The 118,893-nt window shown below is 35.5% G+C and overlaps 9 protein-coding genes across 16 annotated transcripts; 5 read left to right on the forward strand and 4 right to left on the reverse strand.

The window, feature by feature from the left end:
* The first annotated feature begins 279 nt into the window (after positions 1-279).
* On the forward strand, positions 280-6,764 carry LOC127794567 (probable ubiquitin-conjugating enzyme E2 24). 2 transcript variants are annotated; one of them, XM_052325766.1, is made up of 9 exons: positions 280-660; positions 1,062-3,012; positions 4,034-4,162; positions 4,277-4,690; positions 4,770-4,833; positions 5,228-5,367; positions 5,798-6,109; positions 6,297-6,485; positions 6,525-6,764. In XM_052325766.1, exons 2-9 carry the CDS (start codon positions 1,597-1,599, stop codon positions 6,576-6,578), a joined length of 2,718 nt encoding a protein of 905 aa, XP_052181726.1. In that variant the 5' UTR covers positions 280-660; positions 1,062-1,596; the 3' UTR covers positions 6,579-6,764. The 2 variants fall into 2 exon arrangements, with proteins under 2 accessions (XP_052181726.1, XP_052181725.1); XM_052325765.1 differs by having other exon boundaries at positions 6,297-6,764.
* Positions 6,765-8,226: 1,462 nt separating this feature from the next.
* On the reverse strand, positions 8,227-11,669 carry LOC127794569 (probable 2-carboxy-D-arabinitol-1-phosphatase). 2 transcript variants are annotated; one of them, XM_052325767.1, is made up of 7 exons: positions 11,414-11,669; positions 10,219-10,370; positions 9,954-10,073; positions 9,782-9,881; positions 9,406-9,587; positions 8,829-8,908; positions 8,227-8,724 (listed from the first exon to the last, which is right to left on the reverse strand). In XM_052325767.1, exons 1-7 carry the CDS (start codon positions 11,556-11,558, stop codon positions 8,598-8,600), a joined length of 906 nt encoding a protein of 301 aa, XP_052181727.1. In that variant the 5' UTR covers positions 11,559-11,669; the 3' UTR covers positions 8,227-8,597. The 2 variants fall into 2 exon arrangements, with proteins under 2 accessions (XP_052181727.1, XP_052181728.1); XM_052325768.1 differs by having other exon boundaries at positions 9,406-9,545; positions 11,414-11,668.
* A 1,433-nt stretch (positions 11,670-13,102) lies between these two features.
* On the forward strand, positions 13,103-13,804 carry LOC127794699 (uncharacterized). Its single transcript, XM_052325945.1, has one exon. The coding sequence runs from the start codon at positions 13,103-13,105 to the stop codon at positions 13,802-13,804; it is 702 nt and encodes a 233-aa protein (XP_052181905.1).
* Positions 13,805-29,010: 15,206 nt separating this feature from the next.
* Positions 29,011-36,675, forward strand: LOC127795228 (DNA-directed RNA polymerase II subunit RPB2). Of its 4 annotated transcripts, none has more exons than XR_008021764.1 (26): positions 29,011-29,316; positions 29,619-29,840; positions 29,930-30,220; positions 30,344-30,541; positions 31,032-31,096; positions 31,192-31,278; positions 31,365-31,485; positions 31,597-31,641; positions 31,725-31,862; positions 32,154-32,226; positions 32,451-32,527; positions 32,616-32,723; positions 32,846-32,962; positions 33,144-33,299; positions 33,398-33,502; positions 33,594-33,719; positions 33,800-33,877; positions 33,970-34,065; positions 34,147-34,262; positions 34,370-34,439; positions 34,518-34,571; positions 34,656-34,799; positions 34,976-35,275; positions 35,462-35,884; positions 35,966-36,215; positions 36,302-36,675. XR_008021764.1 is itself a non-coding variant. In XM_052326770.1 (25 exons), exons 1-25 carry the CDS (start codon positions 29,074-29,076, stop codon positions 36,083-36,085), a joined length of 3,573 nt encoding a protein of 1,190 aa, XP_052182730.1. In that variant the 5' UTR covers positions 29,011-29,073; the 3' UTR covers positions 36,086-36,675. The 4 variants fall into 4 exon arrangements, 1 of the variants encoding a protein (XP_052182730.1); XR_008021765.1 differs by having other exon boundaries at positions 36,338-36,675; XR_008021766.1 differs by having other exon boundaries at positions 36,352-36,675.
* Positions 36,260-40,367, reverse strand: LOC127795230 (uncharacterized). The gene is made up of 8 exons (XM_052326771.1): positions 40,093-40,367; positions 39,906-39,995; positions 38,895-38,954; positions 38,736-38,775; positions 38,558-38,651; positions 37,318-37,377; positions 37,165-37,256; positions 36,260-37,095 (listed from the first exon to the last, which is right to left on the reverse strand). Exons 1-8 carry the CDS (start codon positions 40,203-40,205, stop codon positions 37,009-37,011), a joined length of 636 nt encoding a protein of 211 aa, XP_052182731.1. The 5' UTR covers positions 40,206-40,367; the 3' UTR covers positions 36,260-37,008.
* Positions 40,368-51,535: 11,168 nt separating this feature from the next.
* LOC127793885 (E3 ubiquitin-protein ligase RMA1H1-like) lies at positions 51,536-54,910 on the forward strand. Its single transcript, XM_052324661.1, has 2 exons — positions 51,536-51,631; positions 53,844-54,910. Exon 2 carries the CDS (start codon positions 53,942-53,944, stop codon positions 54,662-54,664), a length of 723 nt encoding a protein of 240 aa, XP_052180621.1. The 5' UTR covers positions 51,536-51,631; positions 53,844-53,941; the 3' UTR covers positions 54,665-54,910.
* A 1,538-nt stretch (positions 54,911-56,448) lies between these two features.
* On the reverse strand, positions 56,449-86,583 carry LOC127794604 (monothiol glutaredoxin-S17). Its single transcript, XM_052325855.1, has 3 exons — positions 86,253-86,583; positions 70,098-70,172; positions 56,449-57,907 (listed from the first exon to the last, which is right to left on the reverse strand). The coding sequence occupies exons 1-3, from the start codon at positions 86,427-86,429 to the stop codon at positions 56,672-56,674; spliced, it is 1,488 nt and encodes a 495-aa protein (XP_052181815.1). The 5' UTR covers positions 86,430-86,583; the 3' UTR covers positions 56,449-56,671.
* Positions 86,584-89,797: 3,214 nt separating this feature from the next.
* Positions 89,798-107,825, forward strand: LOC127795887 (tetraspanin-19-like). 3 transcript variants are annotated; one of them, XM_052327855.1, is made up of 9 exons: positions 89,798-89,969; positions 91,027-91,080; positions 91,551-91,654; positions 97,309-97,347; positions 106,081-106,265; positions 106,416-106,515; positions 106,702-106,782; positions 106,873-107,037; positions 107,194-107,825. In XM_052327855.1, exons 1-9 carry the CDS (start codon positions 89,894-89,896, stop codon positions 107,392-107,394), a joined length of 1,005 nt encoding a protein of 334 aa, XP_052183815.1. In that variant the 5' UTR covers positions 89,798-89,893; the 3' UTR covers positions 107,395-107,825. The 3 variants fall into 3 exon arrangements, with proteins under 3 accessions (XP_052183815.1, XP_052183817.1, XP_052183816.1); XM_052327857.1 differs by having other exon boundaries at positions 106,873-106,977; XM_052327856.1 differs by lacking the exon at positions 91,027-91,080.
* A 669-nt stretch (positions 107,826-108,494) lies between these two features.
* LOC127795889 (sphingolipid delta(4)-desaturase DES1-like) lies at positions 108,495-111,732 on the reverse strand. The gene is made up of 2 exons (XM_052327858.1): positions 111,380-111,732; positions 108,495-109,648 (listed from the first exon to the last, which is right to left on the reverse strand). Exons 1-2 carry the CDS (start codon positions 111,530-111,532, stop codon positions 108,818-108,820), a joined length of 984 nt encoding a protein of 327 aa, XP_052183818.1. The 5' UTR covers positions 111,533-111,732; the 3' UTR covers positions 108,495-108,817.
* Between the last annotated feature and the right edge of the window lie 7,161 nt (positions 111,733-118,893).

The raw sequence follows: 118,893 nt of genomic DNA on the forward strand, positions 1-118,893 counted from the left end.
TTTCTTAAAAAGGCCATGGTATCTAGCAAGTAGTTTTAAATTGTTTTATGATTCTGGAAACAAGATGAAAGGCAAGAACTCTATTAAAATGATAGTGTCTTCTTTTCTTTATACTGTTTCTGTTTAAAAATGCAAAAACAAAATAAAATTATGTGTGGAAATCCAATGTTTCCACTTTGGATATACATCGAGATACTGTTGCTACATGCTAATCGTATTGGATCAACAGTTGCTCGGATCTAATTGGATGTCAAATAAAAAAGCACTTAAATTATCTACGGAAGGCACAGGAGAGCTTCTATAGAGAGAGAGAGAGAGAGAGTGAGAGAGAGCAGTGTTTCTCTGCATCTCTGCCATGTTTGAGAGGTTCAGTCATGGCGTGATGGAAGGGATTTGGAGAGGGACTTGGCCTCTCTGAAACTTCCAGTTCTTGGCAGCCTTTCTTTTCTCTGTTTCCATCTTCTCTCTTTTCCTGGAAAGAAAGTGAAAGAAAGTGCAGGAAAAAGGAAGAAAACGGCAGGGAACACTGCATACCATCATTTGAAGTTCTGGGTTTGGCTCATTTAACCAGCTTGTGGTCTCTCTGGGTGGTTTTCTGGATACATTAGGCCCCATTGACAACTCCCCATGGGATTCAAATGGTCGGAGGAGCTGCAATTGGTAACCCTTTTCTACTCTGAGAATTCTTATAATTCAAAATTTTATTGAAATACTATCTATAATTTATAAGAAGGATTAGCCTATTATAATGATGACTTTCTGCTCTTTGTTATCTTTTCTTGAAATTTTCCGTTGTTTAAGTTTACACATCTTGTAATCTGTATCATTGTATCCATTTCTTAATTTGAAGCTGTTGACAGAATTCGTAAAAATTTTCTGCACGAATTAAAATTTATCATGCCCTTGTTCTAATTTGAACGTTTTCAATGAAGTACCATACACAAAATTGAAATTTGAACTAAAATTTCTCAAATCCTGCCAAGTAAACTATTTCCTTTCTCTTCTATTTTCACCATGTATTGGCTAAGTTAATCCAATTTTTAATCCTGGTTTTGTTTCAGGTTCCACGTTAATCAATGAATTGGCACAGCAGCTCTCTTAGACTTTCAGTTTCAGGAAATAACGATGGTTAAAACAGCTGAGCTCTGCAACTCAAGCCAGAAGCTACATTTTCCTAGTTGCTGTTTCTGTTGGGTGGCTTCTACTTCCACCCCTTAATCTGGACTTTCTATCAGTTCTTTTTGGGCAAATCTCCTTTGGCAAAACTTACAAGTTTCTCTATTTGAGAAGTTGGCAAATCTCCTTTGGCAATCAGGAGTCTTGAGCGGACTCCCTAAAGCTCTATTTGGGCAAATCTCCTTTGGCATTACAATCTCTCCAGCTTCTGGAGAGATTCTATCTAGGTCTCTGCATTCAAAGATCAGATTGACCTATAAAATCACATTTTTCTTTTTTTGAAGATATATAGCAGTATTCAGTATCATATAATTAATCGACTCATATCATCAGCACTAGTAGATCCTCTCTACAATACATCCATCTGAAGATAACATTTGGGCTGGCAGAGGTGTTTGATGTTAAAGGTTATTGCAACTGATGGATTTCTTCAGTGATTCAGACAGTTTCAGTGAGAGCAGCATCAGTGAGGAGCAGGATGACAATGAAATTTTGTATGGTGGGCAGGCGAGAAGCATTCTGTCGAGCCTCAAGGAAACCATCGGAAAGATTGATGATTTCCTCTCGTTCGAGAGAAGGTTCACACGTGGTGAATTTGTTTGTTCTGTGACTGACCCTTCAGGGCAGATGGGCAGAGTGATCAATGTTGATGTGTTTGTGGACTTGGAGAGTCTTCATGGCAAAATAATCACAGACGTGAATTCCGAAAGGCTCCAAAAGATCCGTTCCATTTCTGTAGGGGATTCTGTTGTGGTTGGGCCATGGCTTGGAAGAGTGGATAAAGTAATTGACACTGTAACCATTTTGTTTGATGATGGTTCAAAGTCCAAGTTTACCACAATGGGTTCAGGAAAGCTCTTACCTCTTTCTCCAGATTTGCTTGAAGATTCAGAGTACCCATATTATCCGGGACAGAGGGTGAGGGTTGAGCTCTCTACAGTTTCCAAGCCGGCCAGATGGTTATGCAGTAGATGGAAGGAAAAACAGGACAAAGGAACAATTTGTTCGGTGGAAGCAGGTTTTGTGCATGTCGACTGGCTTGCCTGTGCTCTGGGCAGTTGCGAAAGTGTACCTGCTCCACCATGTTTGCAGGATTCAAAAAATGTGACCTTGTTGTCATGTTTCTCTCATGAAAACTGGCAACTTGGTGATTGGTGTGTACTTCCAACTGCTGAACTTAAATGTTCGCAGCAGCAGGTTTTTCCAAGTTCATCTATTTGTGGCGTCACTAAAGAGCAGAATCAATATCACGGCGGCCAGGAAATCTTTGTTATTGTGAAGACAAAGAGCAAGGTTGATGTTCTATGGCAGGATGGCAGCTACTCAACAGGATTAAGTTCGCATTCACTGTTTCCTGTAAATTTTCTAGATGCTCATGATTTTTGGCCCGGACAGTTTGTGCTGGAGAAGGGTACCGGTGAGTATCCACATGATCTTACTGGCCGAAGATGGGGCACTGTAAGATGCATGGATGCAAAGGAACGGATAGTCAGAGTGAAGTGGAAAACTCTTCCAGCAAATCAAGTGATTGATTTGGAGGGGGGAGAGCAGATGGAGGAGACTGTGAGTGCTTATGAACTTGTCGAACACCCAGACTATTCCTATTATCTTGGTGATATAGTGATTCGGTTGGAAAAGAACCGGTCAATCGACAATGCTGAAGGACAGATCTACGAAAAACACAAGTTCAAAGAAACAGTAGTTGATGAGGAGGCTGATCTTGAAAGTGAAAAGTGCAATGGAGAGAACAATGGTTACTTGTCCCATATTGGCATTGTTGTGGGCTTGAAAGATGGGGATGTTGACGTGAAATGGGCGAGTGGTCATATGACAAAGGTAGTTCTTCTCGACTTCTGTTTACATGTATTTTTATTTTGTTGATTCAAATGATTAAGGTACTAGATAGAAATGACTAGTGAGCTCAAATTCATATAGTCGACCCTACATGGTAGAATAAAGGCTTAATATATTGTTGTAAATGAAGGGTACTAGGGACTAGGAATCCTTACTGGAATAACAATTTAAGATAACCTGCTTGCACTTTCTCAAGTTATCAGATGTGAGAATAGCGTATTGTATAGCTGTCCAAACAAAAAAGGTAACTCTAGGAGGATCCGTCCTTAAAACAGATAGATAGCTCTTTCAAGAAATAACCTTTTTATAGAGTAAAAATAAGGTTTCACACAAATATAGACTTTCTTCTACTGTTTTATGCCAGTGCAAAATATTCTTAGCCAGTTACTGATATAAAGAGATTCATTAAGATGAAACAATCATAATCTATGATTCGTTAGACTACAAACTAAGTAATCTGGCCGAGGATGTCATGTAAAGGATGTAAAACCATAGGCTGTCACACTATTTGAAGTTAACTTTGGATTTGTAAGATTAAGTAATATATTCAATACCTACCTAGCAAACTACCAATATGGGATTGAATCAGGATAAGCCCTTTAATCACTATCTTTGCTTACACCCACTTAATAGTCATCTCAAGTTGGCTATGTTATCACTCGTAACACTACATTGCCCTGACCCAAAAAGGTGCTTGATGAAGTGAACTTTTGGGTTCATAAGACCAACTAATATCTCTAAGGCCTTCTTAATAAACTACCGATATGGTGTTTGTCAAAGGATTCAATGAACCGAAAAGACACTGCCCTGCACCATATGAACTCTAATTGCAGCTGGGAACCTTGCAATGCGTGTTTTTTCTTGCTTGTTTGGATTTACATACTACTTATGTACAAGAACACCATGGTGATTTAGTGTTCATGTAATGCTGAATAGTTTCTCTTTTTCTTCCCCTCTTTATGTAGTTTAGTATAGTTTTTTCAATGCTTCAACATACTTCCAGGTTGCACCTTATGAAATCATTCAAATTGATAAACATGAAGGTTCTTCTCCTACTCCAGTGTTTCAAGGTGAAAATATTGAGCTATTGGCTCAAGAAATGACGACCATTGACATGAACCCAAAAGGAAAGGTGATGCCTACTCTTGTCTTTCTTCTCCATGCTTTTCACACTGAAGGCTTGCTAGAATCAGGAATCAGCTATAGTAAACCTGCACGAAGCTGAAAAATTCTTTTACATGCTCAGGAGTTTTTCAACCCAGTTCTCTATTCCCTCCCTGGAGCTGCTATTGGGGTTTTCATGAGCATTATGAGGAGTATATTTGGCTCTTTTGGTTCCATCTCGCCCTCAGGCATACCTGACCTCATGCTAGAAAGGGGGAATGTATCAGAGGGGCATATATCAGAGTCTAACAGTGAGGGAGATGTGCCAGAATCTTTGAACATGAGCACAGAAGAGGAAGAAATGGTAGAAGATGACTTGCAGTCATTTGGGAAGACAAATTTGGAGCAACAAGTCAAAGATATACAGGAAGAGAAGGCCCCTCTATTCTCATCAGATTGCAAGTGTCCAGAAGCATTTAAGCAGTTTGATATGGTTACTGATTGCTTGGACCATCACTTTGTCGGGAATTCTTCAAATGGATTAATACTGTCACAGGTTTTCCTATTATCCTAAATTTGTATTAGTTAGTGCATTAAACCTGGGATAATTGTTTGCCTATGCTGTTTTATCATAGGTGAAAAGGGGTTGGTTGAAGAAGGTTCAGCAAGAATGGAGCATTCTGGAGAAAAATCTTCCTGGTACGTCATTTTAGTTTGTTCTCTGCTTTAGTCTATCTTGTGGTATTAAATAGTTCATGAAGCAGCAATCCACTCATGCCCAGAGCACAAGGCTCCTGCTTTATGAGCAGGAGGGTCATATTGTAGAGGTTGTTCCACTACTCAAACTTGTGATCTTCTTGTCACAATTTTCGAGTTTGGGCTAATGAAGTGTGGTCCTAGAAAAAGTAAATAAGAGAACAATAAAAAAAAGAAGTTTCTATAGAAGCCATGAAAGTTGCTAATGCAAGCAATGTAACTGAGAAGGCCATTTATCAAGAACAATACTTGTGGTCTGACAAAATGTTTGAAGATTGAAATATGCAATCTTACAAAGCTAATTCATGTAATTAGATTGATCATGTATCTTGACCAGAAACAATGTATATCCGCGTGTATGAGGAAAGGATGGATTTGTTACGTGCAGTCATCGTTGGTGCCCCTGGAACTCCATATCATGATGGACTCTTCTTCTTCGACATTTTTCTTCCTCCTGAATATCCGCATGAACCACCTGTAGGTCTTCTACTTCTTCTTCTTCTTCTTCTTCTTCTTCTTCTTAATTACTAATCCAATATTTGAGTAAATGACAGTAGATTTGAACAAACATTGCAATGTTAATTTTTTTTTTTCCAAATATAACTCCTCAAATTCAAATCAGATTGAGATAGATGTGGACTCATCTGGTAAACAAAATCTTATAAAGATTGTCTCTCGGATAAAACTCAAATTGATTATGAATAGGGACAGAGATAGGAGACCCATTCTCATTGGAGTTGCTGCCCATAAATAGCCCCCCCCCCCCCCCCCTCCCCAAAGGATAGTTTTGAGTGACTACACTGACATAACCCTGTTATTGGAGTTGTGCGTCTATGGTGTGTGCATGACTCAATAATCAGTGTCATCTAACTTATGTGATTGTTTGTGGACTCTAAACATCACGCAGTTGGTGCACTACAAATCCGGCGGTCTCCGTGTCAACCCCAACTTGTACGAGTCAGGCAAAGTCTGTCTTAGTCTCCTGAATACTTGGACAGGCACTGGAACTGAAGTATGGAGCCCGGAGAGCTCCACTATCCTCCAAGTCCTCCTATCCCTCCAGGCTCTTGTGCTCAATGAAAAACCTTATTTTAATGAAGCTGGATATGATAAGCATATGGGAAGAGCAGAGGGAGAGAAGAACTCAATGAGCTACAATGAAAATGCATTTCTTCTTAGCTGCAAGTCCATGGTATATCTACTATGCAATCCTCCCAAGGTACATTCATTTACTCGATAACCTCAGTCCATTCTATTGTTGCTGTGGTTTTATCTAAGGCCTTACAAAAAATAAGGCCATAAAATAGAAATGTTGTTTTACTGCAATCACAACAGAATTTTCAACAGAATACCTTTGCATCAGTATTTTTGAAAAAATTGATAAGTCCGTCTCTCTGTTTCCACAGCATTTTGAGTCATTTATAGAGGACCATTTCAGCAAGCACGCCAAGAATATTCTGTTGGCTTGTAAGGCATATATGGAAGGAGCCCGAGTTGGATGTGCTTTTGGATACAAAAAAAGCGAGCAAGAAAATCAACAGGGCAGTTCTACAGGCTTCAAGATTATGCTCTCTAAGGTCCTTCCTAAACTAGTGGAAGCATTTTCTCACAAGGGAATTGATTGCAGCCAATATGAAGCATTTTCTCACAAGGGAATTGATTGCAGCCAATATACTTATCAAATGTGATTTCCATAAGTATAAACATGGGTTGTGTGTGTGTATACTTATCAAATGTGTGTGTGTGTGTGTGTGTATAAACATGCATACAGGCAAGCCTTGGTAGCAACACCAAGGTTGCTCCTTTGTGACCGGTCATGGGTTCAAGTTGTGGAAACAGCTTTTTTTCACACAAAAAAAAAAAAAAAAAAGCAAGGCTGTGTACAGAACGACTCTCCCTGACCCCCATAAAAATAAGGAGCCTCGTGCACTGGGACGCACCTTTTATATAAACATGCATGATCATGATCACCACATTCCTGGCTTATGTATATTTAGTGTGTGCTGGATAAAACCCTTCTGCCAATGTTTCTCCTTTGTTAAGTGTTGTTGTATGCAAGTATGTTTGAGAAGAGGGTGGGAAAAAGTTGGACACCTGTTGTGGACAGTGTCTGGTTATCTGTATTGTGCGATGGTTTGTTGAATTGTTGATAAGAAGAAAAGGAATTGGATTGGTGTGTGTTTGATGCTTTCTGACTCTTTATGTGTGAAATAGTACTTTATAACGAACCATTAGTGCCTCAACTTGTTTATAAATCTAAACTGTTTCCTTGGCTCTTAAAGGAACTAATTTCCTGAAAGGTTACACTGATGTTACAAGTTATATTAAGTGAAAAGGGATGTTGTCTTGCACTCTCTCTTTCTCTCTCCAGCTTTGCTAGATTAATGGATCTCTCACTTGAAAGATTAGTGAGGCTCTTACAAATGGATTTGATTCCTTCTACGAGGTTCTATGTGACAAAGAGAGAGGGCAATTCTTTCCTCAGAAAGCAATTCAGAATCTGATTGTAGAGGGAGCGAAATCTTTATCAAAAGGACTCTATTGTACAATATTGGAAAAGGATCATTTTTGCATGCAGCTTTATCTTACTTTTCAAAGAGGCTGTTCCTCAAAGAGCTATCTGTCAGTTCCAAGACTTAGATGAGACTTGTAGAATTCAAGAGTCACCCTTTTTGTTTGGAGTCTTTAGACAGCTATCCCAGATGCCATTCTCACATTTGATAACTTGATAAAGAGCAAGAAGGTTGTCTTTGTTGTTTCATGTGCAAGAGTGGCGGCAACAGGGGCGGATCCAGCAACTTGGGGTGGGTGGGCTGAGCTGGGGGTGGGCTGAATTTGAATTGAGCTGGATTTTACCTTAAGAATTTTCATTTTGTTGTAGGAAGCCCAAGGCAGCTCATACATGGATCCGCTCCTAGGCGGCAAGTTGTTGGACCATCTTTTCCTTCATTGTTTGATCGCTAGGGAGGTGTACAGCTTTATTAGTAACTTTTCATTATGACAAAGATAGAACGTCATTTTGCTATCGTCACATCAGTAATTAATTATATCATGGCACGTGTGCTGTTTAGATTATTAAGGTATGATGTAACATTATTTCTTTTTTTTTTTTTGCTAAATTTATATCCACTTTTTTATAAACAAATAAATTCAACACAACAATAGTTTAAGTTATCGTGCATGACTAATTTTAATTGAATTATTATAGTACATTATTTTATCGTTGTTGTAATTTATATTTTTCTCGCTTTTGGCTGTTCAAAAGGATTTTTTGGTTTGGGGTGCTGTTAATGGCACAATATAATAGAGAGTTAGAGAGAGAGAACCTGGCAAGAATTGTAACAAGTCAACCATAGTCGTTAAGATTCATGTTTACAAAGTGTTAGATCTTTCTTTTTCTTCCTTTCTCTGAAACATCCATGCTCTCCACAATTTGAACTCTGCTAAGGCTATATTTAGACCGACTATTTTAGAACAGAAAGGTAAAAGAAATAATGACAATTTATGAACATGCACTTCGATGGTTTATTTTCCTTTTTCTTTTTCTTCGACAAATCCTAGTTCCAGACACAGGATGAGACAAACCTGGTCGAGCTAATGACCTCTTCATGCCACTAATCATCTCTTCCGTTTTCACTTCAAGCATTTGTGGCTTCCATGGCAAAGCTGGCTTCTTCATCAGCTAATGCGCTGATTTTCAAGATGTTTCAGTAAAGGTACACGTAATCACTGTACATGTGGGCTGTCATATTCAAAGACTGCAGCATCACCTCTCCTCGCTTGTTGAAGTTAAACACAGTTATTCCACCATTATTGATGTCTATAGCTCGGAATCTGATCAGAAAAATGAGTTTTAATGAAGAATGGAAGGTAATATTTTGCAGGAATTGTCATGAATTGGTCTCAATGGCCACAAAATGAGAAATTCCAACACATACCTCTCCGGACCGAGCCCAAGAGCCGTGCAGATCAGTGCCCTCAACATTGATTTATGAGTTACAACCAAAAAATTCTCTCCCTGATAAAAAACATGAACTCCCGTTGGAACCAGAAACTATGCTAATGTGCCATTTTGTTCTAATTTACCAAAAATAAACGGTAATATTTATGATTTATTCAGCAATAGTAAGCTTGCTCCTTTGTGACTGAAAAGCCATGGCTTCGAGTTGTGAAAATAGTCTTTTCACCAAAAAACAAAAATAATGGTAAAGCTATATCAAAAAAGGGTCCTAATCCGACTCTTAGACAGCGGGGAACCTTGGGATTACTGCCCTTATACGGTTCCTCGCCGTTCGTGGCCTCGATTTTGGCGGAGAAAATAAATCACAGGTGGAGACTTTGCCTCACTGCACAGAATAAAGAATCAAACTCATGATCTATTGGTGTAAATCTCAACTTATCATGGCCCAACTATTTGACCTATGCCTTGGGGGCAACAGCGGGGAACCTTGCTCATTGTGGATGCCCTAAAAATAAAAAACAACAAAGAAAAATAAAATGCAGGATGAGACTTACCGGTGTAAACAAGATTTCCTTCCAAGCCTCATTCGCTCTCCCCCATAGCTCTTGAATAGGGTAAACACCATTCACACAAAAATTAGATGGATCTTCTCTCCACGTCATAAATTCCTTCGGATACCTTTTCCTAGCATCCACTGCCTCCAAATACTGAGTGAGTTGGTTCAGTGCATGTATTACTCAGCAATGGCCAAAAACCAGAATCAATAGCAACTCAGACTTAACATTTATGGCATTGCATTAGTTGACAATCCTATAAAATCATATACCATATTGTATGTGAACTACTGTATGTATAACTATATATTACATATCATGCCTAATTTGTCTTGCAGTAAAGACAATCATTTCAGTTAGACTTTCGGAAACGCACCATTTCTCATGCCTTCAAGAAAAAACAGATGGGCCTCCTTCAATGAGTCAAGAAATACCAGAGGCTCTTCCCTCCCTTGCCATACAACTTCAGCAGTGGACTGCATAGAAAGATGTTGTGTGACTAATTGTTTGAAATATTGAAAATCCTAGAAACATAGACATTTGCTAACCTTAGCACGACATATAGGACTAGAGAAACATTGGTCAAAGTTTATATTTACTAAGGCCTTCCTGCACCTCTCTGCTTGCTGAACTCCAGTTTCTGTTAAAATCGAGAGGTCCGAACTTCCCTGAATGTATGAATTTTGTCAGCAGCTGCAAAAACTAATCAATAATTTGCTAATGAGTGGATAAGTAAAACTAGCACACAAAAAACACGTAGAGACGTCATGATTTTCTCACATTTCGGAAGTAGAAGCAATTGAGAGGACAAACCTGAACTCTACTTTCTTTATTCCAAGAGCTAAGCCCATGCCTTACAAGAGTCACCTTCTTCGGTGAAGACATCCACTTTTGAGTAAGAGAAATTGTTGCTTTCTCAAAATCAAAAGCCCCACCAGTCACCAGTGCGTCATTCTCAAGTTTCTCTGTTGAATATTGATGGCCAGGCCGACTTTGAGACAATTAACAAACATAGGAGTGATGTGCAAAATGTTTAGGAATAACTAAAGGAGGTATAATATTTTTGCAGTGGAAAACGCAAAAAACTGCTCTGCAAATGAGTCATGCAAGAAGACCTCCTCCATCTTTTCAAGAGACCATCTTTTATTAATGCCGATACTGGTTTACCATACAATAAGTTCATTAAGGCATTGCCACAAAGAGGTAATATGCTTGCTATATAGGCTTTGTGGAGAATGAATTTAAATCTTCTAAAAGATGACAAAAAGCATAAGAAATAACTTGACCAAGAAATGTAAATACAGATAGGTAAATGAGGCTCCAGCCCTGCCAAATTGGCTACTTTAGGAGGCTGTTGACATCACTTACAATGGTTCAAATTTCACAACCATTTAGCATAGGGCCAACTGATTTCGGCTAGGACTATTCGTAATAACCGTAAATCTAACCACTTTTTTCTTTCCAAGGAAAAGATTCAACCATCCATGAAATAAAATCAAAGAACTATTCATAAATTAGTGAACGGTATAAGAAACGCCCACCATGTAGAGCCTGCTTGATTTGGAATGGGGAAAATCATGTGGTTCTATGAAACCATGTGGTCTCATCTGATAGTTTAATTAACCAGAAGTTAAGACGACCCAGAAAAAAAAATCTCATTTTGGACCAGAGTGAATTACGAAACACTTTTATGCCATATTTGGAACAAGGATTTTTGGAAGGGAAAAGGAATGTTTTTATGTTTCCTTTCAATCAAAAATCCCTTCTTCCAAACATAAGCAAAGGATTTCAATTGGGTTATTGAAATGTCACATAAGCACAAGAAAGAGATAAACAAAAAGAGTAAACCCAAACATGCAATTGAAATCGAACTTGCTCAGATTGCACTAAACCCATCATTCTTTCACCAACTCCAGTCCTGGGATTTCAGTAAAGACCTTACATCTATCAACTCAACAACAAGAGGATGTTTTCTTTTTCTTCGTGACAGAAGGAAAGTTGAACTCACCTGCAGTCAAGTGGAGGTCTGAACTAGAAGATGAACATTGAATTGGAAATGCGGCTGGACGTGAATGAATGGTTTGAAGCCTGGGTGGAGGTGCCCAGAACAGAGGCGAGATGGTGGTGGCGAGGAGGGATCCAGAACTCACCATCTGAGACTGAGAGAGCTTACTGTAAAAGTGGTGGTTCCTATTCTCCCTTGCTGAAATGATGATAAAAGTGGGAGATGCAGATGTTAATACCAATGGAAGGGGGAGCTGCCATCTCAAGGTGGGTCTGTTAAAGTTAGTTTATTAAGTAGTTTATTATTTTCTATTTTGTGGTCCCCATTGTTAAGGGATGTGCTGCCATTTGACCTGTTTTTTAGTTGTTTGCCACATCTTTAGGATTGTTAGATGTGGGTTGTAGTTTCTTTGTTTCGGTTCTTTTGTATGGCTATTGTTGAGCCAACTTGTCTTATTATTATATTTATTTTAAAATATTAATAATTAACAAAAAAGATCAATTTTAAATTATGTACAAATCATTAACCCTTAATTTTATTTTTTAATATTTTTTATGGCTCTAATTCAAATAAAAAATATTTTATTTAAATAAATATATTAATAGAGAAAACTTATTTTTAATATTTTTAGTTCATTAGTCGACTATCCATATAGCATTAGTCGACTAAGCAAAGAATATCTCTATATAAATGTGTTTTCTCTTGCAGCATTAGTTGATTGGGCCGAGAAGTAATTTTTCATTAGTCAACTAAACCTCAGGAAAATCGACTATTAAGTTTCATTAATCAACTATAGGTTCGACAATAGTCAACTAAAGGTTTCGAATAGTAGACTATTCGGGTATAACGAGCAGAAAAGTTTAAAAGGAAAGCAAGTCGTTCTAAAGAGTACAAAATCTCCTTAAGCTCGGTTTGAAGCCTCCCTAATCACGTTCAAGCACTCCAAGAGCCATCAACAAGAAGTTCTAAAAGCCCTTATTTTTTCATTCAAGATTCAGAAAGCTTGTGTGCATGATTGCTCAATCAACATCAAACCCAAGGCAATTGAAAGTTGAAGTATCGAAAAGAGTTATATTTTCTTCTTCATCAATTGAGGGTATAATTAGTTTATTCTCTTATTGCCTTGTAATATTTTTTTGTGATTTATTTATGTCCTTATGAGAACGATTCTTGTAATCGTTAAACTTTTGTGTGGTTTGCTTTGGTTTCCTAGATTTGTTGAAAATCTAGGTATTTGTGTGTAGTTCACAAGGTAAGCTAAGGGAAAATCTTGGCATTGATTGGATTAGTGGAACCCTAAGAATGGTTGAAATCTTGGGAGAGTGGATTAAGTGTTTGAGATACACCGAACCACTATATATCGTCGTGTCTATCTCTTGTTCCTTATTGTTTTCATATCTGCATCGTTATTTGTCGTAAAATAGATATATTTCGATATAGGGTGAATAATCATCTAAATAACTGAATAAGCAAAAAAAGTTTTATTTAACCACTCAATTCACCCCTCTCCTCTTGAGTGACCATTACCTAAGGGACCAACAGTTACTTTTAAGCCATAATATTTATTCAATGGATTATTCTCCCAGATTTCTTGCTTTTGCACAAAGTATACTTAACATTTGGTATCAGAGACATCACTAGTCTGATTGAAACTTAAGAAGTAGTAGTCTTCTAAGCTTGTAACAGTAAGGAATGGCAACTGAAAGTAGTTTTGTCCAACCAGCAATTCCAAAGCTCAATGGACATTATGATCACTGGTGTATGCTCATAGAGAATTTTCTTCACTCTAAGGAATATTGGAGTTTGATAGAACAAGGGATTCCTAAAGTAGGAGAAGAAATAGCACTCATTGAAGAACAAAGGAAAGCAATTGAAAATGCCAAATTGAAAGACTTAAAGGTTGAGAATTATCTATTCCAAGCCAATGATCGATCAATTCTAGAGACTATTTTGAACAAGGATACAACAAAAAGCATTTGGGACTCCTTAAAGCAGAAATACCAGGGGATAGTAAGGGTGCAACATGCACAGCGACAAGCTCTTCGAAGGGAATTTGAGGTGCTCAACCTGAAGGTAGGGGAACCTATAAATGAGTACTTTGCTCGAACCCTTACATCTAACAAGTTGAGGAATCATGGAGAGAATATGACGGATGTTGTGGTTATTGAAAAGATTCTAAGATCTATGACTCCAAAATTTGACTATGTTGTGTGCTCAATTGAGGAGTCTAATGATCTAAACACCTTATCTATTGATGACCTACAAAGCAGTCTTTTGGTGCATGAACAACGAATGAATGGCCATGCTATGGAAAAACAAGCACTGAAGGTTACTTATGAAAAACAATTAGGAGGAAGAGGACGAGGTTGTGGCGGATTTAGCAGAAGAGGCTGAGGTAGAGGTAGACAAAGCTTTGATAAGTCTACCATAGAGTGCTACCATTGCCATAAGCTTAGACATTTTCAGTGGGAATGTCCAAACAAGGTGACATAGACAAAAGCACACTATGTAGAAGCTAATGAAGAAATGTTGTTAATGACATATGATGATGTCAAGGAGGCTAGTAAAGAGGAGTTACAATTTCTAGATTCAGGTTATAGTAACCATATGTGTGGTAAGAAGAAGTTTTTCTCAAAGCTTGATGAAAGTTTCAGCACTTCTGTGAAGCTGGGAAACAATTCGAAAATGGATGTGAGAGGCAAGGGCAACATATGAATGTTGGTAAATGGAATTATGCAGGTCATTACTAAGGTGTTTTATGTCCCAAAATTGAAGAATAACCTGCTAAGTGTTGGTCAGCTACAAGAAAAAGGGCTTGCAATTCTCATACAACATGGGAAATGTAAGCTTTTATCATCTTGACAGAGGATTAATCATGGAGACTGCAATATCTTCAAATAGGATGTTCATTTTACCTGCTCAAATGTAGCCAAAAGAAGAAATCTATTTTAATTCCCACAGAAAAGACCATCAAGGTTGACTGTGGCATTGCAGATATGGACATTTAAGCTTTAATGGTTTGAAAACTCTTCAATAGAAAAACATGGTAAATGGACTACCACAACTTAAAGCTCCTTCAAAGGTATGTGAAGATTTTTTAAAAGGAAAACAACGAAAAGATTCCTTTCTAAAAGAGAGCACGTGGTTTCTCAGATTCTTCAACTGGTGCATACCGACATCTGTGGACCAATTAGCCCCACTTCAAATAGCAAGAAAATGTACCTGATTACTTTTATCAATGATTTTAGTCGCAAAACTTGGGTTTATTTTCTGGTAGAGAAGTTAAAAGCTTTTGTCACTTTCAAGAATTATAAGAGTCGTGTCGAGAAAGAAACTGGTTCATATTTAAAATGTCTTTGCACTGATTGTGGAGGAGAATTTACAACACTTGAGTTCACAATTTTTTTTATGAAAAATGGCATTCGTAGACAATTGACAGTTGTATATACTCCCCAATAGAACGATATTACAGAACGAAAAAATCAAACCATTATAAATATGGTTCGCAACATGCTGTCCAAAAAAAAAAAAAAAGATTCCAAAAACTTTTTGGCCTGAAGCTGTCAATTAGACTATTTATGTTCTAAATAGAAGTCCAACTCTTGCAGTTAAAAACATGACTCCAAAGGAAGCTTAGAGTGGATCTAAACCATTAGTTGATCATTTTCGGGCATTTGGTTGCATTTTATGTCACAACCCGAAATCTAGGGCCGTAACCGGCACCATTCCCCGAGAAGCCACAAACTCCAACAGGGAATAATAAGCCTCACAACACACATAATTCTTCAAACATTTAAACTATAACAATCCATTAGTGGGTCTAGGTGTTATGGGTATTTTAGTTTGCACATTAGAGTTGTTGCCTTCATTAATTACTTGTTGAAACATTATATGCATTGGTAATGGGGCAAATTAATGAAAATAATATTTTTTTGTGTGTAGATAAATGTAGGTGGATCAATGTCTTTGTGAGTATAAATGAAGTGTGTGAAAAAGCTTCAAAGTTGTGGTCTAAATGGGTTTGGGCTTTATTTGAAATAAACCATTTATAAGTATTTAAATTTTAAGTGTAAATGAATTGGGTTGAGCCCAAATTTCAAGAAAAGTCCATTGGGCCTTAGTTAGATTGGGCCATATATTTGGACTTGGGCTTGGGTCATCGGCATAGAGAATGGTATCTTAATTAAAAAGAAAAAAGATTAAGAAAATGGCAAAATGACCAAAAGGGATAAGAGATATTTGAATTGTGTATGTTAGTATGAAGGGCAAATTAGGGAAAACCAAAAGAGAGATGGATTGGAGGGAGTTGGGAGACAAGTCTCCCCTATGTCCCCTATTTTTCTTCCTTCTTACTTTCTTGCCCCCTTCTCCCTCTCCCGATTGTCTCTTCTTCCTCCATTGTTCTTCTTCATTAGAGCTTCAAGTGGAGAATTTCAAATTTTAAGGGATGTCTTCATCTTTTGGATTTGCAACCATCTAAGGCAAGTTTTTTTTCTTCTTGTTTCATATGCAAGATCTTCTTCTTCTTCTCCTTATGATTGTGTAAGTTCTTCTTCTCTTGTTTATCTTTTAATGCAAGTTCTTCAACCTTGTTTCCATCTTAGAAGGCTTGTTTCCTTCATTTTTAAGTTGTTGCTCTTAAATTCTTATTTTCGGATTCACTGACCATGATATGTTCTTTGGCCTATAACTCCTTGTGTTTATATCCAAATTGAGATCCGTTTGTTGGGTTGTAAAGACATCCTAAGATTCATTTTAGACACAAGAATCGAATTTTTTGACTAAGATTTGAGCCCATGATAGCCTTGTAAATCCTTGCTAAGATCTGGAAATTTTACTACTTTCTAGTAAACTGACCTTGTTGTACTCTTTAGGGTATAACTCTTTGTGGTTATATCCGATTCAAAATCCGTTTATTTTTGTGTAAACTAGACTCAATAATATTTGTTTGGTAAATTTTTTAGAATTTTTGGCTGTGTTTTGAGCCTACAGTATCCTTGTTAATTCTTGCCCATAATCTAGAAATTTCTGCTCTGTTTTTGGATAATTTGTTCTTGCTTCGGTTTTTGGGGTATAACGCTTTGTGATTATATCCGAATTGTGATCAATTTTTTTTATATAAACTAGATATCATAGGCTTCGATTCGGTATAAGATTTAAAATTTTTGGCTATGATTTGAACTCATAACAAGGTTGTTGAATTCTATCTAGAATTCTGTAAATTACTGTTACGAATTCCGCCTTGTTTCGGTTCTTGTGTAATATCTCCTTGTGGTTATTTATGATTTCAAATCTAGTTGTTGTTCTAGAAACCATACTTGTTAGGCTTTGATTTGATATATCGTTTGTGATATTTGACCAAATATTGAGCCCGAATCGGATTTTTGAAAATATGTTTGAAATCTGGAAATTTCTGAAAAAATGTTGTTATTCAATTCTTCCTATGTAGTCTATCCTTCCTATGTTTAAAATTATGATTTTTGTCTATTTCCTTCCATTTTTTTGAATTATTCTTGATAATCCTCATTTTTGGATAAAAGGGTTTTATTCTCCTTAGTTCCTTAAATCTTGAAGTATTAATTGGTTTTCTTGATGAACGTTGCTAAAAATCTAAATAGGGTTTTGTGTCACCCTACATTTCTTAAGGAATGACATTTCTTGATTAGGGTCTAGTGTCATGCAAGATTTGGTGTTTCTTGCATGCATAAATTTTGGTTCATTGTGGTTGTTGTTGGGGTAAAAATATACCGTAAATATTGGTTGGGCATTTCTATAAGTATGAGTAAATAAATGTATTAAAATTTACTATGTGATCATGAGATAGTGTACACCTTAATTTATGTAATTGTGCATAATAAGCGTGATTTGAGATTTTTATTAATCATTGAGGATTGATATAAAATTGGGACATGCATATATGATGCATGATTATACTAATTTGGGCACCTATTATTTTGCGTGACGGCTATGTCCGTGGGTGAGAAAAAGATATCCTATGAGCGCTTGACGTGGGTGAGGTGACCATCAACCCGGTAGGCGAGGCTCAAATTCTTATTGCTTGTTGATGTATTTTCGTGATGCATATATATTCATGTATCGGTATATTAGCCGCGGGAGCCTTAGGAATTATATAGAAAACTCCTTACTATTGGTGTATGTGCATAAGCATGGAAATAACTACATAATATGTATAACAATCATAGCATGGGAAATTGACGTAAATGAAAAACTTATGAGTTGTGTTATACTAATATCTTATCATAGAGTTGTTGTTTACTCCATCTTGATTATCCATGCATTTGATTCCATATCTCCATGCTTTATAAATATACTTGCTGAGCCTTGTGACTTACATTATTGTACTCTCGTGTCATTCCAAGTAAAGGTAAAGTAGTGGTTGAGGGCGAGTTCAGTGGGACTAGAGCCCAAGGTTAGAGATGTACAGAGATCTCCTAGATTAGATCGTCCATGTTAGTGTGTGTGAATAGGGCATGTGTGAGGGAATTTTATGTTGTAAAATTTGTTAGTGCCCTTATATTTCATTTTGCATAGGCCATGGTGCCAAGATATTGAAAACCCTTATGTTGACTTCCGCTTAATTTATCTAAGGATTGTAATGTGGTGTTATATGTTATTGTTCTATATCATTCTTGTGATGACCTCCTTTCAGATATCCTATACTAGCGGGACTATCCAGGAATAGGCCACTACATAAACCTCTCATATACATTACAAACTATTGCATTTCCTTTAATTGATATTGAAGTGCCCACCGGGCTATAAATCCATTACATGCTTACAATATTCAAAATTTTCCACTTTACATACGAAATGAATATTAACTTCCCTATACTCAACCCGTGAGATAGATGCATGTGTTGTAGCCAGAGCATGTCTAGAGTAAATGAAGTAGAATCGTTTACCACGACTCCTACCATCAAAATGATGTCAACCTACAAAATCTGAAATATTGAGGGGTAAGTCGGACATTGGCTTAGTGTTGGGTAACAAGCGTTATAATGGGGGAGTATAAAATCAATGCAACAATATAGATCATCATGCCATGACATTTCAAGTAATACATAATATTGAATGAGAGATGATGAATAAATATGTACATTGAGAGTAAACTATTTAGAACCAGAATTCACACTTATCATTTCTTTAGTGCGGACTTTCTCAATGCTATCAAGATCCACTTTGACGGACTATCTCACGCCGGATATAAACAAGGATGGCGGACTATCTCACGCCCATCCAAGGTGGACTATCTCACACCCTAACATATATGTTGTGCACTAACGACTAACTCTTACTATGGTTAGCGATACAGGTTTCCAATTGTTACTTTATTTAACACACATTTCATACCAACATTTGGTATCATCAATGCCATATGTAATATATCACATACAGGTATCACTATCCACAATCCACATTAACAGAAATGTAATCAATCACATGTGTCAATACGTGCAAAACAAATAATATGGGTTCTAATTTCCCCGTATGCAATTCATAACGAAGTCATGAATAGTATATATAGAATACTAGAATAATGAAATGTATGAATGAAACAAATACCACTATAATACAATTTACCCACTCATAGTGTTATAGAAGAGGCGGAATTCCCTCAAATGCCTCTTAGTTGGGGTGCGTCAAAATCACTTAACAAAATTATCAAATTACATAAGAATTAATTAAATACAAAATTTAAATCTCCTAGGATTTGGACTTACCCAAATGCTGCCCCAACGGCCCAAAACCCCAAAATAAAACAACTTAGGTCAGCCACACCGCCGACATCCACTTTCGGCCGTCGTCGGCCGAATATTTCGACGATCAGAACCTACCCTTAAGTGCCTAGCAATGGAGGTCAATATATACAAAAATGAGCCAAATCTAACGACTGGATTTCTATAGATCTGGTTGTTAATTTCTGGCCAGATTTAAAAATAAGCTGTTTGACACTACCGACCACATTTTCCAGCGATCCGAGACCACCACTCAACTCCTTTACCCTCATAGACCAACATACTAAAAAAATCATCAAGATCTAACGACTAGATCTTCGTAGATCTAACTTTTAAATTTCAGCCAGATTTACAAAGCACACTGTTAGTCGTCGCCGGCCACCGTGGCCAACTTTTTTCGGCAATCAGAGGCAGCCACCCAACACCCTTAATCCCATAGACTAACATACCAAAAAACCAACAAGATCCAATTGTTAGATCTTTCTAGATCTGAGCTCAAACTTTCGTCCAACACACTCACATGTATATATATATACATATATCACGATTTTATGCTAAGAATAAAGCTAATGAAAATAAAAAACTTACCTTGTTGTAGATCGGGGTCGATTTCACAATGAAAATATGGTCGAATCTAGGATCCAACGGTTAGATTAGCCAAAATCGGTTGAGAAAGAAAGAGAGAGCTTGCTGGAATGAGAAGGAAGAAGGAGAATAGGGAAATGATTTGGGAGCCCTAGAGCTTTTATATGACCTTATGAGCCTGGCTCCCCCTCTTTGGGCTTTCTCTAACAAGGCCCAAAGGCTGGGCCTCACATTTCACATGTTCATATTCCTGATAATACCAAGGCTACGCTTAATGATAAGACTGTGAGATGCATCTTACTAAGAGTTAGTGAGGAGTCGAAGGCATATAGATTGTATGATCCAGTTTCACAGAAGATAATAGTGAACAAAGATGTGATATTTGAGGAAGAAAATGGTTGGAAGTAGGACAAGAGTCATGAGACAACCATTACAACTATTCTAGACTGGGGAAAAAGTGACAAAGAAGCAATCACATATGACAATAATGGAGGAAACACCGAAACTGTTGATCATGATAATACAACAAAAGATGTAATGGGTGATGAGTTAAATGAGTCAACTGATGAGCATTCACCTAGTTCTAATGAAGGAAGAGTCAGAAGGGTACCAATTTGGATGAGAGATTATGTAAGTGGAGAAATTCTTTTTGAGGAAGAAGACATCGCATATCTAGCTATGTTGTAGGAAGTGATCCAAGATCATTTAAAGATGTTGTGAAAAGTGCAAAATGGAGAAAAACAATGAATGCCGAGATAAAAGCTATATAGAGGAATGACACGTGGGAATTGACAAATTTACTTGTTAAAGGAAATAAGGTCGGGGTAAAATGGGTTTACAAAACTAAGCTCAATGAGAATGGAGAAGTGGACAAATACAAATCTCATTGGTAGCAAAGAGGTACACGCAAGAACATAGGGTAGATTATACTGAAGTTTTTGCACTTGTAGCTCAGTTGGATACGATTCGGGTGGTGATTTCTATTGCAGTTCTAAAGGAATAGACAATCTATCAGTTAGATGTAAAATCAGTTTTCTTGCATGGTGAACTAAGTGAAAAGGTTTTTGTTGAGCAACGTCTTAGCTATGAACAGAAAAGGAATGAGCAAAAAGTGTGCAAATTGAAAAAGGTTTTGTATGGACTTAAACAAGCTCCTCGAGCTTGGTATAGTCATATAGAGTCCTATTTTGTGAAAGAAGGATTTGAAAAATACACATGTGAACATACTTTGTTCATCAAAACAGGAAAAGGAGATAAGATCTCAATTGTGTGTCTCTATGTTGATGATCTTATATTTACTGGAGATGATGAGTTTATGTTTGCTAGGTTTAAGAAATCCATGATGCTTGAGTTTGATATGATTGATCTTGGAAAAATGAGATATTTTCTTGGCACTGAAGTGATGCAAAGAGCAGATGGCATATTTATTAGTAAAAAAAAATATGCAGTGGAGGTGTTAGAAAGGTTCAGCATGGACAAATGCAATCCAATTCACAATCCTGTAGTTCATGGTTTCAAGCTTATGAAAGATGCAGGAGTGAAGATAGACAGTACTTTTTATAAGTAGATTGTGGGAAGTCTTATGTACTTGACTGCTACTCGATCGGATATCATGTTTGTGGTGAGTCTCATTAGCAAATCCATGGATTGCCCTATTGAACTTCGTTTGCAAGCAACAAAAAGATTACTAAAATACTTGAAGGGTACCATTGATTTTGGAGATTGATTTGAGCTCTTACCGAACGAGTCTTCTTGCTTCTTGACGATCGCCATTGTAGTCTTTTCAATCATGGATATGCTTGCAAAGGAACAATAGATTCTTCTTGCCATTGTAGTCTTCTAGATCGGTATTTTGCACAATCCCAATGCTTTAACGAGTAAGGTAGGTTTGTTAATGAAGATATATATTGAAAATGGTAAGATATGAAATGTTTTTATTTTTTATTAAATTTATTTGGGGATTTAAAAAAAAAGTTATGTAATTTTTTTTTTTGATATTTTCTAAATATACTTATCTCTCTCCCTTCAGATAAACATATTTTGAATCTTACACATAAAAAAAAATGACATATATGTCATCTAGTCTATTAAAAAAATTTAATAAATAGTTTAATTAAAATTTTAAAATCTTCTCAGATTTATCTTGACCATTTCATATCTTAGTTCAGAAAGCATTTCAATCTTATCTTAATATAACTTTATCTTACTCATTTTAATAAATGCTACCTAAAAATATATCTAAGATGTTTCATAATGCTTTTATCAAAGTTTGGAATTGCCTTTTCCATTTTTTGAAACCAAGAGCATGACCTTCTCTAGAATCAAAATTAAAATTAAAATTAATTATAATTATATTAATATGAATGAAAAAATAAAAAAAATTGTAAATTTTAAAACTTATTAATAATGTTAGCTAGAGAGTAGGGTTTTCCCAAGAACTTTCAAAGAAAATATTAAGAACAAAAGAGAATTAGAGAAATAATTAGACATAAAGAGATAATAGATAGAATTTAAAAAGAAATTCAAAAGAGTTCAAGAAAAATGATAGAAATTCATATATATCAATTCACATAATCCCTTTTTTGTATTTTCGATAACTTTATAGAAAATGCTATTGGTACACCATTTTATACATCTTGGGCTATATAAAGGGATATTATGACCAAAAAACCCCTCATGAGGCGCGTGAGGCGCATGGTATTTTGGTCATCATACCCCCTTATGTAGCCCAAGATGTACAAAATAGGTGTACATCTAGCATGATTCTAACTTTATATAACTACTTTCCTATTTAGGTAATTTTTCTCCCAAGTAAAACAGAAAATACAATCAATAAAAATACTAAAACTATTGACTACCACCTGTTATATTTACTATTGTATCTTTGGGCCTCGTGCTATCACTGTTATGTATACGTAAATAAAAAGAAAATAAAGAATTTCAAATGAATGTTCTGTGCTTAATAGTTGCAATTTATTTTTAAGTTTTAGACAAAATTTTAAATAAAATAAAATTTACTATAATAGTAAAAGAATAAAACTATTATGACTATACTTGTTTTTTTATATGTGGGTTATGAAATATTTTAATCCTTTTAATAAAATGTATCAGAACAAAGAGTTGTAAAGAACATTTAAAACATTTTATATCCCAAAATATAAAAAAATAAGTATAATCCGAACTCAAAATAGTCAATTTCATGATAAAATTATTCAAATATGTTCAAGTTTCAATTTATCTTTATTTATTTTTATTTTTTTAAATATAAAAAATAGTTTTGAAAAGATGAGAGAATTGAATGATTAACAGTTGAATGAACTACCCTTCTTGCTAAAAAAAAAAAAAAAGATAAATTGAAATTTTTACCTTTTAAGTTCTCTCCCCTCCTTTCTCTCTCCAAATTGCATATGCAAATTTTATTTGACAACAAATATATTTCCAAAATATAGTGAAATCTAATTTCAAATTTTCAAAAATGGGACGACTAATGTTTATAGTAGATTCATACATAGGGTCGGCTCAAGGGACATGTTACCGAGGCATGTGCATAGGGCTCTCAAAATGGGGGGTTCCAAAAAGATTTCAAAAGTCAGTCATCTCTGTTGGTTATTGTATAAAATTATTTTATTTTTAATTAATAATTAAAAAAAGAGATTGAAATAATTATAAAAGAATCAAAAATAAAAAAAATATGAAAGCTGTTGAAATAAAATAATTATTTTAATTTTATTATTAAAATAAATTTAATAATTTTTTTATTTTTATTTTTTATTAAGCGGTTGAGGGCCTCTAAATTAATAATGGACTAGAACCCCGACCCTTTGAATCGACCCTGTTCATACACAATGATGAAAATGAGAATAGTATAAATAAAAGATTTTTTTTTTCAATTCTATATTTGTTTTTTTATTTTTATCTCTATCTTTATATTTATAATCTTAGAGTATTTTATGTTATCCTTAATCATTATATTCTTAAATAATAGGTACCCAATAAGCACTCTTGTATATATAAAAAAAATAAAAAGAAAATTGTCAACAAAAAATATGACATTAATACAACTCAACCGCGAATAAAAAGTATAGAAACATATGGGTGAGCAAAATTTTGATTAACCAAAATAACTAAATCGAAACGGTTAAAATTAGCGGTTCGGTTTGATTTAATTTGTAGATTGGTTTGATTTATTTTTTAAATTTGAGTTTTTCAATTATTTTGGTTTGATTCGATCTTTATTGAAAAAAATCAAAATAACTTAATATCAAATTTATATGCACTTACAAGATTTTTTTAATTAGGTCAATGAACCAAAGCAAAAATTGAAATCCACATAGAAGAGTTAATAAGTATTCACAGGCTTGAAAATGGGACAAAAGTTTGTTTGGAGCTTGTTTTGTTATACAAATTAGTTTGACAGCCCAAAGTGAGAGCATGTTAAGCAAATAAATGAAAATAAAAGTGCCCATTATCAAATTTTGTTGGTGATAAATCATAAAAAAAAGAAAAAATTAATTATTAAGGAGGAAAAAGTATATGCCAAGTAAAAGGCTTGCGGCCCATTACCACGGCCAAGGCCATGCCAAGCCCGCAATTGAGAAGTTACAACCTGCGGCTTGACGATTCAAATGGTTTGATGACGACGTTTTCTCATAACTAAATTTATTATTGTATCCTAACAACAAAAGTTGAAAATTTTCAAGACATTTTCACTTGAGTTTTGCAAGTATATTATTATTATCAAAACAAATCTTAAAATTTCGCCATGTATTAATAATATAATGAATTTCATTATTGATAAATGTTTTTATTACTTATGCAAAAAGTATATTTATTTTGAATTAAAAGAGAATTACTTTTAAAAATATTTTTTCTTTCTCATATAAAAAGTAAATTTATTTTGAATTAAAAAAAATTAGTTTTAAACATGTTTTCTCTTACTCATGCAAAAAGTAAATTTATTTTGAATTAAAGAAAATTACTTTTACACGTGTTTTATTGTTTTAATAATTTATGTCTCAAAACCTTATAGTTGAATTTTCAAATCTTGATTTCTCATGCAAAAAGTAAATTTATTTTGAATTAAAGGTGAGACATGTTTTCTTATTGTTTGAGAAAGTCTAAACATTTTTTGAATTTTAAACTTCATATTAACCTTTTCTTTAGTGGCTAAAATGCTTATAAATTCTCATCAAACTCACTTTTTGAGTATCCATTTCACATATTGCACATCCAAAGCTCCAAAAAGCTCTCAAGCTAATTTTCAAGTATTCCAAAACTCTCAAAAATTCATTATTCATCCAATGAAGAGTCATAAGGTAAGAGGAGAAAAGTTCTTCAAGTCTTCTATGACAAATCCGAACTTCTTCATTTGAGGTTACAAATTTATTTATTTATTTAAATATTATTATCTTGTATAATTTGTTCTTAATTGTTTATTTGTGTCCAAATGTGAACAAATTATTTGTAAACATTTAAATTATTATTGAGGATTATATAGGTTTCCTAAATCCATTAAAATTTAGGTGAATCTAGTTTCCAATGTAAGCTAGGGAGAAAATATTGGTGTAGTAGTTGCCTAGAACCCATTGTAATCTAGATGTATATCTAGTTTTCAAGGTGAGTTAGTGTGGAAACCTTAGTGATTTTGATTTAGTGAAACCCCAAGGGTGGTTAGATCTTGAGAGAGTGGATTAGGTGTGTGTGGAAACACCGAATTATTATAAATTGTGTTATACCTCATTGTATTTATTTTTGTTATATCTTATGGCTTACATTTATTATTAATCTCAAATACAATTTATTATATTTATCAAATATATATTTTTCAATAAAATCATTAATCAATAATATTTATTAAAATTAAGAAAAATTTTAATCACTCAATTCACCCCCCATCTTGAGTGGTCATATCCTAAGGGACCAACAGTCGTGTTACATAGATAGAATGAGGTCACTAGGTGCAGGGCTTTTCCGCTCTTCCTAGTAGGACAGGCTCAGCAGTGGTTCATTGAACTACCAGTAGGACATATACGATCGTTCGAACAATTGAAAAAAGAATTCATAAATGCATTCTTTGTCTATCTCCCGAAGAAGAAGAATGCTATATATCTAATGAGCTTGCAACAAAAGCAGAATGAATCCCTAAAGCAATATATCGAGCGATTCAGAGCCGCGACGCAAGAAGTAAGGGATTTTCCAGTCGGGTTGGTGGCATTAACCCTACTAAACAAAACCACATACGCCTCGCTTAGAAGATCCCTAACCTTTTCCAAGTAAAATTCTGTGAATGAATTATTCGACCGAGTAGAACAGTTTATCGTCTAAATAGAAATTTTGGACGCAGGAAAAGGTAATAGAAGAGAAAGGGAAACCCAGCCTGAATTGCGAAAGACCCTACAGAATTTAGAAAATGTTAGGCCCCAACATGTGCATACTATAGACAATACAAGGCAAGGTGATAGGAAAAGCTTGCAACACCATGCACCTCAAGAGGTACTTCCCAACTTCACCAATCATTAACCCCAAGGAAAGGGACGAAGTGTGAAACGAAGCGTTACTCGATCCAGCTGGGGGCCAGGATTGTCTTTAATTTTCCATTGTAATAAAATCCTCCAATAAATAAAAGAATATACCCCATGTATTCTCGTGGAGTAAGCAAAACTATAAGCCGAACCATGTAAAATCTCCATAGGCCCAGTTATTTGTATGTATCATAGGATGTGATGCAGGTACAGTAGCTCAAGCATAGCCTGCTCCCAAATGTCAAGTCGCTTAGTGACAATCTGGTGCCGATAACCACAAGTCGGCCTGGGATCACCAGATGATCCGATGCCTATGCCCGCAGACTCACCCAGATTCCTCGCTAGAGTTTGGTGCTATGCCTTTTTAGCTAGATCCGACTCCTTAGTTGATCCGGCATGTAGGTCTCCTGGCAAACTCGGATGTCTGGTAGGAATCCCGCACCGAACCACTAGCCAAACCCACATTCCCTGAGGTAGACTGGCCCTAGGAGGGCGAAAAAGAGTTGAAGCGATCACATGACAGCTCTGACACAAGCTCGCTCTCGAAGGTCAAGTCGTCTAGTAACAATCTGGTGCCGATGACCACAAGCTGGCGCGGGATCACCAGAAGATCCAATGCCTATGCCCGAAGACTCACCTGGATCCCTCGTTTGAGTTAGGTGTTATGCCTTTCTAGTTAGACCCAACTCCTTGGTTGATCTGGCGCCTAGGTCTCCCGGCAAACTCGAATGTCTCGTAGGAACCCTGCGCTAAACCACTGGCCAAACCCAGATCCCCTAAGGTGGATTGGCCTAAGGAAGGCGTGAGAAGAGATGAAATAACCCTCTAACAGTTCTGTCATGATCCCGCTTATTGGAGTTGAGTCACCTAGTTGCAATCTGGTGCCGATGACCACGAGTTGGCCCGGGATCACCAAAACATCCGATGCTTATGCCTGCAGACTCACCCGAATCCCTCGTTTGAGTTAGGTGCTATGCCTTTCTGGCTAAACTCAACTCCTTGGTTGATCTGGTAGCTAGGTCTCTCGGCAAACTCGGATATCTGATAGGAATCCTGCGTCAAACCACTGGCCAGACCCAGACATGGAGAACACAATAGTCAGTGCACTATGATCCGTGCTGGGATTACCGGATGCACCGAAGCCTGTGCCCGTAGGCTTATCGGGATCCCTTGATTGAGTCTAGTGCTATGCTCCCAAGCTAGACCCAATTTCTTGGTTGATCAGGCGCCTAGGTCTCCCGGCAAGCTCGGATTCCCGACAAGAATCCCATAGCAGAACCTATCTCTCGAGGGCCTGGTTGCCCAGAAATAATTTGGCACCTAAGCCCCTGGCTGACGTAAGATTTTCGGGTATCCTAGAACCCTTGATTGAGTTCAGGTGCTAGATCCAGTTCTTTGGCTGATATTTTACTCTTCAATTTTGTCTAAAGACAAAATAGAAGAGTAAGGGGCAATTGTTGTGCCATGAAAAATTGGAAGGTGAAAAAATGAGGAATTTTTCCAAAACAAAAGAATAAAAAGTTTAGCCGCAAGGGTCAGGCTCGTGACGGGTGCTAGCTGTAAAGGCCTGGCTCACGGCAAGGCGGGCCTAGAGCTGGCCACAAGGGCAAGCCTCGCGGCAGCCTACCGCGAGATAGTGCTGGCCGCAAGGCGAGGCTGGCTTGGGTACCAGCCCCGCGACAGGGCTGGCGGTGGTTTTGTGGCAACCTCCTATTTGTTTTTTAAATTCGACCCATTCCGTAATTGACACGTGTTAACACCATCCATCCTTTAGATTTGTGCCCTATAAATACCCAGCTACATGACATTAATGAGAACTTCCAATTTCGATAAAATTTAGACACTTTGAATGCATCTTTACTATTTTCATGAATAGTCATTAGAATTCGAGACTAACTTTGACATCAGAAGGTCTTCGCGGGGGAAGATTCCCGCGAGCCTTCTAACCTATTTTCTGAGTATCAACAGGGTCAAATCCTTATGGCGAGACCTAGCAGCAAAGGCAAAACCTTACGACGAGATCTAGCGACGAAGGCAAAACCTTACGGCAAGACTTAGCGACAAAGGCAAAACCTTACAGCGAAGCCTTATGGCAAAGACAAAATTTTATAGCAAAAGAGCTAGTGGCGAAACCTTGTGGCAAAAGGACTAGTGGCGAAGTCTTGTAACAAAAGAGTTAGTGGCGAAGGCTTGTGGCAAAAGGGCTAGTGGCGAAGCCTTGTGACAAAAGAGTTAGTGGCGAAGCCTTGTGGCAAAAGCCTTATAGCGAAACCTTGTGGTAAAATCTTATGGTGAAAGAGTTAGTAGCGAAGTCTTATGGCGAAAAAATTAATGGCGAAATCCGAGCATCCTAGAGGCGAACTCTCTTGATGCAGCTTCTCTTACACCAACTTAACTTCACCTGATACTAAACTCGAATGAACACCACATCACAAATTTTAATTCTTATATTTTTTTACAACAAGAGATGAATTTGAGTTTAGCATTTAAACCCTAGATCAACATGTCACTATCCTTAGTAATGATACTTTGGGGGTTTAGGGGTCCCATTCCATTAATGCTCGGCTCAACCATCTCAGTGTTCACTAAATACGGATATAGTGTTTAGGATTCACCTCCGGTTTAACTATTCACGAAATTTGTTCCGTTACCGGTTCGATGGCCGGTCCACCATTAGGAAACCGGCTCTTCTTTATTGCATATATAATGCCCCGAAGTCTCAGGTTTCCAACACAATTCAACCCCTCTTCTCTCTCTTCAAATCCCTCAATCCGCGGGCAGAGCCCGAAAGCTTGGAACAATGGACTTGGAAGAAGAGTATGATCCATCCTACAACGAAGATGAGGAAGAGGAGATCACTCAGGAAGACGCGTGGGCTGTAATCAGTGCCTACTTTGAAGAGAAGGGACTGGTGCGGCAGCAGCTCGATTCCTTCGACGAGTTCATCCAGAATACGATGCAGGAAATCGTCGACGAGTCAGCCGACATCGAGATTCGACCCGAGTCCCAGCACAACCCCGGCCACCAGTCCGATTCGGCCGAGGTGCTGCAAACCTTTCTTCTTTAAATCGCATTTTCTAGGTTGAGAAAATGAAACCCTCTCGGCAAAATTGGCAATCGCGTTAGAATTGGAAGATATATATGTTAGATATTCCAGTGGAAACCTAATCTATGGAGGTTCAAAAAAGTTCAGAAGCACGAAAGTAATGTGAATTTACTTTTTTATGCTGTTCAGAAGCAACTAAAACTATTCATTCTACGGTTGAAAAACGTGGAGCAATTTTTTGTGGTTTTCTTGTACTATAATTTTGCTCTAGGGTTTTAACAATTATGAGTTCTATGCAGACCATCTATAGGATCAGTTTTGGTCAGATATATTTGAGTAAGCCCATGATGACGGAGTCAGATGGAGAGACTGCAACTTTGTTTCCCAAGGCTGCGAGGTTGAGGAATCTGACATACTCAGCACCCTTGTATGTGGATGTCACAAAGAGGGTTATAAAGAAGGGACATGATGGCGAAGAGGTTACTGAAACTCAGGACTTCACTAAAGTCTTCATTGGGAAGGTATATGAATTTAAATTCCATTTCCGTGATTTGATGGTTTGAGTTCTGTAGATTGGTTCATCTGCTGATTTGTCGCCTTGTCTTTTAAGGTTCCCATAATGCTCCGGTCCAATTACTGTACCTTATATGAGAATTCAGAGAAGGATTTGACTGAACTTGGAGAGTGCCCTTATGATCAAGGAGGGTACTTCATCATCAATGGCAGTGAAAAGGTTCTCATTGCTCAAGAGAAGATGAGCACGAATCATGTCTATGTGTTTAAGAAGAGGCAACCAAATAAGTATGCCTATGTAGCAGAAGTTCGGTCAATGGCAGAGTCGCAAAACCGGCCGCCCAGTACCATGTTTGTGCGGATGCTCTCTCGAGCTAGTGCCAAAGGGGTAATGGAGTGAAATTATTTGTTTGGGGGCATATTGGATAAATGCCAAAAAAATTTCCCCAACAGTTTGAGTTGTTCATAGAGTTTTATTTTCTTATTGTTTTCTACATTTCCTTGACTGCAGGGCTCTTCTGGCCAGTATATTCGTGCCACACTTCCATATATTCGAACAGAGATACCTATTATTATTGTGTTCCGTGCTCTTGGCTTTGTTGCTGATAAAGACATATTAGAACATATATGTTATGATTTTTCTGATACTCAGATGATGGAGTTGCTGCGACCCTCCTTGGAAGAAGCATTTGTCATACAAAATCAACAGGTATTGTTCCTCTTGCAAACTTGTACTCTTCGTTTGAGGTTTGTGATTTGTAGTATTTTTTAGATGTTAACAATGGTGTCAACGTGCTACATTTTTGTTTTTGCTCCCTTCATGTCTTCTGTTTGAAATTCAGTACATGTTGTTAGCATATCCTATAATGTCCCATTTTAGTCATATAATATGTAAGATTTCAAATTTCCATTTTACCATACTTGTTATGGGACCAGCTGGATGGTTTAGTTTTTAGAGTTGAACTTATTATATATCTACGAATCTTTAGCAGCTCCAACTCCCTTTTTGTTTGAAATTTCATTTTCTAGATTGTGAATTTTGTTTTCTTCTTAAAATGCATATTCTGTGTAACTTTTAGTCTTGCATTCTTTCTTTTTCATTCTCTTTGTTTTATTTATCATTTAACTTTTTTATATGGGGTTGATGGTGGCTGCTTGCCCTTGCTTATGTCTTTATGGTGTTCTCTCTCCTATTGTAGGTTGCACTAGATTACATTGGGAAACGAGGGGCCACAGTTGGTGTCACAAGGGAAAAGAGAATTAAGTCTGTCTTATTTTTAATGGTTTTATGTGCATTTCAAGCTGTTTGGTTCCCCTTTTACATTTTGATGGATAATTTTGTACATACGAATTTTGCAGATATGCCAAAGAGATCCTTCAAAAGGAAATGCTTCCTCATGTTGGGGTTGGAGAATATTGTGAGACGAAAAAAGCTTACTATTTTGGGTAGGTTATGTATTTTGGACGTAAGTATGCTTTTTGTCACCTTGTAAGTTATGAATGAATCTAAAGACACCTACTATTTCTGTCAGATACATCATCCACAGACTTCTGCTGTGTGCACTTGGACGGAGGGCAGAGGATGATAGAGATCACTATGGCAATAAGAGACTGGATCTTGCTGGCCCTTTGCTCGGTGGACTGTTTCGAATGGTCTGCTGTTGATTCATATTTTAATGGCCACTTGAAGTTGGTAGCCCTGTGTTACAAATTGGATTTCTTTTTTATTTTTTCTTCTAATTGGTTTTTGTTTATGTGCTACAGCTATTCAGAAAGCTAACCAGAGATGTCAAAGCTTATGTCCAAAAGGTTCTTTCTGATGCACAGCCATTATGTGGTTTACCATCTTTATTTTTGTTGATTGTATTTAAGAATTCTTGTCTTTGATTCAGTGTGTTGATAATGGGAAAGACGTTAATCTTCAATTTGCGATCAAGGCAAAAACAATTACCAGCGGCCTCAAATATTCACTTGCAACTGGGAACTGGGGACAGGCAAATGCAGCTGGTACAAGAGCTGGTGTTTCACAGGTTTGTCACTGCCTTCCCACTTGGCAAGACTAGCTCCCTTAATCTATATTTCCAATTCTTTTTTTAACTCCTAATTTGAAATGTAACCTGCATGGGTGACTCAATCATTGATGGTGCTAGTCTGTGGGCAACTTGGAAACTTAAACGCCATGTTTTGACTCTTGTTGGCTAATGTAGTTATACCTAACATGTATGTCCTGTGGATTGGTGCATGCATCTAGTATGCGCCACCAAAAAGAAAAGAAAAAAGGCTAATAGTTGTTTGTTTGACTGTGATCTGATACTGTTTAGGTGTTGAATCGGTTGACTTATGCCTCCACTTTGTCGCACTTACGAAGATTAAATTCACCAATAGGGCGTGAAGGTAATTTGAGTTGCTTCCGTTGGTTTTAATATAATTATATATATATGTATATATGTCATTGCAGTTACATGTGGATACAGTATATTATAACCATATTCCTTGGTCATTTATCTCTCTGTTTACTGTGCATGCACTACAAAACAACAAGCTTAGATGGACACATGCTGAAAGCTTCATCGTTTTGTTAGCTTGTTGATTTTTGTTTATCCTTGTAATCTTTCCAGGGAAATTGGCGAAACCACGTCAATTGCACAATTCTCAGTGGGGCATGATGTGTCCTGCTGAAACACCGGAAGGACAAGTGAGTTGTGATTTAGGAAATTTATAATACTATGTGCTACATGGTCTTTGTTGTTTTTAACTTATGGTTTGTCTGGTTTGTACGTTAGGCATGTGGGCTGGTAAAGAATCTTGCATTGATGGTGTATATAACAGTTGGATCAGCTGCATATCCCATTTTGGAATTCCTGGAAGAATGGGGTACCGAGAATTTTGAGGTTAGCACTTGAGTGCTTTGTAAATGCAATTAAATTTTTCTTTTTTCTTTTTTTTTTCTGGATTTATTTTCTGCCTTGATTACAGGAGAAATCTCTGGATTTATTTTCTGCCTTGATTATAGGAAATTTCTCCTGCGGTGATTCCCCAAGCTACAAAAATATTTGTTAATGGTTGCTGGGTCGGCATTCATCGTGATCCTGACATGTTAGTGAAGACACTAAGACGACTGAGGCGACGGGTGAGTGCAAACTTAGTTTAACATAGAGAGGTCAGCCTGTGTTGGTGAGATGGCTACCTTAATGATACCTTCTGTGATTGAATTGTAACTTTACTAGAAGTAGTTATAACTTGTTAAAGGAGTGCACTGTTTCTTCATGTCATTTGACTAGTCATGTAAAACTGTACTTTAAATTGCACAGGTTGACGTTAATACTGAAGTGGGAGTTGTTAGAGATATCCGCTTGAAAGAACTGCGAATCTATACTGATTATGGGCGTTGCAGTCGTCCTTTATTTATTGTGGAGAAACAACGACTTCTAATAAAGAAGAAAGACATTCAGGCATTGCAACAAAGGGTAAACTAGTGGGACATTCTTCTCTCTTATATCAATGTTGTAATACTTGATTTTCAAAATTTTGCAATTACATCGATGGTCACATTTGGTCCCTGCAGGAAACCCCCGAAGAAGGTGGCTGGCATGACCTTGTTACAAAGGGATTCATAGAATACATTGATACAGAAGAAGAGGAGACTACCATGATTTCCATGACTATAAATGTGGGTTAGAGGAATAGTTTAGCTAAACTGAAATCAATCTGCCCACTGACTCTATGAAATCCTTACAAGAAGCTAACTGTAATTGTTTTAGGATCTCATCACTGCAAGGCTCAATCCAGAGGAGGCCTATTCAGATACTTACACCCATTGTGAAATCCACCCATCATTGATTTTAGGTGTATGTGCGTCAATTATTCCATTCCCTGACCATAACCAGGTAAGTTTGCTATGCTGATGAATGTTTCCTGATCTAAAACTTTGATTACTATCTCACTCATTTATTGTTGGCTCGATCAGTCTCCGCGTAATACATATCAATCTGCAATGGGCAAGCAGGCCATGGGTATATATGTCACCAACTACCAGTTCAGAATGGTATGAATTGATTCCCCAAGGGATAATACATGTTTCATCAGTTCATCTTCCATGATCTATATGGTTTACTCATTGTTTTGTAATTTATACAGGATACCTTGGCCTATGTGCTCTACTATCCACAGAAGCCACTTGTTACTACTAGAGCCATGGAGCACCTTCATTTCAGGCAGCTTCCTGCCGGAATTGTAAGTATCAGACTTGCATTTCTTGTTTAGTCCTCATTCCAAAGGTGGTTCTCACAGTTTTATGTCTTTTACTTGCTCTAGAATGCAATCGTTGCCATTGCTTGCTATTCTGGGTATAACCAAGAAGACTCTGTCATCATGAACCAATCGTCAGTAGACCGAGGGTTTTTTAGATCACTTTTCTTCCGTTCTTACAGGTATGGAAAAATTGAATTTGCTTCCTCTTCTTTGAGGAAAACCTTCTGCTTGAAGATGCCCCATCGTTGTGGAGATACTATGCAGTTAAATCTTTTTTCTTTCACAGGGATGAGGAGAAGAAGATGGGAACACTTGTTAAAGAGGATTTTGGTCGTCCAGATAGAGCGAACACCATGGTAATTACTGAACTTTCTAGAAAAATCTGGTTTTTATGCTTGTTAATATCAACCTTCTGACTCAAATTGGGTTTACAGGGGATGCGGCATGGTTCGTATGATAAATTAGATGATGATGGTCTTGCACCTCCTGTGAGTTCCTAGAGCTTTCTTTTCTCTATGTTGTCCTGCATGGTGGGTGGATTTTCCTGACAGCAAACTAAAATCCTATTTCAGGGGACAAGAGTTTCAGGGGAAGATGTGATAATTGGGAAGACAACTCCAATCTCTCAGGAGGATGCGCAGGGTCCAGCTGCACGTTACACACGCCGCGATCATAGCACAAGCTTGCGCCACAGTGAAACCGGGATAGTAGATCAGGTAATCCTTCTTTTAGACCATTCCTTTTTGAAAGACAGTTATATATTTTATTGGACCTTATTGATATTGTGAAATGAATAATCTCTTGGATATGCTTGTGCTTCTGGTCGCTGTTATCTATATATATACTTCCACAATATGGGTCCCTTTATATTTTTATTATGATGGTTCTGTAGGTTTTACTAACAACAAATGCGGATGGGTTGAGATTTGTGAAAGTAAGGGTCAGATCAGTGAGGATACCTCAGATTGGGGACAAGTTTAGCAGTAGGCATGGGCAGAAAGGAACAGTTGGAATGACATACACACAAGAAGACATGCCGTGGACTGTGGAAGGAATCACCCCAGATATTATTGTGAATCCCCATGCTATTCCTTCCCGGATGACAATTGGGCAGCTTATTGAGTGTATCATGGGTAAGGTTGCTGCTCACGTGGGAAAGGAAGGGGATGCGACTCCTTTTACAGATGTCACAGTAAGTTGCACCACAAAACTTGCTTCCTTCAAGTTACTGGATTGCTTTGTCGTGTGATTCTTGCTACTGTCAAATGTACTGTCAAGCTAAACTGTATTATCTTGTGCCTTAACATTTAAGTGCACTACTAGTTTGGACAGTTACCTTTCTTCATGGCGCATTTATCCGCTGTTCCTGATGTTGCAGGTCGACAACATCAGCAAAGCTCTTCATAAATGTGGGTATCAAATGCGTGGGTTTGAGACCATGTATAATGGTCACACAGGGCGCCGGTTAACAGCTATGATATTCCTTGGTCCCACATACTATCAGAGACTGAAGCATATGGTCGATGACAAGATCCATTCGCGTGGACGCGGTCCTGTACAGATCCTTACAAGACAGCCCGCCGAGGGACGTTCTCGTGATGGTGGACTCCGATTTGGGGAGATGGAAAGGGATTGCATGATTGCACATGGCGCTGCTCACTTTCTCAAAGAAAGGTTGTTCGACCAAAGTGATGCGTATAGAATTCATGTTTGTGAGCGTTGTGGGTTGATAGCCATTGCAAACCTCAAGAAGAATTCTTTCGAGTGCAGAGGTTGCAAGAACAAAACTGATATTGTTCAGGTGAAAATCTGTCAAAACCCCCCCTCCCCTCCTCTCTCTCATATAAACAATTTTGCTTAGTATTTGTTCACTCTGATGCAGGTTCACATTCCATATGCCTGTAAGTTGCTTTTCCAAGAGCTAATGTCTATGGCTATAGCGCCAAGAATGTTAACAAAGGAGATTAAACCAGCCAAGGACCAGAAGAAGAAAGCAACTTGATGTTCTTCAGCTCCAAGAAGCTAAACCAGCAGAATAACAAAAGAGCAGTGCTTTTTGTTACTCTGGCGTTCATGAAGTTATCAATACAAAGTGCGAATGTGTTTCTACGGATTGTTGTATAAAGTACTAGGTGAGATATTCGGAGCTCTTGTTAGCATGGTTTTAGCTTCCACTTATATATATATGGATCTCTTGAGGTTTTGTACCTAAGGGCAGGTGGTGTGAATGAGCAAGAGCTTCACATCATTGCAGCTTGTTGGTTTAAGATTGGGAGCTTGCAAGGATTTTGGACGACCGCTGCTGCCTGGCTTAAGGAATCAGCACAGTGGATTTCGAGGTCTACTACAACTGTATCCTGGGATCCTGAAATTTATACTAGTCTCATGTAGAAACACCGGTGAAAGACGGTTTTTTGCGCCGTAGTTGAGGACTTGAATGGTTTCTCCAAGGATATTATGAAAAAAAACGACTCTTTCTGTTAGAAATTTTATACTAACATTGTCAATCTTTATCTTCTTCACTGTAGAGGCTTAGTGCCTATGTGTTTACATTAACATTAACAAGCCTTAATACTTTACTTGGCTAAAGAAGATATCAAGCCTTCATCCCATTTCAGTGGGGCTGGTTTTGATGTCTAGGGTTTTCTAGCTTGCCAATCATTTATACCCATGCTGACATGTATGTCATGCTCCAAGAGTTTTTCACTACATTTTTCCTGGTTTCCATTTGTCCTCTTTTTGTTAAAATTTTATTTCATTCCATCCACTCTTCTCATTAGCCTTTATTGGTCTTGTTTGCCTCTCAAAACCATTGTATGGCAATTGATGGAAGCATTGTTGTTAACCAATACACTTACACACCTGGAAAAAGCATTTCGAAGCAACTCCTCGGCTCAAAAACAAATTTATCCTCGAGCACGCCGTTCAATCATCAGGAGGGAAATCTTCATCTGAGGCATTTTCCAGGAATGAACCTAGCGTCTTTCTCAAAATGCTGAATGCTCTATCATCCTGCATCCAAAGAACAATGTTCTCTTTACAATTTCACAAACGAGAGAGAGTGAGAGAGAGAGAGCTCACATGCTTTTTCTTCTTGAGTGACTCTTCCAATTCAGCAATTCTATTTGCATAGTCCTCCTCATGTTGACAGATCATGTTCTTCTCCTTCATTCCTGAAATCACGAGTCAGTATACTGTGCTCTAGGGAAAGGGGTGAAGTGAGTTGTTGCTTACTTTGTTGTTCATATCGAAAGAACAAATTTTCCTTCTCTTCTTCGTGCTTGGAAATAGCATCTATCAAACACAAACTAATGGCAGTTAGCAGTAAGCACAACTTGAAGCGACATTTTGAAGTGGGCTTGTCCATGTTTGGCAGGGGATGATAAAGGGTTGTTCAGAATCTCGTTGATCATGTCTTTCTAGGAATGTCAACAAGTTAAATATCGATATCTAGATGGCTATACTAGGGTTAGATGTGATTTATTATTTTGTTCTTTTCCTGACCGGGTCTTTAGTATTCAGATCCCTACTTTTCCTCATCCACTCCCTCAATCACTCTCCCAAACAATCTCAAATAACTGGGAAGATTAAAAAAAAAAAAAAGATCATTACTCCCTTGCAGACGGCCTTCTATTCATTGTTTTTTTTTTTTTTTAACAGAGAAAGAAATTAGTAGGGGAAATTCTATTGCACAAGAGCCTCTGGAAAGTTCAATGTACCTTGGGTACAGGCCTTTTTCTAAACCTTGTTCATATTCACTTACTAATATTCTCTTTGATTAATTAATAGAAAATACTTATCTCTATACTTTTTTTTCTGACACCACCTTGTAATCTCACTAATTCTACATAATAAATAAGAAAGCAAAGTCATTGTCACAAATCTTAATTCTACTAGGTACAGTTAACTACATGAATTCATGCAGCTAATATGGTGACTCTCCCATCTTGTCTAGATTTCATTTTGATAGTTTTAACAATTACCTAATTCAATTATCATCCTTTATCTAGACTTAGAATTAGCTATGGTAAGAAGTAATACTTTTAACACTAGGAAAATTCTTTTTAATGTCAAAGTTAAATTGGATTTTAATGCTCCAAATGTTTAGGAAGTATGCTCAGCAAAAAACCGTAATACATTACCCGTTTAATGGGAGTAAATAGCTGCTCTGCAACGTAAATTTGGCGGCGGTAACATAAATAATTCTAAAAGAAAAGTGTCGCCTACGGTCTTGACATCCTCACCCCCTTTCTTATCTCAAAGTTCTGAAAGTAGAATTATAAAATTCTTACCTCAGCTAAACCCATATTTTAATCAAGCTGGCATTCAATTGCCTAACATTTAATACAGATCTAAGCCCAATTAGAAAGTACTTCATTTTCATCTATTCTTCAAAAAATCTGTGGCTGTATGTGGAGAAATGCTGTTAGTTGAACCACAAACTTTCAACTGAAACAGAGATGATCTAAGTTACCTTTTAAAGCCTGCAAATGTGATTGCTTTTCCTTGCAAAATCTATCATAAACTAAGTTGAACTTGGCAGTCTCCTTCTTTAACAAATTTTCACACTGCGGATAAAATCAGATCCATTTAACCCATTAAATGGTCTTACAATTTAAATATTAAAATAAGTTCTTCTCTTCCCTGCATACCTCTTTTGAGCTCTTAAGAAGTGCCTTTGCAAGAATTTGCCTGAGAATTGAAGATGTGAAGATAGTAGTAAAGCTGCTGTTTAAAGATTTAGGCCCAAACCAAATATGTGTGTTTAAGGACTCAGTTTCGAATGTGTGTGATTTGGAAGTCATCATCACCTTTCTTTCTCAAATTTGCTCTTCAATTCATCAAGCTTCGTCCTGATCTCTGCAGCGACACTGTGAATGAGCCATGGTAGAGTAATTTTTAGTCATAACTGAATTGAATTGAGGGGGGCCCAAAGAAAATGTGAAGGAACAAGCAAAAGCAAAAGAAGAAAATACTTTGAAATCAATCCTTGCCTAAAGAAATTAAAAGGTCAGTTTCATTTGTTTTTCTACTTAATAGAATTCAACCAAGAACAAAGAAACTAGGACAAGAAAAACACTCCGAGAAACTATATAAACTGTGTATAGACCGGGTGTCTCCATGTAGAAACACTAGTAGCAGAGACTGGATCAAACAAAATTCTTTTTCGCTGCTTTTTAATTGGGTCATCAAAGATCATACAAGGCTGAGTTGAATTTAAAACAATAGCTTAAATGCCTTCATTGCGTTATGAAATTTGGAATGAATAATATCAGGGCCACTGTAGCTACAAGGCAAAGCATCAACGGTGCAACACACATGTTGATTCTTTCAAATATGAACAGGTAGAAAGCAAAAGCAAAAGAAAAAGGAGATGATCACCACCACAATCACAAATTTAGACTTCCATAGATTCATATATCACAATTTTTCACTTAGCTAAAGATGAAAATACATCCGTGAGACGCAAATTATTACAGTAAGTGCCCTATCAGATTCGCCGCTAACAATGTTCTTCTGTACGTGTATGCAATGCATGCATGTAACTAAGGGTAAACATTCTTTGCAAAACTGGTGCAATCATACCTGGCGAGATAATATGTTTGTGTTTCCCAGCGTATGTATGTGTGCATAACTAACGCACGTATCATGAATGAGAATTGAAATACAAAACTCGACAGAAACACAAAGAGAACAAAACTGAAGAGTTCATCGGATCCTGTTAAAACTACAAAGCCAATTAGATCTCGATTTCGCTTCATCAGTAAACTTCAAACATGCAAACATTCATACACCATTTCTAAAACCTAAAATCGTTTCACCTTGAAATTGTCTCCTCATTCTTCTTCTGTCCGTCCTTGTGGGCGCGCTCTCTGATCTGTTGCAGAGCGGAGACTATCCCTTTGATATCACTGAAATTTCGAACAATTTCAAAGTAAACCGCAAGTTCCAAAAACGACATCAAATCACTGAAGAAAATATAAAATAAACCGAGAGTCGAAGACATACTTGGAGAGAGCTGCATCGAAGTCGTCCTCAATGGCGTCGCGCTTCAGTTTATTCGGTTTAGAAGTCTCGGATTCCGAAGCTCGTTTCTTCGCGCTTGATTTGACGGTTGACATCCAGAATCGGTGCCTGCAATGCCAAGACTTGGCGATCTAGAAGACAAGAACACCTACACACGCAGAGATGAGAAGGTTTTTCGTGTATAAATTCTAATTTGAGAGAATGGTTTCCATTGGCGCGAGGCAGAGCGCAGCCAGTTGAGAGCTGCTTAATGAGCGCAAAATATTTAAAATAAGGATCAAGAGATCCGACCGAATCAAAATCTGCACATAAACCCTAAATTACATAAAGTACTCCCCATATTTGTTAAAAATGCAAAAATATTCTCTACATTTCTAATAGCTTTTGATTTTACATCTCTAATTATACTTTTTTTTTGGTCACTATTATAATTATTAATATGACAAAAATACCCTTATATTGTTATCCAGTTATGTCGGTCTCTATTTAAACATAAGAAGAGGAGAATAAAGAAAAAATAAGAATATGTCAATCATGTTAAAATTTGGCGAATAAATTGAATCGAGAGAAAAATGATATGACTTTTAATTGTAACTAATTTCTCAATTTATGTTCATCATTTATTAATGTTCCTCAATTTTCTCCCAAGTCATCTATTAAAAGTCATGTCATTATTCACGTTATCTTACTAAATCACTTACTAGGTCATCATTTAATAATAAGTGTTAATAATTTCCAACAAGTAATAATGATTTATGATTATAATAAATTAATTAATTAATTAATTATTAAAATTAAAAATTATTTATAACACTGACATGTATAGGAAAAGTAATATACTTCTTCCAATACTATTTTGTAATAAATCGTACTAATTTGTTTAATTATCTAACTCTAGCTTATATGGAAATAGAAATAATAAACATTTTCAATACGAAATAGAAATAGGGAAACGTCATTTTTTTTAAAAAAAAATGAAACTCGAGGTAAAAGCGTAAATAAAAAAATATAGGAATTTTTTGTAAATATATTTTTAATATAAAAATTATAAAAAATAATTATTTAATCTAAAAATAAACATAAATTCCTTCCTAAATGCATTCAAACAAACATAAATATAAATTTCATAATGGATTGCATTCAAACAAACATAAAGGGAAAAAAAAAATGGCAATCTCAAATCAAGAACCCTAAGTAAGAAAAACCATCACTCTGAATAAAAGATTATAACACAATTAAATTATCACAATAAAAGAAAAAGTATTAGCTTATGGATAGGAATCACCGTATTAGAGTTGAGTAATAGGGTAATCGACGGCGGGATAGAGCAATCGAGATAGAGTAGTCGACAATGAGACAAAGCAATCGACAACAATACTTAGCAAGAAAACCTTAATTTGTATCACTGATGTGACACCGTATAATTTGTGGTTAAAAGGAACCGAGCAATCAAAGTTGGAAACGTGATGTTGCGAGCAATTGAACATTGAGTATCTAAGCAATTAGAGTTGTGAATCGATGGCAGGACCAAACACCGAGCAATTAGCCAATATGAGGAATGGCGATAAAAAACGGTCAAGAATCGAGAAAGAGAAACTAGGGTGTGAGACTAAGAAGTGATAAATGATAATATATGTGTTAGTTAGAGACAAAAGTTCGCATTCATCCCTGAAAATGGTTTCCAAATTAGAAACATGTTTTTGATATTTTGAACTTATTACAAAATGTATCTAAAACGTTTTTAAAATTACAAAAATGATCCAAAAAGGATTTTGGATATTTTGAAGTTTTTAAAACAAAAAACGTTTGAAACGTCGAAACATTGTCTCTAAGCCGATTTCATATATTAGTGATCAAACTAGCACTTTGAGCTTATAATTTAAAGTATCTTGTATAAAATATCATAAATAATTTAAGTTATTTAAGAAACACTGAGTTTTATTTTAAAACATTATAAATAACTTAGTATAAAACGCTTATTTAATATCTTACTATTATTGTTAGTCATTTTGTAGATCTACAACACAATAACAAAGTGTTTGATTATCTAACACAATGTGTATGAATATTATTTTCATAACACAACAATAATTGATGATACATTCATAAACACTCTCAAGAAATTTATGACCTAAACTCACTAAAAGATGCCTCAAAGCCAAATTTGGTAAGTGACCAAGATACTCTTTCGAAATCCTACAACATCACGAAGTGTTGGTTCAAGACTTTTCGAGATTGCCCACGTCACGAAGTGTTGGCTCAAGATTTTTCGAGATTGCCTATCAGTTATTAAGTTAAGAGAGATTACAGTTTAAAAGGAAAAGTTAGAAAATTAGAGAAAAAATACATGTGAAAGCAAACAAATTTTTTTTTTTTGCTTGGAAATTTGAAGTTTAGCCTTCTGTACTTGTCATTTTGGTCATGTCCTGTAACCTATGATACCATGTTTTATCAACTTATTCTTGAATTTCTTGTAGAGTATATTAGGGTAATTGGCAATCCTTGTGATTTGGATTATTTAGACAAAGACCCCTTATAGTTTAAGATTATCACTAAACGTCTGTAGCAACCCATGAAACGTAACTTAATTTAATTATTAGTTATTGGGTTAATTTAATTTAAATGAAATATTAAACTATGTTATTAATAACTACAATGGTAATAAATAGTATGAGAATAATGACATTAACAATTATAATAATAAGAGTAAGAATAAATTCATTATCAAGTATAATAATAATAATAATAATAAATTATTATAAGAGTGGAAAATTGGAGGATGCCGTGAAGTCTTCCTAGATTTGTTCAATTCCATAGGATGTTTGACTTGACGTTGAAATTAGAGTGAGGGGAAATTAATTGAAGGAGCAGCCAGCGCAGGCAGCAGCTTCTGCTGTCCACGTGGCTATTTCTCCACCAAGTTTTTTCTTTAAATTAGAGCCATTAACTTGCCCCTTAAATGGCTTAATTAAACAGCCTTTGGAACAATTAATCGGAAGGAATTGGGCAGAATCAAAGAGAGAGCGCGCGCGACAGCAGAAAGTAAAGAGAAAATTGAGATTTTTTCTAGAAAATATCACTTTTAATTGCAATCCAAGAGTACTAGGTAATTCAGGGAGTCGAGTACTACATTCTGTAAGGTCAGAATTTTGTTTTAAGTCCAATTTTATTAATTTTGACAAATAATTAGGATATTGTAGTTTGTATAATTTTTACTGCTTTTGGACCAAACGAGCCTAAGGATATCTCTGATAAGGCAAGTTCTTCTTACCTATCTCGTCGTTTCTTTTGTTGGCGATTTATTGGACCTCCCTTCGTTTGTTTCGGCTATTAATTAATTATGAAGTTTTTAAACGGTTAGTTTAAGATTTAATTTATTAAATGGATCTCATGGGTTTTATTCGTTGGTTGCATACGGGAGTTTGTGCCACCCCTGCCTGTTGGGAATGATGCCGTACTCACCCGGGGCTAGGTTCTTAGCGGTTCGGGTATTATAATTGGATTTTTGGTTATTTTTTGGCTGGAGCGGTTGTGCAGTAGGGGCTAGGATCGACCGTTCGGTGACGGAGTGACTATCGTACGGTCTACCTTAGGCTGCCGACGGGTCTCTCCTACCCACTAACCGTTGACCGGTGTCAGGCACTGCTGACTAGCTTAGCCGTTATGTGATTATAGCATGCCTGCTTATATTTTATTCTCGTTGCATGGCTTGATGTGCACATGGGTACGAGCTGCATGTTAGGATTATCATGATTTGGCTATGCTTGGTCACGAACATTCTAGTTGGCTAGGTTGCATCCAGCACGAGCATATGCATCGCGTGTGATTTACTATGTGGGCGGAGCATGGCTTGATGCCTGGATGTATGGGCACCTTGTATCACGTTGATGCTCATTACGCCATTGCATTTTATGTGCATTGCATGGTTACTGGTAGTATTTAGTTCTCGGACGAGAGTACCGTTCCGAGGGAGCCTTTGGCTTGGCTGTCGGGAGTACCGGCAAGGATACGGGTGACGGGAGTACCGACCCGGGACAATGCGCACAGGCTTATGGAGATATATGTTACCTTCCAGGGTAGCGGCAAGTTGGTATGGGACTTGGGTGCCAGGTGTCTTATGTGGGCCCCAAGGACCGGTATGTGCTTTTATTTCGCGGCACTATTATTTGGTTGTGTCACATGGCTTGTGTGTACATGTGGGTTTGTATTTGGGGTGATCTCTTATTCGATTCATGTTATAGCCTTCCTTTTCATATAAACTTGCTGAGTCTTGCGACTCACCTTGCTTTCCATCATTCCAGGTAAGGGTAAAGCGAAGGCCGAGGGCGAGGATCGCGCCACCTAGCAGCCAACCGTGTTGGTAAGGTGTACAGTTAGCTGCCCCCGTCATTTCTGATGTTTTGCTACAGTTGCTGTCTTTTATTTTTGACTGTGCCAGGTTGTCATTTGTACCTCCTATTGTTGGCACAGGGTCTGTATGTATTTTTATATGCATCATGGCCGCTGTATCAGCGGGGTACTTGTGGGCATGCATGTTTACCGTTTTACTTCTGCTGTTAAATTTCTTATTTATGCATGTCAGGGTATTTTTGTCTTTTGTCTATTCCTCTTCCCTTCTGTGAGCGCACTCGTTCGGATAGATCGGGTGGTTGGGATATCCGAGCGGGGGTGTTTACAATGTCTCTGTTATTTACTTCTTTTTTTTTTTTCCAAACACCCGTTGTGAGTTAGAAAATGTCTTCGAATAAGGTATTCAAGCAAAAAATAAATAAATAAACCACAAGCACATTTAGAGACATGATTAAACCACAATGATCTAAAAATTATCTTTGATGCACTCGAGGAAAAAAATATGTCAAAAAAAGGTATACAGATATTTTTAAATTATAGAGGATATTGTTTTACGAATAAACGAGGGTAAAATCTTGTAACATCGATACTCAATGGCATGTAAGTGACAATTAAATAGCTTGATATTAAAACTTATCACTTGATTACATATCAAGTCATGGTATTAATAACAAACGTGTCATAAATCGACTCTCATCCAACTAACTTGCATCACTAAGACTACCTTTAGAAGTTTTAGAAACAAGAAAAAAAAATAGTTTATCAGAAAAATAACAAAAAAAATGAAGGAGAATTATCCTACTTTTGCTCAAATATTAATAAAAAAAAATAAAGGGACCTTTTTTTGGTCTTTGTTCGAGTGTTTTAAGTAAAAATAAAAATAAAAAATAGGAGGATTGGGTACGCTTTTATATTTCAAAACATCTTCCAAAAAAAAAATTTATTTTCCCCTCCCTCTTTAAACCATCCATCCAAACACAGCCTAACAAAGTACAATTACATTATCAAAAAGTCAAGAGAAATTCTATTCGCAGCCAACTTTTTACTCTTCGCAGTCATAATTAAAATAAATTTAACAATTACTATTCACATCCACTATTATTATTTATTGCAGCCACCTATATTCCAAAATTACCCTCATATATCCCATGCATCACGTTATCTCCTTCTCTAAAGCCACTCGCCGTCGTCCCCTTCTTTACAGCATTTGTTGTTTCTCTACAACTCCCACTTGTCGTCGTCGCCTTCCCTACACCCACGTCTCTATGTTCTACGCTTGGTGATAACACAGGTAATTTTTATATGTTTGAACTTGGAGGCTAGAAGGGGAGAGGTTCGATGGACGAAGGTGGTGGCCGCCTTGGTTCAGAAGTGGTGGTCGTGGCGGTGGCCTCCGAACCCTGGGTTCAGATCAGTCACGGCCATCAAACCGAAGGCAGCATTGCTTCCAAATTGGGTTTGGCAGCGGCCTGTGCCTCCAAACTCCAGGGTTCAGAGGCGGCCAGTGCCTCCGAAACCTGGAGTTCGAAGGCATTGGCCACCTCCGAACTCTGGAGTTTGGAGGTGCTGGGAGTCTCCAAAATTTGGAGTTCAAAGACTCTCAATTTCTATTTTATATATTATATAATATAATATATTTTGTATGGACCCTCCACTATTTTAATTTGTAGTTAAATTAATATAATGCTATAATATGTATATAATATAAATATATATATTATGATAATAATAATAATATTATTATTATTAAGATTGCTACCTCCGAACTCTGGAGTTCGGAGGCACTAAACTCTAGAGTTCAGAGGCTCTCAATTTACGTTTTATATATTATATATTTTAATTTTTGTTTTATATATTATATAATATAATATATTATATATTTTAATTTCTATTTTATATATTATATAATATGATATATTACATAGCACGGACCCTCCACTGTTTTAGTTAAGTTAATGTAATGCTACAATATGTATATAATATATATATATTATGATAATAATAATAATAATAATAATAATAATAATAATAATAATAATATTATTATTATTATTATTATTATTATTATTAAGATTAAAAGTAATCAAGAGTCTAATATTTATTTAATAAGTTATTCTCGAACTTTTAATTAGATATGTTCATGAGATCTTATTGAGTTAAGATGTAATTGCATATAATTTATAAGTAATTGATAATTTTATAGTTAATATTTATATTTATTGATAAAAATTTATTAAATCTATATTGCATGTCATGCTTATAATTGTTAGAGGGACAAATTTATCACTTTGTAGTGGCAAATAATTCAAATGGATAATGACATTTTTTTGAATCTATGTATTTGCATTTTATTTTTTTTATTTTTTCTTTTTATACTTCCCACTTCGTTCACAAGTAAGACGAATTATAGATTTTTTTCTAATACTCGCATATTCTGAACTCTTTATTATAATAACAATTCCATTTTCTTTTTCAACTTTCTTAGTCCATCCAATCAATGTTTCTCTAGTATCAAAAAGTTAATAGAAGAAAACATTTAGATATATTTTTTCTTTAACTAAAATAATAATTTTAAAAAAATTATTAAAAATCTATCATACCTTATTAGTAGTGAACTGTTAAATAATATCAAATGATTGATGAATTGTAAAATCAATTTTTTTGAGATATAAGAAAAAAATGAATAAAATAAAATACCAATTAAAAATCTAAAACACCATGCTTCCCAAACCCTGGGATTCGGAAATACATGCATTTCTTGAATTCTGGAATTCGAAAAATCCATTAATACATACAATATTTATTTACACACTAATTCGAAAAATCAGGGATTCTCTGGAGTTTCCAACTTCCCAAACCCTTAGGAACATACATACATACAAGATTTAGATTTACTTGTGTGTGATGTTATTTTTTTGAGTAGTTATCTTCTTCGTCAAATTCTTCCCAATTCATCGTAAACATTTGAGTGTAGTAATTTATAGCTAACTTCGACTCACTGATATTCTAAGAGAAAATGGCTTAGATGGGTGTGAAACAAGAGGAATAAGTGACCTTGAGGAGAAAATAGATTTTCAATTTTCGATTGTGAGTATGAAATAATAAGTAATTGCGACGAACGACGGGTGAAAGGAAATTACAGAGTTTGTCGGTGAAATAAAATACGATGTCAGGTGGTTGCTTAACGTGGGTAATTGAGTATTGAAGATGAAGGGTAAAATTAATTTTTTTTCTTAAGGTTGTTTTAGGTATATTAAAAAGTGACTGCAAAGAATAAAATCGTAGTTGCAAATAGAATTTCTCAAAAGCCAAATACGCACACTCCTGTCTATACAAAATAAGGACCATAAGCCCCCCGAGCATACCTGAGTGGTAAAGGGATAGGCTGAAAGTTTGTTTGGGGGCTCCCAGTGTGGATTCGATTCTTGAGAGAAACAGAATACTTTTTTCTAGGAGAGAACCTTAAGAGTGGTGAGAGTGGTATCAGTGGTGTCAAGGCCTACCATCTCGGTCACTCAGGCACATCTCACGATTTACCTTTTTAGTATAACTCTAAGGGTAAGGTAGTTGAAGATGTCAGTAATAAAGCTTAATCCAAAAAATAGATAAGGAACATAAGGTCCCATGCATAAATCATTTCTATTATGATTTTTGTGCCTAAATAAAAGGTTAGATATACCTCACTTGTGATCTGTGTCTAGAAGGCCTGGATGGATTGACTCTCAGAAAGAAGAAGCCATGCTGCTTGGTGCGGTCCTCCTTCTATGCTAAGCCTAACCGTTGAACGACTCTAGCCTTGCGTGTTGCTCACTTCTCTAATTCATGTCCCCCAAGTCTTCTTCACCATACATAACAATTATTTTAACGTCATTATAATAGTCATTTGCTATTAGTGAATGTCTGACTTAAATCATAATTATTATCAAAAAAAATAATCATAATCATGAACCCTTAACTTATCGATATCTACGACAGTAAGCCTTATATTTGTCTCAAAACATGATCCAAGTGATAAAATGTCAAATTTTCTTAAAAATGACAGAAAAATAACTCTTAATGGAGGTAGAAATATTCTATTTAATGAGAATTGATCGCGTATCTACTAAAAATGTATAAACTTACGACCATATCCAATTTACTTAGGGTCAAATCAGAAGAGAACCTCGATCTCCTCTAGAATTAAATCGGCCAAATTCCCTAAGGACATAGCCAAGTGATAAAGGGGTAGGCTGAAAGATTGTCTAGAGATTCCTAGTGTGGGTTCGATTTCTAGGAGAAGTAGAATGCTTCTTTCTGGGGGAGGAACTTAGGAGTGATATTAGTGGTGTTAAGGCCTACCACCTTGATCATTTGAACACATCATTCGATTTACCTTCTCAGTGTAGTTCTAGAGACATAGTGGCTGAGAATGTCAGTAATAGAGCGTAATTCAAAAAAAAAAAAAAATTCAACCAAATTGGAACACTTGATTATTCTAAAAACTAAGCCCCATATTTTGTTAAATAGATTTCGTGTTTAAAAATGGATCTCCAAGTCAAAATAACGAGGAAAAAACGGGTGATGATTCAAGTGACCACCTCAGTGATATAAATTTGTTTTCTTGGAGCCGGGTCGCCCGCACAGTTGAACTAACTTCCAAATTCTTCTTCTTTAGTTGTTGTATCAATCTAGCCGTCCATCGTTTTCAACGGCCCAGATTTCTTGCCACGCAAATTGGGCCGTTCCAGGACCCGCCTTTTCAAGCGCCTTGACTACGCAACACTACGACCCTTCTAGTCGTCGTGGTAGAGTGAAACTTTATATTATTATTATTATTATTATATAACCTTGCAAGAAAGCTATATTATAATAATATTTCTTATCTTAAAAATTAAGAACATGGTACAAAATTTTATAAAAATAAAACAAGTGTTTGATTATTATATTATGTAATATCTTTTTATTAATAATAACAATAATAATAATAAAGTATTAATATTGTTATGTCATAAGTAAAGACCTATTAAAAGTCCAAGAACTTAAAACGATATTTTGGCATGAAAGATATAAATTTTTCATACATGGGGTCCTACACAAATGTGCAAACAAGATAACTCCGACATTTAAAAATTTTTCTGAGAAGATAATCAATTATCTATAAAGAATTCAAATTTTAAAATAATTTTAAAATATTAGAATAAAGATCATCTATAAGAGATAGACGTTATTCATAACAATTTTAGTTTCAGCTAGATTAAGATTAATCAAGATAAATATTATCTATAAAAAATAGATGTCATCTATAATAAATCTAGTCTCAACCAGACTAGAATTAATAAAGATAAACGTTATTTATAAAAATTCCAATTCTGTTACACCCGAGATCACTTCATATTTCTATATAAATAAACAGACATTTATTCTCGAAGAGGTACATTGTCTCTAGCACTGATTTCAATATAATTGATTTCATCAAACTTCATGTTTGACTTAAGTATCGAAGTGTTTGTACGGGAACCTTTCCATATTTTCTAATTGTTTTCTTATTTTTACAGATTCAGACGACTTGACGATGACATTTTCAGTTAACTAAATTTCATTGTTATATATAGGTAATAATAAATATTTTACTATTTATAATACTAATATATAAATTATTAATTTAAAAAAGTCGAGATATGCCAGAGTTTAAGATTATGTACGTATATGGTATAATTATAATGTGTACTATGATGCAATCTTATAAGATATGATCACTCTCTGTTAAATCTTAAAAGATATTATTCTTTTATCTCTCCTAAATATCATCTTGATCTTGTAAAAAGATTTTGTATATCATGTGATTACGAGATAACTCTTAATTTTTTATTTATGTACCGTCGCTTCTTAAAATATCTCTTAGAGATCCACATCTTAATTAATGGGAGTTATTTAGGATAGCATTCTGTTAAGGATGTGTAAATAATAAGCGATTAAACCGAATCGATAAATAAAATCAAACTGACTCGTTAAATCAAAAAATTAAATTAATTGATAATTAAAAAAATTAAACTGAACCGATTAAATTGAAAAAACGTAAAAAAATCAAAGAAAATTAAAGTAACTGACAAAAAATATACAAAAATAAAAAAATATATATTATTTTATAAATATCAAAATAACATAATTTTAAAATTCGTTCAGTAAGATTCTCTCAACTAAAAAAATTAAATCAAAAATCAAACTTTTGAAAAAAATTAATCGAGCCGAACTAATAAGTTTGGTCAGTTCAATTTAATTAATTCAAGTAAACTAAACTTTTGCTCTCCTCTAATCATCCTATGTTGAAAAAAATTGAGACATGATTATCTATTATCAAAGTTAGAGCTGATTAATAGCCAAATTATATTATTTAAAAGAATTCAAATTTAAAAAAAAATATTATGTTGTTCGTGAGCAACATAACATTTGCCCATTTGGGCAAATGTCAAATGTGAGAGGGCGGGCATCCCCCTTCCCAAGTTGCTACCCTGTATTGGACAAACTCGATACGGATAAGAGAATAGAATTTTTTAAATTTAATATTTTAATTTTATTTATATTAAAATTAATACTAATATGATATTAATTCTTTTTATTTTTCTGTACAAAGACGACAACAAGAACACAAAAGTAGTGACAAACTCACCCAATTAGGTTTTACCATTCGTGAAGTATAATAGTAAAAGTAAAGTGTAATTAGAGTTATAAAGTAAAAGAGATATTTATTATTTTTTTTAAATCTGAGAGGTGAAAGTGTAATTTCCTTGAAGTTTTGTTTTGGGAAGGAAGATGAATATAGATAATATATCTTTGCTGGAATTTTATTTTTTCTTATTTTTATCATAAATAAATTCGTTTCTAAGTTAACATTCGTTTCTAAATAAAAATAAATATCGATATAATAATTTGTTTTTTTATCAAAAAATTATTTTTCTAAGTTAAGTCTTATTTTTGGTATAAAGATAAATATAGATATGATACCTTTTTCTAGAATTATATATTTTTATAATAATAATAATAACATTTGATATTATCATTATACAAGAATTTCTCCTATAAAAGTCCCACTGGATTACGGAAGCTCTCCGCTTAGGGGGTGTTTGGCTTACCGTTTTTTAAGAATCTCTCTCTCTCTCTCTCTCGCTTGCTCGCGGAGCAGTTCGATATTCCGGTACGTACGCGCGTAATCGTGTTCTTCATCCAACTATTATGTTTAGATTCTGTACATTTATCATATACGAATCTTCTGTTTTCGTGTTCAAGAGGCCGACGTTTGTGTGTGGTTGAAACTTGAATCGATGAGGTAGTCTGTAAACGCTATGTTTGGAAGTAGGATCTCTCAAAAATGAGAAAATGGACGAACTGTTACATATATTTTTGTGGTTAATCGAAGGAGAAATGATTTTCTTTGATGGATATCTGTTTCTTCGCTTCGCATTTTGGTTGTGAGAGTGAACAGAGAAACAACCTTACCTTAGCTAGGATGAGTTTTTTTTTCTTTCTGTTTATGTCTAGAAATCCCGAAACTATGATTAGTGCAAATGTCTTGAAATGGTGGAGGCCTTCAGCCTCTCCGGAATTATGATCATCTCGCCTAGAACCCTTGGAAGTCTGTCCTTTAGACTGAAAATACGAGGTTTCGGTGGCCGACATGTTTGGGCTTCGTTTGCATCAGCAGCTGCTTTTCGCTAGCTGTTTTGATGGGTTCTTTCTTTTGTCCACACTTCTTTGAGTGTTTTGGTAAAAGGTGTCCCTGAGGCTTCTGGCTTCTTGCTTTACGAGAGTTATGGTGGGTTATTTTGGTAGGCAATCTTACCTTTGCTTTACAAAAGAAGTTGTTTGAACAACTGGGACATGTCTATATGAAAGCCGAATAATCTATTCTGTATTTTAGTTCTTGTCCATACTTTCCTGGATAACCCAGATCTGCTAGGGAAAATAAAAGAAAAGGAGTTTGATATAAATTTTGCCTCTTTTTTGTATTCACCATCATCACCTTTTTAAATCAAAGAGGTTCCTATTCTTTAGCAACATTTCATGGATTTGATCCGCAGCTTAGGCAGCTTTTTAGAACCCATAAACTTCTGGATGTGTTCAATTTGACTGATCACTGATTCACTGTGAATTTGTAATGTAAAATAAGTTGAAGTTGGTTTAATTTTTTGCTTGATGGATCTGATGCATATCCATTATCGATGTTGAAAATTTTCATGTAAATCGTGTACTTCCCTCATTAATTTATGTAATTATAACATCTTTTTCTTTGTGATTTTCTATGTGCAAAAATCTGCACTCAGTTATATTCTTCAAGACAGGTGTGTGAGAAGAAATCTGGTTGGTTTTCTTTACAATCCCCTGTTTGCTAGATGTCGGGAAACTATAACTTTGTTTTCAAGCCGTGGGCTCCTACACCTCCCTGGTTTCAATTAAAGCTGATTATCTACTTTTGTTTGTTTTTGAAGGAATTGCAGTACGTATATTGTACTGCTCTACTATTTGTAGATCATTAACTAGAGATATGGATGAATATGGATGAGAATATGTGCAAGTACTAGTTATCTCATTTATTAGAAGCTGAGATATCAATAATACTATTTCGAACCAATAGATCTAATTTCTAGAAGACATGTTAAATTTCCACCCATGTGACCCACTTACTACACATGCAAGGGTCCGGGAGTTGGACTTTGGAAGGTTCGCATTAAGGTCAAAAAATTTATTATTTTCCTTTTCTACTTTTGGCCCAGTTGAACCTATTGAAGTTGGCTTTCCTGTACAAATATTTATCAATCTTCAGGATTTGCAGTTGAAATATCCTATTAGCTCAGTTACTTAATTAGCATGTTCCTGCCGAGTTTCCACTTGGGTAACTGCCAATTTGTTGTCAGTATTAATGGGATGTGTTGAGTGAGCCGGTAATTAGGTTTGCATAAAAAATGTTTCGAATAACTGTAAATTGTTATTTTCATCTATGCTAAAAAATTGTCATTGGGAATAAAGACTTTTTTTTTTTAATAGCCATTGGAACATTTAGATCAAAACTTTATATTGTATTTGAAGTGAAGAAACACTTGGGATAATAATGACTGCAACTACTGAGGCCATATCTCCTGTACATTTTTTACCCTATTTGATTGCAGCTAATGAGACCAATTGCACAATCCACCTATTTTGTCTGTGAAACATGTCTCTGTCGGGCCTTTCTGGCCATTTATGACACAGAGCCACGGGTCTCATATTTGCAATTATTGATTTGGGTATGAACCAGATGAAGTTTGAATTTGAACTGTAGGTGAATGTTGTTGTATGTAAAGTAGGTTATCTCTTCTCTAAGCCAATCGGGTTGTGTTTTCTCCTCATTTCTATCTCTTCATTTCTCACAGATGCCCCAAAAATCCCATTTACTCAAGTCTTCAAATTATTCCTCTCTCCGGATCTAACCAGTGACATCTGGAACAAATTGGTTGATAAGAAAGGGACCATGGCTTGTGAAAAATACCTTGCTAAAGAGTGGAAATCCATATCTGCTGCACAAGCAGAACCCGAAAATATATCCGGCTGCTTTGACTGCAACATCTGCTTAGACTCTGCACATGACCCGGTAGTTACCCTCTGCGGTCACCTTTACTGTTGGCCTTGCATCTACAAGTGGTTGGATTTCCAGGCCGCTTCTCTCGATTCGGATAAGTACCCACAATGCCCGGTCTGCAAATCTGAAATATCCCACACCACAGTAGTCCCCCTCTATGGCCAGGGCCATACCCCAAACGGAGCTGAACTCAGAAACAAGGCACCATCTCTCAATCTGGCCATACCGCCGAGGCCACCGGCTTGTGGTACCCAAGCTCTTATAGCTGCATCCGAACTCACTCAGCAGCTTCAGTATCATAATCCATACCAGAATCGACAACATTCCCCTGATCCAATTGATGGTTTTGGAGAATATTCTTCGCTGGAAACATCTGGACATAGCAGCCCTACAGCAATGGGTGCATTCCCCCCGACGGCAGGAGGGCTTGGGGAGATGCTTTATGCCAGAGGGTTTGGACACCCAGAAAGTTTATACATTCATCCCAACTCTTATCACCAGGCAGGAAGCAGTAGCCCCAGGTTGAGAAGGGAAGAGATGCAGGCTATGAAGTCCTTAAAGAGAATTTTAATTTTCCTCTACTTTTGCCTTATTCTCTCTGTTTTCTTTCTCTGATCATTGCTTAGCCTCTCTCTGCCCCTCCCCTGTACAGTTGGTAAAATTATGCAACGCAGGCTCTGGAATCAATATGCATGGCTAGATGTGATTTTGCCTAATCTGCTAGAACTGCATCTATATATAAGGATGCTAACTTACTTTTATCTTAAATTTCTCATCTTCGTGTATGAGATGAGAAGATTTATTGTTATGGTATTGTAAGAGTGGATGAAATGGAAGAAGCTTTTAATAAAAGATACAAAAGTGGGATTATGAAAATTTTGATAAGAGAACTAACTCTTTATTATTCATGTGTTATGATAATCTAATCGGAGATAAAGTAATATATAAAACTAAATAGAGTTGTAGAGTTTATGTAATAAATTTTATCAAGAAAATATGTAATGCATCGAAAATATTAAGTTATTGTGTTGATGTTGTATCACAATTAAACAATAAAGTCATATGTTTAAATCTTAAATATATGATGACTATTTTAAATATTAAATTATCAAAAATCACCAATTTATTATTAGATGTAGACGTAGTAACTTGGGTTTCTAAGTTTTCTAGATGTCCTACCCAACCAAAATAGTGGCGAGAGATAAAACAAGAGTATTAATGGGTGATGGGGCAGTGGCGAATGAGGATGGCCCCACCGAAAGGTTGGTTGAGACTGGAGTCTGGACAGTGCCCAGCCAACTTCCCTTGTAGCCATCATAAGCATTGAGTTTGAGCACTCTTTAATGGACTTTCTTTCTTCTACTGTCGGCCAAGCTGTTTGACAGTTTGACACTTGTATTTGACGTACATTACAGCATTAAGGAACCTTCTCTCTCGCCTTCACACAACTCAATAATATGTATTATTATACATTGATGATTTGAATACATTTTAATGGGTGAACATAAGTTAAAAGTGTGTCACTTGTTGATTCATTAAGAAGAAAAGTTAGGCAAACCTAAGTTGAAGATTCCTGACTCAGAGAAAATTTGGGATCCAAAAAATGACAAATCAATTAGGGGGTGTTTGGACCAGTGATGACATTTTGACACTGAACTGTGTGTGAGAGTGATCTGACTCTCAATATAGGGATTGAAGTGATCTAGAAATGGAAATTTTCATTTGTATTGCTGATGAAATTGATGCCATATTATTACCACTTCAATTATTGAAAGAACATATACCGATTACAATAATAATGATCTTCTTGCATTATTATAATGGCATGATATAATAATTTGGCATAACTAGAATAATGTAAGGGTAATTTATTTGACCATTTTACTGGAATTTGGTATTTAAAATTTTAAAATATAAAATTTAAAAGAATGTCATTTGAAATGTAAGTATTTTTCAAAATACAAATTTGCAAATGACAATAGTTTAAATAATTAATAAATTATAAAGATTTATAAAAAATAAGTTCATAAATATAAATAATTAATAAATTAGAATTTATGTTATTAACCCTCCTAAATAAAATTAAGGATTAATATTTCCCTGCCCAAGAGATATTTAACTTCTTACAAGTAAAAAAAATAAGAAAATAAAACTAAAAAGTGGGAATCAAATGAATCCTTAATAATAACATTTTTTGCTTGAACAATAAACAGTTCAAAGTTTAGAATTTATGGTTTCAGATTTAATACAATTATCTTCTTATAAATTTATGCAAGCACACAGATGGGATAAGACTCCACCTAAAATTAACCCCACTTGTGTTTGGTTTGACTCAAAATTCTTCTCACAACGTTAGGGAGGAAACTGTGTTACTAATGACAACTAAACGAGGAAGCAAATACCAGGAACAATGCAGCAGCAAGCAATAACCTTGACAAAAAAGCAAGTTTCCATGAACAGTAAACATATATTGTTTGCAGCCAGAGACTGTATGCTGACAACCATTAAAATGTTAAGTCATTAGGGAGGGCAGGAAAGTGATGCCCAATTATGCATTCATGTTGCCTAATGCAATGTGACATGAATCGGGCTCAAGCTTTGCCCCACATCACCACACCATGGCTACTCAGAAAGGGTGGATTTCAGTTCACCATTGTTCCTCAGCTCCATCACAATATCACAACCTCCAATCAGATCTCCTTTATAAAAAAGTTGTGGAAAGGTTGGCCAGTTGGAGAAGGTCTTTAGCCCCTGCCGCACCTCTTCGTCGGTTAGAATATCGAACGACCCAAAACTCACGCCCTCGTTTCTCAGAGCATCGACCAACTTGGAGCTGAAACCACATCGGGGATTATCTGGGGTGCCCTTCATGAAAAGCATCACCTGGGAAGAGCCGACCAGTTTCCTCAGTCGGTCCTCGAGAGTTTCTTTCTGAGAGGGGATCCCTTTCTCCACCAAGACCTTCTTAAGCTCGCCGCTCTTTTGCATCTCCAACACGATGTCTGATCCCCCAATGAGTTCACCCCTTATGTACAGTTGTGGATAACTGGACCAATTTGAGTATACTTTGAGACCTTGTCGAACTTCGTCGTCAGTAAGGATGTCAAAACTCTGAAAGTCAGCCTTTTCTTGTTGCAGAATTTCAACTACCTTCCTGCTAAACCCGCATTTGGGCTCTTCTGGATTTCCCTTCATAAATAGCATAACTGGGCTTGAATTGGTCAGATTCTTGAGCCTAGAGGTCAGGGTTGCACTCAAGCCAGTGGATTCAGTGATGCCAGCCTTTCCACCAACATCGTGGGTCTTTTTCCCGTTGGAATCATGGATGATCTCAATACCATGACCTTTGAGCACTTCTTTTAGTTCACCACTCTCGTGCATTGCTATTACTATATCACACCCACCAAGAAGCTCTCCCTTGCAGTAGAGCTGAGGAAATGTTGGCCAGTTGGAGAATTTCTTCAGCCCCTCCCGAACTTCGCTGTCTGTCAGGATATCGAAGCTTCCAAATTTCACCTTTTCTTCCTCCAATATACCAACAACTTTTCTGCTAAAACCACACTTTGGCTCTTCAGGACGTCCTTTCATGAAAAGCATAATGGCATGAGAATCAATAAGCTGTTGAAGTCGCTTTTTCAATCCATCACCAAGTCCAGAAGGCAAATGAGTTTCCACCTGAGATGAGCCATTGTCTTTAGCAAATTCCCGGACTGTTTCCAGAACAGTAGGTCCTGCAGCCATTCCTAAACTGGCAGGAGCCGCAGGTTCTCCAGGCGTGATTGACCCTGCAACTTTAGCAACTTTGTTGGCCAAACTAGATGGATTTGCACCCTCCAAAGTATCAACAGCCTTGCCATCCTAACAAAAGAGTTAAGAAAAAGGAATTCCTTTAAGGTTTTTTTTCTCTTTTGGATTAAAGAAAACAATATAATTGAAGACTCCCACACCCATCATGTACATAAGCAAGTTGACAATTCAAATTCAAGTTACTGCTCTTAATGAGAAGGATATGAATGCACAAGACTCCCACCCCTATGTTACATAAGACAATTGGTACAGGTATTGGAGTACAGAATGTAGCAAGCCACATGTTCTAAAGTACAATATAAAAGATGAATTACTCTATTAAATGTAAGATACTTCTAACATAACTCTTTTTAACAATTAGAGATCCAACATACATATACAAATTAATGAGAGGAAGTACATATGTACACCTTAGCATGCAAACTTGGACTGATTATAATCAAGCAAAAGAGACCAATACTGATGATTTTTTAAGGCCTCTCAACCATAGGCCACTCTTCAAGATGATAGCCCCTTGGTTTCTCATCATAAGAAATATAATTAAATATGCATCAAACATGCATAACCATCAAATGTCATGCCTCTACATACTATGTGCATGAAAAATTGGGCGGGGGGTAGAGGGGGTTGACTTTTTTGAACTATACAATACCCCCAAAACAGTGTGTTCTTACCCCTTGGCAAGTATTAGAAACCCAAAATCAATCACCAACTCTTCAAGAATAGCGCTCCCTTCCACTCTCTCTCAAATCAGCTAACACAAGAATGAAAAGTACAGTCTCTCTTGCAAGTATTATGCTTTTTTAGGAGCATTTTTTACGCTTCCTTTTGCTCTCTTTTGAGGGCAATTGAGGTTGTTTGGTAAAAAAGTTGTTCCTCTACAGCTTTGGTCTCCTCTACGGCTGGTATACATCCATTTTGCAGGAGATTTCAGTCTTTTTTTGCAGTCCAAAAGCCATGGGACAGTTGTCCCCCCTGTATTTGTCTCTTTTGCTTGATTATAATTAGCACAAATTTGCATGCTAAGTTATACATATGTACTCCTCTTACTGGCACAATTTGAAGATTAAACCAGGGTTAAAACCCTGCCCAAATTGGATTAGTTTAGCTCCTTGGTCCACAGGTTACCCAACTTTGGTTAAACATGCACTTTAACATAATTCCCACTTTAAATAATAATTTGACTTATCAAATGATCAAATCCTTTCATTTTAATACCACCAAAAAGTGCGTGACATTGCAGTAGAACCATGTTTAAAAGGTTAACAAGCAAACTCTCAAAATTGAGTTTCAACTCACATGTTTGATCAATAATTGCAAGGCTAATTTTTGGCTTCAGCAGACCTCAGTTTCAAAACTGAAATTTTTTGTTTCAAAACTAACCCTTTAGAAAGCTAGGTTTCAAAACTAAATGGCCTGCTTTCAAAATCCGCCCCCGTTCCAACATTCTGTCCAACCCACTTTCAAAATCACTCTCTTGGGTTTCAGAACCTTGTATCGTTGCCCTGTTTTGAAACCTTCTTACATTGTAACTTCAAATTTTTGATTTCCCAAGACCATTCTTCTTCACTTTTAAATATTTAAAATAAATAAATAAAATAAGGGTCATCACACATATTTGTACACAACCTTCCCCTTTTTCGCAAAGAGGTTGCTTCCACAATTCTAGCCTGTGACCTTGTGGTCATAAAAAAGCAACCATCCCGTAACTACCCAAGGTCACCCTCTTGGAACTAGGATTTATATAAGGAAAGGGGAAAAAATGAAAATAGCATAACATATGTGCATAAAGAACATTTATTTCCCTTTCCAGCCACAAATCCTATTCTAAACATAGAATTAAGGAAACGAAGTGCTGAATTATCATTTCGAGAACATGCATATCAATTCAGGAAATGTCTACTGCTAGCATTTTCTGGGGACACAAGTGTTGGGTTGGGTTTCCTCCTCCGTGGAGATGGCCCAAAATATTAGTTTACTATTTAATAGTAAAACCCATTTGAGTTAGGCTCATATGGAAGACCTAAGGGCATTTTTTCCCTATAAAAATGCAATCTTTAAAAGGGTTTTTTTACCACTTTTAGTTGCTGGCTGTTCTTGGAAAAACTGGAGAGAAATAACATGCAGAAATTTTGTGTTGAAGAGGTACAACCCAAGAGGCTGTTTGGAGATCGATCTGTGGTCCAATCTGGCATGTTCAAGAGACACAGCTCTACAATCTGAATGGGGGCGATCAGTTTTAGAGTTCTCTATCAACAAATTTCCATGGTAGTTTGCCGAGTTTCTATTTGGTGAGATCTCCCCTATTTTTCTTATAGAAGTTGTTTGGTTTCTATGAGTGGTTATTTTTGAAGATATATTTGTTGAGATACTGTTATATGCCTCTAGTTATTGATAAATAAAGAAGACCTTCATTATTTCTCTAATAGTAGAAGATTTAGGTGGACTTTGGTCCCATAGTTTACTCCTCCCATTGAGAGGGTTTTCCATGTAAATTGTGGTGGTCGTGGTTGATTTATAGTTGCACTTTAATCCATATTGTTCTATATTTTGCTTAATTTGACTCCAACTAGGTTCACACAAGATGGGAGTGTGGAAGCATGTAGCATTTGTGTAGCAGCCTTTTACTTATGTTTGATGATTGATAACTGTAATGTTTATCCATGCTGCTGTTGTGTTAGTATAAGTGGTTGTTTTGTTAGTTAGGCTGTTAAGGCAGGCGAGCTGTATATAAGTGCGCTGCGCACTCTATCTCATGTATCTTTATTTACATTCTTATTTCCAGAAAGTTGTGCGAGTTTCTTTCTCTTCATTTCTCTGTTGCTCTCTTTTCTCGTGCCCTATGGGTTTCATTACATGGTATCAAAGCCATAGTTCTATCTCGATGGCCTCCAATCCAGCTCTTAGCTCTTCCTCTTCTCCACCACCCCGTTCCTCTTCTTCCTTGTCATCCGCTTCGCAATCAGATTTTGTGGCGGTGGCTAAGGCTTTTAGTTTCATTCCAATTAAGCTGGATCCCAGCAATTACATTTTCTAGAAGGCTCAGATTCTTGCAACGATTCGGGCATTTGATTTGCTGCCATTCCTTAACAAATCACCACCTCCAGCGAAGTATTTGGCAGATCTAGAGGCAGGTGAGGCTGGATCTCTTTTGGTCAATCCTCATTACTTGAATTGGATCAGATCTGACCAGTTGCTGTTCGGATGGCTGTTTTCTACCATTGATAAAGAGATATTAGCATAGGTGATTCACTATGAATCATCTGCAAAGGTGTGGTCTTCTTTGGAAAACCTCTATTCTCGACAAACTATAGCTAAGTCTTTTCAATTGAACCAGCAATTGAGGTCTATTAAGAAAGATTCACTTTCTGTTAATGATTATATCTTAAAAATCAAGACGATAAGGCATGCTCTTGAAGCCATTAGAGAACCTTTGAATGATAACAATCTTTTGCTTGCTATTCTAAATGGTTTGGATCATGAGTATGAGACTGTTGTTAGTCTCATAACCTATCAAATGGATGATATTGATTTAGAGAATGTGCAATATTTATTGTTGATGCATGAGCAAAGGTTAGCAGCTAAAAATTTGCCACAATCTTCTGCTAATTTTGATTTTGTTATGTCTTCATCTATGAACGTTAATGTGGCATCATCTTTGTCGAGGAATGGTAGTGGATCTGTGAATAATAGAGGTGGTTATGTGAACAAAGAAGGTAGAGGTCAGGGTAGAACGTCTGGTAAGAGAATTTATTGTCAGCTATGTGGGAAACTAAGGCACTTTGTAGATAAATGTTATCACAGGTTTGATAGAAATTTCCACCTAGCCAAGGGTTTGGAAGATATAATAATGTTGTTTAGTTAGATTCGAGAGCATATGGCCTCCCTTAGTGATTCTAACGAAGCCTACATAAGTGAAATAGGATCAGTACAAGGGGCTCACTATGGTAACTTTTCTCAGCCTTCAGAAAACTTGTCTCAATTTCTTTGCCAAACCCCTCATGGTTTGTTGATTTTGGAGCAACAAATCACATCACTTGTAATCTCAACAACCTGTTCTTGCATGCTCCATACAACGGTGTTAACAAAGTGGCCATTGGGAATGGTAAGAAACTTCCTATCTCTAAAGTAGGTCTCGGTCAATTGTACACACAAACCAAACCTACATCCATTATTTCACTGCCTAATGATCATCATGTTCCTAGTATGAAGAAAAACCTAATTAGTGTTTCAGAGCTTACTCGTGATCATAATGTTGCAGCTAAATTTCACTCTAATTCTTGTTTGATCAAAGACAAGGGTTTCGGGCTAGTGCTACTTCAAGGACACCTTAAGGATGGGTTTTATCAGCTGGTTCCAGCATTTGATCATGCTGATCACAACAACTTGGCCCAATCCATCAAGCCTGATTTGTTTGCTAGTCATGATTTTTCTTTGAATAAATGTAACAGACAGGACTCATTTTATAATGAGCTGTCACATAGTGTCAATGTAGCCCAAAATATTAGTGTGTGTCAGCAATGGCATGCAAGATTACGGCATCCATCCTTCAATGTATAGTAATCTGTTTTGAATAAAATTCATGTTCCTTATTCTCATTCAGCCCTTCCATTTTGTGATTCATGTGAACTTGGAAAACTGCATTAGCTTCCATTTGTTGATTGTGAAATCAAGTCAAATAAACCATTGGAATTGGTATATTCAAACCTATGGAGTCCTTCACTAGTCATATCTACTGAATGGTACAGATATTATATTGTCTTTGTAGATGCATACACTAGATATACCTAGCTATATCCTTTGAAACTTAAATCTGATGTCTTATCCACCTTTATGATTTTTCATAAATTTATTGAGCTTCAATATCAAACCAAACTTAAAGCCTTTTTACCCTATCTTCATAGCAATGGCATACAACCTCGATTTACTTGCCCCTATACTCACCAATAGAATGGTGTTACTAAAAGAAAACATAGACATATAACTAAGATGGGTCTCACTCTATTAGCTCATGCTCACATGCCTCTAAAGTTCTGGGTAAAAGCTTTTCAGATTGCAGTTCATACAATCAACTTGCTACTAGCTTCTCCCATCAAGTTTAATACACCATTTGAATTACTTTATCACAAACCACCTAATTATTTCTTGCTGTAACATTTTGGTTGTGTTTGTTTTCCTTACCTTAGACCCTATAACAAGCACAAATTTGATTTCCATTCCACCAAATGTGTGTTTCTTGGATATAGTCATACTGAAGCCAGCTACAAGTGTTTGCATGTGTTGGGAAAGGTTTATGTTTCTAGACATGTGCAGTTCAACCCTAATGACTTTTCATTTCCTACTTTGTTTTCATCCACTTCTACATCTCAGCTACATCTCAGTCAGTTCCTAATGGGTTTTCTACTATGTTCTTTCAATCTCTTCCTTCATTCTCTTTTGTCTCTCCTTCTCCTCGAGTAGCATAGCTCCCAACTCCTGTCTTGTCTACCTTTGTTCCTACTGATTCTCATGTTTCATCTACTGATTCTTTGTCTCCTGATCATGAGATACAATCTCATCATTCTCAACTACCTGCAACTAAAACTTATTTACCTAGAACCAAAGTTGCTCTAGCTCCCTCCATTCATCCTATGCTCACTAGATAAAAGTCTAAACAACTTGTAGCCTCTTCACCTCATGCCTTAGTGAGTACTCTTGAACCTAATTCAGTTCATGAGGCTATTTTAGACTCACGATGGGTTAAGGCAATGAAGGAGGAATTTTCAGCTTTGCAACGCAATCATACTTGGGATCTTGTTTCATTTTCTAAGGATATGAACCTTATTGGCTGCAAATGGATGTTTGGGGTCAAGTACAATTCTGATGGGTCAATTCTTAAACACAAGGCCCAGTTGGTAGCCAAGGGATTTCTTCAAAGTCCAGGGGTTGACCATCCAGAAACCTTCAGTCTTGTTGTTAAGGCACCAACTATTAGGATGTTGTTTTCCTTGGCTGTCACCTTTGGATGGGATATCCAACAGGTAGATGTGAATAATGTTTTCCTCAATGGTGACTTAACCGAAGCAGTGTTTATGTCACAACCTAAGGGTTTAATGAGCTCTCAATTTCCCTCACATGTGTGCAGATTGAGAAAGTCCCTTTATGGTCTTAAGCAAGCTCCTCAAGCTTGGTATATAAAGCTAAGGGCTGTATTACAGAGTTGGGGTTTTCCCAGAGCTACTTTTGATGTCTCTTTGTTCATTAAATGGACTTCTAGATATGTGTTGTTTGTTTTGGTGTATGTTGATGACATCCTTATTACGGGTTCGAATTCTATAACACTTAAATTGTGCACTCAAGACTTGGACACTTACTTTACTCTTAAAACTCTAGGATCAGTCAATTACTTCCTAGGATTTGAGGTGTATAGAGATGATAGTGGTATTTACTTAACCCAATCTAAGTACATTTTGGATTTGTTGAAGGAGGCTGCAATGTAGGACTGTAAACCCTATGTCGCACCCATGACCTCAAGTATTTCTTTGACTGATGAGGGTGATTCATTTTCCAATCATTGTATAGGACCATCATTGGTTATCTACAAAATTTGACGTATACACGACCGGATATTGCCTTTGTGGTTAACAAGTTAAGCCAATTTTTATCCGCACCTAAGCTGCAGCACTAGTTAGCCTACAAATGGTTGCTTAGGTACCTTAAGGGGACTAATGGCTTGGATCTGTTGTTCTCTCCATCTCCTAATGATCTGTATCTAGCTGTGTATATAGATGTTGACCATGTAGGCTGTAAGGTGTCACGAACCTAGGGTTCGTGATGGGTTAGAAGAGGAATTGAGGAATGAAATCAGAATTGTAGGAGGGGGAAATGGGGCAGAAATGGGGGGAGAAATCAGTAGAAAGGGAGAGAGTAATAGAGAGAAACAAGGGAGAATTGGAGAGAAATGTAGAGAGAAATGTAGAGATTCAATATCAATTTTCAGCATGCCCTCTCCTCTTACAATGGGCCTTTTTATAGGCCTTAGCTAGCTCCTTAACTAATTTCTAACAGCACCCATGTGCTCCTAACAAACACCCAAATATCTCCTAACAAACTAATATAACTAATTACATTATTGCCCTTCTAATTACCCTTGGGACATGACAATTTCCCTCCCTTGAAATGTTTCTTGTCCCCAAGAAACTTATTTCCACCTAGCCGTTGCTTCTTTATCCAATGCCCGCTTTCTCTATCTGATTTTTCTTTCTTTCTTTTCTTATCCTTCTAGGCCTTTTCTTCTTCCTCCCTCTTAAGTATCCAAGATCAATCCCCGTCGTAATTCGGCCTAGAACTTCAATAGGAGCAATTTGATAGAGTTCAAGTTCAATACCAGCAACAGTTGTTCCTACACCTCCATGGTGCACCACAGCTGCACATTGAAAGATACCATCAGCATCCTTGAAATGCAGCAATGGAAGATTGTAGATTTGCCTTGGACACTCATACCAAGGATGTTTGTGAGCATTAGCCTTGGGAGCTGTTGCAACCTCAATTTCAGCCAACAAATCATCCCTCCATGTAGTAGACAGCAACTTGGATTTGCCAGTGGAAGTAAAAAACAACATAGCAACGGAAGTTTTGTTTCCTTCGGCAAAATCTTCGACTTCTTCAGCTATCTCCCTTAGCCTTCCTGCCAAAACCAGCACTGGGGGTTGTCTGATACCTATTTTAACCCCAACCAAGGATGATTCAACCTTCTTTGGATCCAAAGACAAAGGAGCAATATACTTAAGGCCTTCTTTAATTGCATGTGGTCCCTCACAATCTTGACCCGGCCTAGGATAAATGTTGCAGGTATTCCCACTCTTAGCTTCCGATAGGTCTAGAATCGGAGGGAGAATTCCAGCTCCAATATCTGTATAAATTGTTGGTCCTTCAATCGGATTTTCCTGACCCAATGCTATTTCATTTCCCACAAACTTCTGATCTGGAACACTACCAAATCCTTCCGCCCATGCACTAGCCACCCGGGGTAATGAGCTAGCTTTGGCTTCCTCTATCACTTCATCAATTGCTTCCCTATTATGTCCTTGCAGCCTTTCAGTAGATGCATCTTGGGGTATTATTTTCTCTTCTAACTTCTCAATCACTGCAACTAAATCCCCTTCCTGCCATCTTGACTTCTCCTTCGGTTGGTCTATTTTGAGAAATTCCTCTTTGTTAAAACTTCCATTATAATCATCGAAGTATTCCGCTGGAAAATTGTAATGATACTCCTTAGATAGTATCATTGCAAACTCTTGCAACTTCTTGCGAAACATTCGACCGAATTCCTTGCACTCTTCATCAAACCCACTGCTGGTTCCTTTGTCCCTTCGGCTAGTCTCATTCTCAAACTTTTTTTCCCAAATTTGATGCTTCTGGTCAACTGAAAATGCAGCATTCTTTGGCTGCCATTGAAGCTCCATTCCAGCTGAAAATGAAGCATTATTTTGCTGCAATTTAGGGCCCATCTGCTCCATGAATGCACTGCTACCAATGACCTTATGATCAGGTCGTGCCCCTGAAAATACAGTACCCTTCTGCTACGACTGAGACTCCAATGTCCTCGTGCGTGCACTACTCCTCTTGGCTGGAATCTCACTGGCTGGAAAAGCAAAAGGCCAAGAAAACGCAGCCCTTTCCATCATAATTCCTTACACTTCCCGCCTAGAATCGCCTTGCTTCCAGAAAATCCCTTCCGATAATCGCTGGACGGTTACAACTCTAAAAATCGCTCCAAGTTCTAACAGCGATTGTCAACATGCAACAATCGCTTCCAGACTAATTCCTTACTCACTGAAATGTCAGCTCTGAATCGGATTGGAACAACCTCTCAACAGCCAAGAAACATTGTTGGAATTAGTTTCTCATGACCAATTTACAGTGATCGAATGAACTGTTTTCGTCGAAATCTCAGCAGAGAACCAACACTAATCATCGTCCACTTCACCCAATCACCGTCCAACACTCCAAATCTGCTTCGGCTGCAATTTCCGATCAACCTAAACTGCTCTAGGAGTCGTTGGAAGCTTCGTCGGAATCGCTTGGTGCAATCGTTTCCAGCACTCGATCACAGCAAATCAAGATCGCCCAGACTCTCTGTGTAACTGGTGTGATTCAACGACTGCCCCCACCTGCTTCCTCTTCGTATAATAATTACCGAAATTATTGGCCGAGGGTCACTCACTTGCTGCGTCTTCCAATTCCGAACTGAGGGTGCTCGCTTGCTTGGAGATTAACACCTCCCAGCGCCAACTACCGCCCAATCACCGACCAGCACCACCGTCCTTGCTATCGCTGGCCAGAATCGGCTATGCTCGCAATGGCTACAGATTCAACAATCTTCTCCGATCGACCCCTTCTCCTCGTTAATTTTGTGTTGTTTCCGAAATCACCTCCTGCGACTTGTTCCTTTCAGCCACCGATTGCTGGTCAGCTTCAACACCTACCATGGATTGGTGTCCATCGCGGCTCTCATTCAAATCCGAGTTGACACTCACTCACCCCCTCGCAAGTCGGAATCGACTCCGAGATGCAACTAGAAATATTCTGATTGTTTCTCTGTCAGGAATACCCAGTTCACCAAAAGAAGAAACTAACGGCTGCCGTTGATATTTGTTGGACCTAAATCAGTAACGAAAACTGCCGAGGAACATGCTCTGATACCATTTGTCACGAACCTAGGGTTCGTGATGGGTTAGAAGAGGAATTGGGGAATGAAATCAGAATTGTAGGAGGGGGAAATGGGGGGAGAAATCAGTAGAAAGGGAGAGAGTAATAGAGAGAAACGAGGGAGAATTGGAGAGAAATGTAGAGAGAAAATGAGAGATTCAATATCAATTTTCAGCATGCCCTCTCTTCTTACAATGGGCCTTTTTATAGGCCTTAGCTAGCTCCTTAACTAATTTCTAATAGCACCCATGTGCTCCTAACAAACACCCAAATATCTCCTAACAAACTAATATAACTAATTACATTATTGCCCTTCTAATTACCCTTGGGACATAACATAAGGTTACAAGAAGGTCCACTAGTGGACTTTGTGTGTTTCTCGACAAGAATTTGATTGTATAGGGGTCAAGGAAGTAGTCTGTGGTAGCTAGGTTAGTTGGGGAAGCTAAGTATCGGGCAATTGCATAGGGTGTTACAAAGCTCTCGTGGTTTAAGTCTTTGTTTTCAGAGTTGAGATATCCGTGTATTACTACACCAATTGGGTGGAGTGATAATTTGGCTGCAAAGAGTATTGTTGAAAACCCTATTTTTCATTCTCGTACTAAGCACATCGAGATTGATATGCATTTTGTTCGAGAGAAGATGGAGAATGGTGAAATAGAAATTAGATATGTTCCTACTTCTCATCGAGTGGCTGATATTCTTACTAAAGGATTGCCAAGGAATCGGTTTCTATTTTTGTGTGAAAAGCTTGGGCTTAAGCTGTCACCAGTGCATATCAGCTCTAATGATTCTACAGGTGTTCCAAAGATCAAAACCTCTCCTTCTGCTATGGAGTCTGGTTTGAGGGGGAATGTAGAAGCATGTAGCATTTGAGTAGCAGCCTTTTACTTATGTTTGATGATTGATAACTGTAATGTTTATTTGTGCTGCTGTTGTGTTAGTATAAGTGGTTGTTTTGTTAGTTAGGCTGTTAAGGCAGGCGAGCTGTATATAAGTGCAGCTGCGTGCTCTATCTCATGTATCTTTAGTTACATTCTTATTTCCAGAAAGTTGTGCGAGTTTCTTTCTCTTTGTTACTTTCATGCGCTCTTCTTTTCTAGTGCCCTAGGGTTTCATTACAGGGAGAAGTAAACAATTTTTTGGCACCTTTGTGTTAAGTTGTTACTTTACCGTATTTCTCTCCCATTAATGAGTTCAACAAACGCACAATTTAGGAAGCATCACATACATACCTTAGCTAGGCCTGCGCAGACAGTGTTGCAAAACTAATCTCATCATGTTTATCAGGCCTTTATGAAGTGTCCTATAACACATCCTACTAAGCCAAGCATGGTGTCCAATGCCCACAAAATGCACTCAAGCTAGATGCCCAAGTTACCTTAGCACATACTGCTGTCAAAACTGATGGGAGAGAATACAATAAAGTAACAACTTAACAGAAAGATGCCCAAAAATTATTAACTTTTCCTTTCTTGGGTGAACCTAGTCAAAGTCAAATCAAGCAAAATATAGAACAATATGGATTAAAGTGCAGCAATAAATCAACCACAAGAATGCCAAAAGTTAAATAAAAAACCCCATCAAATGCTAGGAGTAAAAACTACAAGATCAGAGTCCACCCAAATCTTCCACTATCAAAGAAATAATGGAAATACATGAAGTTCTTCTCTAGTTATCAACAACTACAGGCATACACGAATATCTCAATAAATATATCTTCAAGATAACCACTCTTAGAAACTAAACAACTTCAATAAGAAAAAAGGAGTGATCTCACCAAATAGAAACTCAGTAAACTACCACAAAAAACTGTTGACATATAACTCCAAAACCGATCTCCACTGTTTAGAGTCATGTGTTGTGAACACGCTGACCAAATTTTAGCCAATTTGGACCGTGAATTGACCTTCAAACAACCTCTTGATCAAAACTTGATTGCACCTCTTCAACACAAAAAATTCTGCACTTTAGTTCTCTCCAGTTTTTCCCAAAATGACCAGCAACTAAAAGGGGTAAAAAACCCTTTTTAAAGATTGCATTTTTTTGGGACAAAACTGCCCTTAGGTCTTCCATATGAGACCAACTCAAATGGGTTTTACTATTAAATAGGAAACTAATATCCACAAAGGAGGAAACCCAACCCAACAGAAACATGACCTATAGCCACACTTTCACAATTTACAGATATTTTCTTCCAGAACCTCAGGTCCATTGGACAACTTAAAAATAGGACTTTCTTGTCCAGCTTGCCTCATATAGTAAATGTCCTGTATTTTATTTTTTATAATTGTTGGAATAGCCATTGTGACCACTACTAAAGCAGGCTCCGTCCCTCTTTGCTGGACAAGATTTGGCAAGTGCCACAATCAGTCCTTTGGTGTCTTTTTAGCCTATAATGGGGTGTTTGTGACACTCTGTCATAGCACCAGCATCCTGCCTGAAAAAGATATGTTTTTCCTTTCTCTAAATTTATGGTGTCACCATCCCTGACCAAAAAAATAAAAAGACCACAAGGTTAAAAAGAAAAAAGAAATCTACTAGAACTTACCTTAAAGAATACAAAGTAAGGCACAGCAGAAATTGAATAAGCTTCAGAAATCTCAGGCTGCTCTTCTGCTTCAACCTATAATATACAGAGAAAAAAGAGAGAAAGAATCAGAAGACCATTAGCTATTGGCAAACAACCACATTAGACAAATTACTCTCCACATGAGGACATATTTGAAGACATTTGATATTTGAATGACTATACATGCACATATATAAGAAACAACCGTCTCTAAAGCCACATTGGAGAAAACTCTAACCTAATGATATAAATGTTACTCCCTTAGGGTATGCCCACTCAAGAGGAGGGGTGAATTGAGTGTTAAAAAAATTTTTTCAATTTTAATAAATATTATTGATTAGTGATTTTATTGGAGAATATATATTTGATAAATATAATAAATTATGTTTGAGAATAATAATAAATGCAAACCACAAGATATAACAAGAATAAATAAAATGAGGCACAAAATAATTTATAGTGGTTCGATGTCTCCACACACACCTACTTCACTCTCCCAAGATCTAACCACCCTTGGAGTTCCACTCAACCGATTTCACCAAGGTTTTCACACTAGCTCACTTTGAAAATTAAATACACACTTAGATTACAACGGATTCTAAAAAACCACTACACCAAAGTTTTCACCCTACCTTACCATGGAAACTAGATTCACCTAGATTTTAATGGTTCTAGGAAACCTATACAATCCTCAATGATAATTTAAATGCTTACAAATAATTTGTCCACACTTGGACACAAATAAGCAATTAAGCACAAAATATACAAAGCAATAATATTTAAATAAATAAACAGTGACCTCGGTTTGAATGGAGAAGATCGGATTCGACTTTGCGATCTCTTTTTCTCCTCTTACCTTATGGCTCTTCAGTGGATGTGCAATGATGCTTCGAGAGCCTCGAATTGCATGGATGTTAGCTTGAGAGCGTTTAGGATCTTTTGAATATGCAATATGTGCAAAGAATAATCTTAAAAATGAGTTTAAGGGTATTTATAGGCATTTGGAGCACTATTTTAAATGGTCACTTTTCTGACCGTTACGCCGAGGGTTGACATTCCAAATAGGAAAGGTCGACCTTTGCTTGAATTGCAACAGTCAAAAATTTGACCGTTGGGCCGAGGGTTGACCTTTGCTACATGGAAGGTTGACCTTTGCTCGAAAAGTCAACTTTCAGAAGCCCGAGGGTCAACTTTCCTATAACGTACTATAGCAAATAGTAAATCACTGTAGCGCACTATAGTGAAGGGTTGACCTTCAAAAATCAAAGGGTCGGCTTTTGTACTGTAGCGAAGGGTCAACCTTTTAAAATCAAAGGGTCAGCTTTCGCACTGTAGCGAAAGGTCAACCTTCTAAAATCAAAGACTCAGCTTTCATACTGTAGTGAAAGGTCAACCTTTTGAAATCAAATGGCCGACTTTCATACTGTAGCAAACAATAAATCACTGTAGCAATGGTTAAAAATATATTTTATGCATTATAAAATTACTTGAAAAATAATTGTTATGGGAAATAAAATTTTTGGTAATAAATGTACTATAAAAAAATATTTATAAATTAATCAAAAATAATTCAGTACTACAATTAGTATATTTATTCAAAATAACATTTTTGTTAATCATCAAAAATTAATTAAAAATTAAATAGAGCAAGTTGGCTCAACATTCTCCCCCTTTTTTATGATGAAAAAAACATGATTTTTAAGATGATTAATTTGATAAAATATTTTTGAACTCTTCTTTAATTTTATACTATAAACTCCCCCTTTCAAAAGTACTAATAGCATAAGTAACGGTGATTTGGATATAGCTTAATAGATAAAATATTTTTCAAAAGTTTAAGGACCAAACCTAATTGTCTTGATTGCCTAGCCTAGTTGTTTATCTCTCGCTATACAATTTCCTCATATACAAGATCTCTCATTTTCAAATACATAATATATTTCTCATGTATTCTTCTCCCCCATACAATTATTTGCAACTCAAAAATACAATCTCACTCTCATAGATATAATCTCTCATCTCATAAAATCTTATTTTTCTCCCCCTTTTTGTCATAATAAAAAAAAAAAAAAAAGTGTTAGTGGAGAGAATAAAGATGTAAACAATGTAATCCGTGAGAGAAACTGACCAAGCATAATCCATATAAAAATATGATGGGTGATGAACAAAAGGCACTGAAAATCTAGCTATTGCATTAAGTACTAGAAATAGTTCGTTATAACCATCATGAAAAAAAAAAAGTACTACATGAGATAAAATATGAAAGAATTTTGAAATTATGATGCAGTAAAAGCTATTTGAAAATAGTATTTTTCATCAAAATATTTTCGCATTTAGCACATATTTATCATTCATATATAGGAGGACACATTTAGACATTTTGAAATAGATAGATAACGCACCAATGGTCAAAATTGTTCTCGACTATTCAAAAAAGGTTTATTATCCCTAATTCCCTTCGAATAAAGTCAAATCTTTCTTGCGGCAAGGGTTTTGTAAAAATGTCTGCTAATTGTAATTCTGTTGGGACAAACTCAAAAGATATTTCTTGATTTTGGACATGGTCTCTAAGGAAATTGATGTCTAACCTCTATATGCTTTGTTCTCATATGCAACATTGGATTCTTAGAGAGGTTAATTGCAAAGAACTTGAGCACAACAATTACTGGCAGCTATATATTCAGCTTCAACTGTGGATAATGCTACCGAATTTTGCTTCTTAGAAAACTATGAAACCAACTTGTTCCCTAACAATTGACAAGTTCCAGAAGTGCTCTCTGATCTACCTTGCAACCGGCAAAGTTCGCATCAGAAATATCCAATCAAATCGAAATTATTCCCATTTGGATACCATAATCCAACATCTTGCGTTCCAATTAAATATTAGAAAATTCTTTTAACGATCAATACATGCGATTCTTTGGGATTCGTTTGAAATCTAGTACGTAGACATACACTAAACATGATATCAAGCTTACTTGTCGTTAGGTAAAGTAATGACCCTATCATACTCTTATAGAATTTTTGATCCACACTTGTCCCTTGATCATCTTTATCTAATTTTGTGGATGTACTCATAGACTTTAGCATTTTCCATCCCAAATTTCTTTTATGTATTTTGCTTGATAAACAAATATTCCTTCTTTTGTTTGTCTTACTTAGAGGCCTAGAAAATATGTGAGTTCTCCCACGAGACTCATCTTAAATTCACTTTTCATTAAATTTGCAAAATCTTTACAAAGCTTTTCACTTGTTCCTCGAAATACTATATCATTTACATATACTTGAATTATTAATATATTGGATTCTTCATGTCTTATGAATAGAGTTGTGTCAACTTTTCCTCTTGAAAAACCTTTCTCAATAAGAAATTTACTTAATCTTTCATACCAAGATCTAGGAGCTTGTTTGAGACCATATAAAGCTTTTCTTAGTTTATAAACATGGTCCTCTATGAGAATCCTCAAAACCAGGAGGTTATCCCACATGAACCTCTTCATTTATGTAGTCTTTTAAGAATAAACTCTTCGCATCCATTTGATATAACATGAAATTCATGTGAGAGGCAAAAGATAAAAGCATCCTGATTGCTTCTAACCTAGCTACGACGACATATGATTCTTCAAAATCGATACCTTCCTCTTAGTAGTATCCTTTGACTACAAGCCTTGTCTTGTTTCTTACTATATTTCCATTTTCATCTAATTTATTCTTGAAAACCCACTTGGTTCCTATTATAGATTTGTCTTTGGGTCTAGGAACTAATTCTCATACTTCATTCCTCTTGAATTGATCTAATTCTTCTTGCATAGCCTTAATCCAAAATTCATCTTCTAATGCTTGATCTATGCAAGTTGGCTCAATTTTAGATATGAAGGCTACATTGTTGCAATATTAATGCAAGAATGTCTTAGTCCTCACACGTTGACTTGGTTCTCCAATTATTTGATCTATTGAATGATCTTGCACAAATTTATAGCTTTTGGGTAGCTTACCTAAATCATCCTCGTCTAATGATTTCTCTTGATTTTGTGATTGAGAACTTGATGGTTCATTTCTAGATTCTTCTTGAATATTTAGTGTCTCAATCTCCTTGGACGGATCTATTGATGTCTCCTCTTCAACTTCGATTCTTATTTTTGTCTTAGGAGACTCACTGAATTTTACATGTATGGATTCTTCCAATGTATTTGTTCTAATATTATATATTCTATAAGCCTTACTAGTATTTGAGTATCCAAGGAATATGTTTTAGTCACTTTTAGCCTCAAATTTTCCCACGTTGTCCTTTGTGTTCAAGATATAGCATTTAAATCCAAAGGCTCTAAAATAGTATACAATGGGCTTTTTATCTCAAATGGTGTTTTCTTGATACATTGCCTTAAATTAAACCTATTTAGAATATAGCAAGCAGTATTGACCGCTTCGATTGAAAAATAGGTAGGTAATCTATTCTCCAAAAGCATGATTCTAGCCATCTCTTGAAGAGTCATATATTTCCTTTCAACAACACCATTTTGTTGTAGGGTTCTAGGTGTGGAGAATTGATGAAGAATCTCGTGCTCTTCTCAATATTCCCACCATGATCACTTCTTAGAGAGATAGTTTTATCATCTTGCTCTCTTTGAATTCTCTTAGCTTTCTTGACAAAACTTTGAAAAACTTCATCCTTTGAAGACAAAAGCATAACCCAAGTAATCCTAGAGAAATTATCTACTACAACATATACATAATATTTTCCATCCAAACTTCTAGTTTGTGTGGGTCCAAATAAATCCAAGTGTAAAAGTTGTAGAGGCTTATTGGTTAATATTTCATTCTTAGATTTAAGCTCTAGTTTGTTTACTTTGATAGTAAGCATCACAAAAAAATTCTTCACTAATTTTCATCTTAGGAAGCCCAACAAGTAGATCGAAATTTTCTTGATTAGGTTTGAATTTGCATGACCTAATACATCTTTTATGCCACAAAAAGAATATCCTCATTCTTTACTATTAGGCATTATCTCCAGAATGTGACAAACCTTCCTTCTTTGGGAGTGAGATCTATAGATCTCTCCCACTAGTCATGTGCTATGAGCATCCACTATCTATATATCATTTGTTTCCCATTGTGGTCCTCACGCATATCTACATATTTGATAAGATCGCGTTTTAGGTCTGGACACTCATTTATAGACGTGTCCCTTGAATTTTACCTCATTTGGATCAAATAATTTAATTATTCTTGATGCATTTGAATGAGCTATAGCATTTAAAGTTTCGTGATCTAGAGATCTCATTGTTTGGACTACACTTTTGGGTATCCACATTTGCACTTCACTATTTCTCTTAGGTTAAGGTCTCCATCTAGGTTGTTTCCATTCTCTTAGGTGTTTTGTGCCTTGGTCCTGGGTCTTGAATTTTTCTTTTAGATCAATGTGGCTAAGGTTCTTTCAATAACATTATTTTCTACTAATAATTTATTATTTTGAGTTTTTAGGGATTTGTTTTCTTCTTGATGTTTAATTTGATCATCTATTTTATTTTCATTTTATTTCTTTGATTCTAGTGATTTTTCTATTAGACTCTTTATTTCATCTTTTAATTTATCGTTCTGTGTTTTTAAGAGTTTTCTTGGTGTTTTTTAATTCTTTCTTAGTAGATTGGTATTTTTCTATACAATTGTTTATATGCTTCTTCGAGTTCTTCAAGCTCCATGTTATCTTCCTCTTCTTCATCTTCTTCTATAGCCATAAAGGACATACGTATCTTCTCTTCTTTTACTTTTAGGGTTAAGGTTTTCTCATCTTTCTTACCCTTCATATCTTCATTCATTTTATTTAAAAGTAGTTCATGAGTTAATAGAGTTCCTATGAGTTCTTCTATTTTTAACTCCTTAAGGTTTCTTGCTTGAGATACTGCAATCACTAGAGGCTATCAATCTAGGGATAACGACCTAAGTATCTTCTTAACTTGCTTTTCTTCAGAAATTGTTTTTCCTAGCATTTTAAGATTGTTTATAATCTTTTAAAATCTTCCATTCATTTCACTAATGTTTTCATTTTGGCGTAATTTAAACTCCTCATATTGGGACATTAGCAAATTAAACCTAATATCTTTCACTTGGTCCGTTCCTTCATAAACTACTTCTAAGTTTCTCCAAATTTCATGAGATGTGGAGCAAGCAGAAAGTTTTTCATATTCGCTTGGAAGTATTGAACAAAAAATTATGCATTTTACTTTATGATCCATTTGATATTTTTTAATATCTTCTTCGGTCCATTTTTCTTCTTTAATTGAAGTTGTAACAAAACCATTTTTAACAATTTTTTACAAATAATAATTTATTGAAAATAAATATGACTCCATCCTCATTTTTCAATAGACAAAATTTGTGCCATCAAAGAATGGTGGCCTAAACAGTGAACGTCTTTCGACTATGGCTTGGTTAGTAAATGAGACCGTCTAGATCTTCTTCTAAGTTGAAGTATAAACTAAGGATTCAACTATTTTAGAAGTCTGCTTTGATACCAATTGTTGGTCCCTTAGGATATGGCCACTCAAGAGGAAGGTCAAATTGAGTGTTTAAAATTTTTTTCAATTTTAATAAATATTCTCAATTAATGATTTTATTTGAGAATATATATTTGATAAATATAATAAATTATATTTGAGATTAATAATAAATACAAGCCACAAGAATAAATAAAATGAGACACAAGACAATTTATAATGATTTTGTGTCTCCACACATACCAACTCCACTCTCCCAAGGTCTAACCACCCTTGAGATTCCACTAAACCAATTTCACCAAAGTTTTCACACTAACTTACCTTGAAAACTAGATACACACCTAGATTATAACGGGTTCTAGACAACCACTACACCAAAGTTTCCACCATAACTTACCTTGAAAACTAGATTCACTTAGATTTTAATGGTTCTAGGAAACCTATACAATACTCAATGATAATTTAAATGTTTACAAATAATTTGTCCACACTTGGACACAAATAAGAAATTAAGCACAAAATATACAAGACAATAATATTTAAATAAATAAACGGTGACCTCGATTTGAATGGAGAAGATCGGATTCGACTTTGCGATCACTTTTTCTCCTCTTGCCTTGTGACTCTTCGATGGATGTGTAATAATGCTTTGAGAACCTCGGATTGTTTGAATGTTAGCTTGAGAACGTTTGGGATCTTTTAGATACTTTGGATATGCAATATGTGCAAAGAATTATCTTAAAAATGAGTTTGGGGGTATTTATAGGCGTTTGGAGCACTATTTCAAACGGTGATTTTTCTAACCATTAGGCCAAGGATCGACCTTTGCTTGAATTTGCAACGGTCAAAAATTTGACCGTTGGGCCGAGGGTCGACCTTTGCTACATGGAGGGTCGACCTTTGCTCAAAAAGTCAACTTTCAAAAGCCTGAGAGTCGACTTTCCTGTAGCACACTATAGCAAATAGTAAATCACTGTAGTGAAGGGTCGACCTTCAAAAATCAAAGGGTCAGCTTTCACACTATAGCAAAAGGTCGACCTTCTGAAATCAAAGGGTCAGCTTTCACACTGTAGCAAACAGTAAATCACTGTAACAATGATTAAAAAATTATTTTATGCATTATAAAATTACTTGAAAAATAATTTTTATGGAAAATAATTTTTTTGGTAATACATATACTATAAAAAAATATTTTATAAATTAATCAAAAATAATTCGATACTACAATTAGTATATTTATTCAAAATAACATTTTTATAAATCATCAAAACTTAATTAGAAATTAAATAGAGCAAGTTGGCACAACAATAAATACATGGGAATTTATTTAATTACCACTCAAAATAGCCCTCTTGATGATTTTACAGAGAATTAACAAGCAAAAAAGAAAATTTATAGAACTGCAATAAATTGCATACAACAATTTGAAATGGGCCAAAATGACGTTCAAATTGAATGTGTATGATAGCCAAGTAAAGAATAAAAGAACGTGGATCCAAGGAGATCAAAACTCAGAAACCAGGAAAATAAGCAATAGTCCAAACTAATCCATCATGTAGCCAAAAACACCCAAAGTTAAATCTCTGATAATTTTCAACACAAAACCAAGCCACTAAGCATTCTACTTTACTAATGCATCAAATCTATGGTATCTCCAGTTCTGCTGTACTGTTTAAAAAAAATAACTAATGAAGAGTAGCAACAAATTCAGTAGTTTATTTTCCTTTGTAAGTGTGAATAAATTTGGAAGTGTCAACAAATTCGGAAATTAAAGCTTGTGCAACTCAAGCATAGAAAATCTGTACGACACTGGAAAATGTATAACTTCAACAAAATGTGAAGTTTCAAACCAACATCAGTTCCCAAAAGTAAATAAGTTGGGAAGTTCAACATCTTGTGCGAATCTTAACAGAAACAGAATAGATGTTTGTTTAGTGACAAATTAAACAAACAGACAGAGGGGACAGCTAAACATTGGCCATGCTAACGAAAATGAAACTAATACACAACTAGACAATTCAACAACTTATCACCTTACAGAGACCTTGTAACACCCCGCTCTTTACTTGGATGCTATTTGTCACCCAATTTTCTGTGGTATTTTTTTAATAAATAACTAATTTTATTTAACACAACAATACATTCCCCGCTTAAACCCCAAACATCCACATTGGGTTAAGTTCATCATCTGAACTTTCGCAGGCGACACCCTTAATTTTATTCCAATTAAGGGAAATGAATTATTTAACTTACAAAAGCATAGGATTGGACCTCAAAATTTAACCGAAAATAAGAATTAATCTATTTATCTTCAGTAATGACCCTTTTGAAATTTTTTATTTCCAAAACGCATAACATTTCAATTTACATATTAATATCCTTTGTTATAATTTATGTTATATCTATATATATACACACACATATATAGCATACATATGGTAAGGCCACCCTAGGGCTGTGTGCCTTTAAGTGTGGTGGCATTTGCTACCCTTTATTCCTCACACTGGGAGCACATAGCTCCGGGCTTCAGTCTTTTTTCTGCCCGACGGACGTCCCTCAGTTGCTCAACCAATGGTTACCCCTTGGGTAGTAGAAATCTGTTTTTTTACTTTTGAACACCTCATCCCAAGCTTGACACTTTCCAATGTTTCCATACAAAATTTAACTCTTGTTATATTTAAGCCCCAAATATTCCATTCAAGTTTTCCATTGTACCGAATAAAAATCAATCAAAATAAACATTACATCAAGCCTCACTATCTTACTACACATTCAAAAACTGTAAAACCATTCTAGTCACAGACACTGGATGGCCCCTTCCTAGCTGTATTTATGTTAATATCACAAAATAAGGTCCAAATAAAGGGCCAAAACATGTATATATGTATGTGTGTGGGTGTGTGCATATATGTACGTATAGCTATAAGAATAGCTTGTTTATAAATGAAGGTGAGCATTTAATGCTTGATGGACAAAATTGATGATTTTAAATGAAAAGAGAGAAAAAATAGGCAATGATTGCCTATTTCAGAACATTGATATGTCTAGTAAGAAAATAGGAGAGGGAGAGCATGGCTAAAGCATGCTTGCACAAAATCCAAAGGAGTGAGAAAAAATGAGAAAAGGGAAATTTTTAATTGATGAAAATGCCCTCAATTCCTTAGTAGTATAAAAAGGGCCTTAAAGAGCCATTCTTCTACTTTTAGCAAAAGAGAAGTGAGGGTTGACAGTGGACATGAGCAAGGAAGAAATGAAGAAGAAGAAAGAGAGAGAAAATAACAGAAGAAGAATCCGAAGCTAGTGTGTTTGTTCTTCAATTCTAACCATTGTTTTATTTAAAGTAAGGGCTATGAGCAATTTCTTTACAAGCATTATTTTGACATCATAAACAGATTGCACATGATTATTTTGAATATCTTGTATAGAAATGTTGAAAATAACCATGCATGTGCTAGTTTGATATTCTTGGAAATAATGTATGTCGAATCTAGGACCGATTTCCTCACAAGAATACTCACTCTCTCACACCCAACCCTCACCCGATAGGAATAGAAACAAAGTAATGAAAAACAGAACAAATCAATGCAGTAACAGAAAGTAAAAGGAGTCAAGAACTTATCCTAATTCAGGCATGAAAATGCCCTACATCCAGATTGCCGAAGCCTTTAGGAAATCCACTAGAAAGCGATCGAGATAACAACACTCCCTCTCTCTTACACCTAGCTATGAATCAATAGCTTTATCTCTAGAGAATACAAGGACCAAGCCTTTGCTCTCTCTCAATTCTCCAGAACCCGTCCAAAATAGAAAACAAATTAATGAATGCTGAGATCTATACCTCCAGAGAACCTATCCGCCTCTATTTATAAGATATAGAGGCAGTTACAACTTAAGGACTTAAATGTAAATATGATGGAATAAAAGGCCTATTGGAAATAACTTTAAGCTAGTTATTTCCATTATATTTTAAACACAAAATATAAACATTTAATTATTTCCCAACTATGTACAAAACCCTTCACCGAGACTTAACAGCTAGACTAATACAAATTTTAACAATGTAAGTGTTGAAGTTGCAATCTATGAAAGCTTGAATTTTGGGTTGATGAAATGGTATTCATGTCAAATGTGTTCATACATGATGTTTAAGTAGGGTGATACTTGCCACCCCTTATTCCTCACGCGAGGAGCAAAGTGCCCCAAGCTTCACTGCTTCCATCATGGCTGAGGGTGGATTCAGCCATGTGGCCAAAGGTTGCGCTCCAGTCTATTTTCTTTCTGAGGAACGTCCCTCGATTTGGCACTAAGGGTCTCTCCCCCGGTTGCCCAACCGATGGTTACCCCTCGAGTAGCACAAATCTATTCTTGTACTTCTAAACATCTCATCCCAAGCTTGACAATTTCCAATGTTTCCACAAAAAAATTCTCTCTTGTAATATTTAAGCCCCAAATATTCCTTTCAAGTTTTCCATTGTACCAAATAAAATCTGTCAAAATAAACATTACATCCAGCCTCACTATCTTACCACACATTCAAAAACTATATAGCCATTCTAGTCACACCCACTAGATGGCCTATTCCTAACTATTTCTCTGCTAATTCACAAAATAAGCTTCAACCTTGCAACATCATTACAAAAATCAATGTAATCACATTTTTCTCAGTGAGTTTCTCCTTTCCTTTGGAATGTCCTGCTTGCGCATCTACATATGTATACATTTATACAAAAATATATTTGGAGGTGAGCTATACATTTAGCAATTATCATATTAATATATAAACACATTTGACATGGATAGCATTTCATTAACTCAGAATGGAACAAAGTTTTCATATCTTGCAATTTCAACACATTATTTCCAAGAATATCAAACTAGCAAATGCATGGTTATTTTCAACATTTATATACAAGATATTCAGAATAATCATGCGCAAGTGTAATCTATTTATTATGCCAAAATAATCCTTGTAAAGAAATTACTTATACCCCTTCCCTTAAATAAAACAATGGTTAGAATCAAAGAAGAAAAAGTTGGCTTCAGCTTCTCCTTCTTCTCTTATTTTCTTTCTTTTCTTCCTCTTTCTTCTTCTACTTTTCTTCCTTGCTCATGGCCACTGCAAATCCCCACTTCTCTTCTGCTAAAAAGTAGAAAAATGGGTCTCTAAGGCCCCTTCTATACTACTAAGGAATTGAGGGCATTTTCATCATTTAGAAATTTCTCATTTTTTGATCTCCTTCAGATTATGTGCAAGCATGCTTCGCCCATGCTCTCCCTCTCCTCTTTTCTTGCAAGAAATATCATGTCCTAAAATAAGCCATCAATGCCTATCTTTCTCTCTTCATTTAAAACCATAATTTCATCCACTAAGCATTAAATGCTCTCCTTCCCTTACACTCGAGCTATTCTCATAGCTATATATACACATATATATATGCACACAACAACATATATATCCATATTTTGGCCTTTATATCATCTTCACTGTTGTTCTTTGCATTATGCTGTATTTTTCCCTGAAAATCATGCCCACAGCACGTTTTTCCGAAACCCATATAGTTATATGTCTACAGACTCATTCCGACATGAGGAATCTGAATATGACATTTATTTTCCAGATTCCTTTAATCTCTTAGTGCAATACCAAACTTCATAAATTCAAGCCCACAGTAGCCAACTGTGACTTCCAGCAGTGGATCTTACTGCCCTGTTGGATTTCTATTCCTAATAATTCCCATCCATTTAATAATTGGCCCAGTCTTCCATCTTGTCTTAGAAAAGTATTTACGTCTCCAACAGTTCAAGCAGTACACAGAATCACGAATTTTCTTGAAATTAATTTCCACGAATTTCATAGCGTGGCTCATTAACTTTATTCCTTTAGAATTTCCACAATTTGACCATCTCCTTTACTACAAGTAAATAGCTTTCCAAGCTTTAATGGGAAAGATTTTTTAAATCTCTATATTCAAAGTTTCAACTGCAACACCACGGGTCCTCACCCAAAAGTGCTAGCTAAAGGTAACTTATGGGCTCATAGGACTAAATAATATACCCAATACCTCCCTAGTAGTAGTAAACTACCAACGTGAGATTGAGTTGTAATAAACTCCCCTCTAATACCTAGCGTCCTCGCCAAGCCATAAGTCCCATATCGATCAATCTGACCCAAGTCAAATTTAGAACACTTTCCTAGCCTGCACCCACACAATAGTGGTCCCAGGCTAGCTCTGATACCATTTGTAACACCATAGGTCCCCACCTAAACCCTAAACCCACCTCCCCAATAGACTACCAAGTGGGATTTGATGGGGCTTAATTTTATATATATTTTTATCTAATTTCCGTCTTAACTTTCTACTATTTTTCCTACTTAAAGTGTGAGTTTATATAGATTTTACATAATCTGAATTTCTTTTGTAGGAATCAAGCAAAGGAAATAAATTCAAAGAATTAGGCTCTAAAGAAGGGGAAGAGGAGATCAAGGTGGAAATTAAAATAATTCAAAGAAAAGGAGGAAATTGGAGCTGAAGATAAAGATAAGGAAGAAATCAAATTAGAAGGTGGAGATTAAAATATTATCAAATTGGATGAGGATTAGGGTGGCAGAGGAGAATTAAAGGAATACAAAAAGGGAGGAGGAGGCAGCCAAATATTATAAGGAGGGAAGGAGATTCTCGTGGAAAGGAGGTGGAACAGAACACAGAAGAACGGAGAAGCAAACGCAGAAGCTGCAGCAGCCGCTTGGAGCACACAGCCACCGCAAGCAGCAGCCACATGGTGCAGCATGCAGCCATGGCCCATGCAGGCATATGCAGAGCAGATCAGCTTTACCCAGATCTGTTCCAGATCTGGGCAGGGAGCTTCTTCTTCTTCATTTAGTTTTTATTTTAACTATGTCTAGCTAAATTCTTTTTTTTTTGGTAAGTGAGAGATTCTTTTTTTCTAGATAAATTCTTTTAGCTAGGGTTTAGATGGATTTTAATTTTGGGATTATGTTATTATTTGATTAATTCAATTCAAAACCCTATTATTATTTGTACGATAAATTTATATTGTTGTGCTTAATTCTTTAAAAGAATTGGCCACCTTTTAATGATTTGATATTTTATGCACAACTAACTAAAGTATTGCTATAAATTAGATCTCTAGGCAATATAAATCACATGCTAGACTATAATATCGAAAGATAATTAGCTCATGTGTGGAAATCGAGGAAGCTTAGTGAGTCAAATCCCATTCCAAGATTAGAGATTTCCAAATAACTTAATGCTTATTTTTTCTTTTGACATCCGCTTAGAAATTTGACTGTAGAATTGAATTAATAAATGATTAATAGGACTTGAGAAAGCTTATTAATTAATTTAGGGAAATCCACCATCACATGCAAATAATTTTAAAATACTTTAAGGTATTTTTGGTTTTGAATTGGATAGAATAGATAATTATATAACCTAGATTAAATGAAATCTAAACCCTAGTTGCATTTATTTATTAATTTTTCCCAAGGAATAATTTAGTTTTGCATTAATCTTTTCTTCATAGTTTTTTTTTTTCATCCAATTAATTAATTTAAAATTGGTTTGGTATTGTGATCTAGTCTCTATAGGATTGACATTCCTTTCATAACTATATGCATAATTGACTAAAGTATGCTTGCCTGAATTAATTGTGCATAAACCACACATCAGGATCAGATCGTGACACAAAATTATTCTAATAAGATCATAACAATAAATATGTTCTCAATTATATTATAAGTCTTTAATCAGCCCTTGCTTTGCATATATCTTCACATTGAACTTGCCAGCTTGAGGGAATGTGACCAGCACATCCAACCTTCAACCAAGCTGTCTGTGTAAACTGCATAGAAAATAATTCTTCCAAGTGACGCCAATCATTACACAGCCTTGGTAAAGTGCTTCCATAGTTAATGCATAAAGAATCATATCATTTTTTGTTTTCAAGAGAGATTTTACCCAAAACATATTCCGTTATGCTTGCAATCATTAAACCAGGCTATAGTGGTCTATGAAATTTCAAAAATGTCGTTCCATGTGATACTACACACACCAGTACATAAAAGGAAAGTTATTTCTCCAACTTCAAGAGTCAATTTATTTACATTGAAATATTCTCCTAAAACATTTCATTTTTTTTGGCTGGTTGGCTTACACAGCATACACTAACATATTACACAGAAAATTGATGAAAAACAATTCATTGATCTAACTTTGGTATATTACCCTCCAAGAAAGGTGAGCATCGCTGTAAAAACAACCCAGCCATCCAACCCCCGCACAAACACAGAGGAAACATATGGGATAAAGTCTCATTCACTGACCACACATAAGTTGAATTTTGGTTGTTATGCAGGCTGAATTCATAATGAAGTCAATGATACAGTCACTGGTGCACTTTCAACTTCGTATAATGGTTTTTCTGTCAAACTACAGGCACTAGGTATCATGTTTCAATCGGTGTTTAATGGTATAATTCAATCAAACACCATAATTAAATTAAAGCTTCTTCATAACTTGAAACGTTTTGGATATTGGCCAAACAACAGAAATGAGAAGAAATATCTAACTTTCCACTTAAACCTTTTTGGAATGATAAAACCTTTTTATGTAAAATCTTTTATTGAGGTACACATAGATGCACAGGTGAAAAGTTTTTAATCAAAGCAAATGGAGCACATGAAAAGCAAATGCAAAAAGGATCTGGAAACTTTTCTAGGTCACCCTTTTCTTGCTTTTCCTTCTTGTATTCAAACATATCCCATCTTCTATGTCCTAGGGGTGAGGAAAACTAGTTATTACCCCATAAAAAAATTCATGATATAACTTGAAACTAAAATTTTCCTGTTGTTGCCTCCAATGATTGCAGAAACTAATTGTTCCCACTAGAATGAAGTAGCATCAGCAGCATCCCATACTTTTATTGCTGGTACTGCTCAATTTCACAGCTCGAGCGTGGACGCTTTGGATTGTTCTTCTTCATCTTCTCTGTCATTTGTTTGCAGGCAGTAAAAGTTTCTGCTGGTGATCAGAAACTAAGGGAAGCCAGTGAATTACCAACTAGTAACACTAACTTATTCTTGGAGAATTACTGTCAAGAACTCCAATCCTAGGTAAATTCAAAAAACATTTCAAAGAATTGGAAAAAACAAAAAAAACAGGAACAAGGTGCCCCTCGGCATATAGATGTTTCTAAATAGTGGCCTTCTACAATGGAATGCCTTCATTTGGACATGAACTCAGAGAAAAGCCTCAATCAAACTATTGTTGATACTGTAACTACTAAATCACTACTTGATGGTCTCATAAAATCCCATTTATTTTAGAAACCATCCATCCCTTATTAATCCATACAATTTTAAACAGCTATCTGTGCCCATCAGTTCTAAGAATAACAGCCGATCCTGACCAGACTGTTCCCACGTCAGCAAGGTACCTTCCTCATCTAACAACTAGACAGAGTTAGAAAACTACTTACAACTCTGAAAAAACCTAGGACTTACAAACCCCACACGACAAAAAAAATTCACTCCAACCACAATCAAAAACACAGATGCTCAACATTTCGACATAAATATAGCCACAAAAAGAGCGAGAGAGAGATAGAGGAGGGGGGGTACTTGTAAGAAGAGGGCGTGAGGGAAATCGGTGGAGAGCTTGGAGAAGACTTGGTCCATCTGCTTGGAAGCTTCGCACCACGAGGCCCAGAAGTGCAGGATCGCCGGCCCACCGCCGCCGATCAGGCCGTCCAGCTCGGTTTTTGACTGCACAACCTTCACAGAGCCACCGCCCGCCATTTTCGATCCCCAAATAACCAGAGCGAGCGAAGCCAAAGAGAGTTTCGACAATAGAGAGAGAGAGAGAGAGTTGATAGATATGAAGAAATCTATATATAGATGCGGCTCTGCCTTGCTCTGCTCTGCCCTTCGTTTGGATTCGCAGAAGCGCTTTTCGGAAATGGCTGGCGAATGAATTGAATTCATCATTCATCGCTGACCGTTCGATTTTGTAATCCCCTTTCTGGATGCACGACACGTATCCCACTGGAACTGTGCTTATTGTAAACCGAAGAAAAGGGATAGAGATGGGGGGACGGGTATTAGAGAATGTGTATATATTATTTAGTAAAATTTTAAAATTATTATAGACATCAGCTCCTGTTTTTATGGGGGCAATTTCATAAGTAATCTAAAACTTAATAGTATTTTTATAAGGTAATTTATAAAATACTAATTTTTTGTTTTATTTTAATTTTTTATTATAAAAATATATCTTTAAACTATAAAAAATATATTTTAATTAAAAATATAATTATAACCTAATACATATATTTTATGGATTTATACATAAAATATGTTTAGGGTGGAAGCCACCAAATTAACAATGTTGGCCGCTGCTAGAATCGTTACCCACATAAATATATAGTTATAAAATAGGTATATTATTGGAAAATTAAACATTCCTTATAAAATTGAAATATAGTTAAGAGTTTGATATTTTTTGGTAACTTACCCATTTTTATAAAATAATTATACGTTTTTGTCAATTCAATTTATTCAATTAAATCTAAACTTAATTTTGTATATAAATTAAATTAAAAATCAATAAAAAAAAATTCTGTATATCAAAATTGAATCCAATTTGATGGCACCATAATTTGTGCTCATTAGCTCTCAATTTGTGCTCATTAGGAGCTGGGCTGGCCGGAGATTATAGGCCCCAAGTTAAATTGTTTATAGCCCTCTACGATCATATTTAAAAACAAAATTAATATAAATAAATAAAATATTATATAAAATTCATAATATTTCACTTTAAATTTATTTTTTTAGTAGTTTTAGATGAAAAATTAATAATTAAACAATTATAATTAATTTATTTCAATATATGTTTTTCAATAGACATAATCGTCAATCCATTAGTGTAGATTCACTAATAAGAGAGAGAGATCACAAATATTGAAATATAAACACAAAATTAATTAGTAATTTAAAGGTTAATAAAAAAAATTAAAATACATAACTGATAAATCACATAACGGGATGACGAGGATGAAAATTGAATCACTAAAGATAATGCATAATTATGAAATCAATTGGATTGAGGACCTATACCTATGCAAATCGATGGCAGATGCACTGATAATGGATGGATAAAAAATTGAGAAATAGTGGAACTTAGGAAAACGATAAAGTCGCGACAACTGTCAAATGCATGGAAATAGTTGTGATATAATTATATAAAAGAGAGATTGAGATTAATTAAAAATGCATGGAATAGTTGTAAAGGGATGGGTGCTACTACCAGACGCATAGGAATTAAATTGATTATTAATAAATGAATGTGAGAAATTGAGATTAATTAAAAATTATATTGATACTCATGGGATTAATTATTAATAAAAGAAATGTAAGAGATTGAGATTAATTAAAAATTTACAATGGTTTAAAATAGGCATGGCCTGTAACGTCTCTTTTATTTTTAAATTTATTATTTTTAATTAATTTTATTTTGTTAATTAATTTAAAATTTAAAAATTAAAATGGGCATGGGGCCTGCTGGCTGTAAATGGGCATGGGCCCTAGGCAGCTGCCTAGGCAACATATGCCGAGGGCCGGCCCTAATTAGGAGTTGGTCTAAATTGATATAATGACAATGCATGTAGAAACCCGCATTATTTGTTTATGTGAACTTATTAGTTGTTATTATGTAAAAAGTGATTTGCATGATGATAAAAACCTCCTAAGTGAGTCTATTATGTGACAAGTTAACTTTGCCATGTATCCAATCATATCAAACAAAAAGTTTAATAAAAATTCAAACTATATTAATCAATACTTATAAGATATATATATATATGGAAATTGATTTTAACTAGACAATGATAATGTTAATGTTAGCACTTAGTAATGTCATTAATCCATGTCCCTTACTTAGATTTATAGGCTTTATAACATATGATTCCCTAAATAACATTAATGAGTTTTATAATTTTGATCATAACACTGACTTAATAAATGATGATATTCTCGTATTCTAAATTTATGGATTAGTTTAATTGGAGGCATATTTAAATCAAGTTTAATAAATAGTTAAAACGCTTATTTGAAATCTTACAACGATATAAAAATTTGTCTTAGGATTCTCTAAAAATCCTTTTCAATGGTTAAAATTAAGAATGCCGGGAGATATAAATAGAAACATTGAAATAGTAGAATAAATAGTTTTCAAATCAATTGGCTACAACCCTTTCCCAAAGTCCCCATCCATCATATTTTCTCATTAATGATATCATATTCTATTAATCTAATTTCAAAATTTTCATAAAAGATACAACAAACAAACTCTATTGAGACTTAAGCTGTACGAATAAACAAGATATGATCTAAAATAAAAATAAAAAGATAATATTTTTTTAAGAAATTATAAAATAGAAATGGAGGGAAAACCCTTAAATAAAAAATATAAGATTTTTTTGTTGTAAATATAAAATTTAATATAAGATTTATTTAATTTAAAAATAATATATAAATTTCATAATACATTCATATAAATTTAAAAAAATAAAAAATTTTGAGTTAGAAACAAACAAAATTATGTTAAAATCCAAAACACATTTTAGATATTTTTTTGAATATTATGAATTAGACGTAAAATATTTTTAAAATTATAAGAATAATCTGAAATATTTGTTGTTATTTTTTTATATTTAAAAAAAATATTTTAAAAACGTCACAACAAAGCCTTTATATGCATCAGAAATTGAGACAATTGATAAATCATAGGTAGAATAATATATAATATGCAATATAATAAAACTCAAATCACATGTCAAGTGATGGCTGACCGTGCCATGTGTGATTCTCCATCTCCTCACCAACACCAATAAAATAATATTCCTAAACCCTCTTAATTAGTACTAAATATCCCGTTAAGCAATTCAATTCATTATTTCACAAAAATAAATGTATTTTCACATGAAAAAAAGATATTTATATCTAAAATATTATTTTAAATCACCCAAAGAATGAACATTGCCTCTTATAATTATTTTGGGCGTCATTAATGATTAAGAAAAATGTTAACAAATAATATTGAACTAATTTATTAATAATAAATATACATACACGCACGCACGTGAATTAACCAACGCGAACAGTGTGAAAGCCAACGTCGCGGCCGTTGTCCGACCACAATCTTCTCTCTCTCTCACATTTCAATCCCAACGACGCACAGAAGACGACGAAGACGGAGAAGAAGAATGCTTCCGCAGCAATGGTCGCCGCCGTGTGGAAATCACTGCACTAAAAAATACGCATCTCTGTTGCAGATTCCATGTAAATTTCCCCCCTCTATCTCTCAATATGAATATATCTTGATGTCCGTACATTTCCCGTTCTTTTAAAATATACGCATCGATGATAACTGTGCGTCTTTTTATGAGTTCGAACGCCTTTGAATTGGCCATTTTCGAACTCACGATTGGTGATTGGGCACCTGAGAGTGGATTTCGTCTTTTTTTTTCGTTTTGTTTTTTGTTTTCATTGGAATGCGCCTAGGCTTGGGATGGTGATCCGGTTCGAATTTGTGGATGAGTATAAGGAATAGTGACGCCACCAGATTTTAGGCTCCGATAGTTCTGGATATTCTATTGTATTCGATCGGGGGAAGTTCAAACCTGGCATCAAATGTGGACATGGACACGAAGAGATTACGAGAAGAATCGCAGGGATAAATTATCTCTGGATCTATTTGATGTTACATAATATTGCCAGGCCAATGTGTCCCTCGGGCGCGAACTAGTTTGATTTTGGTGGAGTATTTATTAATAGCTAAATTCTTTTTTCTGATTAATCGCTGTCTGATCCTAACGAGGTTAGGTATATCTGGTATTATGTCTGAGTATTTATTAGTTCATTGAATATATTTAACATGGACTCAGGAACGTATTTGTTTATGGATATTAGTTGACTAATTTATTTGTTTATAGTTCTCTCGCTAGAGGGTTGAATCAAGAAGGGCATTCGGCATAAAATTTTGCCACATTGTTCTTTTACATGGATTTATATTGTCAATTTAGAAGTCAATTGATATTTTTGAATGCTATGCCATTGACTCTAACTTGGTTAGGATAAAGCGCAGTTGGTGATGATATTCCTCGTGCTTGAAATAAGTCCATCAACTTAGATAGTTGAATGTAACCATGTAAACCTTTAATTGAAACTTAAAATTGCTTGTCTGTTCTGCATTTGCATCATGTAGAACCATCAAGTTGTAGTTTGGTACCAGCTGCATTTATGCCGTCTCATTACTTTTTGTGAAATTTCACCATAGATTTTCTTTGAAGTCTTAATAATTTGATCGATCTTATCTTGTTTGCCCCGATATTTGTAGGGAGAGTATTTTGCAAAAAAGGTTGTGACTCTGATGGTGAGACATGGGAAGAGTGTAAGTATTTATTTGCTCTGTTCCACACTTGTGCTTTTGGACTGGGTATTATCCAAGTGGGATCAGCAAACAGTTATTTTAAAATTCAAATACTTTAGAACAAACTAGACATGTGTAACTCCATTAAAACCAGGGGGGGAAAAGAAAATTTATTTTTTGCTTTTTTTTCCATCCCCCTAATTTTTTGTCATATAAAGAAAATGAAGATGAGATATAGAGCATCATACTTATTTGATTATTGAAATGTTGTTTCCCTCTTTTGTTTTGATGATGTGCACAATTTAAATTTTGTGGTTTGTTATCATTAAGAAATCCACAAAATCGTGTTACCTCTTTCATTCACTAGCTAGTTTCAATCTGGATCATTTGAATTAAATATATATGATTTGTCCTTTCTGAACCTCCTGATATTTAATCCTAGTTGATTCTAAGGTTTTAATGTGTAGCAATTTTCAAATTTTAATTTATAGGCTTAGAAGAGTGCAATGAGATATGCTACAAGGATCCAGTTTTGAAGGACCAGCAGTGGAGTGCTTACATTGACCGTTCTCCTGGTGCTGCTAGTTACTCAGAGGTTTTTCAATCTTTCCTCTATTCTTTTTTCATACTGTTCAGTTCATCATACATGGGACGATAGATATTAAAAGAAATCATTCATCCCTCTTTGCTTTACCATTGAGGCAATGTGTAATTACACCTACCATCTTGTTTCCATTTAATGATTACAGTACAAGGCGTGCTTTTTTTATGATATGTTGTAGATTTCATGACAACAATAGAGAGATTGCTTAATATCTCTGATAGTAATTTTTACCCAACTTCAGCACTACCTTTAGATTGGAGACCTGTTGAGATAGAAGAAACTGCAAAAGAACAGGACAAAATTTTGGTGCCAGATCTGGTGCTGGATATTTACTCCAAAACCGAAAGCAAGACACAGCAGACAACACTAGTTTTCTACAGAGGATTAGTAATGGTTGATAAAATTTGTTTATCATGTCTTTCATCCTTGAAACTTGAGCTAAAATTTCAAATTTCTTGATCTTCAAATATCTTCTTCCTTTTATAGCCTGGGTCACTTGGAGGTTGAGCATATACAGGGAAAATAGAAAATTCAGGAAATTGTGTTTTTTAATGTGCGTCCATGCCCATGTATGTTGGGGCTATAGGATTTTTATATGTTCATAACAAGAAGAATAAGCCAACTTCTGTTGTAGATGAAAAGAACAGTGCCAATTAGCAAAAGGCTAAATTTGAAGATCCAAGCAATCATCTTGATTCTAGGTAAGTTATAAATCTGATGAGTAATGGTTTGTTTCATATTTTGAACTTCAAGCAGCATTGAAGCTCATTGTAGAACTTGCTTGTTGCTCAGAGAAGCATGTTTAGTCTCTTTATTTTTATAAGTTGCGACAAGTTATGCATCTCTATCTTCATCAGTTCCCACCCTTTTCCTCCTTTTTTAATGGTTTATTTCCAGTATGAATGTGTGACAGTGTCCTGCTTAAATAGACAAAATAAATAATAAATAAGAGAATAATAAAGATCCAAACCTCTACATGGGAAACAACAGACATTGTTAAAGGTTCAACAGTTATACATATATACGCCTCAAAATGATACTGGTTCAGGACACTGAAGATGGACATCCTTTGATTAATTAACATTTCCATCATCAAAAACAGCATTATAAGATGTTCCTTCAGCTTTTGATGGTTTAGTGTTACAGTTTCCCAGATCATTGCTTGCATGGACACTACAAGGATACAACATGGATATCCGCATGACAATCAACACTCTACATCAACCTAAAGTGCAATTGTAAAGAGGCAGTATCCTAGAATGTTTTAGGATAAGGATGAACCATAGGTGTTTCTTGGGGTTATTCTAGAGGATAATTGCAGGCAGCCATAGGATAAAATTGATCCAAGCTGTCTATTGGGGAGGTTGACAAGTATAAATAGGGGCATCCTCATTTATAATCATCAAATTCAAGAGTTAAAAGTCTTTTTGTACAAGAGCATTCTTTCATTCTTCCTTTTTCTTGTAGTTCTCTAATTTTTCTTTCCAAGCTCAAATAATGGAAAAGGCATAATTGACCACTTTCAGAGAGGGAATGGCAGTTTAAGTGCTGTTTGGCAGTGATCAGTAAATTCAAACCTGGGATAATTGGTATCAGAGCTAAGGTTCTAAAGATAGAGATGGTGATGGGATCAGAAGTCATTGCAAATCATGTTGATTGGGAGAAGGATCCTAACCCTAATGGAGGCAAAGGCATCAAGGAGAAGCTAGTTTCAGGGGATGGGTTGTCAAGCTTAGAAGGGACTTGCAAAATTGGAGCTTGCCATGGCTGATAGAGCAGGTAAATTTGAGGAGCTGGCTAGCATCAAGGAGCTCACATCACGGGAGGAAAAGCTTTGAGGGGAGATGCAAGGTGCCCTTAACTCTTTGGAAACTCTAGGAAGCTAGATTAATTGTGAGAGGGACTTGCTTCAAGCCAAGATTGTCACATTAAGGGAAGAAAAGATAAAGAGAAATTGGGTCCCATGCAAGATGCTTGATTACCTGATAATTTTGTATGGAGTCTCAAGTAGTATTCCAAGGCTACAAGAATTGTCAACACAGAAAAGAAAATTATGACTGTGCCCTTCTAATTTGTGGATACAGCTATTTTGTGGTGGCAAAGTGACATTGCAAAAGGCCTTCGCACATTGAAGACTAGTGATGACTTCAAGGAGGAGATCAAGAGGTAATTTTATCTAGAGAACTCAGTGCATGAAGCACGTTCAAGATTCCGTAGACTATCTTAAAAGGGTAGTATTTGGGAGCAAATAAAATAATTCTCTATGTTTCTGCTTGAGATGCTGAACATACTCAAGGAGTTCTTATTTCCCTTTGTGGACAGATTGCACCGTGGGCAAAGGTAGAGCTACAATGCCAAATGGTACAAGACCTCACTTCCACCATAGCCACTATTAAATTTCTCTTCAAATTCAAGAGGTCTTAAGCCATCTTAGCCAAAGGGCTAGATATTTGATGAAGGCAAAGGTGGGGAAAACCAAAATAAACCTAATAAAGGAGGAGGAAGCAATCCAACCACATTTAACAAGGATAGACTTATTCATACTGCCAAGTTAAGTCTTGATGTAAGTTAAAGCTATCAACCCTAATATTGGGGAAATTAGAGAAGCCCTGACAAATAAATACCAAGATAGGGTGTCTGTAACTCCCTACTGCCATAAAAAATAAAGTATAGATCCTAAAAGGAGATAGTAGAGGAAGTTATATCTAAGTCAAGATAAACAGTTGTGCACATGAGCTTTAGTGGATATCATGCATCTCACAACTTTGTTGAGATAAATGAAGTAAACAGGTTCTGATTAACGTATAAAGGGGAGAAAATCTGGACAAGAAGGTTCTGACACCTCATACTAGATTTAACGACATAACAGCCTGTTTGGTATGCAGATAAGAGGATGACTATACCATCTAATAGGGTATAGCCACGTTTGGAATCTCAAAAGAGTTTGGATTAAATAAGCACGGTGTTAATTTATCCCATAGAAGTGGGAGAAATTAATCCCTAAGTCCCCCCAGTATAATTTATCCAACTTTTATGGGAACAAAATTCTGAATCAAATGGACATAATTGTCCCTTGTCTCTCAATTTTCTTTTCATTAACTCTCCTCTTTCTTCTTCTTTCTCTCTTCATAAAGATTTGGGACAAACTAGTCATCTTCTCTCTCTCTATCTCTCTCTCTCTCTCTCTCTCTCTCTCTCTCTCTCTCTCTCTCTATCTATCTATCTATCTATCCATCCATCCATTAATGTCTAGCTATATGTCATTCAAGATCTGTAATACCAAACATGGGATAAGATAAGTTTATTCCCCCTTAAAGCATAGGATACCAAACACGGGATAGGATTATTTAGTCTCATCACTATTTTATCCATTTTTAACTTAGAGCCTGTTTGGCCATGCTGTGATGGAGGGAAAAAGTACTTGTTTTATGGCAAAAGTGCTTTTGCTATTTTTTTGTGCTGTTTGGCCAAAATTTAGAAGTGCTTTTAATGACAGCAAAAGCAGTTTTCCTGCTGTACAGTAGAAGTAGAAATTTGAAGCTTTTGCTGTACAACAAAAGCAGAAGCACAAAATTAAATTATTAATAGACAAATTAACCTCATCGAACATATAAATTTACAACTATTGTCCTTTCTATATATTTTGAATATATATATGCAAAAATTTACTTAAAAAATATATTTTATACATATATATTTATATAGATAAAAGAAAACAATGGTAGCAGCTGCCGCGGCTAAACCCTGTGTTTGTTGCCACCACTACTTTAATTTTACTTAAAAAATATATAATATATAAAATATATTTTAGTGCAAAAGAAAATAATAATTTTTTTTATAATTTAAAATAATGTTTAATTATAAAATTTTAAAAATATTGAAAGCATTTTAATAAATGAACAGTAGTAACTATAAAAATATTTTTGTCAATATCATTTTTGGTAATTTGATTATTAAAAGCACTTTTTTCATTCGTTAACCAAACACGTATAACAACATTAAAAGTGTGTTTAAATAATTTGGCAAACGCTAAAGTACCTTTTATAAAAACAATTATTGTAAGAAGTGCTTCTCACAACAACAAAAATTTCACAGCAATACTAAATGTGCTGTAAATGAGAAAAAGTATATGAAGAAGTGGTGAGCTGACTTGAAGTCATGTTCTTATCGACTGTCTATGCATAGTGGTGACAATTGACCATTAGTCAATGAAGAGCTTGATTGAGGGAAGGAATTAAGGATTGAGGCCAACCGTCAAGGCAATGGTTGAGTGTTGGATTGAGTACCAGAGCAGCTATACTGAATCAGGTAAATAACAGAGTTTAAGTTCGAATTTGAGGCACTTAATGAAAGGGGTAACTAGTCCCCATCTTTTTGGATATGTTGTTAGGCACAATGTGAGGTTTATGAATATATATAAATGATTAATTTTGGTTAAGATTAAGGGTTATTGAGGCCATTCAGGTTAGTAAGTGAGATTAACCGAAGACCTCAATAACTCCAGCCCATTCTCTAGAGATCTAAAAGCGTCTAAAGCATGCATAAGCTGGTTAGGGTTGTTGAAGCAGTTCTTGCAGTGTGTGGATGGGATTCATGAGAATTGGCCACCAAATTAGGATTAGTTGACAAGAAATGGTATAATCATTTAGCAAGCTGCTTCAGCGACTTGTAAGCAACTTGTGGTTAGGCCTCAACTCATTCATTCTCAACAAAAGCAAGTAGAGAAGCTCTCTAATAACTAGGGTGAGAGAGTGCTGGAGGAAAAGAAAGGAGGGAAAGAAGGAAGAGAGAAAGTTGAGAAATGGGGAAATTCTCCTGAAAATTGAGAGAAGGCTGGAGGAACAAAGTCTTAATTGAGGTAAGTGCATGTTTATGGTGCTTTTCACTTGGCATTGCACCTTAAATGTTTTATGGTAGCTTGTTGCACATTATAATAAGAAGATTTACGTGCATTTAGAGTGTGCATTGTGAGCATGTTGCATGTGTGTCGAGTCAGACATGCTTTGTGTGTGGTGGGTTCATGTAGGGGTGTAAATGAAAAAATACGCTCATTGAACAGCTTGTGAATGAGTCCTGTTTTGGTTTATTTTTATGTTTATTAACTAATTGAACAAATTTGAACAAGATTTTAAAGCTCATTTTAATAAATGAGCCAAGCTCAAACATAAGTTTGTTCAACTCAAATACATTCATGAACAAGCTTATTTATTATTCATATATAAACTTGTTTATAATTCAGTTATAGCTCATTTATTGTTCGTTTAAAAGGGGTATGTATATATAATATAATTTTTATCTACCTATGAATAAGCTCATCTGTTGTTCACGATCATCTTTTTGCTCACTAATAAATTTGTTTTATTATTCACAAACAATATTAACAGGTTTGTTCCTTGTTCACAAACAAGCTCAAATTAGGCTCCTTTAAGTTAAACGAACCAAGCTCGAAAAATATAACATGTTAATGAATAGTTACAATAAGGTACAACTATAATATATATATATGAATATTACACATATACCTAAGGGTTGTCTGAGTTCATATTTGTATTGAAAAAACATAATTATATGAATATTACACATATACCTTTTATAATACACCTCATTACATAAATATCCATTAACAGCTTCCTTATTGTATGCAGGAATGCTTCCGTGCTTGTGTAGCTGGCTGTGGTTACAAGGTTGGTTTGATTTTAGGGAAATTTGCCTTTTGATTTTGTGCCAGTCATAGTCTGTCCAGTTTGAACTTTCATCAGGCATGCTTCATAGTATTTCTGTTGCAATATTTTTCTTTTTATGATATCACTTGTGTTGCTTCAACAGAACCCAGTGTGAAAAGCAGTCTTTGCATTCTTCACAGGAAGTTAAAGTCCTTCAGTTACTTATATTGTATCTGTTAAAGTTTCTCTCCGTTCTTAGTTATCTGTGTGAGTGATTGATTTTCTACTTAGTGTCATAGTGTTTGGCTTTGCATAAACTTTCTGTGTTTTGCTGACTAAAATTGCTTGTCATTTTTTGTGGTTTTCCTTGTAGAAGTCATAGGTATTTTGATGTACTTCCTATTTTTCATGAAAATTTGATGGCTTATTTTCTCTTTCTTGCTTAAATGAAATGGAGAGGGGTGCATTTCAGATTTATCTTGCCCGCTGATCTTTGTGCAGACATACTAGACACAAACTAAGGCATCTACTTATATTAGAAACTTTCGAATAAAAGTTTTGAAATAAATCAAATAGTGGGGATGTGCCATTTAGAGAACAACAACCACAACAATCACAAAGCTTTAATCCCACTAGGTATGGTGTCATTTAGAGAACACTCGACCTTTTTCAGATAAACAACATAACTTGACGCTGTTGATCCTTGATACATGACCAAGAAAAAATAGGATGAAAAATTAGACAAGCTCTAGAAACACATTATTTGAAATGGAAAACAATTTTGTTTCCCTTCTTTTCAAGGGACATGCTTAGCTTGCATTCTCCATTAAGTTCAGGTCTTGTCATCTTCACAAATCAGGAGAGAACAAAAAGGAGTTATACTTTTGAACATTTGCATATAAATTCACTAGAATAACATGGAAATAATATCAGTGTTATCAAAGGTTTTCTTAATGAGTTTAATTGAAGTGATGGGCTTACAATTCAACCATTTTAGTTTATATAAAACTAAGCATTATTCCTCGTGATGTGCAGGGTTTTTTGTAAATAGATAATAGTGATATTTGGGTTATATTTTTTGTAAATATTGTTAGTATTAATTTTTAATTTTGTTGGAATAAATTTTTTCTTGGAATATATTATAGATTTTGTTAGCTTTGTAAATTAGTGTGAAATATTTTCTGTTGTTTTATTCTTGTTGTTTGATATTTTTTTTTGTATAATATATATATTTTTAAATTTCAATATCGTAGTTGGATAATCTGTTTGTTTGTTTTTTTTTTTTGTAAGATTTGAATTGGATTTGTAAAAATAAATAGCATACTTTCAATTGGAAAAAGGCTTTAATAGACATGAAATGAACCTAATACAATTATAGTTATGTGTGTGTGGTGTTTCTTTTTTTGCAATTAGTTTTTAGTATAGTACCATTGTTGGTATAGTTATGCACCATTCAATGTTTTCATGGTAAGTGGATGTGTATAATTAATGTGTGACTATTGATAAGTCTTTTGTTGATAAATGTTGAAGTTTAAAGGTTTATTATGTTTTGATAGTGAAAAATTGAAAATATCATAAATAATAAAAAATATTATATATTTTTGTTACTCACTATGAGCACTGAGGCAACAAAAGATATAAGTGCAGTCACAAAAGATAGAAATAAGATAAAAAACCTAACATTGTAAGTAATTTACTAACTGAATTGAAAATTTTAATCTTAAATAGGAATTCTAAAAGAGATGAGGTTTATATTAATATGTAACTTGTGAGTGCAAGTACTTTGCCTTTATAATATTTGATATTTGACTTTACTGCATTTTAAATAGCAAAAGTCTATCCAAGGGTGTAAATGATATCTGCAAACTTGTAAGCTATTAGATATTAACTTGAAAAAGACTTGACATTGACTTGGTTCAAATTCAATTTTAAAATTATTAAAAAAAAATTGTTGAGTTATTGAGTTGAGCTAAATTGAGCTCTAACTTTTGGAGTATTTCACCGAATCGAGCTTGAGATTTAGAAATAAAACTTGATCAAGTTTGAATGGAGTTTTGAACTTTGTAATTACGTTGAGCTCGAGTCTAGCACTGTGTTGACTTGACTCAGGTCAATTATAACCATAATTTTATATTTAAACCGTCACATGTTTATACATTTGGACTCTTATAAATAATACAACTGTTATAATGCCTGGCCTATTTGCAAACCATCACCACTAAGGCATTACAACTGCTATTATATCTAACATCCCAACCACATAGAGGTTTTTTGTCATAAAAGTTTAAGTAATAATAGAGTAACAAAAATTTTAGATAATGATTTATAATAAAAGAGTATGTAGTTCAGTATATTTATTAAAAATACTTAATAAAACTTGCAATTATACTGAATTTGTAGTCACATGTCATTAAATTACAAAACATTTATCATAAAAGGTATAATACTCTATTTTATATGATATCTAATTTGAATAGATTAATTTTCTCATTTTCTTTTTGTTTTGTTGTTCATCTCCGTCTTCGTTGTCTTGGTCCAGGTCCACTTTGTCTTTTATTTTTGGTTCTAAAATATTTGAAATTTCCAAATGATGCTGAAATCTTGCAATTTTTTTTAATTGAAAATTTTGTAAGTAACTTTTTTTATTAAGAAAATTGAGTTTAATAAATAAAGAAAAGAATTATCTCAAACCCTTTAGGTTCCTGAAGCTCAAATCTTTTGCTTTCTTTGACCTGTAACTGATAATTAGTAATGTATATTTTTAAAATAAAGGATTCCTATCATAAGTTTTTTTGTAAAATCTTGAGGAAAGTGATAAATGTATAGCGATGGTATCAATACCCAATAAGGGGGTGAATTTGGTTGTTTAAAAAAATAATTGAACTTGAAAATCTTTTTGATGAAAAATAAGATTTTAGTACATGTGAGGATAATTGAAATGCTTGAAATAATAAATGAAATAAAGAGCACAAGCAAATGAGGGACACAACAATATATAGTAGTTTGGTTTAAATCAAGCTTAATCAACTACTTCAGTTCCTCACTAATGATTTTTCAAGCAATTCACTATAATCCTTCTATCACTTCAGATATGCCTTATAGCAAACAATCATCTTACAAGAAATATAGGCACTCTAGCAAAACAAACTAGGAAAAACAAATCTCCTACTCAAACACAAGTAGGTCATCTAGTTAGATGAGTTAGGAACATGAGATTGGTACAAGAAGAGAGGAACTAAGGTAGTGTTCTCTTTATGTTTTATTTTTTATTTTTGAGTTTTGAATTCATTTTGAGTTTTGTGTTTTGAGTGTTTGTTTTGAGATTTTTTAAAATGCATTCTCTTTGTTATTTTGAAAAATTGTTTCTCAAAACTAAAAATTGAAAACGCGTTTACTTTGTAATTTTTGAAAAATTATTTTATGTTTTTTTTTCTTTTCTTTTTTATTTCTTTCCTTTTCTTCCCTTTCCTTTTTCCATTCTCTAGTGCTGCATCTTTTTCGGCCGGCGGTTCTGTTGCTGGCGACCACTGATCAGAGCCTATCATTTGAAGCTCCAAGCCAAGGGAGTTAACATACCCAAAAACTAGCAAGATCCAATGGACAAATCTCCGTAGATTTAAGATCGATGGCAGAGGCTTTCAATAGAACCAGCAAGATCGATGGTGGCGACTTTCAGCGGTGGCGAGTGAGGTCGATGGCGGCTTTAGCGGTGGCCGACAAGGTCGATGGTGGCTTCAGCGGTGGCAAGCGAGGTCGATGGCCAATGCTTGTAAGAGAGAAAGCAGAGAGGAGAGTGGCAGCGACGTCGATGGCGAGGCGGTCGACGGCTGATGCTTGCAAGAGAAATAGCAGAAATGAGAGTGGAGATGGCGAGGTCGTTGATGCTTGCGAGAGAAAGAGCAAAGAGGAGATGGAGTAGAGAAAGCAGTTTTATCGAGAATTTGGGGGGTTGGGAGAGGGGGTTGAGTGTTTTCTATGTTTTTGAGTTTTCAGTGTATTTTCATTGAAAACGCCCAAAACAACAAATGTTGTTTTGGGTTTTCTTTACAAATTTTTTAGTTGTTTTCGAAAATGTGTTTTTTAAAATAACAAAGTAAATGCGTTTTTAGTGTTTTGAAAAATTGAAAACTCAAAACGGACTGAAAACGCCAAATAGAACAGGCCCTAAGAGTTTGCACCCTTAGTTACAATTTCCCTCAAGAATGAATGCAAAACTTGAAATAAAATTATACAAAATGAATACAAAGTCTTGGAGAGAAAAATGAATAAGCAATGAAGCACAAAAATAAATGAGCACTTAAGAGCTTGTAATGAGATCATTTGGGCACCTTGAATCATCCATCTACCCTCAATTTATAGTGTATAACGAGATCTTGTGAGAATATAGTCGTTGGAACTTTATGTGATAAAAAAGGTCCATAGGTTTAATAAATCGGTCGATCGATTAGTTTAAAAATTTAAACAACGATTGACAAGTGAATCAAGGCGATTGACCATTTCTTAAGAACGGTCGATAGGTCTTGATGCTCAAGTGGTTGACAACAATCTATAGAGAGCACTCAATTCAACTGGTCGATAGCCTACGAGAGCCGATCAACAGCATGGAGCAAGGCAGTCAACCGTTCCATAGAATCGATCAATGGCTTGTCTCATGATTTTAAAAGATTTGCTTCATTTTCTCCAGCATTTTTAGAATTGATTTTTAAAAAATATTTTGAAAGATATGTTTGAGACAAATCATTTTGTTTTTCCAATCTCCATTGTGCCAAAGAAATAAGTTGTTTGAATGAAATTTTATTTTAGTTTGAAATTAATTTTGTTTGCTCGAGACATATAACACTAATTGTTTTTGTATCATCAAAACCAAAACTTCAGAAAACATATTGATACTTGTTTTTCATCTGGTTCTTAAATTTTTAAGATGGTGTAGTTTCTCAATCATTCCTTTAAATTATAATGATTGACTTTTATTTTGAACACAAAAGTTTTTCCTAATAAGTTTTGAATTTGCACTGATAAAGTTAAACTCTGTGAATCTAATTTATTTACAAATTTATTAGCAGAGATATCTAGTAATCTTTCTGCTTCATTTACGAAGTGTAACTTAGATATGTAAAGTTTAAGTAGAATAAAAAATTATTAGGTTTAATAATATTATTATATTATAGTAGATAGATTTAATATATGTGCATAGCTACATTCAAAGGAATGTACATATAATTAATTAATAAAATAAATAATTTAAAAATTTAGAAATCATCACAAAATTAGAAAAATAAAATACTCATCAAAGAAGATGTTAGATTCAGCTTAAATTAGATAGATTCAATGTATTCACCTAATTACATTCAAAGAATATACATATAATATACATATAGTTAATTAATAAAATAATAATGATTAAATTATAAATAATTTAAAATTTTAAAAATCTATAAATCATCACAAAATTAGAAAAATAACTTACTTTAATAGTAATAAATAATTATGAATACGAAGTGTTACTTGGATGTATAAAGTTCAAGTGGAATAAAAAATTATTAGGTTTAATAATATTATTATTAGATTAGATAGATTCAATGTATATACCTAGGTACATTCAAAAAATGTACATATAGTTAATTAATAAAATAATAATGATTAAACTATAAATAATTTAAAAATCTAAAAATCACCACAAAATTAGAAAAATAAAATACTCATCAAAGAAGATTTACTCTGACAACTCTTCATTTTATTCCTATATGTAAATCGTAACTAATTAAATAGGTGGTATATTTGTATTAATCTTTCAAATGATTATATAGAAATCTAGAAATCACTACAAAATTAGAAAAATGAAATATTTATCAAACAAGATTTACTCGGACAACTCTTTAATTTTTTTTTATATACAAATTGTAACTAATTAAGTAGGTTGTATATTTGGTATTAATTTTTCAAATGGTTATAGAGGTGCAACTTATTTTAATAATAATAAATAAATATTTGTGAATATGAAGTATTACTTTGATGTATAAAGTTTAAGTGGAATAAAAAATTATTAGACTTAATAATATTATTAGATTAGAGTAGATAGATTTAATATATGCGCTTAACTATATTTAAAGACTGTACATATAGTCAATTAATAAAATAAATAATTTAAAATTTTAAAAACCTAAAAATCACCACAAAATTAGAAAAATAAAATACTCATCAAGAAGATATTAAATTCAGCCTTAATATATATAGATATAGATATAGATTCTATTTACTCCTTTTTAACCTTTAAATATATGTTTGCCTCTTTTTGAAATGACCTGTTTTTCAGGCTATTAGCCCTTCTTTGGTGGCTTGTTTTATCATATCTGAGTACTTGTTCAAATTGGTGATCCGCCTTGCAGAACTTCCCATCTTCAACTACTAATGCAGAGATAGTCCAGACATTAATTGCATGCTACCATGTCTTCTGTGATCAAGCATGCTTACTTTTTCCACACAGTCTATTGTACATGCTACCATAGTTATTCCATACAGTCTATTGCATATGCGACCTTGTGTTCTGTGACCAAGCATACAACAGATAATGAAAAAAAAAAAAGATCAGAATACCGGAAATTCTCTATCTACACTTACGGTGCACTTGTTGAAAAGTATGGGAATTTGCTTCATACACCCCATCTTAGATATCTTGGACCGCCTGAAACTGCTGCTTGGCATCATTAAGGAGCTGCACCATTATAACACAAATGTGTTGTTTACTGCAGTTTGAGATTCCCCCAGAGAAAGTAGGTGAAGTTCACCCGAACAGGCCAAGCAAACCTCCTCCTCCTCCTGTACAGAAACCCCCTCCAGCTACTGCTGAAGGCAGACCGGCGCCGTCTGAATCCAGTAAGACTACCGAAGACATACTCAGCTCCTCTGCATAGTGAGAGAGCACACACGTACAGCACACAATTAGTAGCATACAAGTTTTGCTTACTTCATAGTTTGGAGGAAACTTCTTACTGCCGCATGAGTCTTGCTTCAATCAATAGCATCTCCCACTTGTCCGATGCTTATGCTAGCATTTTATCTTGCCCTGCTTTGAACTACTAAACTCAACCTTCATGAAAACGTTCGAAGTTTACTGAAAAAGTGTTACCTTTCTCCCTTGAGACCAATCTAGTGGTTCCATATCCTTGAAAAACTCTTTGCATTCTCTAATTTCTCTCTCTCTCTCTCGCTCGCTCTATATACATGTGTGTGCGTGCGTGCGCCCGCGCTTGTGCATGTATGCATCAAAATAGTGAATACAATGGCAACAAAAGCCAATTTAATATTGTACGTCGATATGATTCTTAATGAACTTAAACTGTAATTTAATAACAAAAGTACATCTCCAATGCTTAGAACTCCACTTTATCTTTATTTTATAAAAAAAATATTTTCACAACTCAAAATACTTGTCTAAATTGCACTGTTATATCCCAATAAAAGTGGAGACCATACTCCACAGGCGGTGTTGTCACTGCATGCTAAACAGTACGGTTGGTTTGGGAGAGAGATGGAAACAATTTTCATTTGTTCTCTTCAAAAACCTTTTCCCCCAAATTAGGAGAGAATGAACGGACGGGTTCAAAAATGGATGAAAAATATTATTATTGTGTATTAAGAATATTAACAAGACTCTAAATGTCATGTCGTTTAAATTTCTTTTATTTAATTTATTTTCTCTGCTGTCCAAATAAGGATAAATTAATTTATAATGAATAGGATGGCAGCCAGTATTCGAAGATGAAAGGGGGAAACCTCAATTATTGTTGGTGATGCAACCCAGGATCGAACTGGGGCCCTTTGCTGTGTCAGGCTTCTAAATGTATAATAATATCTTGATATATTCAGTAATACCGGATAAATTCAGTGTTGCTATGAAATTGATAAAAATGATTTTTGAGGATAATTTTAATTGATCCGAAAATTTTATTTTTTTTCTTTCACTCTTTTTTTTTCACATAAAATATTTTAAAGTGGTGATTGATATTAACACACTTAAATGTTATTTATACATTAGATATAACTGAAAAGACATAAATAAATTTTAATGATGGGGCACTTAAAAAGTGTTAACTTACGTTTTCCTAAGGATATTTGTGTTTTTTTATTTATGTTTGGTGTATAAACGATAGTTTTGAGTATTCTAAAAAAATAATTTTTACTCGTAATAAAAATATTTTTTTATTATTAGTTAAACAAGACAAAAGGTGAAAAAAAAAAACCTTCTGAGTAGACAAAAACACTTTTCTACCACCCTACAACATGACACAATCCTATTAAGGTGTAATTTTGTTATTTGTTTCTATTAATACCCGAAAGTTTAACCCAAATTAATTGGGTTAGGGGAAAATCTTAGCTCTAAGTAATTTCCTTGCAGCCCCAAGACAAACAAGCTATGGTGCCACCCCTTATTTGTCAGCACAGAAACAAAGTTATGTGAAGATTGCCAACCCAATGTACAAAAGAAACAAACCTGAGACAGTTTCTAGGAAATTTCCTTTCTTTCACATCACTTTCTTTTATCATTTTCTTCTTCTTATTTCAAACATTGGCTCCAGAATTCTCTTATATCAGCATGAAAAGTTTGGCTCTTGATTTCCCTACTCGGGATATATCAAATTTGTATAAATTTTCATCTTCTTCTTCACAGATGCATTCATGATTCATCTCCCCAATTTGAATGTAAGTTCATGAATTCCATAGTAGAGTGCATATGATCTGAGTGTGTTTGTGCAGTTTTTTTGGTTCATCACAATGCCGAAAACTGTCAAGGGTTGCCTGCAACTACTGCTCAAACTTGTCAACTCGACCTTAGGACTTGTTGGGCATGCGATGATTTTGTACAGTATTTGGATGGTTCGAGTTTGGCAGCGCGACATGGAAGATTCATCTTTCAGCTTTTCCAACCTTTCTCTTCCATGGTAATTAAGCTCCTTCTTGTTAGAACTAAGTTTATGCCAATCACCATATATAATATAAAAGCGGTCTAGTGTGTTATGCGTTTGATGAATAAATAAACATGTTGTGTGATTAAGACTTGTGATTGTTGTTGTCGCTGCAAAAAAATACAGGTTTATACATGTTTTTCTGGGCACTGGAATAACTTTGTGCGCTATAACATGCCTCGGTCATATTGCTGCTGATACTGCAAATCCTCATTGCCTTTCTTGTGTATCCTTTTTGTATAACATGAACTAAGAAAATCTAACAAAATGAGAAAGATAATCCAGCAAGTTCATTTGTTGCTTCCGTGATAGTAACTTCTTCTTGTTTGAATTCAAAGAGAAAATAGGGGAGAAAACAACTTTCCTCTGATTCAAATTCAAGAAAATGTTGGCCTTCACAGAGAAACTTAAGTACATTGTTGTGATCTTTGTGCTTCTCCTGACGGAGACCTTACTGGTAGCAGATATAATCCTGAACTCCAACTGGGAGAAGGTATGTTGGCCTAAATGAGCTCCTCCTCGTCTTCCCAAAAGTTCCCTTTTATCACTTTTCCCCATTGAAGCTTCAATTTTTCTTCTTCAGGACTTGCCAGAAGATCCCACAGGAAGGTTTGATGATTTCAAGGACTTTGTGAAATCAAATTTTGACACTTGCAAATGGATTGGCTTGTTTATTATCTCAGCTCAGGTACCTCAACATGTATCTTCCATTCAAAAGATCAATCTTCTGTTCGTTCATTATGAAAGCGTGAGTCTCATTTCTTACTCAAAAGTGTGGCCATCATAGAACGACTATTTTGTCAACAGCAAACATTTGTCATAGATCATCAGTATCATTAGCTTCATTTGTAATTTGGTGTGACAACATGGAAAATAGTTCTGCTTACTATGTTGCCATCTGCAGGGATTTTCAATACTTCTTGCCACAGTTCTAAGGACCCTAAACACGGATGTGGGCAGAAACTACTGTAGTGATGATGACGATTATGCACCACCAAGGCTCCCACTTCTCAACCATCATGTGCAGCCTCTTCCTTATGAGGTTGCTGACTTTCCCTTTGCCTCCAGAAATGAGACCTGGAGGGTAAGGAAGGATTCACAGTAAAGGCAGAAGCTTTCGGGTTTTTTCTTTCCCAGTTGTTTTTGAATCTCAGAGATGATTGACGACTAAGAGTTCATTTTGCCACCCCATAGCCCCACCTTGTGGGATTAAGGCCTAGTATTGCTGTTATCATTGTCGTTTTTAAAAACTAAACTTCTTTGTCTTTCCCTACCATTTTCTAATGTCTTCTTTGGATGAAAAAGTGAACCAAATTGCTCCAAGGTGCCAACTATGGAGGAAGAACAGAAAGAGGATCAGCTGTATATTGGTGACAACACAGATAATCTCCAAAATAAGACTTCCAAAAGCTGTGGATGAATGTGGTGAAGGTGTTTTTTATGTTGGAAATGGATTAACATGTAAAGCAGTGAAATCCTGTAGGTTTACTCTTCTTTTAACTCTTTAAAGAAAGCAGCTTGAGTTGATCTTGGCCTTGCAAACGACTTGTTTAAGGCATACAATTGCTGTTAATTAACTAAGTAGATCAATATGGACCCTCATTTAGTGTCACTTCTTGGCTCATGAAGAAGGAATTAAGAGATGCATAGATTTTTGGTGACAAATTAGGAGTGTTCATGGGTTCAAGTAGACTCAAGAATCAGTATGAATCAATGTGATCGGATCTGTTTAGTTTAGGTTTTTTCTCAATTTGGTTTGGTTTTTGGTCTAATTTTCTAGACCTGATTGACATTAAGTTGGCCTGAGTTAGGCGGTCAGGTTTAAAAACTCGATCCGACCAAAATTTACAAAAAAATATAAAAAAACCCTTTATAAAACTGTTAAAGAAAAATGGTACCTTTATGATTTGAGTTGTTTTAATGAATTGATTAGATAACTTAGAAAGGAGAGGAGGAAAACAAAACCCAAGTAGAATTTAATTGGGTGGGTTGGGTTGGCTCTAAATCTAAACTTATTGACCCTATAATCATAATTGGTTCAAATCTAGGTTAATATGAAAACCGAGGAAAGCCTCCCTATATATGGATAGACCTACTACAAATGGGGGGATGAACTGTTAAGAAACTCAGGCAGAAGATATCAGCGATTTCAGGCTTAGCAGTTGGAATCTCAAGACACATATGGCACAAAAAATTTACCAAGCAAGAGTAGATTTATAAGAAAGAGTGTCAATAAACGCATAGCATATCCAAGTATTGTCTAATGAGAGATACAGAACTCTGGGAGTCAGGAAACAGAGATTACATGGATAATCAAAATGCTTTCTCATGTCTCAGCAATATAGTTTAACATGAAATTAAGAAAGCTTTTGCACATGGTTAAGCAATAACTCAACCACTCAAATCCCAATATCTCATAATAAAAATTGCTCAAAATTCTACAAACATTAGATTCAAGCAGAAAAAGAATTAAGTATCTCGCACTGTATCTAGAAAGAAAGAGGGAAAGAATGTGAAGGGAAGGACAGCTATTCGGATTTCTTAGTCTTCGTTGATAGCTTTCTTTTTGTCCGGCTGAAGGGTCCAACTGTGCGATCCATAATGTACATGTAAATGACCTGGCTCCAAGATTTGTATGATTGTAAACCCTCATAATACTCTGGTGCAATCTCCTTCAGCTTGTGAAGCTTGCTTCCCGCAATCCTGGGGAAATCGTGGTGCTCGTTGTGGTAACCTACGCTCCATGTCATAAGATTCAAGGGTCCATAGTATGAATATGTCTCTTGGTCCTTGTTGAATACATAATGTTCTGAGATGAAATGACCGGCCATTGGGTGCATCCCACCCCCGACAAATGTTGAAAGGATCAAATAGGCGAAAGACTTCCAACCCCAATAGTAAACCATGGCAGTGTCAAGGCCCAGCTGGATGATCAAATTGATGAACTCCCACATCCCAGGGGGTTTTGGTTTGAGAAATAGGGGTCGGAGAGCATAGAAGAAAAGTTGCAAGATGACCCATATGGATTTTGAGAAGGCATTTCTTACAAGATGAGCTTCAGCGAGGCTTGGAACGTCCATGTCAATGCCATCAACTCCTTGGAAACGATGGTGCTCGAGATGGTACTTTTGGAAGGTTACCGACATGGGCACGCCAATGGGGAGGTTAGCAAAAATTCCAAGCCAGCGGTTGTAAACCGGAGTAGAGAAGGCAAGATTGTGACTGAGCTCATGAATGGCTAAGAAAAGGTTGTGGTTGAGAAAAGAGCCAAAAAAGTATGCTAGTGTTAATATCTTCAACCAGCCAGCATCATGGACGAAAGTAGCAGTCCATAGCTGAAGTGAAACAACCATAGTAATCTGCAAAAAAATAATCTTGAAGACATCAACCAAAAGATACTACTGACGAGAATTGAGATGATTGTTAAACTTTTTCTTTATAATTCAAGATCACCGTTAATTGCCAAATATATACTTGGCAGAATGGTTTTAATACATATATTTGTAGCAGTTGAGAATTAGCCAGCTTAAAGAGATGGCTAACTACATAAATTCAGCAAAGCTAACTAACTGTGATGATATCCCCAGCAACAAATGGAGATGCTTTGCATGATCATGAGTCTTCAGTACGTTAACCACCAGGAAAAGGCGAACACCATGATAGGAAAAAGATATAATACTTTAGTTATTATCATGTGTTCTAGGTCAAGTTTAGGTAGTATTCCATACAATGGCTTTATGAAGACTATCAGAAAACATTGTGGCTACGTTTATTTGCATGACATCCTTTGGAAGGGATTAGTTTTTCTCTGGGAACAGAGTGGGATTTAAAATAAGGAGCAGATTACAACACCAACGTAAAATTCTAGTCTCTTGTTTGTTTGGCTCCAGATAGAACACAAAACCAATTAAAATTTCATTTAGCCCAATGTTTGTTCTAGTAAAGGGAGGGGACCACTAATGACCTGAAACTAGATCACTGTTCCTGCATAGAGAACACACAAATCCTGCCACATCTAAGCCAGGTACTAAAAACACCCTGCTTCGGGCAATCAAAATCTCCTAACATCAGGTAATGGAAACCAACATTGGCCAAAATTCTCAGCACTCACAATTTTCCAACAAAGTAATCAAAGCCTACAATTGCACCACAATTCCATATAATTTCCAAGCAAATGACTGGGGGACAGGCAAGAGAGAGAGAGAGAGGAGTAGTTGAAGAAGAAGAAGAAGCGGAGGAGGAGGAGTATAATGTGTCTATAAATAATCAATCCTCTTCATCTTCACTTCTATCCTCTTCATTTCTTCCTTTCTTTCTTCTCCTTCTATCCTTAATGTGTCAATAATCCAGGTTTGACCGTAGCTATTATCCAGAAACCAAGCATACCGAAAGACTACAATTGTACCATTTGTGGATTTATGGATGATATAGATCCTCGGGGGAAAGGCTAGTGCTGACTTCTTGTTTTGATTGGTGAAGCAGCTAAAGTTTAACATAACTTAAAGAAGAATGGAAAAAAAAAAAAAACAGCCTTTCTATCTGGTCCTAGACATGGATAGTCCAACCAAGATTCAAAAACAAAACAATAAATTCAAAAAACATACCCTCCTGTAAACTGCTAAAAATCAAAGCTTTTTCATCAAACACTTAACACTAAAAGAGGAAAATCAAGAAAAGGTAAAAACCTGTTCTGTGGATACAATCTTATTTCATATCATTTCTTCAAAGAACAACAATACCCCCACAAATCTAGACAGCATTTGAGGACAAAAAAAAACAATAGATTATATCCTGAATTCACCCACATTGCCACAGATCTGACTGAACCCACCCTTAAAACCCATCAATTCATTCATCATACCCACCAAAGATCACCACCATCATCAACTCCACTTTATCGTAGTCAATGACACAACATTTAATTGACTTCTAAAAGTGGCATGAACAATATAAATTGACGAAAAAAAATAACCTTTCAAAATGTTAGTCCAAGTGCCATTCTTGACGCAGCTCTCCAGCCGGGGAATATACCCACAAAACAGATTTAAGAGAGAGAGAGAGAGAGAGAGATTTAATAACTGTTTATGTACCTTGAGAAAAGCCCAAGGATCGGGACCAAAGAGTTCTTTGACGTGAGGGTACTGAGAGAGGATCTGTCGCCGGCGGGAAGCGTGAGGTTCGTCGGTGTAAGACCAGAAGAAGTCCGTCCCCATTACTCCTTCTCTCTCCTCAACTCTTCCCATTCTCTCTCTCTCTTTCTCTCTCTGACCCCTCAAATCCTTTTCTATCCCTTTCTCTCTTTTCTCTCCTGATCTTCTCCTTCCCCCCTGTTTCCTCTGATTTCAAACAACAATCACTGTTATCTAGCTGTGCATCTATCTATATCAGCCTGTTAAATTTAAAGATATTCTAAAATGGGAAAAACAATTTGGCAAGGAATGGCCGAGGTTCATCTGGTGGTGTCGTCCATATGTATTTTTAATAAGATGTTTTCCAGCCAGGATTTTCATTCCGATCTTCCCTCCTCACACTACAACATTGAAAAATAAAATTATAATTTTTTGTTGGTTATGCACCCACCATTGCACAAATTAAGACATAGCAACTTCATGAGTGTTCTTATAAGTTTTTTTTTTTAGAATTTTAAATTTAAATCATAATTATTGTTGAAAAGATAAGTTCGTCACTCTCATTTTACTAATGCATACAGAGATGCTCTTATAATGAAAGTCTATTTTTTGCAAGCAAATTTTGTGTTTAAGAGAATTCGATCTCATGACCCAAAAAATCACTGACTTATAAGAGTATTTTTTTTATAAATAAAATGTATTTATTACTATTATTGTTGCTCAAATATTACAATAAATTTCTTTACAACAAGAGTGTATTTCAATTAGAATATACAAGCAACCTACACGGAAAAAATTGATTAAGGGCGCAAGTGACCTCCCACATGAGCCTTCTAATGCTTAATTTAGTTTCTGAATAAGAGTGTAAAATGTTGAGAAAGTAGAGTTATAGTTTTAGTCTCTTGAACGGTGGTGCTATGAGCTGGAAAAGTTTCGAGCATACAATCACAGTGGATTCAACCACTGAACCTGAGTATATTGCGGCATGTGCTGCTGCTAAGGAAGCTGTTTGGATTCAAAAATTTCTTTCGGAGGTTGATGTGGTTCTAGCCATTTTGTCACAAGTACCCTTGTATTGTGACAACAATTGAGCTATCGCGTAAGCAAATGAACCAAAATTTCATAAAAAGTCTAAACACATTGAGCGTTGCTTTCATTTGATTTGAGAGATTATAGCACATGAGAATGTGCAGCTGCAGAGAATAGATTCAACAGATAATATAGCTGACTCACTTACCAAATCTATGACTTAATTACAGCTGGATCAGCATCTTCAGAAAATAGGTATCCGATTCCTGCCAATGGTGTAGCACTAAATGTACATGTGATATAAATTTAGCATTAGTGCAAGTGAGAGATTGTTACTAGCGGGCTTGTTTTTATGCATTCATTATATCTTTGCATAAATCTATTAAATACAATATTTTCTTCATTCATATTTTTTTCAATCAATTATATTAATAATTCATATGATGTTCGATATGAAAATTTTATTCTTAAGGTGTTGAGATTGTGTGACAAGATTATCTAATAATAGAACGTTTAAAACTATTTATAGTCCTTAGATTCTTTGGATGGGGACCTCGATTAATTAAGTATGGACTAGCACATGGGTTACTACCTCATTCAGTATGGGGATATTGATGGGAGAATGGTGTGTCACTCACCATATGACATGAGATGTTGTTAGTAAACTTGTGGGTGGTCGTTGGGAAACGATCATCCAAATGTGACGTCAATGTCTAACCACATACTCTGGTGGATAATGGTTATGTCATCAGATCGTGATGATGTGTTGATCCTTAAACTTGAACCGGCATGGTTATTTTGTATATTGGTGTACGGGATTTGCTAATGAGCCGAACCATCCAATTAGGATGTGGGAACGTTCATCTATGTGGTTTCGTGTTGCTGGTATATAGAGATAGGTGTTGAGAATAGGATCCGTCACCCTCGTTGGTATTTGATCGGGTGAACGTCCTATGTGATCTATTATTAATGTGACGGATAGTCTCTGGACATGGCAGATTGAAAGTCAGGAAATGTGTTTCCTGGGGTGTCATCTGGTCACATTAATGAGGTTTGACACATAGCTGTTGAGTTTATGAGTTTGTCACTCCATGACTCTCACTTAGTCGGGATGTTAGGTAATGGATGGAGTATAGCACACAATAATCGTCAACTGTAATAGATTCATTTGAAGTAAGGCTTCACTTCCACATATACTGTCCTAAACCACTGCTAAGTGTTATTCGGGAACTCTTAGAACGCCGTCAAGATTTGGAAAAGTTCCGGTAATGGGTCAAGGGGTTGACTGGTATCGAAAGGGGTTTTGGTATTATCTGGTTGCTAGCGGGTAGTGAATCCAGAAAGTCACATACCATATAGTGTTGCATTTGGTATTATTGTGTGCCCAAAAATATTTCTGAAAATGGTTGGTTAAAAGTTGACCCTTAACTCCCATTGCCAATAGTGCATAGTGCATAATGCATAGTCAAATTGCATAATATTCTCTTGAATTATTGAGAGAATAATTGATGTGGGGGAAGGGGTGGTGAATTTGAAAGAGAATTTCAATTTCAGAGAAGGAAGGAAAGAAAATGGGAAGGGGGTTTGAAAAAAAAAGTAGAGCCTTTTGCCTTTTCTCTCTCTCCCTCTTTCTCCCACACATGCATGCTTCTTTTTTTTCTTCTTCTTCTTCTTCTTTTCTTTATACTTCATCTGAAAATATTTTACTACCACAGAAATTATATGTATAATTGTTACATGTATAATTTTGAAATGCGGGCACTGGTGATACGCAGAATCTCTGTGTTTAGCATGGGAAGAGGTGACTGGAAAGGTGTCATTCGGCATACTAGGTGTGGATCGACAAAGACCACCACATCTTGAGATGGATTCAGTCTCAGTACAGAAATCGTTTATGTACTTCATTCTTACATTAGACAACATGTATGCATTTATTTATATTCATTTGATGAATATGTGTGTTATGTAAATACCCAATCTATTGTATGGCGTGTATATTATATTTCGTTGCGTGTATCTAATACACGATAAAAATTTATTTTTTACTGGACTATTGTACTAGTGATTCATTTCATTAAGTTATACTTGATACATTAAGGTTTGATATATTATGAGTAATATATCTATTTGTTTCATATTCATGATATTCAATTGTCACATCTTTGTCTTTATATTTAACTATATTATATGCTTAAAGACAAAATCCCTAGGGATATTTTGCGTAGAAAAGAATTAAAATGTGATTTTAATTATAAGATCTTTAATAAACATAAGAGTACACCTTAAAATGTCCCTGGTCAAAAGTGTCATTGAGATGAGATATCAATGACGCAAAAAGATCGATGTGTATTATGTTGTCACCTTAAGAATGTGGGAATTGATTTTAAAGACTGGGCATTGGATACCTAAGCTAGTACACGGGTGCTTGTTGGAGAACAAGTTCATTGGACTGTGATCCGACTCGAGGATTCCAAATGGATTTTGCAAAGAGTGTTTAAGGAAACCTTTTGTGGCTGTTATGCAAGTAATCATTTGACTTGAGATCATCATAGTGCCTTGCATATGGATTCGTATACTTTGACACTGTTATGGTAGCATCTCAATAAAGGGTGTGAGTGCGACAGTGATTAGGTATGCCATGAAGCATTTGAAGGTTATGAGTGGTCATGATAGAATTCATTGACCCCAATTAAGGGGAGATATGTCTCATGGACACTTTGGTGAAAGATGATTTGAAGTCTATGGCTATAGTTGGATGTTAATCCATAAGAAGTCATCCTTTCAGGAGACCAAAGAATATCATGATCAAACTGAAAACAGATTGACACCCTTTCTATATCCTTATTTGATCGAGACACTTTAAACTAATGAAGGGATTGAATTGCATGGGAAGATCACCATTGAAAGATAGCGATCACAACTTGATCCTTCTACCAATTAAGAGCCATGATGGGTTGCTAGACTCTGCTCTTGGTCTATGGCCTTTGAGAAAGGTCATTGCCAACATAAGTAAAGGCCTAATGGGTCACACGCATAAGGGCAAACATCACTAGGTAATGACAAGCTCGTTTAGGGTTTGTGCAAACTCTTGTGAATAATTGAGATAAATAGAATTTATAAAATAGGTTTGCCAAATCCCACCTAAAATTCTAGTTGGACTAGGTTATCTAATTGAATCTTATGTTTTTGTGGAAATTGGTATCTAATTAATTAAGATTTTATTTATAGACTAACTTAAGGCTATTGGGGTGATTTAAGGAGCTTAATGAGTTGTTTTGAAGTGTTTAAAACTAAGGCTCGAAAATGTTGTTTTAAACGTTTAAAACATAAAGCCCAAAAGGAGAATGAAAATAAATGCCTAATATTATCTTTTAAAGTATTTAAAACAAGATTTAAAATACCACGTGGCCCAAACCCCTTCAATTTGGGTTTTGTGCCTAAGAATTATAAATAATCATAAGTGGTTCTTTTCATTGTAGCCAGGAGATGCATGGAAGTCATTGATGTCATGTGATATGCATGTGAGAGAGCTCCCATGTCACCCTTTTTGAGCTAGCACTCTTTAAGCCTTAGGAAGCTACCCCCATGGAGGTTCTTGGTTTTGCTTGCTCACGTGGATACTATTAGATGTTGGACGGTTTGGTGATTGCCTCCATCAAGTGTTGGTTTTGAATCTTCGCTTCGAGAAGTAATCCAATGCCCTCTCATTTGTAATCTATTCCCTTGGAAAGATCCTAAAGGAATTTATGGTTAAAAATTTGTTATTTTTCGTTGCACCTATTATTCATAAATTTCTTCATCTTTATCTTCTTCTTTTTTATCCTTACATATCTTCTTAGCTGACTTTCTCAAATAAGGGCCTTAATCTAATTCGTTAATTCCTGGAATTATCTATAGCATGACCATGTGCCCATGATATATGCAATATGCATTCTTATTTTTTTCCATGGGCTAGCCAATTTTCCTTAGAAGAGTGATCAGCCTGGTCCCTTTATTGTTGCTAGGATTGCTAACCGTAGTTCAGTAAGCCTAGTGTAGTAATGGAATTATGGCCCAAATTGTGCCCCATAAGATTTCTCAAGCTCCTTAGTCTTATCTTGCCTCCAATATGTTCTTTTAATAGCATTTCTATCCTTCATCTTTCTGTTTTTATCCTCCTCATTTTCTCCAACCATCCTCATTACTTCATATTGGAGTATATATTTGTTGGCCCATACAAATAAGTCTATCAAGCTTGTCGGTTGATCTAGGGCCAAAGATTCAAGTAGAGGAATAGACCCCATTCCTTGGAGAATGGCAGCCACGGGTACCCCCACTTGTAGGTCCCTTATCTCCAAGGTTGCATTATGGAACCCATCCATGTACTACCGAAGGGTCTCCTTACTGCTTTGACAAACACTTAGGAGGTAAGTTGTGTCCTTCTTCCTTTGGATGTTGACTATGAAGACTTTAATGAACTTGAACCTTAGTTGCTCAAATGAGGATATTGACCCTTTGGGAAAGCCGTTGAACCATGCAAAGGCATGCTCCGTTAAGGTCAAGGAGAAGGCTCGACACATAATTTCTTCTTCTCATCCATGAAGCAGCATCAAGGACTCGTATTGAATGTGGTCATGAGGGTCGTCTTTACTCCAATATGTAACCAGCTGGGGCATCTTGAACTTATTTGGTAAGGATTTATCTATTATAGTCGAGGCAAAAGTGATCATTCTCTTTGGTTGATCCTCAGATGTAGGCAACAACAACTTTTAATCTAGAACTTTTTCGATCATCTTTCTAATATTGGTTATTTCTTAGGCAATAAATGTCGAAAGAATTTTCAACCTTGTAAGCCCCCCTTCGTAATTTTCTTGGGGGAACTTGATCTTCTTCTACGAATGTACTCTCCACAGTCTCGGGGTACTTTTCTTTACGAGGACTCGTCCGACCATCTCTCAACCGTCTGTAGACTCTTTCTTTCTTTCTATTTTGGATAGGAATCAAGGGAGTTTGGTGAGGGGAAGTCCATGGATGAGTCTTTCGAGGAAATGGAGACTGCAAGTAAGTCTCTCGTGGCTCCAAGTGGGTAGCCTCTGGGAAAGAGCCATCTTCTTATGTTCCTAGTAGAGGGATCGAGGTCGGCACCTACTTTTTCAATGTTTGTGGGAATGAACGGCAAGGGACAATGTTTTGCAGTAGCCCTGCCATCTCTTAGAGTGCTTACATCATTTCTTTGTGTTATAATTGTAGGGCTTTATACTTCGTAAGAGGAACTATCGAAGGAATTGGTTCAGATGTTCTTAGGAAACTACTGGGGTGAGTCTTTTATAGGACCTGAGAGTGAGTCTCCCATTGAGGTCTAATGGAGTAGGAGAGGGTCTCCCACAGTCTTGGCTGGTTTTTGAGAATTTGAGCGTTTGCTTCCTTGGGACTTTTTCGGTTAGTAGTGCTTCTTATTCAAGCCATCGTAGACTAATTTGTTAGCTTTTTTATCAAGCTTCCCATAGGTGGCATCAATTGTTGTTGTCCAAATACAACAATAAATTTATTTGTAAAGGGAAAATTTCTCAATCAAAGTATACGAGTGACCTGCAAGGAAGAAATCGGTTAAAGGCCCGTGGGACCCTCTGATCTTAATTCAGTCTCTAAATGAGAGTGTAAAATGTAGAGAAAATAGAGTTATAATTTGAGCAAAGTTGTGAGCATACCTTAACTAAATAAAAGTTCTCCTATTTATGGAGAGGGGGATACCAGGAAGACCGCATTCTTTGGCGGGAATATTGAACACCCTTTTGAATTTGTAGGCAGGCACATTAGAGGTAGATTTAACTCAGTCTCATTCTTTGGCGGGAATATTGAACACCCTTCTGAATTTGTAGGCAGTCACATTAGAGGTAGATTTAACTCAATCTCATATGAGTAATATTTAGAGATCAAGTCTCTTAAGGTCTATAGTTGCTCAAAATGGTCTCTACATAGTTTGAACAGAGGCTTTTAGGTTTAGGTTGTCCACGAGAGTCTCCCAAATGTAGATCTTTCTGTGAGTGAGTGACATTTGGATCTGTCCCATAAGAGTTTCTCAATGATATTGAGAGAGGCTTTTAGAGTCATTCAGTCAGTCAATCTCTTAGTCTCTCGATCCGACTAACATCTCAGTTACTTTACTAACATCTTAGTTACTCTCTTGGTTATTCGACTAACCTCGCAATCACACAATTAGTCTCTCGGTAGTCTCTTGATTACTCAATTAATCTCTCAGTCACTCAGTAGTCTTTTGACAATCTCTCAGTTACTCGACTAATCTCTCTGGTTAGTCACTTGACTGACCTTTTAGTCACTCAACTAACCTCTTACTCACTAAACTAAGTATTTTGATAGTCACTCGCCAAGTCTCTTGATAGGTTGTACTTGGGCTCATCATTGGGCATAACAACAACTTATTTTTTATCTTTAATTGTTTTATTAAT

This window comes from Diospyros lotus, chromosome 2 (genome assembly GCF_014633365.1).
Source record: "Diospyros lotus cultivar Yz01 chromosome 2, ASM1463336v1, whole genome shotgun sequence".
In the NCBI taxonomy this organism is placed as follows: domain Eukaryota; kingdom Viridiplantae; phylum Streptophyta; class Magnoliopsida; order Ericales; family Ebenaceae; genus Diospyros; species Diospyros lotus.

Coding starts and splice junctions, on each gene's coding strand:
- LOC127795228 (XM_052326770.1), top strand. CDS start 29,074: ATGGACTTGGAAGAAGAGTATGATCCATCCTACAACGAAGATGAGGAA. Junction 33,878..33,969: donor CCAACTACCAGTTCAGAATG/GTATGAATTGAT, acceptor TAATTTATACAG/GATACCTTGGCCTATGTGCT. Junction 34,066..34,146: donor GGCAGCTTCCTGCCGGAATT/GTAAGTATCAGA, acceptor TACTTGCTCTAG/AATGCAATCGTTGCCATTGC.
- LOC127794604 (XM_052325855.1), bottom strand. CDS start 86,429: ATGGCGGGCGGTGGCTCTGTGAAGGTTGTGCAGTCAAAAACCGAGCTG. Junction 70,173..86,252: donor CTCACGCCCTCTTCTTACAA/GTACCCCCCCTC, acceptor TGTATATTATAG/GTTGAAGCAGAAGAGCAGCC. Junction 57,908..70,097: donor CTTACTTTGTATTCTTTAAG/GTAAGTTCTAGT, acceptor CTCTTTTGTTAG/GATGGCAAGGCTGTTGATAC.
- LOC127795889 (XM_052327858.1), bottom strand. CDS start 111,532: ATGGGAAGAGTTGAGGAGAGAGAAGGAGTAATGGGGACGGACTTCTTC. Junction 109,649..111,379: donor ATCCTTGGGCTTTTCTCAAG/GTACATAAACAG, acceptor ATTTTTTTGCAG/ATTACTATGGTTGTTTCACT.
- LOC127794569 (XM_052325767.1), bottom strand. CDS start 11,558: ATGGTGAGTTCTGGATCCCTCCTCGCCACCACCATCTCGCCTCTGTTC. Junction 8,909..9,405: donor AGGAAATCTTGTTTACACCG/GTAAGTCTCATC, acceptor GTTTTTTATCAG/GGAGAGAATTTTTTGGTTGT. Junction 8,725..8,828: donor CTTGGGCTCGGTCCGGAGAG/GTATGTGTTGGA, acceptor TTTTCTGATCAG/ATTCCGAGCTATAGACATCA.
- LOC127795887 (XM_052327855.1), top strand. CDS start 89,894: ATGCTTCCGCAGCAATGGTCGCCGCCGTGTGGAAATCACTGCACTAAA. Junction 89,970..91,026: donor ATCTCTGTTGCAGATTCCAT/GTAAATTTCCCC, acceptor CGATATTTGTAG/GGAGAGTATTTTGCAAAAAA. Junction 91,081..91,550: donor TGGTGAGACATGGGAAGAGT/GTAAGTATTTAT, acceptor TTTAATTTATAG/GCTTAGAAGAGTGCAATGAG.
- LOC127795230 (XM_052326771.1), bottom strand. CDS start 40,205: ATGTCAACCGTCAAATCAAGCGCGAAGAAACGAGCTTCGGAATCCGAG. Junction 39,996..40,092: donor TTCGATGCAGCTCTCTCCAA/GTATGTCTTCGA, acceptor TCGAAATTTCAG/TGATATCAAAGGGATAGTCT. Junction 37,378..38,557: donor ACATTTGCAGGCTTTAAAAG/GTAACTTAGATC, acceptor TGTGTTTGATAG/ATGCTATTTCCAAGCACGAA.
- LOC127794699 (XM_052325945.1), top strand. CDS start 13,103: ATGGCAACTGAAAGTAGTTTTGTCCAACCAGCAATTCCAAAGCTCAAT.
- LOC127793885 (XM_052324661.1), top strand. CDS start 53,942: ATGGCTTGTGAAAAATACCTTGCTAAAGAGTGGAAATCCATATCTGCT.
- LOC127794567 (XM_052325765.1), top strand. CDS start 1,597: ATGGATTTCTTCAGTGATTCAGACAGTTTCAGTGAGAGCAGCATCAGT. Junction 3,013..4,033: donor CGAGTGGTCATATGACAAAG/GTAGTTCTTCTC, acceptor ACATACTTCCAG/GTTGCACCTTATGAAATCAT. Junction 4,163..4,276: donor ACATGAACCCAAAAGGAAAG/GTGATGCCTACT, acceptor TTACATGCTCAG/GAGTTTTTCAACCCAGTTCT.